This window comes from Castor canadensis, chromosome 13 (genome assembly GCF_047511655.1).
Source record: "Castor canadensis chromosome 13, mCasCan1.hap1v2, whole genome shotgun sequence".
In the NCBI taxonomy this organism is placed as follows: domain Eukaryota; kingdom Metazoa; phylum Chordata; class Mammalia; order Rodentia; family Castoridae; genus Castor; species Castor canadensis.
This window is the reverse complement of record NC_133398.1, coordinates 72,053,565-72,197,743: the sequence shown is the minus strand read 5'-3', so window position 1 is coordinate 72,197,743 and position 144,179 is coordinate 72,053,565. Positions and strand designations below refer to the sequence as shown.

The 144,179-nt window shown below is 38.1% G+C and overlaps 1 protein-coding gene and 1 pseudogene across 3 annotated transcripts; both read right to left on the bottom strand.

The window, feature by feature from the left end:
• Nucleotides 1–28,024: 28,024 nt before the first annotated feature.
• On the bottom strand, nt 28,025–122,734 carry Cfap95 (cilia and flagella associated protein 95). Of its 3 annotated transcripts, XM_020179474.2 has the most exons (6): nt 122,479–122,734; nt 100,702–100,810; nt 80,831–80,949; nt 79,891–79,959; nt 59,679–59,736; nt 28,027–29,622 (listed from the first exon to the last, which is right to left on the bottom strand). In XM_020179474.2, exons 1-6 carry the CDS (start codon nt 122,622–122,624, stop codon nt 29,434–29,436), a joined length of 690 nt encoding a protein of 229 aa, XP_020035063.1. In that variant the 5' UTR covers nt 122,625–122,734; the 3' UTR covers nt 28,027–29,433. The 3 variants fall into 3 exon arrangements, with proteins under 3 accessions (XP_073908114.1, XP_020035063.1, XP_073908113.1); XM_074052013.1 differs by lacking the exon at nt 100,702–100,810 and having other exon boundaries at nt 28,025–29,622; nt 122,479–122,599; XM_074052012.1 differs by lacking the exon at nt 59,679–59,736 and having other exon boundaries at nt 29,461–29,622.
• A 16,352-nt stretch (nt 122,735–139,086) lies between these two features.
• LOC109696412 (protein phosphatase 1 regulatory subunit 14B pseudogene) lies at nt 139,087–143,145 on the bottom strand (annotated as a pseudogene).
• Nucleotides 143,146–144,179: the final 1,034 nt, after the last annotated feature.

The window sequence follows — 144,179 nt, the reverse complement described above, 5'->3', positions numbered from 1 at the left end:
TGTTCCCCCCTAACAGAATATAAGTGCAGGGAAGACATTAAATTTTGTGTTTTGCTCCCAGAGCAGTGCTTGGACTACTGCAAGGAATCAATAAACATTTGCTGAATGAGTGAATCATAGAGCTTACTCTTTAGTGGGAAACAACATAAATTTTTTAAATGAAAATATGTTTAGGAGCACATGCAGTGCACAGCCATAAATTTCCTATGCTTCTTTTCTCTAACAACACAGTAATAACTCTTTGGGGCTTACATGGCCATTATGAGTTTTTTAAAATTTTTTTCATACATGCAGCTAATACAGTTTGATCATTTTTATACCCCACATTGCTCTCTATCTCTCCTCTCCCTCCCAATGGTGCCCTTCCTTTTACAAATAGTCCCCCTTCTACTTTCATCTCTGTCTCTCTTTGTAATTCTAGAGAAAACATAGTATTTGTCTTTTTGAGTCTGGCTTATTTCACTTAACATGATGATCTCCAGTTGCATCTATTTTTCTACAAATGATATAATTTTGTTCTTTATGACTGAGTAAAACTCCACATGTGTATATACCACATGTTCTTTATTCACTCGTCCACTGATGGGCACCTAGGCTGATTCCATAACTTACCTGTTGTGAATTGTGCTGCTATAAACATGGATGTGCAGGTGTCTCTATTATAAGCTGACTTTGATTCCTTTGGATATATACCCAGGACTGGAATACCTGGATCATGTGGAAGTTCTATTTTTAGTTTTTTATACTGGTTTCCATAGTAGCTACACTAACTTACATTTCCAGCAGTGTGTAAGGGTTCCTATCCCCCCACATGTGTTGCTGTTTTCTTGATGATAACCATTCTGACTAGAGTGAGATGGAATTTCAGTGTAGTTTTGATTTGCATTTCCCTTATTGCTAAGAGTATTAAACATTTTTTCATGTATTTATTGACTACTTGTACATGTTTTGAGAATTGCCTGTCCAATTCATTTGCCCATTTATTAATTGCACTATTTGTTCTTTTGTTGCTTACTTTTTTTTTTTTTTGAGATCCATATGTGTTCTGGATACTAATCCTCTGTCAGATGAATAGCTGGGAAAGATATTCACCAAATCTGTAAGCTGTCTCTTCATTCTGGAAATTGTTTCCTTTGCTATGCAAAAGCTTTTTAATTTGATACAATCCCATTTGTCAATTTTTCCTATTATTTGCTGAGCTATTGGAGTCTTATTCAGGAAATTGTGGCCTTTGCCTCTAACTTGAAGTGTTAATCTGTAGGATTTCCTCTATCCTGTAGTAGTTTCTAAGTTCCAGGTCTTACATTAAGGTCTTTGATCCATTTTGAGTTGATTTTGATATATGGTGAGATACAGGAATCTAGCGTCAGTCTTCTGCATATGAATATCCAGTTTTCCCAGCACCATTTGTTAAAGAAGTTGTCTTTTCTCCAATGTAAGTTTTTGGCACTTTTACCAAGAATCACATGGCTGTAGCTATGAGGATTTTGTTTCTCTGTGTCTTTTGTCCTATCCCATTGGGTCTACATGTCCATTTTGGTGCTATTGGTGTGGCGTTTTGTTACAGATACTGTGACACCTCCAGCATTGCTCTTTTTGTTCAGGATTGCTTTGACTTGTCTTTTGTGCTTCCATAAGAGTTTTTGGGTTGTCATTGGAAATTTAATGGGGATGCATTGAATATGTAGATTGCTTTTGGTAATATGGCTATTTTCACAATATTAATTCTGCTGATCCATGAACATGGGTTGTCTTTCTATCTTCTACTGTCTTCTTCATTATCTTTCTTCAGGGACGCAATGAGTTTTAAGCAGGATGTACAAATACTTTGGAACCCTGGAAAGACTGCTTTTAAGTACAAGAATGCGTTACAGCCTCTGTCTTTTGGTAGGATGATATCAGTGAATTTCTTTTATTTCAAAGCATTAGGAGGAAAACATGAAGGCATATTTATCATTTTCAGCATGACTTCAGTGCATCAATAAATGTCATGGGTAACTCAATGATTAGGTATCCTTCTCTCACAGCTACTCAAAATCCCACAGTGGGCAACATTTTCCTAAATCTGATACTACATTATTTTATATATTTTGTTCTTGTATTTCTTGCTCCTCTTTCAGTGACCTTCATTTTAAAAATAGCATTATTGAGGTATAATTCAAATCCCACACAATTCATTCAAATTCCACATGGTTATATGCAACCATCCCATGGTAAATTTTATCACATAAAGAAGCAAACTTACCAGGCACCCATGACTCATAACTGTAATCCTAGTTACTTGGGAACCTGAGATTGGGAGGATCACAGTTGGAGACCAGCCTGGGCAAATTAGTTCTGGAGGCCCAATCTCCGAACTAACCAGTACAAATGTACTGAACATTTGGCTTAAGCAGTAGAGTGCTTACTTTGCCAGCACAAAGCCCTGAGTTCAAACCCCAGTCCCACCAAAAAAAACAAAAGACAACTTATACCCTTTATCACTCTCCTATGTCTTAAACAAATCCACTTTCTATCTCCATAAATCTCCTTACTATGGACTTTCATATAAGTGGAATCATATGATATGTAGTCTTTTATGAGCGGCTTCTTCACTTAGCATATTTTAAAGATTTGTTCAAGTTGTAGCATGTATCAGTACTTCATTTATGGCTGAATATAATCTATTACATGGATATACCACATTTTGTTATCCACTCATCTGTTGGCAGACTATCTGGATTGTTTCCACTATTGGGACTATTATGAATAATACTGAAGACTCATATGTAAATTTTTGTGTTTTCTTTTCTGTTGAGTATATAGGAGTAGAATTGCTGGGACATATGATAACTCTATGTTTAGCAATTTCAGGAGCTTCCAGACAAGCCAGGGAACCTTGTTACATTCCCACTGATAGTGCATGAGGGTTACAATTTCTCCATATCTTCAGCAACACATCATCTACCTTTTTAGTTCCAGCCACCCTAGCCCTCATGAAGTGGTATCTTAATACGGTTTTAATTTGCATTTCCCAACAACTAATGATGTTGAGCAGTTTTTTCATGTGCTTACTGGTTATTTGTATACTTGGGTTAGTCAGCTTTCATTTGCTATAACAAAATACCTGAGAAAATCAACTGAAAAGAGTAAAGATTTATTTTGGCTCATGGTTTCAGCATTTTTTAGTCTATGATCCTTTGGCCCCTTCTCTTTGGGCCTGTGTCAAGGCAACACATCATGTCTGGGAGTGCACACCTTATAGTAGCTGAGAAGCAAGCAGAGGGAGAATAAGGGAATAGGGGAACATAGATCCTTTGAGAATACACTCCCAATGACCTACCTCCTCTAACAAGGCCCCACCTCCTGAAGTTTCCACAACCTTCCAACGCCATCAGGTGGTAACTAAGCCTTTAGCATATCGCCTTTGGGGGACATTTTAGATCTAAACTGTATCTTTCTTGGAGAAATGTCTGTTCAAATATTTGCCCATTTTCTAATTGGGTTATTTGACTTTTATTAAGTCGTAAGGGTTCTTTATACATTCTACACACAAGTCACTTACCAGATACATGATTTGCAAATATTTTATCCTAATCTGTGAATTACATTTCACTTTTCTGATGATGTCTTGTCATGCCTGCAGTTTTTAATTTTGATGGTCTAATTTATCTATTTTTTTATTCTGTTTGTTGTAGTTTAGATATCATATATAACAATGCTTTGTCAAGTTCAAGGTATAAGGATTTACCTCTTTGTTTTCTTATAAAAGTTCAATAGTTTTAGGTCATATATCTACATCTTTGACCCATTTTAAGCTGTTTTTTCATAGAGGTAAGGACACAATTTTATTATTATTTTTTGTTTGTGGTTGGTTATCCAGTTGGGTACCAATACCATTTGTTGAGTGAACCATTCTTTCCCCGTTACATGGTTGTAGCACACTTGTCATAAATCAGTTGGCCATAGATGTCAGCATTATATTCTTCACTTTTAATTCTATTCCACTGTACCATATGTTTATTGTGACTGCAGTACTACCCCGTTCACTACCATTTTGATGTTAAGAAGTATGGGTCCTCCTACTTTCTTCCTTTTTTTTTTTCAGGATTTCTTGCGCTATTTTTGGTCCCTTGTGATTCCATATAAATTCTAGTATCAGCTTGTCAATTTCTACAAAGAAATCTGCCAGGATTCTGATAGTAACTATGTTGAATCTGTAGATAAGTTTGGTCATATTGCCAGGCTAACAATATGAATTCTGCTGTATGATCATGGGATAGCTTTCCATGCATTCAGATTTTAACTTCTTTCACCTGTATCTTGTAGTTTTCATGGTATAAATTCTGTGATCACTTTGTTAATTTTGTTTCTAAATATATTATTCTTCATACTACTGTGAATGAAATTTTCTTAATTTCATGTTTAGATTGTTCATTGCATCTATAGAAAAACACAATTGCTTAGTATCCTGAAAATTCACTGAATTCTTTTTATTAGTTCTAATATCTTTTAGTGGATTCTTTAAAAGATGTATGACAGTTTTACTTCTTCCTTTCCAATTTGAATGGGACTTCTTTCTTTTTCATGCCTATTTCCCTAGCTACAACCTTCAGTACAATGTTGAATAGAAGTGGTGAAGGTGGACATTCTTGTTCCACACCTGATCTTGAGGAGAAAGTACTCACCTTTCACCAGTTAGTATAATGGTGGCTATGAGGGTTTTTTTTTTTTCATGCCCTTTATCAAGTTGAGGAAATTCCTTTCTATTCCTCATTTATGTGTTTCTGCCTCATTGAGGGGAAGGAGCGAGTGGTCTTAGTTCAGATACAATAGATTCACATTTCTTACCAAATATTCTAGATGTTCCTGAAAAGGTGTTTCTTCATTTGCTGTTTGTCCTTAGGACCATTTCCAGAGGCTTAAAGTTTGCTTATTTATTTTTAATGAATTTAAGTAGTTTCCCTGTGGAACAGGTCAGCAGAGCTTCTCACGCTGTTGCAGAAAGTCCAACAATGCTTCATTTTAACAGGTGTATTCATTACTAGCTTACAGCAGACCAGCTGCAGTGTATATGTCATTCACTCATCAGTGCTAAATGGGGTCACAGCAGCAGTGGCATGGTGTAAGATCTCCAGTTGGTAGTGACAATGTGACTCTCTGCTCTGGAGAGATCACAGACACTAAGAAGAAACAGCACAGCAAAGGTTTGGGTTTATCAGTAATTGGGCAGATACTATACAGCACCACAAATGATTAAACTTCTGGGACTCAACCTGTAGTATGGACTTTGAAGAAGCTGCAAACCAATTAGTCTTTTTATCTTTCAGAAGCAGCCTGGAAAATGGATTTTAATTCAAGCTCAGCTTGATTTCTGGGCCAGGTAGAATAAGAGACATGGGTGATATAAAATGGGAAACCATTGATTAAGTCTCATCTGAGCTTTAAAAGCTAAGTGCTTGGAAAAGCTCTACTTAAAATGCAATAATCACATTTACATCTACCTTGATGAAAATGAGGCGCTGCTGAACTCAGAATGATGCTTGGCTCTGGAAGGTATTTCATATTATTTAGTCTTCGGAGAGGCACTGAGTAGACGGAGCATCTGCTGTTACAAGGTGAATACTAAGAACACAGAATCCTTTTGCTGCAATTGCAACTTCCTTTGATGCTAAAATTTAATCGCCAATGAGTTTAAAAAGGAAAAGCCTGTGATTTCTACAGATGTTTTAGGAAGAAGAGATGCAGTGTGCTCAAATAGATCGTCTTTGACTTTTGACACTAGAGTTTTTACTCCACTCTCAATGGACTTAAAATCATTTCCACAATACTTTTATATCGCCTAAGCTGAAGATTTGGAAAGAGCAGTGGATTGACATTTAGTTCATTAGGTTAGATCTAAGATTTCTCACCCTGGGCAAGATTTCTCGCCCCCACAATCCCATGGTTGCTAAAGAGACTCACTCTCCCCAGAGAGTAACTCCCCCTCCATCTCTGGCAGAACAAGCATGCAATGGTATTTCCCTAGGTGGCTCTCATTTTGCAAATCATCTTTTGGATCCTTCCTTAGAATTCATAAATACTGTGTTCATCTTCCTTGCACATAAAATCAAGTAATAATGTTCACAAACACACATACATGCTTACCCTGTACCGGGATCTGTTCTAATGGCTTCATGGATGTTCATTCATTAATCATCACAACAACCTCATGAGGAATGTGAGGCACAAATTGATTAAGTAACTATCCAGGTGACATTGTGGGCAAATGGTGGAACTGGAGCTTGAGGCTCTGTCAATTACTACAACGTAGGACCTCTACATCCATATGAATAGAAACTTCATTTTGCTTCTTGGGGGCAGCAAAATAAGAGAGCAGTAGAGTGCACCAAACAACAAAGTAAGAATGGCTTCAGGACTCCATCTCTGTTTGCTTACTAGTTAACTCTGGATGAGGACCTATATATACATACAAGTGTGTAAGAATTGTGTTACTACCATGAGCAAATAAAGGCCATACACTGATTACAAAAGACTTGTATAGACTTAGCATTGTGAGGCCTACTTAAGGCTGAGACAGACCAATAAATAGCACTAGACACTCACACGTGTTTTCCAGGGAGCAAATGAATTTATGGAGATTCCGACATTTCTATCCAAAAGCAACTTCTAGAGCATTCACCAGGACAATCCAAAGTCATTTTAAACATTAACAACAAAAATTTGAACTTCCACCCTGACATACATATGACTCCACCATCTACATTCAAAGTCATCAACATCCAGCTCTGGAAAAACAAACTTTAAAGCCAGCTGTATTGGAGCCAGCACCTAATCAAGATTAATTGTCTATGCAAAGAAATTATCAATCATCTGTCAAGAATTAGTACTTATTAATGTGAAAACATCATTTAATTGGCCATTTGGAGTTATAGACCCGGCAGCTGTGTATCCTAAAATCATCATTCATAAAATTTAATTAACAATAAGCTCTTCAAAGAGCAAGATCATATCAAAGACAAATTTGTGTGTGTGTGTGCATGTCTGTCTAACACACAGTAGCCAATCATGATATATCTAATAACTTGAGTGGGTGCTTTAATCACTACATTAGGAGAATGCATCCAACATAATTTGTGATGTTCATGTTGAAGTTCTCAGAGTTGCATGGTTTGGGGAAATCACTTCCTCTCTGCACCTGTACTTTCTCACCAGGAAAATGAAGAGTTGGACTGGAGGATCTCTAGGGGTTCCTTCTACTTCTGAAAGCCTAAATTCAGACCAGCAGCCCATGTCCCAATCAATGAGAGGAATACTGAATGTCAAGGTTATATTCTCGTTTACCTTTGGGACTGAAATAAATATTAGTTTTGTTTGAAGTAGAAGGTGATGAGTAGAAGGTGGCTGGTTTACAATCTTACAACTGTAAGATTTACTTTCTCCATCATTACATACCACAAGTTGGTCAATGAAGCACTATCTATACGTGAGTGAAAAATGAAAATTCTGAGGGCTGAGTGCATGGCTTAAGTGGCAAAGCACTTGCCTAGCATGTGCAAGCCCCTGGGTTCAATCCTCAGCCAAAATTAAATAAAAAATAAGTAGAAAAACCTTGAACCATGAACCCCTATCTTGTCTATGTTCTTTGGACTCCATTTAAGAGGGAGGAAAAATATCATATTCTCCAGTAGAGGGAGCCAGATTTAAACATTAACTCTACTTAGAGTTAAAAATAGTCCAGTGTAATGTTCACCAGATCTAGAAAGAGAAAATATATATTTTTGATACTGATCATCATTTGGGGTCTTACACAATAAGCAGAAAGTGTTCCAGAGACAAGGTCTAAATCCCCAAAAGTTCAAGGTTTTCCCAGTAATAAATAATTGTGGTTTTTTTCTTTAAAAAAAAAAACCTATATTAATTTCACCAGAAGTGGTAGGAGTTTTACAGACAAATTTGTATTTTGTCTATGGATATCTGAGTTCAAATGCAAATATAAAATACATGTCTATGAAGGTGAAGGAGTAGTGGCTTTATTTGTAAATAGGGTTGTAGATTTAATTAGTTAAGTCACACTCAAGTAGTGCGAACCCCTAACCCAGCATCACTAGTGTCCTTATCAAAAGGGGGAACATGAACACTGGAAGACATGTACACTGGAAGATGAAGGCAGAGCTCAGGGTGAGGCCAGAAAATGACTAGAATCTAGGACAGAGAGAGGTCCAGAGCACAGACCAGACTTCCTCACAGCCCTCAAAGGGAACCAAACCTGTGGCCACCTTGATCTCAGACTCCCAGCTTCCAGAGCTCTGAGATAACAAAGTTCTGCTGTTTAAGCTTCTTAGTTTGTAGCTTTGTGTTACAGCAGCCTTAGCAAACTAATACAGGGAGTTATTTCATTGCCTTGTGGTGTTTAAAATAAAAGTTTTTTTTAAAAAAACTTCATCTTCAGTTTCTTTTCATTTTAATTTTTTAAAACAAAATGTAATCTTTTAATATTCCAAAGAAATGTGAATGTATTGTAAAAGTTAGAAAATACAGGTAAACAAATATAAGAAAATAAAAATATCATCTTCCCACAAATCAGAACTTACCTCATTTTAAGGGCTTATTGCATATCTTTTCAGATCTTTTATTAGACATTTATAATCATAGGTGAAATCTTTTTTACCAAAATCACAATATATTATAGATATCCTGCTTTATTTGCAAAATGATCTATTTCTTTCCACATCAATTAAATTTTACTTTCTCCTACACAGTTCATAGTCTAATACCTCCAATTGTCACAAATTGCTCTTAAAATTGTTTGGTCCAAACAGTAACACAATCCAGGCTCTCTCTTCTAATCAATTAGAACTGCCTCCTTTGTTCTTTCAAATCTTGTTAAATAAACTGAGCCAACTGTTCCACAGAATGTCTGTCTTCTATGTTTATTTAGTTATTTCCATGTGGTGTCATTTCATTTGCTTTTATTTCCTTTGTATTTCCTATAAACTGAAGGACAGAACCAACAGTTTAATATATTCAAGTTAAACATTTAGCTAGACTAGATCTTAGGTGATATTACATATTTCCTATCAAACATTTCTAAATATAGTCTGATGAAATCCTCAAAATAGAATGTTGTTGACTAAAATAAAATACGGACATTTATCTATAATAGAAATTCTCCTTCTCTAAAGCAGGAAATAGTAAAAGGTATTTTCTGAATATGGTCATATTCCAGACAATAGACCCTTCCTGAATGAACCTATTAATTTGCTACCCATGAGGAAAGCTATGAGACATGCACTCCTACACACAAATCAAAGTCATTTACTCAAGCTTTCTAAAATTTTCAAAAGCTTTCCTTGACATTATCCACTTCATAACTATTCATCCAGTTCATTCATTCATTCATTCATTCATCCGTCAAATATTAAGGACCTACCACATGTTATATAACATCCAACTCATTGAGAATACAGAGCGAAATATTCCTGCCCTAATGGAACTTATATTCTGTTTATAACTCAGAACTGGCCCAGCCTAAAAATCTTATATTCTGGTAACATACCTTTACCACAAGCTCACACCATTCCCATTTTCTCATTCCCTCACCACTCTGACTCTCAGAAGTCTTCTAAGGACCTCCAGTCTCCAGTTGACCATAATTTCCTTCTTAAGAAATTGCACTCACAGTTGACAAAATACTTGAGCAACTCTCTAATAACTCCAGTTCTTTAGCCCTTTTGTTTACCATCTGTGATGGTGCCATCTATGATGGTCTTCTCACTATACCTACTCCTCGTAAGTAAGTTCAGACCTCTCTTAGTTCTAATTGCCAACTGTGCATCTATCACAGAAAACACCCATAACTCCAGATCATTCTCCTGGGTCCCATTCCCATTGTACTGAGCTACCTGGTAGCTGGCCCCACCTGGATGTCCCAACATGTTCAACATATCCACAAGAACTCGTCTTCCTCCACATCCCCATGTTTTCCTCAGTATTCTCTGTCGTCATTAACAATGCCATTGATGTCATTGTGGATTCCTATCTGGTCTCCTTCCAATATAATTAACCACTAAGATCTGTCTGCTACTGTCTCTCTCTTGAATACTTATGGTAGTTTTTTCACAGTCTTTCTTCTTCCAGCCATGTTCCAAGCATTCCTCCCCATTGCCTTTAAGTTACCTTCCTACTTGCACTTCTTGCCATGTTACTCAACAGCTTAAATCTCATCATCTCCTGAATCATCTTCTCTTCTGCATGACACACATGGCCTTCCTTACTCTATTGCCACAGTATCTGCCACATTCTGCTGTCTTCCCAAACTACAGAAACTGTTCAAAATTCATCATGCCCCTGTGACTTTTCTCTAGCCATTACTTCTATCTGGAATTACCTCCTTGTCCCATGTACCCACACCCAATTCCTTCTACCAAATGTGTGAACGGCATGTGTCAACTTCTTTATACATCAACTCATGTGTCCCTCCTTATTGAGAAATCTTTGATTTTCCCCTAGAGACCACAGAAATCCCCGGAATCCCACTGCATTTGTACACATTACATAATAGCAATTACCCTAATATTTTACAGTTGTCCGTTTATGAGAGTGTTCCACACAATCTATGTTTCAGAGAGAAACTGATCCTTTCCCAGTACAGCCCTCCATGTTTAATAAATACTTGCGGAATGAGTGAATAGATGGATAACATACATTTCTAGCAACATAGCACTACAAGCTCCTCAATTGTGAAAAGTGTTTGCTGTTCAGAAAGCATTTGTAGTCTCTACTTAAATTGCAAAAGCACATTGGCAAACCTCTCCAGTTCAATTTTTTCTTTAATAAGCTTTTTTATTGAAGTGTAATATAATATAAAATAATAAACATACAAAAAAAGTGAGAAAAAAAATCTCAAGCTTACAGCCCAAAGAACTTTCCCAAAATGAGCTTTAGTGTGGTAACTGCCTCCCCAACCAAGAAGAGAGCTTGAAGCTCCCTAAAAAAGCTTTTGTGCCTCTCTTCCAGTCACACCTCCCAAAGACAGCCACTATTCAACCTCCAACATTCTTGGGTAGTTTTGCTTTAATTATGTAATGTGAACTTGTTTTTTTGGTGGTACTGGAGTTTGAACTCAGGGCCTTTGCTTGCCACTTGACCCATACCCCATTCCTTTTTGCTTTAGTTATTTTTTAGATAGGACTGGCATCAGACCATAATCCTCCTATCTCTGCCTCCCATAGCTGGGATTATAGACACGAGCCACTACATCCATCCTAAATTTTTAATAAATGAAATTACACAGTAATTTGTGCATCTGTGGAGCCCAATTTTCTCTTTACTATTTTTTCTACCAGATTTTTTTTGGAACTACTAATTTTGATAATTTCATGTAGAGTATTTCCAACATTTACAAAATAAGGCATTGCACCCAATGCCTCTCATTAGCTCACAGAAGAAAAATAAGTGCTATGTCACAAGGCTTGTCTATTCTCTCCTATTTAGGTATTTACTCAATCATTTATTTATATCACAGTGGACTCCATGATATTTATTTTCTACTTTGGGTTAAAAGCCAATACTAATTTATTTTGTTGCTTCAAGTATGTTCCAGCCTGGAGCTGTTTCAGTGAACTCTTGTGAGACTTTGCCATCATCTCTCTCTCATGCTGTGTGCATGTGTGTGCGTGTGTGTGTGTGCATGTGTGTGCGTGTGTGTACTCTATGGAATGGCAGGGGCTCATCTTATGTATTCCCTGACACACCTTAGAATAAACATGTCTGCAAGTTGCTGTTGTACCACAAACATTTTTTAAGACAGTTATTGATGTAGGATCTGATCCAGTAATCTCTGGAAATTTTGGTCAGAAGACACCCAGATTCTTGTATCCCATGTGGAAAGAATCCAGGCAGAACATGTAGGTGTAGTAAGGGAGACAATGAAGTTTATTATAGGTAAAGTTGCAGCATGGTTCCTGCCAGGTGGGGTGGAAGAAGGGGGGCACAGAGAGGAGAGCAAGAGCAATAGGGCTCTTTTAAGTCGCAGTGGGTGGTTCCTGTGGGTGGGACTAGGGTGATTGACAGATTGACTTACTATGCATGCACTGAACCTAGCTTTTAGGTATTTTAATTAAATGCATGGGGTGTGATCAAAATTCATATTTTAAGCAAGGGATTTGCGACTGAAAAGAGCTCTGCCACTAGGAAAGGTCACATGGTGCCTGAGTCCCAATAACTTTTACCCTATTCAGCCTCCCTCAGTGTCATTTCAAGCTGAGCAGCTAAAGTACATTTTCTACTGTTCGGTTCTAAAAGCCTAGAATAATGTAAAACTTGTTCCATGATTTATAACCTCTCCACCCTTTTCATTAGCAGCATTTGAAGGAGTACTCGCAAACACTCCTCCCCTGCTCCAGGACTTTCAACTGAAGTAAGCCCAAGTTCAGAGAAAGCCAAGATTCTTCAGCAGGCCATCTGCTTGACAATCTCTTGAGATCATTTTCTCTGCCTGATTTCTCTGAAGTGAGAGGTATTACATTTCACGTCATCTGCTTTAGTTAATTGTTCCACTCTGCCTTTCAACTACCCATTTCCTTCCGGTTTTTTTTTTTTCCTTTCATAGCCACTATCTTGCTCTTCAGTGAAAACCAGAAATGCCAACTGCTTCTATTTTTTCTATTTTGCTGCTTTATAAAAGAGCTTTTGCACACTCCATTGGACTCTAAACTACTTATGAAAAAGAAACATCTGAAAAGAAACACTCTTTATGATTTCCCTATGTTCTTTTCTTTAGCTGGCTCAAACAGAAAAAATGTTTTCCAATTTCTATATTTGCTTGAGGTTTTTTTAGAAATATTTCTTTGAATGATGTACTTCGACTTTTGAAAAGGACTTTTTAAAGGCATGTGCAATTTGTTTTTAAGGAGGTGACTAGCAGCTTTTCCTTGATAATTCTTGGGTTTCAGAAAAACAGCTCAGCCACCTCTTTAATCACCAGTATCTTTCAAGTATCTTGAAAGTATCACTGAATTAAATCTAGTGAGAGTTTATATAAATTTTCAATTAAAGTATGAATCAAATGTGTCTAAAGAACACAGTATTGGCAAATGCTCTTACTGTAATTCATTCTTATTTCTCCCAATTTCCAATTACTTGCTTGAATTTCTCCTCTCTGAAATCTTCCCAAATTTGTTACAGGTTATCACTTTTGAATTGTTTTTCTTCTGCATGGTGACTCTACCCATTTGTACAGAGTTAAGTTTAGTTAAATGCAAATTTTTCTGTTATTTCAGAAGTTAGGTTAGGACTCTCCCACAGAATCTTACATTCTAATAAAGGGACACTTATTAGGTACCTATATGAATTTGACCCATTAAATGTTAAGATAAAAAGACTTATTAAATCTTTAGACTAATAGAATAAAATAATTATAATGTATAAATACTCAGTTGTGCCTACATTAAAATGATTTTTGATACCAAAATCCTAAGTTCTACTGGCATTTAGTGAAAACTTTCAAGTGAAATGTGACACAGTAGCTTGAGAATTTAAAAAAGAGTGAGTTAGCCTTTATTCTGTGCTTAGAAAGATAAGGGGAAAGTATAGAATATGAATGTGCCAATCACCATAACATTTAAGATAAATGTATTATCATGAAGTTGTCTGAATCTATCTAAATCTGTGGTTGTTAGGATATTTTTTCTTAGTAATAGAACTGGGATTTTGAAAAATCTGCCTTATATTTAAATGGCATTTACTAGGCACTTGATAAATCTTTTAATTTTGTCCAGCACTGTTATTGAGAAATTGCTTAGGTCAATGTTTCCCCTACTGTTTTCCATGAAGTATCAATACCCTGACATATGTTAATAGGTATTCCTGGTAAAAATGATCCTGGGATGAAATAAACCTGGGAAATGCTGGATTAAGTAGGGTTTAACAGCCTTGTTCTTCAGAATTTCTCAGTCTTTAAAATTTCAATGTGCATTGACTGTAATGCTCCAAGATAAGAATTCACCAAAGGCATTTGGCCACAGAACACTTTTCTTTCAGAAACATCCATTAACACTCCAAAACCAAATTTTGGAAAGTTCTAGATTAATGTGTACAGCAAGGGAGAATGACATTTTAAATGCTAGGTAGATGGATAGTGTTATCAGAAATAGGAAATAGAAGAGATTAATTTTGGATAGATGATTACTTCATTTTTGAACATAGGGTTTCTATTCCTGCTTGGTAGAGATGAGCAGTCTCTGTGAGACTCCAGTTCAGGAAAAAAGGTCAAGGCTACAGTTATTATTATTGATTGCAAGACCTCTGCCACGCAGTCCCATCACTCAGATCCATTGCAATCATTTACAAGAAGGGGTATGGTAGCCTTTTATTAATATTAGTTAAAATGCCAAGTCTGAAAAAGATTTATGTTTTTAAAGAAAATAAAGGGTGTTACTGTACTTTTGGCAATGGTACGAAGAAGAAAATTTCTCAACGACTGGTAAGTGAATGGATAGTAAGTCCATTGAGGGTAGAAGCTGGGTGTCTAGGTCCTCAAATAAATAATAGAAAGTTTCCTTGCATGAGACAGGATAAAGGATGTGAGTTCACTCTTAAAATGGAAAAGGGGAGAGAGCTGAGTTCAAGCGCCAGGGTTTGGGAGGGTGGAAGGACACAATAGAAAGGGGAGGAGGGAGAGAAGAGCCAGCAGGATATTTAAGGAGGGATTTTAAATAAATCGTCATGGGTTATATAACTCAGCTTCATGCCCCAGAACCTAATTGTTAAAAATTATACTCAATGTGGTTTGATACTTTAGAGAAACTAATGTGTTGTTTGGCGGAGAAACAGGCAAAGCCAATATCTAGGTGATCCCTATCGTGGACTTTGCCAGCTATCTATCCAATATGTTTGCTCCTTGCTTCCTTCCCAACTTCTTCCGCAATGTCATCCCTGCTTGTCCTCAGGTAACCACCCAACCATATCCAGAGGAAGCCGATCCTATCTACAGCTCAGGAAGGAGACTAGTTTGTAAGCCAGCCATGGCGTACTCCTTGCCTGGATGCGGGAGGACGCTGACGCTGGCCAGTGAGAAAGCATGGAGAGGATTTCTGGGAAAGTTTTCCAGACCCTGAGAAACTAATTGAAGAAGAAATAACAATTACACTTTTTTCCTCTGGACATTTTCAAACCTGGAGATGAGGCCTGGAACAGCTTCAATTGTCATACAGCCAACCTGAGGACAGAGGCACGAGAACTCCAGAGTTTGGACATAGTACAGCAGGGACCTGCTCTACCCTTGGACTCCTTGTCAATATGAGCTACAGATGTGCTTGTTGCTTAAGCTGGTTTAGGTCGTTTTTGGCAGGAACAAGTACATGAGGTAGTCATACTTAGAGTGATATTACTCTTATTGCCTGTGCTCAAAAGGTTTTCATAGGTGGGGAGAAAACAATGGAGTTAAGGCCAGACCAGCCTGGGTAATTTATAATTTTCAGTCAATTTATGTCACACATTTGTGTGTGCATATGTGTGTGTGTGAGAGAGAGAGAGAGAGAGAATGAGAGAGAGAGAGATTAAATAACTGCTTGTGTGAGGCTGGCAAGTCTAAAATCAACAGAGTGGGCTAGAAGACTGGAAATCCACAAGAGCCAATGTTCAGTTCAAATCTGAAGACTTGAAGAGGCTTGAAGAGGCAGAATTCCCTCTTGCTTGGGGGAGGTCCATCTTTTGTTCTATTCAGGCCTTCACCTGACTGGTTGAGACCCACCCATGTTATGGAGGCAAATCTAGTTTACTCAAAGTCTGTCATTATAAATGTAAATCTCATCCAACATCCCCAGCCCCGAGGAATATCCAAAATAATACTGGACTATCTGGGCACTGTGGCCCAGCCAATTTGACATATAAAACTAGTCATCACAACCATCTTATTTACTAACCAATTTCTTGAGACCCCATCACACTCTGGGACCATCCAAGACATTATCACACATAAGAATATTTTCTCTCATGGGTGTCATGCTAAATAAATGAACAAATCAGAATTCTACATAAAGGCAATAGCTAAAACCAGGACATTGTGTACAAAAAACTGGATAAAGACCAACCTGGGAAATACTTGGATAATTAGAGGTAGGGAAGGCAGAGAATCCAGTGTTGGAGCAGCTAGAGAGGGAATGAAGGCACATCACAGATCATAGAAGGCTAAGCGACATCATGGTCAGTGCTGTGAGAAGTCAAGGGTGTCAATGTCAGAAGATAACTTTGAAACTAGGCCTCTAACTGGTCATCTGTTTCAGGTTGCTGGCAGGGAAGAGCTAGCATACCAATACAAGCTATTTCAGACTTAGTTAATAAAGGAACTACTAAGTGTGGGAAGTGTAAGAAAAAAGTAGGGAGATAACAGTTAACAATTTTATTTTATTTTATTTTATTTACATGCTAATAAAATTTTTATTTTTTATTCGTTTACTCACATGTGCATAAATTGTTTGGGCCATTTTCCCCCTAACTCTCATCCCCTCCCTTCTCCCTTCCACCCCCTTCATTTCCAGGCAGAATCTGTTCTGCCTTTATCTCTAATTTTGTTGAAGAGAAAACATAAGCAATAATAAGAAAAAAAATGGTTTTTGCTAGTTGAGATAAGGATAGCTATACAGAGAGATTCCTAACATTGTTTCCATGTACAAATGTGTTACATCCCAAGTTGATTCATCTCTAACTGACCTTTTCACTAATACCTGATCACCTTCTCATATTGACCTCTGTCATTTTGAGGTTTCTGTATTAGTTCCTCTGCAGTGGGGACATCAAATACTTTCCTGTTTTGGGTTTCTTACCTATCGCCATACCTCCCGTATGTGCTCTCCCCTTATCATGTGACCCAAGTCCAACAGCATTGCTATATTTGCCCTAGACGTAAGTCTGCATATGGGGGAGAACATATGATGTTTATTGTTCTGAGCCTGGCTAAACTCAATCAGAATGATGTTCTTCAGAACCATCCATTTACTTGTTTAATTTATTTTTTTTATTGTTTTATTATTCATATGTGCATACAAGGCTTGGGTAATTTCTCCCCCCTGCCCCCACCCCCTCCCTTACCACCCACTTTGCCCCCTCCCTTTACCCCCAACCCCTCAATACCTGGCAGAAACTATTTTGCCCTTATCTCTAATTTCATTGAAGAGAGAGTATAAGCAATAGGAAGGAACAAGGGGTTTTGCTGGTTGAGATAAGGATAGCTTATACATACAGGGAGTTGACTCACATTAATTTCCTGTGCGTGGGTGTTATCTTCTAGGTTAATTCTTTTTGATCTAACCTTTCCTCTAGTTCCTGGTCCCCTTTTCCTATTGGCCTCAGTTGCTTTTAAGGTATCTGCTTTAGTTTCTCTGCGTTAAGGACAACAAATGCTAGCTAATTTTTTAGGTGTCTTACCTATCCTCACCCCTCCCTTGTGTGCTCTCGCTTTTATCATGTGCTCAAAGTCCAGTCCCCTTGTTGTGTTTGCCCATGATCTAATGTCTGCATATGAGGGAGAACATATGATTTTTGGTCTTTTGGGCCAGGCTAACCTCACTCAGAATGATGTTCTCTAATTCCATCCATTTACCAGTGAATGACAACATTTTGTTCTTCTTCATGGCTGCATAAAATTCCACTGTGTATAGATACCACATTTTCTTAATCCATTCATCGGTGGTGGGGCATCTTGGCTGTTTCCATAACTTGGCTATTGTGAATAGTGCTGCAATAAACATGGGTATGCAGGTGCCTCTGGAGTAACCTGTGTCACAGTCTTTTGGGTACATCCCCAAGAGTGGTATTGCTGGATCAAATGGTAGATCAATGTTTAGCTTTTTAAGTAGCCTCCAAATTTTTTTCCAGAGTGGTTGTACTAGTTTACATTCCCACCAACAGTGTAAGAGGGTTCCCTTTTCCCCGAATCCTCGCCAACACCTGTTGTTGGTGGTATTGCTGATGATAGCTATTCTAACAGGGGTGAGGTAGAATCTTAGTGTGGTTTTAATTTGCATTTCCTATATTGTTAGAGATGGTGACCATTTTTTCATGTGTTTTTTTGGCCATTTGAATTTCTTCTTTTGAGAAAGTTCTGTTCATTTAGTTCACTTGCCCATTTCTTTATTGGTTCATTAGTTTTGGGAGAATTTAGTTTTTTAAGTTCCCTATATATTCTGGTTATCAGTCCTTTGTTTGATATGTAAATGGCAAATATTTTCTCCCACTCTGTGGGTGTTCTCTTCAGTTTAGAGACCATTTCTTTTGATGAACAGAAGCTTTTTAGTTTTATGAGGTCCCATTTATCTATGCTATCTCTTAGTTGCTGTGCTGCTGGGGTTTCATTGAGAAAGTTCTTACCTATACCTACTAACTCCAGAGTATTTCCTACTCTTTCCTGTATCAACTTTAGAGTTTGTGGTCTGATATTAAGATCCTTGATCCATTTTGAGTTAATGCTGGTATAGGGTGATACACATGGATCTAGTTTCAGTTTTTTGCAGACTGCTAACCAGTTTTCCCAGTTTTTGTTGAAGAGACTGCTATTTCTCCATCATATATTTTTAGCCCCTTTGTCAAAGACAAGTTGGTTATAGTTGTGTGGCTTCATAGCTGGGTCCTCTGTTCTGTTCCACTGGTCTTCACGTCTGTTTTTGTGCCAGTACCATGCTGTTTTTATCGTTATTGCTTTGTAATATAGTTTGAAGTCAGGTATCATGATACCTCCAGCATTGTTCTTTTGACTGAGTATTACCTTGGCTATTCGTGGCCTCTTGTGTTTCCATATAAATTTCACAGTAGATTTTTCAATCTCTTTAATGAATGTCATTGGAATTTTGATGGGAATTGCATTAAACATGTAGATTACTTTGGGGAGTATCGACATTTTTACTATGTTGATTCTACCAATCCATGAGCATGGGAGATCTCTCCACTTTCTATAGTCTTCCTCAATCTCTTTCTTCAGAAGTGTATAGTTTTTCTTGTAGAGGTCATTCACATCTTTTGTTAGATTTACACCTAGGTATTTGATTTTTTTTGAGACTATTGTAAATGGAATTGTTTTCATACATTCTTTTTCCGTTTGCTCATTGTTAGTGTATAGAAATGCTAATGATTTTTCTATTTTGATTTTATATCCTGCTACCTTGCTGTAGCTATTGATGATGTCTAGAAGCTTCTGAGTAGTTTTTTGGGTCTTTAAGGTATAGGATCATGTCATCTGCAAATAGGGATATTTTGACAGTTTCTTTACCTATTTGTATTCCTTTTATTCCTTCTTCTTGCCTAATTGCTCTGGCTAGGAATTCCAGTACTATGTTGAATAGGAGTGGAGATAGTGGGCATCCTTGTCTGGTTCCTGATTTTAGAGGGAATGGTTTCAGTTTTTCTCCATTAAGTATAATGCTGGCTGTAGGTTTGTCATATATAACTTTTATAATGTTGAGGTACCTTCCTTCCATTCCTAGTTTTCTTACAGCTTTTATCATGAAATGGTGTTGGATCTTATCAAAGGTTTTTTCTGCATCTATTGAGATGATCAAGTGGTTTTTGTCTTTGCTTCTGTTAATGTGGTTCATTACGTTTATTGATTTTCGTATGTTGAACCACCCCTGCATTCCTAGGATGAAGCCTACTTGGTCATGGTGAATGATCTTTTTGATGTGTTGCTGAATTCGTTTTGCCATTATTTTGTTGAGGATTTTTGCATCAATGTTCATTAAGGAGATTGGCCTATAGTTCTCCTTTTTGGAGATGTCTTTGCCTGGTTTTGGGATAAGTGTAATACTGGCTTCATAAAAGGTGTTTGGCAGTTTTCCTTCCCTTTCTATTTCATGGAACAGTTTAAGGAGGGTTGGTATCAGTTCTTCTTTAAAGGTCTGATAGAATTCAGCAGAGAATCCATCAGGTCCTGGACTTTTCTTTTTGGGGAGACTCTTGATTGCTGCTCAAATTTCATTTTGTGTTACAGATCTATTCGGGTGATTAATTTCCTCTTGGTTTGGTTTTGGATGATCATATGTATTGAGAAACCTGTCCATTTCTTTAAGATTTTCAAATTTATTTGAATATAGGTTCTCCAAGTAATCTCTGATGATTTCCTGGACTTCCATGGTGTTTGTTATCTCCCCTTTTGCATTCCTGATTCTATTCATTTGGATTTTTTCTCTCCTCATTTTAGTCAGGTTTGCCAGGGGTCTATCGATCTTGTTTATTTTTTCAAAGAACAAACTTTTTGTTTCATAAATTCTCTGTATGGTTTTTTTTGGTTTCTATTTTGTTGATTTCAGCTCTTATTTTTATTCTCTCCTTCTATTTGTTTTGGGATTTGCTTGTTCTTGTTTTTCTAGGAGTTTGAGATGTATCATTAGGTCATTGATTTTGGGATCTTTCAGTCTTTTTAATATATGCACTCATGGCTATAAACTTTCCTCTCAGGACTGCCTTTGTTGTGTCCCATAGGTTCCAGTAGGTTGTGTTTTCATTTTCATTGACTTCCAGGAACTTTTTAATTTCCTCTTTTATTTCATCGATGATCCATTCTTCATTAAGTAATGAGTTATTTAATTTCCAGCTGTTTGCATGTCTTTTGTCTTTACTTTTGTTGTTGAGTTCTACTATTACTGCACTGTGATCAGATAGTATGCAGGGTATAACTTCTATTTTCTTATATTTGCTGAGGCTTGCTTTGTGCCCTAGGATATGATCTATTTTGGAGAAGGTTCCATGGGCTGCTGAGAAGAATGTATATTGTGTAGAAGTTGGATGAAATGTTCTGTAGACATCAACTAGGTCCATTTGATATATTGTGTATTTTAGATCTTGGATTTCTTTAATGATTTTTTGTTTGGATGACCTATCTATTGATGATAATGGGGTGTTAAAATCTCCCACAACCACTGTGTTGGCGTTTGTATATGCTTTTAGGTCTTTCAGGGTATGTTTGATGAAATTGGGTGCATTGACATTGGGTGCATACAGGTTGATGATTATTATTTCCTTTAGTATGTCTTCTTTTAAATTATTCTTTTGGGCTTCATTGGGTTTTTTGGCATAGTTTATCTTCATTTTGTTGGAGTCTGGATCTGAGTATCTGTTTTCTTCATTCCCCTCTGCTTCCTGTACTAATTTTTTGCTATGGGAAAACTGGTTTCCTTTTTTTTTCTTTCTTTCTGTCATTGTCCTTTGTGTTGTTACTGTCCCTGTACTGTGTGCAATTAAGTATTTTCTAGCTTGTAATAATAACAATGGTAATATTTAGAATGGAAGGGTGAGAGGAGATGGAAAGCAAGAAGTTAAAGAAAAGGGAAGAACAAATAAACAGACAAGTAGGAAAAAACAAAACGAGGAATCAAACAAAAAAGTTTCAAAGGTATAAACAGGGAGTGTTGGTGTACTAATCGACAGTAAGGTGAACAGGCATTAGAGAGACAGAGAGAGGATTGAAAATAAAAAATAAAAAAAAAAGATAAGAATAAAAATAAAAAATAAGTAAATGAAAGAAATATATATATATAATAAAATAAAATAAATGAAAAATAGAAAATAAATTTAAAAAAACCCTCCAAGTTCAAATGCAATGAAGTTTCAGTCTTAATAATTTTGGTGTCTGTCTCAGTCTCCAATCCTGGAGATGGTGCCTCAGATGTTGTTCTGTAGTTGTCTCATCAAAGGGGACACATAAAATAGAACAAAACTTCACAAAAAAAAAAAAAAAACCCACAAAGTGTCCCAAGTTCAAATGCAATACAGTTTCAGTAAGTTTTTCAGCATGCAGGTGTAGTTCGGTTGTTTTCTCATCAAAGGTAGGGAGAGAGAGAAAAAAAAAAGAGTCTGGAGACAGTTCTGAGAATGGTATCTGCAGCTGTGACTTGCCTGCCCGCTGCTGTCAGCCTGCTGTTGCTGGAGGCGTTATTTATGCAGATCTCAGGGGTGAGCTTAGCACTCACCTGGCCCTGCAGTCTTTGTTAACTCAGAGTTCCACTGTGCATGAGACTCTGCTACAAGCTTTCCCCTTTCCAAGCACACTGGGGGAGGTGACACTGCACCCGCTTTCTCAGGCCTGCATGTTTGTTTACAGCTCATGTGGGAAGTGGTTCTTCCCCCCTTCTCCTGTGGAGTTTTCCTCCCTCCACCACTCTCACAAGCTTTCCCGCTCCTGGTTGCTGGGCGCACGCCCCAGCTCCCGCCAGAGCCTCTTCAGCCCGGCCCAGCTTGTTTATTTACAGTTCCAGGAAGGATTCCCTTCCCCCAATCTTTGGTGCTCAGTGCATCCCACCCTCTTTCCCACGTGTCTTTATTGTTCTTATTGCTTATTACTCAGTCTTTCTGCTGCTCTGGCCCAGGGTTGTCTGTGGGAGTACCATGGTACCACTAAGCTCACCTTGTTTGCATCTTCCCAAGCCACCTGGGCACGGGCAACTGTGGCCCAGGGGCCCTCCTGGTTTCTCCATTTAATGTGAAGTGGAGATGTTCTGTGCTAGCTGGAAGTATGGAGGGGCCAAAGTTTTGCCTCTTCTCGGTGGCTTTGCCTGCAAGGTGTGTCTCCAGCGTCTCTCCAAGATTTCACTATAGGAGGCTCGCTTTCTGCTTCCTCCCTGTAGCTGCCATCTTGGAATCTCCAACAATTTTAAAGTTATAATTAAGAAGGAAACCAAGTTGTTGATGTTAGAGAAGTATTTATCTCCCCTGTTCAGAAGATACTTGGGGAAGGGAAGGTTCCCAGAACCCAGAAAGAAAGGGGACTGAGGGATAGGTTTTGGGGCCTTCTGTCAAGGGATGCAACCAGCCTTGTCTACCCAGCCAGGAGAGAAGAGGACAGGGAAATACTGGGCTCTCACTCTCCTCCTTATATCACTATTGGTGCTCTCACCATCCAAAGGGAAGCCAGAGTAAGATTGCTAGACAAAATACAAGACACCCAGTTAAATTCGGACTTCAAATAAGTATTCGTATATTATATATGGCATGGGACATTCCTGTACTGAAAAAATATCTGTTTTTCTGAAATTCAAATTTAACTAGGTATCCCTTATTTTTATTTGCTAAATCTTGGAGCTCTAAGCCAGAGGGCAAAGGAGGCTACTGAGCCACCTGTAATGTGCTACCTGTAAGAGTCTAGAAAGACCACTCAAGAGCATGTTTGGGACAGCTAGAGTTCTTTTCCTCTTGGTTTTTTATAGAAAAAAAAATCATATCAACTCAACTCTGAGAATTCTAGAGGGTAAATTTTCTATACCCCAAACCATAGAATGCCTGCCTTCTTTGCAACAAAGTCACCATTTGGTCAACGCTATGGTTTGAATGTCTGCTCAATTATCATTACAACAATATAAAGACAGTAATTCTTTAAGAGAATTACTGTCATCAAGAGAGTGGTCTTTCCTCATGAATGGATTAATGCCATTGTCACAGGAGTGGGGTAGTTACCACAATGGGTTCCTGATAAAAATGGGGAAACCAGTGGGAAGGAGGGGGGCAGAGGAGGTTATGGGGCTATATATATTTAAGGGTTATATATATAATGTATCAAAGTACATTAGATATATATGTGTATGAAAATAGCATAATGAAACTCACTAAAACTGTTAAAAGGGGAGGGAGGAGGAGGAAGAAAGGTAGCTAAGAAAGAGTAATGGGGTGAATTTGGTCAAAGTGCATATATGCATGTGGAAATATCACAATGAAGCCCCTTTGTACAATGATTGTATGCTTAAAAAAACAGTTTTAAAAAGAAAAGAGGGTATGCCATCTCTCTCCCGCTCCCTTTCTCTCTCTCTTTTTCTCACGTGTGCTCACTTGCCCTCCTGCTATATCATGATGCAGCATAGAAACCATCACCATCTGATGGCATATTGCTTCTGTGCTTCCCAGCCTCCAGAACTGCAGGTCAAATAAACTTCTATAGTTTATAAATTGCCCAAACTTTGGTATTCTGCTATAGCAACAGGACATGGAGTGAGACTGTTAACTTCTACACTATTTTTTTTCTTTTTTGCTGGGGGGTGGGGAAGGGGACAGTACTGGAGTTTGAACTCAGGACCTTATACTGGAACCACACCCACAGCCCTAACATTTACATATTCTAAGATCTATATAATGTTATTATCAATTCAGCTGTCATAAAAATATGAACTTAAACATTATAGTTTTGCCTGGAAGATGGGAATTGGTAACTACCAATAATTTTTTCTTTTAATTGCAGCTCTAAGGAGTGCCTATTTCTGTTAATTCTTGGTTATCTGTGGTGCTGTAAATAGGAAAATAATGGAAATAAGTCCATAGATTTGCATGTCATTCAAGTCTAATTTGGATTATTTCTGTTTTTGTTTTCTTTTTTTTGGCTTCTTTTACTTCATTGATTTAGCTGCTATTCATGCATAGGTTGTAACAGGAAAGTGCTTATAATAATAGTGTAAAGAATTTGAGTTGAAGACTACCCACAAATGATGAAATTCTGTCCCTTATTCATAATTATTTCTTAAACTCATAAAACTAATAAAAGACATCATGAGTGCAGATAAAATGAGACATCACCTGTAACCTTCAGAGAACTCATAAAACAATTTCATTCCCTAAAATGAGATTTCAGTGAAGCAGGCTTGAGAAAAACTCAACAATGCAAGTAACACCATTTTAAATACCCAAACATATAATTCATTATTTTACTTTAAGGAAGATTTCAGTTAGATTGATGGTTGCTCTAGCAAACTCAGGCTTGCTATGTAGGATGTAAAATTTTCTTAGGCTAATTTTTTCCAAGTCCTCCCTTTTTGTTGGGAGGAGTTTTGCAGGCAGGAGGGTCGTTGACGCCCTTGGTAACCAAGACAAATATGCTAATTATCTGAATATTTTTAATGGAGACCATTCTGATCATATGGACTGCATTTTTATTAATTACCCAAGCATTCACATCACACCAGCATATGATTATGACAGACATCTTTCACTCATCGCTTCAGCCCAAAAACTCTATGTGTGCTACCAATGATTAGAGCAAGACCAGTGGGCCTGAATTATGTTACCAATTTAAGAAAATGGGGAAGGTCTGTCTCTATTCTCTGATTGAAAAATTATGTAATTTCTGTACAAAGAGTGAGCTCTCATAAGAAATTGTGCAACAGTACTAGGGTAAACTGAAAAGATGGATGCAAATTGTTCCTTCTTCTACTCACACTCTTTGTAGTGCCTGCTTTTACTGACTCAGGATGCCCCAGGACTTGCTCTGGCCAGGCTTTCATAAACATAGTCCTTATGCCTCAAGGCTTCTCCACCCACTGCTCTTGGGAGCCCACCACTATGAATAAGTGCTGCATATATATACTACATATATCCAGGGCATTCCTGATATCACAGTTGACTTTGAGACAGCTGCCAGCCAACCCAACTATCCCAGACTAGAAAATCCACCCAGCAGGCCTCCAGAACAAGAAATGCTGTGTGCTGGAGTTTCTTTTGTTTTTGTTGTTGTTTCGGTTGACTTGAAGTCAGGGCCTCTTTCTTTCCAGGCAGGTACTCTACCACTTGAGCACTTTTGCTTTAGTAATTTTTCATATATGGTCATGCACTTACATATTTTGGTAGACATCTTTACAGAATTCTGTAACATATACACATGAACTAGTCAGGAGGCAGTGTGGTCCCTTCCTAAAGAGGACATTCTCCAATGACCAGTTCTAAGTTCCAGTATTTCTTATTAGAAATGGTGTTTGATTTTGGTGAGATCAACCATGAAAGTAATTATCTAAAGAAATCCATATCAATATGAAATATTTTTACCTAAAAGATATAAGTTTCACTAAAAATAAAACTACACATGATCCAGCAATACCACTTCTAGGCATCTATCCGAAGGAATGTAAGTCAGGATACAATAAAGACACTTGCACACCGATGTTTACTGCAGCATTATTTACAATGGCTAAGCTATGGTAGCAGCCCAGATGCCCCACTACTGATGAATGGATTAACAAATGTGGTATTTACATACAGTGGAATTTTACTCAGCCATAAGAAGAAATGAAATTTTGTCATTCACAGGTAAATGGGTGGAACTGGAGAACATCATCTTAAGTGAAGTTAGCCAGGTTCAGAAAGATAGCATCTTTTCTTTCTTATATGGATAAATCTATATATAAGCATTATCTTATATACATATAAATATATACAGAACATGTTTCCAAAAGTGGGACTGTTAGAGGAGACTAAGGGAGGAGGAAAAGAAGATTAAGATGATAGTGAATAATAATGAAATACACCACACATGTGTAGAGGAACAAGACAATGAAGCACACAGAAAACTGTTGAATAATATAGGGTAGGGGAAAGGGTACTAGCAGTAGAGAGAGTTAGACTGATTTAAACACAAAATAACTACAGGTAAAATATCATGGCAAAATCCCCACTGAACACTGAACAGACACTTAAACAATGGACAGGAATGTAAAAGAGGTCATGGTAAAAGGAGGGCCCTAGTGGGAGGAGGAGGGCAAATGAAGAGGGTAAAGGAGGGTGAATATGATAGATGTACTTTCTACCTGTGTATAAATATGGAACACTGAAGCCTGTCAAAGTCACTTTAAGAAGGTGAGTGGGGCAAGAGGGAGATTGAGGGAATGAAGCAAACCTGGGTATAATATATGTATGCATGGAAATGCCATAATGAAATCTCCTGTATAACTGTAACTGTTATATACTAAGAAAAATGTATAAAAATAATAATAAGTGATTTTATGAAAAAAGATCTAGGTTTCAGAGAAACATTTACAGTTCATTAGGTCCTGACATTCACTCATTCACTCACTGAATGCAATTGAATACTGAGCCAGGGGAAAGCCCTGCTGCAATCTTCATTTCAAAGCATAATTTCCCTGACTAGTTTAAATACAGTCTCTCTTATTTCATTATCTGCTAGTCCACAGCAAAACTGATTTCTAAGTAGGTCCCTCAGAGCAGATCTAGATCATTGCATAGAATTTCTGCCCAAGTAAGTGAATTTTATTTTCTAGGTACCAGCAGAGTTCACAGGTAATGATGTGGCCATTAAAACATTTTGCTCACAGGAAGGAATTGTCAAATGATGAATAACTGGACATTCATACATGCATATTTCAAACAGCTGCTCACACCAGATATGTTAATGAATGTTAGGAATGACTAAAGTTGAATTTCTAGTCTGTGGAACAAAAAGTAACTCTAGGGAGGTAACCACTAGACTAGCCACTATATAAAGAATTAATACCACATAAACAGGGCTGGGGGCATGGCTCAGGTGGTAGTATGCCTGCCTAATAAGTGTGAAGTCCTGAGGTCAAACCCCAGTTCCACCAAAAAATACTACATAAACGACATACTTTTATGTCTGTGTAATATATATGCATATATAGCATACATATACATATTTGTATATTACACAGACACATACTTTAAAACAGCAAGAATTAATAGCAAAATTCTGCTGGTGAACACTTATCTGGCATATCACATTTTCTTTCTTAATGATCATATTTTCTTTATTAACCACCAATACCCTCCCCATAAAGCTTATATTTCTTCTCATATTTTGTTAACCAATGGCTGACAGTGCTCAATTAGAATTTATCATGAAATGCTATTTCATGAGTTTATTTTTGAAGAAAAATCATGATAGTAAATGAAGCCTAGGTTGGCCAAATAAATAATCTCATGCTCAGAAGATATAGAAGTTCAAATGTACCTCAAAATCAACCAGAATCTGCTATTTATAAAACTCTCTGCACTACTACTATGAATTAGATCACGTCCTCCCCAAATTCATATCTGGAGCCCTAGCCCTCAGAGTGACTGTCTGGAGATAGGCTCTTTAAGGTAATTAAGGTTAAGTGAGGTCATGACGGTGGGACCTAACCTAATGAAACTGCGGCCTCCTAAAATGAAGAAGAGAAGCCAAGTGTGGTGGGAGGCTGAAGCAGGAGAATTGTGAGTTCAAAGTCAGCCTGACTACACAGTGAAACCCTTCCTCAAGAAATAAAGAGAAGATAAAAAGATCTCTCCCACCCCACCCCTCTCCCATAAATGCCGCCACCATGATGTGGTCACAGAGTCTCCCCCAACTGCCCCCTCCACAGTGGCCATCTTTGCCATGATGTGGGGATTACAGACACATGATCTGCATATCTTGCTATCCCCAGGGGATAATTGTAATTAACTCGTGTCTAAAAGATCTGAGAGTACTTTAAATTGATATCGTTTTTACATGTGTTGCTTTTCACATATTAGTCTGCCAAAGATTGGGCAAAACAGTGAAACACCAGGAAGAGAGCCCTTGCCAGCATCCAAATCCTTAGATATTTCAGCCTCCCAAACTGGGAAAACATAAATTTCTGTTGTTGAGTCACTCTGTCTATGGCATTTTATTATGGAAGACCCAGCTAAATAATACAGCAATTTACCCAAACCTCCCTGTTTGCTCATCTGAATTACAGGAAGGTGAGTTGAAATAATTGCTAAGAAGTCTTCCAAATCTAACTCAGACCTCTAAGATTTCAGTAAAAGGTTATACTAAAAGATTTTATCTGGAATAAGAAAAACTCACACTGAATAAAAACAGTGCAAGTAGCTACCAGAGATAAATCAAAGGCTAAAGATACCACCCCCCCACACACACACAACACACACACAAATATTCAACATTATTATGGGGACAGTGTTGCACAAACTTTGGTTCTTTGAGTTATATGTTAAATCTGAGTATCACCTACATTTTTTTTCACTTAAAACATGTTTATAAAGTGGAGAGTAGGACAGTGGTCATAAGACTAGGAGGGGAAAAGGGACAGACAAGCTGGATAGCAATACTGAAACACAGTTACAAAGGAGAAATAAGTTCTAGTGTTCTACAGTACTTGGTAGCATGACTATACTTACAATGATTTATTATATATTTCAAAACATCTGGAAGAGAGAATTTTGAATGTTTCAATGCAAAGAAATGATACATCCTTGAAGTGGTGGAACTGCTAACTACCTACTTTGGTCATTATACATTGTATACTTGTATCAAAACATCATGTTATACAACATAAATATGCACAATAATGTGCTGGTTAATTTTTAATGGAAAAAATTGCCTTTAAATATAATTTAAACTGGCTAATTTTTTAAAAAATCAGCTACAGGCTAAGAAACCAGAATCTTGACTGGACTGATTTTATCCATTTTTTTCCTAACTATAAAAGAAATGTATATTGTAAAGTAAAATAGAATTATGCTGGCATACCCTCAATGGCATATTAAACTTTGGAAAGTACTTTTGTGGTAGCTTACAAAAATAAGAATATAAATACTGGCCTACCACATAAGATGCTGTGTTTAAAGGACCTCCTTTCATTGCATTTATTAAGAGAGGAAATCATCAGCAGTTACATCCATCATTCTTTCATTGACCAGAGACTCTGATCCCATACATTATTGTAAAAAGGGAACAATGGGACTACCAGCCAATGAGAAGACTTTTTGTTTTGCGTCTGAATTAGCATAAACCCCACTCTCATCATGCCAAGTGTTGATGCCATATCTCTTGGAGCCATCCAGATCGGTGAACTGAGAACGGCATTTTCTGTGGACTATGGAGTAATCATCTTGACAGGGATAACCCTATAGGGAGAAAAAAAGAGAAATAATACTGAATGACAAAATCCATACAAAGTACTGCTCTCCACTAGTTGATCTTAACGTATCATTCTTATGATTAAAGGTAAATTTTCAGCTACTGATAATTTGACTTCTCAACAAATGTCTCAATGAGAAAAAGATAGCTATTGTATTTATAAGTATTTCAAATCCTGAAAGAAGAATCTAGCTCATGGTTGTTTTATTTATAAAACTAAATAGCTAAATTATTATAAATGTAAGTTTTTTTTTCTAATCCTTAGGTACACAGCATAGAAAGTAATTTAAATGTTATATGATCATAAGAAACAGAATTTAACTACCAGTCAACACCCTTTTGTTGCTGTTGCTAATATATTATAATCATTACAAACAACAATATTTTGGCTTACATCTATAATAATTCCTATCAAGTCATACTTCCCACAACAATGGTAAATGCCAAGTTCTAAGATTCATTCCTATGAGAAATTCACCACAAAATAACCCATTATAGTTTAAAATGTTTATTCTTAGGTCACTTCATAAAAGCTTCATTGTAACAAAGTAAAACATTTTCACTGGCCATTTCCCAAAGGAAATATTGATTCTTTCAGATTACACTAGGGGTGATGGTAGATATGGAACATAAAACCTATGAACTGATTATCTAATTCCTTCTTTAAATTGTTTCTAATTTTAAAGCACTAGGACAATATTGAAATGAAATCACCAGAGCTATAAAACAATGAATGGACACCAAAGTAGCTCTAATCTCAGACTGGTTTTGTTGAAAATAATTGAATTTTTTAACCATATGTTTAACCATAATAGTGTCCATTTATCTCCTGAGTGCCCATTATGGGTACAGTACTTCAATGTTTATATCTTTTAGTTCATAATTGGACTCTGAGGTACAAATTATCACTACCACTTTACACATAAGAAAAGAAAATTTAGGGGGTGGGGGCGGGGGGAGAAATGAACCAAGCCTTGTATACACATATGAATAATAAAAGAAAAATGAAAAAAAAAAAAAAAAGAAAAGAAAATTTGCCTAAAATCTCAGCAGGAGAGAATTTAAAGAAAGCTAATGAAAAGGTACTACAAAGTAGGTTTGTGTCATTATTCCTCCATAAACTTTCAAGAATTAAGAAATGAAAAGAAGTATAAACTATGAAATCATAAACTTACATAATATCCATGACATTATTCTATATAGTTTGGACTTTTTCTTTTGTCATTGGGGGGTTTGTTTTGGGTCTTTTTGTTGGTTGGTTGGTTGGTTGGTTGAATTGATAGTTTGGATGGATGGTTGGTTGATTGGATGGTCAGTCCATTAAAGTCAGGTACTTTAAATGACATTTGAACATCATTGGCCCAAACTGTGCCCTCAGAGGGAGGCAAGTTTTTCTCATTTCCATCTTTACTGCAGTCCAACTACAGACTATTTCAAAAACAAGGTCATTATGTTCCTTTAGCATCTCATAGATAGAAGGGAGGGTAATTTATGAGGTAAATGAAAAGTCAAAATGTTACATCTTAGGAAAATGGTTCTGGCCACATAACTATTAAAGACTACAAATAGAAAGGAGTGGATTTTAGAAATGTCAGAAGAACTGGCTCTCAATAACTCACTTGTCATCAATTGATGGATGGATAAACAAGTGTGGTTTATAAAGTGAAGTATTATTTGGCACCAAGAGAAATAAAATATTGATAGATGCTACAACATGGATGAACCTTGGAAACATTTTTCTAAGTGAAAGAGCTAAATCAAAGCACCACATATTATATGAGCCCATATAAGAAATGTCCAGAGCAGGCAAGTCCACAGAGACAGAAAAGTAGATGAGTAGTTGCCAGGGAGGTGGGAGGATGAGGAAGATTGGGGAGAGACTGTTAATGGTATGACAAAAATATTTGAAAATTGATTGTGGTGATGATTTACAGCCCTATGATATATTAAAACAGTAAATTGTACACTTAAAAAGGGTGAATTTTATGGCATGTGGAATTTTATGGTGCAAATAATCTCAATAAAGTTGTTATTTAAAAAAACAAAAAGAATGAAAGCATTGAAGGGAGCAATTCTTCAGTTAGGAAAACTAGTTAAGAGTCTGTTGCATGTTAACAACCATTAAACTAAGTGCCTCTCATCAGTGATATATCATCAGTAAAGCAGTTCTAAAAACAAAATAAACAAAAAAGCCAATGGGTAACATTTGCCAGTTTCAGTTGATATAAACACTCCTGCTACTGCTGACTTCATGTCACCACAGTGAAATCATTGACCAATGACTTACAAAGCCAGGAGTTTAATCAGATCACTCAAACTGTTAAGAAAGAGCTAGCTCCAGGTCACCCTGAGTCCAATTCTCTCATTTCCCAAGGAGCAGTTGCCATAGAGTGACCCTAGTCCCAAGGATAGGGGAAGAATCTAATTTGTCTAAGCAAATCAGTGTATTTTCACCCCATTGTCAAAAACAGTGAGGGGCTCAGTATTTGGCATGATGGTTTACTCTGTCAAACAGATTAAAGCCCAGGATTTTCATTCAATAGTTTGGGTAAAAGAAGCTCCCTTTCCACTACTGGACAAAAATATAGCATCTAGCCCAGACTGCTGTTGGCAACCCTCCTACAACTTGTCTAGCATGAAACGAACACGTAAAATGAAGACTTGAGAGTCAATAAGGAACATGATGCATTGTTATATTGATGGTTTCCTGAAGGCTGACATTTTTTTTTTAAAGTGTAAGCCAACCAATTGCTTTTATTGCTAAATTCAGTTTGAGCTGGGCTTTGTGCATCTTACTAAAAGTATTCTAACATACACCTGAATAGCATGCAATACTGGAATAGTGAGGCACTTAGAGTCAGAGCAAGGAAATGAGTCAAAACCAAGGGAGCAGAGTATGTCTTAAAAAGTCAGAGTGCAGGCAAACAGAAAACTTGTGATGTACCAGGACTCAGAAGGATACAATATGGAACAGACAAACAAGTTAGGTATTTAAAAATTAGCATAAATTACTAGCAATCTGGAGGATACAGTTTATCATTAGAAAGCACATCAAGTATGCTTTTCAAAGTTTGATACAAAAGCCTGAAATGGAATTTTAAAAAAAAGGAAGTACCCAAGAACACCCTTAAAGGACCTTAACAATGACTTCAGCTCGGATGATGAGAGTCCTGGATAAGCAAGAAATTTGGAGTACCACTCAAAGCAATATAGGAGGACAGTAATTTAAAATTATTAATGCATTTCCCCTTCAGTATATGTAACCATTTATTTGCCTAAGAAGAGATTAAAATTTGTTTCAGAAAAATGCCAGCCAAGAGCAAAGTAATGTCAGCTTCCAATTCGCAAAATAGGGGGTTTTTTTCAGCAGGATAATAGCCTCATAATCCAACACACAGAATTGAGGACTTCAGAATATCAACGATCAAATGCCAGATCATGGAGTGCTCCAAATGTGTAGAGAAAATAGCTTTTAGTCTGAAGGTTTAGAAAAGAGTTGGGGACAGAAGGAAGATGGGGAAGACTCTGGGGAATCAAAGGAAGGGAAAACTAAGGGAAGGGGAAAGCACGACAGTAGAAAGAGCCAACCTATTTCCCACTTTTCCTGTCCCTTGCATTAGTCTGGCAGAGTCCCTTTGTTTTGGCAGAGACGAATGCATCAGTAAATGAGAATAATAGCAAAAAGACACAGGGGGTCTTCTGGCCCCAATCCAGTGGAGAACCCTTGAAGCAGACTGCCTTTCATTTGTCTAGAGTGGTCAGACAGAAGTAGCCTCCAAGATTCATCTATCCTGAGCTGCTTATCTGTGGCATAAACACAATCCAGCAGTAGCTGCAAGTCTTCAGAAAGGGGGTATTAATAGGGACTGCAGAGCTGATCATTGGAGCCAGGGCTGACTGGAGTCACAGATGGCTTCTGTGGGGTCTATAGTATCAATGGGAAGGGGAAAGAAGATCAATTACTCCAGCAAGGAAAAGAGCACCAGATAGACCAGGGCATCACACCAGAGACTGGAACAGGCAGAGACCTATATGTAAACCCCACTCTTACTCCCCAGCATCAGGATGCTGAGTCATATTCCTCTCACCATAAGCTAGACCCCTCTTAGGGAGAGCAGCCATTACTATTGCTGCCTAACAAGTCTCCCACAGATAGTAGTATACAACAGTAGCCATTTTATTATGCCTCCAGATTCTTTGGATGGGACATGCCAAGACAGCATCTCTCTACTCCATAATATCTAGGGTCTCAATTGGGACAACTTGAAAATTAGGGGTGACTTGAGGGCTAGGGTCCGGAAACCTTATTCCAACTGGTAGTGGAGGTTGGCTGTTTGCTGGGATCTCAGCTGGGCTATTGGCTACAAAGGCCCTCTCCGTGTGCTTGCTTAGGCTTTGTAACAACATGGTAACTAAATTCTGACAATGAGCATGCCACAAAATAAACCAAGGAGGAAGGAGTGTGGCTTTTTATGACCTCGCTTCAAAAGTCCCATAGCGTCACTGTCACCATAGACACAGTTCAGCCAGAATCTAGGACAGGTAGGATAAACTCTGCTTCTCAGTGAAAGAGTATCAAAATCACATTCTAAGAGCAATGGTATGGACAGGAACACAATTTTTTATATTTATTTTTGAAAAGCAATTTTTTCTCTTTTTTTCAGGGAGAAGAGTAGGATGTTTCAAGGTCCCCAAGACCATTTCTAAGACTGACAATTTTCTAGAAGAACTCACAGTTGTATACTCATGGATCTGATTTATTACAGCAAAAGGATACAAAGCAAAATCAGCAAAGAGAAAAGGTGAATGAGCTAAAGTCTAGAGGAAAGCAGATGCAAACCTCCAAAAGTACTCTCCCAATGGAGTCAGTGAGTTGTGACACACTCCCTACCAGGGAAGCTCATTAGGACTCTGTGCCCAGGGCTTTTATTGTAGATTGGTCACATATACATCCTTCACCTGGTATGTACCAAAATTTCAGACTCCCAAAAGGAAAACAGATACTTGACATAAACTATATTGCTTGCACAAGCAATTCAGGCACAGTGAGCTGTTCTAATTAGGGAAGTGTTATTCTGAAAGCCAACTTTCTAGATGCCAGCCAATGGCCAACCCTGCAATCAGGCTTTTTAAAGGATAGTAGTCTCAGCTCTGCTCTGTTAGCTCTTTATTGCACACAGGAGCTGGTAGACTGTCTTTAAGAAAGTGATAGATTAAACACTTCCTATAGGAACTATTTAAATTATGAGATCTAATCAGGCTTTCACTGGATAGAAGAGCTAGTGTTTTCTCACTGGTGGTGGGCTTGGGAGGAAGGCCAGTTATCAGTTAGCTCCACTTTCTCTGTACCCTCGAGTTCCAGATAGTTGTTCCATGTTTAGCATATAACAACTATATTGTATGTTTAACATACAACCCTAATATATTTGGGTTCAAGATTTCTTTTTTTCTTTTTTTGCAGTACTGGGATTTAAATTCAGGGCCTCGTACTTGCTAGGCAGGAGGTCCACCACTTGAGCCACTCCACCAGCCCTTGATATTTCTTTAGCAGGAACAGAGAAGCGTTCAGAAACTATTTATAGAAGCAGGTCTGAATTCCCATACATTGGCTGGACCGCTATTTGGTGCCACTCAGATTCTGGTTTCTAACTAAGTTTACTTAAGGTAGGACAAGTATTTTCAAGATTTTTTTGAACCTTTCCAGTAGGTAAGGGTAACTGGAAGAATTAGTGATATGCAATGCATTGGCATTAGTGCACAAAAGGATTATGCAGAATCAGAGTGGAAAAGACATTTCACAGGAAGAATTTTATGTAGCTTGCTGGGGGTGAAGAACAAACATGATTCATAGCTTCAAATCTGGATGACTGGGAGACTTTTAGCACCACTAAAAGAAAAAGAAATGGAGATGGGAGAGAACTTCTTTTTGGGGGGAACGGTGAGTCACATTTTGGACATTTTTTAACTTGAAATGCATCAGTATGAATTGTTTATTTGAAAGGTGGTGCTATGGGACAGATGGCCTGGAGAGAAGTCAGTGCCCTATGCACAGCAGTGATCATTGGCAAGGAAAAAATAGCTATAAAGAATATCATTGGGTCCATGGATGGTATTCACATATGGACTGTGGATTATGTAATTGTACTCTATCAGTTTTCCAAAGGTTGAAAAGTGCAGTATAGCTATGTGTGCTTGCTATTCAGAAACTCACATTGATACATGTTTTTCTCCTCTTTTCAGGGAGAAGAGTAGGATTTATCAGGGTCCCCAAGACTACCCAAGTGGGTCCACCACTGAGGGGCATGGTTCTCCTACCCACTCTCTCATAGGGCAAACAACTAGTGACTCTGACAAAGATTATTGTGCAATTCTTAAGAGTTTCTTATAAGACTGAAGTTACATGACAATAAGAAGTTGCACCCCTGGAATGGTGGGTTCAGAGCCATAGGGGTGGATGAACTCTCTGAGATTTGCAAAATGGGAAGAACAGTGTTCTTTCACCCAAATGTTGGGGACATTCATGATTGGGTCCATAAAAAAGCCATGAAGAACAGAGAAGGGGAGGTCAGGAGAGAATGCTGCAAAGTCTCAGGTCCTAGAGGGCCAGGGAGGTTGAAGAATGCAGTGGGGCCAATAATGCTAACTTCCAAAGAAGTGTGACAGAGAGCAAGACCTGACAAAACACAACAGTGTAAATCAATCTCTAGTCACATTGGTGTATGCTGTTTCAGAAAAGGGCTGAGGAAATTCAATAAAACATGCTGGGGAAAGGTGGAAAAGAAAGAAAAGCTGAGGGCAAAAGAGGCCATGTGGAAATAGGAATCACTGACGTTGCAGCAAGAGAATCATTCAGGGGAAAGCACCTTAAGAAAATGGTTTACAAGGCTTTCTTCTTCCTTTCCTTCTCTTTTACCCTCTTCTTCTTTTTCTTTAATAGATCACAGTAAAGGAGGCTAGGATTTTATAGCAAGGTCCTCTTTGTGAGTAGGTTTTCTAGTCAACCTTCTCTCATCATGAAGGACAAATAGGACATTGGTGTTATCACTTACATTAGTAAAATAGATCAAAGTATCTCTAAGTGAACAGCTCTTAGATGCTTCCCCACCCTCCCTACTGCCTCTTGGTCATGACACTCTAATGCTAAGCACCATTTTCCCCTCCACATTTTTTTCAGAACAAAATGCTACTTATGCTTCTTAGCCAACTGTTTACCCAATCCTCACCCAAATTTTCTCAATGTTCTAGTAGGCTGTTACTTGGTTATACTTATTCCTACTGGACTTCACCATATTTCAGTAGTACCTTTCTATTTTTGATAGTTTTATTTTTCAAGGTCATTTTCAGCTTTAGACCTGCCTTCTGGGACATCAGTAACTGTGCCTAATTTAGTAAAATAAGATAATTTAAAAGCATAGCTTCAATCCCTCTATCCAGTTCATCCATAAAAATGCATAATGGGTTATATTTCCTGGCCAACTCAGTCACTATGAACTAACTTTGTGTCTACCTTTAAAGATAGCCATTAGCCACCTGGCATTAGTACAGCAAAGACCATCCTTCCCTATCATCTATAAGAATGCTCATTTGGGGTAATCCATTTATGCTTAAAAGGAATTTGAAGTAGCTAACTTATTTGTGTGAATGTCACATTGGATGAAATGAAATTAGACGTAAAAGTAGATTGCAGTGATATTTTCTTTCATTATTTTCAGTATACATCATGTATAAAGACTTTACTACTTATATGCATTTGGCTGAAGACCTTTCTTCTAACAACCTTTCTTCCAGTTGTCTTCTAAGCACACATACAGCATGGGAAGAAAAGAACAATTCCACTAGAGCAGAATCTACTTTGTCTATCCTGGGTGCCACTCGGCAACAGATCTCACTTATTTCCTTCACTTAAACTTCAGGTCACTTTAATGACTACTGGGTATTTTTTCTCATGATGATTACATTACAAACATAAGATTAATTTGCAGGTGTAACAATATTAAATATGTAACTACTGGTATACATTTTTGTTATATATTTAAGAAATATTTACTACCCATTTTTATTTAATAAAATGTTATGAAGGAAAAAAGCACTTATAGTACACATTTTATACATTTTATCCAACTGTAGGAAAACAGTCTTGGAAAGTATAAAGAAGTTTAGGCTGTGGATATAAGCATGAGAGCCTATATGGCTAATGAATTCTGGTCAATATTAATAAGGTTTTATTACAAAGAAAAATATGGAGATCTGTGTGAATAGACACTTCACAAAATAAGCTGACTTTTAAAAATTTACTATCACACAAATCTTAGTTATGGCCAGCAGCAAAAAAAAAGTACACTATTTTAGCTACTGACACTTTTTTCTTTCTAACATAAATTTTGATTAGTCTTATCATTTCACTAGTATAAAACAAATATTTTTCTTATTCTTTAGTCTATATTATGTGAGGACACTTACCTCTGTCACTGAATTATAATGTCATGGTATAATGAGATACATGTAATTTTGAGGTCCAAGGTGCTCAAATTTTAAAAATGTTTTTTCTCTTTACAAAAGTCAAATATGCTTACTATAGAAATTAAACACAATCAAAAAGAAGAAAATAAAATCCTTTGTAATCCTAAATTCTCTGAAGCAGAACTGATCTTTACAACCAAATCCAGAAACAAAAGGTAGATTGTGGTTGCTTACTTTAAGGCAACCAGGTAAGGCAATGATAAAGTTTCAAGAGAAAAAACTGAAAGGACATGGCACTAAAAATTACTTGAGAATCCAAGTTTCCTGCAAAGTGAGACCACAGTTTCTCTATGGCTGGTGATTCGCCAAATGAACAGGGAGTTAAAATATTTATTTCCTAATTTTCAAGTAAGCTTGAATTAAATGCCAAAAAGGTTACTTGGTCACAAAATAAATAACTTTTTCATGGGACAACATCAATGGAATAGAGTCAAATCAAATAGAATTTTAGGGTGAGGGAGCTTGTGAGAATCAATCTGTTTATATCAGTTGGGGAACTCCAGAGAAACAGAACCAAGGAGAAAGAGACAGACAAACAGAGAGAGATAGAAAAAGTGAGAGAGTGACAGAGAGAGAAAAAGAGACAGAGACAGAGAGAGACAGAGTCAGAGAGACAGGCAAAGGGGCATTAAAGAACCAGCCCATGTGTTACATAAATCCCCTGGGCAGGTTGGCAGGCTAGAAATAGGCAGCATTTCTATGCTATACTTTTGAGGCAGAATTCTTTTTTGTTCTGGAAACCTGGTTTTTGCTCTTACAGCTGTCAACTGATTAGATGAGGCCTACCCACATTATGAAGGATAATCTCCTTTACCTAAAATCAACTGATTATAAGTATTAGTAACATTTGCAAGACACTTTTTTCTTCTCTTTTTCATTACTGTATTTTAATTGCACGAAGGAGTTTCATTGTGATACTTCTTCTTTTTTCTTTTTTTTTTTTTTTGGTGGGACTAGGGTCTGAATTTAGGGCTTCATGTTTTCAAAACAAGTGCTCTACCTCTTGAGCCACACCTCCAGTCCATTTTGCTCTGGTTATTTTTTTAGAAACAGGGACTAATGAATTATTTGCCCGGCCTATCCTCAAAGCACAATCCTTCCAATCTCAGCTTCCCAAGTAGCTAGGATTACAGGTGCAAGTCACCAGCACACAGTTCGTTGTGATATTCCGTACATGCATATGATGTATTTTGATCAAATTCATCCCCTCTTTACACTTTCTTATTCCCTCTCTCCCCTTTCCTGAGCAATTTATAACAGGCTTCATTGCTCTATTCTCATTCATGCATATGAATATTTTAATCATATTCACCCTCTTTTACCCTCCCATCTCCCATTGGTTTCTACTCCCAACCCATGTCATTCTTGCTTTGACACTCATACTATTCTTTTTCTTTAATGTCTAGATTCCACATAAGAGGGAGAACATGTGATTTGTCTTTCTCAGTCTGGCTTATTTCACTTAACAAGATTTCCAGTTCCATCCATTTTCCTGCAAACATAATTTCATTCTTCTTAATGGGTGAATTATATTCCATTGTGTACATATATCACATTTTCTGTACTCATTCATCAGCTGAAGGACACCTAGGATAATTCCATAGTGAATAGTGCTGCTATAAACGTGGGTGTGCAGATTTACATTCCTTCAGATGTACGCCCAAGAGTGGTAAATCAGGATCATATGAGAGTTCTATTTTCTATTTCTTAAGGAATCTCCATACTGACTTCCATAGAGGCTGCACAAATTTACATTCCCACCAACAAAGTATAAGTTTCCTGTATCTCTGCATCCTTACCAACATTTGCTGTTGTTTGTTTTCATGATGATTGCCATTCTGCCTGGGGTGGAATGCAATCTCAGTATCATTTTGATTTGCATCTCCTTTACGGCTGAGGATGTTGACATTTCTCCAGGTATTTATTAGCCATTTGTACTTCTTTTGAGGACTGTCTGGTTCAATTCATTTGTCCATTTATTTATTGGATTGTTTGTTCTTTTGCTATTTAATTTTTACAGCTATTTATATATTTTGGATATTAACCCTTTATCCAATGAATAGCTAGCAAACATTTTCTCCCATTCTGTGGGCTGCCTCTTGATTCTGAAAATTGTTTCCTTTGTAGTGCAGAAATTTTATAATTTTATGCAGTCTCATTTGTTAATTCTGCAATTTACTTTCATTATAACATCTAGACTAGTATTTGTATAAACTGTACATCATAGCCAAACCAGATTGACATAAAATTAACCATCATACAGAATAACCAACTAAACTTCAAGTGAGGAAACCAAGGCCTACAAAGGTTGAGACTATAATTGAGTCATTTTGTACAGAGTGGCTCAAAGCATGGCAGCTGGAGTCAGATGGTTCACCTTGAACAGTTATCTGCTGTATTGTTACTAATATTTAACCTCTCTTAGACACAGGTTCCTCAATATATAACTATAATTGGGATGGTTAGGGCTGTTTCCAGTAGCACTGTTATGGATTACAAAATACTAGATACAGTCACATGACCCCTTCCTTTTTCTCTAATTCATTCCCCTGCCACCACCTTATTTGCATATTCTAAAATGCTCACTTATTTCATTTCAATGCATAGAAAGATAAATAAGCACATTAAGAAAATGGAAATCATTCCTTTATTAGCAGATATGAGTCAGTATACTAACAAGAAAAAATAGTACATATATTTAGATGTGGTACAAATAAAAGTAGCACTGAAAGAAAATTAATAAAGACATATTATGAAGCCTAGAATATTAACTAGTAAAATTTCACTCTTTTTTTCTTCCTTTGGCAGTACTGGGGTTTGAATTCAGGGACTCACACTTGCTAAGCAGGTGTTCTACCATTTAAGCCACACACTGCTAGCCCTTTTTTGTTTTAGTTATTTTTTGGATAGGGTCTTACTTCCCTTATACACTATGCTTCTGGCATAACAGTACCAAAACTACCACTTCCAGTTTGTTACTAAGTTTTCTCCTGGCTGCCTCTAAGTACAATGCTCCCAATCTCTGCATCCCAAATAAACAGGACTACAGACATGGGCCACTGTGCCTGGCCCCAAATTTCACTCTTAATTTCCAGATAAAAGTTTGTCAAAACCACTTTTATTTCAGACTCCAAAGCTTAGATATTGCTATTCCATACAGTCAGATTTACATTGCATAATTTCTCATGCTATTATTTTTTAAATAACTCAAAAAAAGGAAAATAAAAGGACTACTATATTACAAATGTCTATACTGAAATGATAACAGGGACACAACACAGAATGGAGCAAAGATATAATTCAAGGGTCTTAAAGAGAACTAATTCATCATTACAAGACTAATTTAGTTCAGAAAAGTGATGTTTTCTATAGAAGCCCTCCTGTTCCAGGTCACTTCTGTCCTAGCCCTCTTTGTATTTCAGCAAGTCATTCTTTCTTTTGTATTCTTTTCAAGGCCCCTGGTAAGCATTCTTTTTTAGGAATCAGAAAACTATAGACAATTCCAGGTTTTGCAGAGTTCCCTTGTCATGAATGAGGCAAATTTAAAAATAAAGGGCTCCTAGGGGTATTGCCTCAATATAACATCTTTCTCCAGCCAAGAAGCCTTGTGGTCTGAGTGACACTCAAAGTATTTACCAGCCAATCTGATTGAGCAAGTCCTAGAGATCCCTGGTCAGCCAGGTACTGACCTGGCTTCTAGGAGGCCCAGGCTAGCCAATGTAGACATCAGACACAAGCACAGTGTCTAGAGCCCACACTGTGAAAATGCTTCAATTTCTTTTAAAAATCAGAATTTAAAAATGTCTATAATTATGTGAATGTATTTAATTCCACTGAATTACACACTAAAAAAAGTTAAAAAGGTAAATTTTGTTAATGTAATTTTGCCACAATAAAAAATGCATATTTTTTTAAAAAATAACAAAAACAAACTATATCAAGTAATAGAAACTCGTAATTAAGCTAAAAAATGATGCTGGTTATATAATATCCATAAACATCTCAGAGCCAGAACCAATGGTAGAATGACCTAAAATTCTCTGAAGAAGTTGCATTTACACTGGAGATCCTGCAGACTACTAGACCATGGTTATAGAGAGGTGGAATGTTATAGATCAAAACATGAAATTATATTGGTCTATCTTCATCCATAGTCATTGACTTTCAACCTTTGTATCTGACCTAAAATTCTCATGACTATTAGGTAAACCTCTTGGGATGTATTGCTAGACTTAGCAGACTTCTAGCCTCCACCAACCATAAAACAAAGAAGGCTATAGCATCTGAAACCTAGAGAAGAGATTTCCTTGCTCTGTTGTAGCCAATGTGTTTGGTTAATGCATTAACTTATGACCTTTTGTTTTATGACTATAAAAATTCACATAAATTCTTCTACAGTGAAGCACATTATTCGGGGTAACATGAATCCATGTTTCCAGGGCCATGGTCACTCTTGGTTGGATCAGAATAAACTATGTCTGATTTCCTCTGATTATATTTGTCTTTGTAACAAGATCTGTGTTTTGCATCAGTAGCAGCTATAAGATAGAAACTTTTGCTTAAAATAGAATACAAAAATCCAAAAACACTTCCCAGAAAACAAAAGTGACTACTGTGTTCTTTAGTTTTAAGTAATAACCCCCATTTACATATATTGGTAATAATTTTGGCAGGGTTAACAATAATGGGGTTGCATTATTTGGCCATAAAATACAACAACACAGACAAATGAGCAAGGATCAAAACAGTATAAAAAAGAAAAAAGAAGAGTTTTGTGTACAAAATTCAAATGAAAAATACAGCTTTAAAAATTTATTTCTTTAATAATCTTTAAATTTCTTCCATTGTTTCAAAGATGGTAGATTAGAAAGTTTGCTCCAAATGACTTCATGAATGAGTAACAAAGGAAACACTGTATTACAAAGACAGAAAGAGAAGAAGAGCATTGAGAATTACAAAAGAGGTGATGGGACAGCTGAAAAACTTAGCAAAACAGAAAGGTGAGACAGAGAAACACAGTCTGCAGATCCAACTCTGGCTTCCCACCCTTGACTGGCATTACCCCACATATACCAACAACCTACACACAAGGAACTACAAGAAACTCCAACTAGTTTTCTCTCTGAGTGGAGGTGGAAGCAAGGGGACATGCCCAGGGTTAGGCCCTGAGCATATGGGTGAATGATTAGCTTCTGACCTGTAGCTCCAGCTGAGAGGTAAGAAGCTGCACATCAATCCCTCCCCTACCAAGTCCTGCCTGAACATTGAGCCTACTTCAGTTGAAAGAATACAGATTGTGGAGAGTGGAGTATGAGAAGCCTATGAGAACTTGACATAAGCACAATTATGTCAAATAATCTGCAGGCTGAGTTGGCACAGCCCCAGCTGCAGAAGGGAGTGAGCACAGCTATACCCAATAATCTGCAGGCTGAGTTGGCACAGCCCCAGCCACAGAAGGGGGTGAGGGCAAGATGCAGCTCAGTTGTTTTTCCTAAGATGTTTATGTTCAGAAAGAAGCAATCACAGGTTCCTCCTGTTCCCAATAATTACAATGTCACACCCCCTGAGAACTGTTGCTCCCCTTCCTTCCTTATTTGCCACTGTATATAATAAACTTGCTGGAGGTAGACAAGACTGTTGTGTGTCTCCATCTGAGTGCCCAGCCCACCTAACCCCAGCTTTCTGCATGTTTGTCTTCCGTCTTTTGTCTTTTCTTAATCTTTCATTACTCCCAGTTAGGTTCATAGGACAACCTTGTGCAGATCACAAGACAGATGATTAAAACCTCAAATGATTTGGTTTTAGATGCACAAATTACAATGCAGAAACATAATAAATATGACAAAATAAGGCAACATGACTCCTCCAAGAATCAACAATTCCACAATAATAGACTCTAATGATAATAAAGTGGATGAAATTCCAAAGAATTCAAAACATTAATTATGAGAAAAATCAATGAAATTAAAAAGGACACAAACACCTGAATGAATTTAAGGAGACTACAAATAAAAAATGAATGAAAAAAGGAAGACAATATAGGAATTCAATATAAGTATAGAAGTCTGGGGAAGAAATCAAATTTAAATTAGAGAAGTGAAAAGTTCAACAAGTCAAATAGAAAAAAAACACAGTTGAAAGTCACATCAATAGACTGGATCAAGTTGAAGAAAGAATATCAGGGCTTGATGACAAGGTAGATGAATTAGAATATCAGTCAAAAATGAAGGAAACAATATAGGAAAGTATAAACAGAACAATTTAAAAGCTGTGGGACACCAATAAAATACCATACCTCTGAATCATGGGCATGGCAAAAGATGAGGTACAAGCCAAAGGCATGGAAAATATATTCAATAAAATAATAGCAGAAAATTTCCCAAATCTTGGAAAAGAGATAGTCATACAGGTACAGGAGGTTTTAGAACACCAAACAGACAAGACCAGAAAGAACTTTCTGCATCATATTATGGTGAAGATGCTGAGTTCTGTTTCTTTTTTGTAGAACAAAGAAAGACTACTGAAAGCTTCAAGACAGAAGTACCAAGTCACATATAAAGGCAAACCCATAGTAACAGCAGATTTCTCAACAGAAACTAGAAGCAAGGAGAATGTGGAATGATGCATTTAAATCCCTGAAACAAAATAACTTCTGACCTAGATTACTTCTAAATAATAGCAAAGGATAGCACAGCTATCCTTCTAAGTGAGGGAGAAATAAAAAATTTCCATGATAAATAAAAACTAAAAGAATTCACAACCTCCTAAGCCAGCACTGTAAAAGATACTTAAGGGAATCCTACAGACAGAAAGGAAGATAAACAAACACAACCATGAGACTATATGGAAGAATAAATCTCACTAGATGAGTAGATAAGCATATGAACATTAGGTAAGACTCAAACATTACAAAAACAACAAAATGACAGGAATTAGTATTTACCTCTCAATAATAACTCTTAATGTTAATGGTTTTAATTATCTAATTGAAAGACATAGACTATACTAAAAAAAAAAAAAAACACCTGTTGCATACAAGAACTGTATCATACTGGCAAAGATAAACACAGGATTAAAGTGAAAGGATGAAAAAAGATATTCCAAGCAAATGAACCCAAGCATGCAGGAGTGGCTTACAAAGCAGACTTAAAACCAAAATTGGTCAGAAGAGACAGAGATCACTTCATATTGTTAAAGGGAACAATCCATGAAGAAGTTATAACAATTGTAAACATACATGAACTGAACATCAGTATACCTACTTTCATTAAAATAAACACTATTGGACATAAAAGTACAGATTAGTCTCCAACATAACATAGTGTCTGAAGTCAATACTCCAATCTCTAAACAACAACAACAAAATCAACAAAGAAACTTCATAATTAAACAATTGTATAGATCAAATGTTCTTAACAGACATCTATAGAATATCCTACACAACAGCTTCAGATACACATTCTTTCTCAGCAACTCATGGAACTTTCTCCAAAACCATTACATCCCAGGAGACATCATGATCAAAATGATGTTCAGCATACATAAATCAAAAATGTAATGTACATGTAAACAAAAGCAAGGACAAAGATCGCATGATCATCTCAATAGAATACAGAAAAAGGCTTTGACAAAATCCAACATTCCTTCACAATAAAGACATGAAGACACTGAGAATAGAAAGTTTATGATACCTCAACACAATAAAGCCTGTATGTGACAGAACTATAACTTATAAGCAGAAATGAGACAAGAGTATCCACTATCACCACTCTTATTTAAAATAGTGGATACTTAGCCAGAGAGATAAGGCAAAAGAAAGAAATAAAAGGTATATAAATAGGAAAGGAGGATGTTGAATTATCCTTATTTGCAGATGATAGGATTCTATACTTAAAAGACTATAAAGATTCCACTAGAAGGCTCTTAGATCTGATAAATACTTTCAGCTAAACAGTAGTACATAAAATAAACATACAAAAAACAGTGGCTTCCAGCTGATGGAGTGGCCCAAGTGGTATAGCACCTGAGGCCCTGAGTTCAAACCCCTACCCCCCCCACACACACATGTGCACACACACACACACACATATACACACAAAAAGTAGCTTTTCTATATAACCATGAACTCACTAAAAGAGAAGTCAGGAAAGCAAACCCTTTTGCAATAGGATCAAAAATTTAATGAAACACATAGATATAAATTTAACCAAATATATTAAAGCCCTCTACAATGGAAAATATAAAGCACTAAGGAAAGAAATTATAGAAGATACTAGAAGACGGAAAGACCTCCATGTTCATGGATTGGCAGGATTAATAGCATGAAAATAACCATATTAATAAAAGCAATCTACAAATTCAAAGCAATCCCTATCAAAATTTCAATGTCATTTTTCAAAGAAATAGAAAAAATAATCCTAAAATTCTTATGAAAACACAAAAGACCTCAAAATAGTCAAAGCAATCCTGAGCTAAAAGAGTAATGCTGCAGATATTACAATACTTGATAACAGATTATACTACAGAGGCATAGTAACAAACACAGCATGGCACTAGCATTAAAAACAGGCACATAGACCAAAGAAATAGAAGACCCAGAAATAAACCCTCACAGCTACTGTCATCTGATTCTTGACAAAGGTGCCAAAAACATACATAGGAAAAAAAGGCAGCCTCTTTAACAGGTGGTGCTAGTGAAACTGGATATCCAAATGTAGAAGAGTAAAACTAGATCCCTGTCTCTCACTCTGTACAAAAAAATCAACACAAATTGGATCAAAGACACTAAGGTAAGACCTAAACTTTGAAACTACTAAAGGAAACCACTTTAGGATACAGGCACAAGCAAGGGCTTTGTGAATAGAACGTCAATAACTCAGGAAATAAAAGCAAGAATTGACAAATGGTATTGTATGGAATTTAAAAAGCTTCTGCATGGTAAAAGAAAGAACATAATGGAGGAAAATCTTACCCAGTTATTTATTCAACAGAGGGTTAATATGTAGAAAATACAAAGAACTCAAAAAAACACCCAAAACTAAATAATCCAATCAACAAATGGGCAAATGAACTGAACGGTTTTCAAATGAAGAAAATCAATGTTAAGCATCCTTAGCCATCAGGGAAATGTAAATCAAAACTACACTGAGAAAAAAAAAAAAACCTACACTGAGGTTCCATCTCATCCCAGTCAGGAAAGTTAACAAGAAAACAAGTAGCAACAAATGCTTGTGAGGACTGGGGGAAAGGACCCTTATTGACTGCTAGTAGGAATGGTAAATCAGTCCAACCACTTTGAAAATCAGTATGGAACTTCCTCAAAGAATTAAAAATAATATTGAGTGAAATGAGCCCAGCTTAGAAAGCCTGCCTAGCAAGCATGAAGCCCTGAGTTTACACCCCAGTATATACCCTCCCTAAAGGGGGGGGGTGCGGAAGGAGTGGGTCAATTAGTAGAGCACCTGTCTAGCATGCCAACTTTAAAACATGATTCTCTATTAAAAACATCCTCAGCTTCAACCTCTGAATGAATTAGGTGATGTAACAATGTTCTAGTTTAAAAACACTCATATGCCTGGAAAGACAATTTAAAAGGCAACTCTATTTAGGATAATAAAATGGTAGCTGTGTGACTAAGAAGACCCATTTAACCTCCAGGTGCTCCTGAAGTTCACTGATGGTTTGGTCATCTTACCCATGGTCTTTGGCTTTACTTTTCAGTTAAGCCCTTGGTTTTTGCTTGTTTGTTTTCTTTTCCTTTCTTTTTGAAACAAGATCGTTACATAGCCCAGGCTGGTCTCAAAACTCATAATCCTCCTGCCTCAATATTTCAAGTGTTGCCATTCCCTCTTGTAGGTTAATTTCCAACATTCATACTTTGGATGCAGCCAGCATTCTGATTTACCATTCCTTCTCAAGGCAGTGGGTTTGATCCACACTAGAAACATGCTTCTATGGCCATATCTGCCTTCTGTCATTCTCCAGAATTGTCCTACCTCTAAAACAATCAATTCTAATACACCGCCTTTGATCATGACCTCCTGTTCTAGTTCCCTCACTCTTCCATGACAGTCATATTTGTTCTTTTTTTTAAGCAAAATTTTCATTCCCTTGACCTTCAACTTCCTGAGTTTGCTAGTCCCTAACTGAACTAATTCTTTTCCTTACATATGCCAAGTCTGTTCTGTCAACTCTCCCATTATTCTCACATCACTTGTTCCTTGCCTCAAAGGCTCAGCTAGCCGTGGACCAGTCCTCTAATATGTCTTCTTTGGCACTTTTTCTCATTCTGGTTTTTTGGGGAATGGAGAAACTTTTAAGACATCTTTAATCAAAATTGAGATTAGCTGTTTTAATAAGCACCCAGTTTAAGAAGTGGAGGTCAGAAGAAGAGCTTGCAATTTTCTCCCTAAGAATCAACTTCATAGCTCCCCAATCCTCTGGTTTTCTGGGTCTGCATTTTGAGCTACTGTGTATAACCTATGTTCCCTTTACTTCCTGCCCCACTTTACGTAAGTATGAATTAAGCAAATGTAAGAGATCACAATATAATTGTAAAGTCCCAATTCATGCACATTTGAAGTAATAGGAACCCAAATGCACTCCAAGTCCTTCAAGAATTGCATAATGGCAATGAGAGTAGGCTGAAGGAATGGTGAAACTAACTTATGCTAAAGCCACCTGCTGAAGTTTCCAGCAAGTAAACAAATACTCTGCCAGTATTTTATGAATCATGCATTTGTTTATGCGCATGGTAGTTCCACTGTGAGAGTTCAATCACTACTCTATCGGGTTTTAACCATCCACTGTTACTATAATTTAAAATATTTTTTGTATCCTGTAACAATGTAATGCAAGCATGCATTAAACATGGGTATTTGAAGCAGTGCTAAAAAAAAAAAATGCCTCCCAACCAATTACTTTGCATTGAAGTTAGAAGTGAATGAACAAAACTCTGTAATAAATCCAAACAACTGCCATGGCATGCTGTGCTGTTGACATGGAAACAGGAAATGTGAAGGGTATTAGAAACAACAGTATTAAAACAAGAGTATGTAACACAGTGGCTACAGATTTATGTGCTCTAAGTAAATATCTCCTAATCTTTACACTTAATATTTAGTCCTTTGAATTTTGTGAGTTCTTAATTAGATATCTTATAATTTCCTTTCATTTAAATATATGGCCAAATCCGATGTAAAAAAGGATTGAAGTCCATCTTTTTATTTAAAAAGCTGACTTTTCTGACAGAAAAGCCCTTGCTAGAGTCATTTTCCAAGGGTTTGATTTTAAATGTTCCAGAAGGATCAAAACTGTAATGACAAAAGACTTAGAATAACCATGGTCTGAAATGCATTTTAAAATAATGTATTTGTTTCCTTGTGAGTTTTTGGATTATAAAATGATAATGCTCACTGTATTGGAAAATTCTAAAAAATCTAAAGATAAAGTCACCTAGTATCTCAATACTTAAATGGCAAGCATTTTGAGAGTTTCTCCAGGTCTTTAATTTTCTCTGTATTTTCACATGATTTAGATAAAATCTATGCATAATTTAGTATTTTAGTGTCTTTTAACCTTGAATGAAGACTTATTAAGACACTAAGAATTATCTATAAGCATTATAAAGACTGCACCGGATCTCATCATATAATATATTTAATTAACACACTCTTAATTCTACATATTAAGTACTTGCCAAGTTTTTTTTTTTCTAGTTTTCTTTTTGTTGTTGCTGTTGTTTGGGGGTGGGGGGGTGGCAGTAATGGGGTTTGAACTCAGGTCCTCACACTTGGTAGGCACTTGACCGAGCCACCAATCCTTTTTGCCTTAGACTGTTTTTCAGAAAGCACCTTGCACTTTTGCTGGAGCTGTTCTCAGACTGCAATCCTTCCTCCACCTCCTGAGCAGCAGGGATTATAAAGAAGAGCTGCCACATTTGGCTCTCCAAGTTTGCCATTATAAGTAATTCAGTGATTAGTATATATGAATATATATTTTATTCCTACTTTGAGTTGTCTTTCTTGAATTTCACTGAAGGATAATTATTAAATAATATCCTAATACATATTGCCAAATTCCCTTCCAGGAAGATCAAAGCAATTTACAATCTTCCCAACATGGATGAAAGCATCCATCTCACCCAATCTTCACCCCACTGAGTATTATTATTTTTAAAAGTATTGCCAATTTGCAGGGCTAGTACTGAGGTTTGAACTCAAGGCCTCATGCTTATTAGACAGGCGCTCTACCATTTGAACCATGCTTCCAGTCCATTGTCAATTTTATTAGCAAAAAAGCTTACTGTTTTAATTCACATTTCTTGTTATTTTTAAATTGGGTCTATCACCTAGATTGATTTAGTGAATTATATTTCCTACTTAGTAAACTCCCTATATATGTTCTTTGCTCATTTATCCTCCAGATAAGCATGAGTTGTATATGTATTATTAGTCCATCAAGCTGTAAACACCATTTTCTGTTTTTATGCCTAGGTGTTATTTTTAATAAGAATAACATCTTATAAAGGTGGTGTCATAAATCCTTCACTTCCCTAAATTAGTTTTGGCACCTCAAAATTTTTATTGTCATCTATTTGTTCTTTCGAATAATTCTTTGAATCTTAAATTCTGACAGAAAACAAAATCCCTTGGGGTTTTAGTTGTACTTATATTATTTGCAATTAGTTTGCCAGTCTCCTGCAATGATAGCTATTCCCTTTTATTTGAGATATCTGTATCCATTTATTTTTGGTGCTCTTTTTAAACAAACAAACAACAAACTTAATCACTCCAACGTCTTCTTGTGTTCTCTCACGGGTCGCAGTCAAAAGGCAGCTGGAGTTAGAACCTAGGCTCAACCAAGCTGAACGTCCAAGATGGCTTCCTTACTCAGCAGCCAAGCTCCGTAGTGTCCCTCCCCATGGCCTGTCTCTTTAACATGTATCCTGAATGTCTTATAATGTGGCTCAGGGCTTTGAAGAGTGGACACAGTCTTCTTAAGGTGAGGCTTACAGCTGACACAGAGTTACTTCTGCCATACTCTGCTGGTCAAATCAATTACCCAACAGCCCAGATTCAAGAGAGGAAGCAATACTCACCCCTTGATGGGGAAGTAGCCTGCAAATAGGAAGGTCCTCCATCCCTGGGGATAAAAATAAACTTCCACATCTTCTTTCATTGATGTTGGTAAATTTTTTCCTCATGTAAGTATTTTAAGTTTATGTTGCTATGATAATTTGTGTGCTTCTCTCTTTTATGATTTATTAATGTGTTAGTGCTGGTATGAAGGAAAGCTATTACCTTATTCCTTCTAATAACCTCTCAGTTTAATGTCTCGGTCCTACTAAGTAGATAATCACACTAGCTAAAGCTAATGACAACCTTTTTTTTCTTGGCAGTACTTAGGTTTGAACTCAGGGCCTCATGTTTGCTACACAGGTACTCTACCACTTAAGCCAAGCCTCCAGGCCTTTTCGCTTTAGTTATTTTTTCAAATAAAGTCTTGTGCTTTTTTAATTCTTTTGCCTGGGCTGTCCTGGACCATGTTCCTCCTATTTATGCCTCCCACATAGCAAGGATGACAGACATCCTCTACCATGTCCAGCTTTTCCCTTGAGATGGTATCTCACTAACTTTTTTTCTGGACTGGTCCTGAATTGCAGTTCTTCCAATCTCCGCCTCCCAAGTAGCTGAGATTACAGACAGGAGCTATTATACTTGGCCTCTGACTTCTTTATTAATAGTTAAATATCCTTTATTTCTACCTCATGTCTCTTGCACTGATTAAGACTTCGAAGGCAAAGCTTTGCTTTGTTTTTGTTGCATAATTCTCTCTCTCTTTTTCTCTCTCTTCTCTTCTCTTTCTCTTTCTCTATATGGTGGATGCACAGGGCCTTATGCATGCTAGCCAGGCTCCTTGCCACTAAGCTACATCTTTAGCCCTGTTACCTAATTCATTTTTTTAGTGTTTATTCATTTATTCATGTGTGTATACATTGTTTGGGCCATCTCCACTCCCCCCGCCTCCCATCCTTCTCCCCCTCCCCTCTACCTAATTCTTAAAGTATAAAATATATTCAAGGGAGAATTCCAAGATGGCAGCTAGAGGTAGGAAGCAGAAAGCGACCCTCCTATAGTGAAATCTTGGAGAGACGCTGGAGACACACTTTGCAGGCATAATCACCGGGAAAAGGCATAACTTTGACCCCTCCACATCTCCAGCCAGTGCAGAGAATCTCCACTTCACGTTAAACGGAGAACCGAGGAGGGCCCCTGGGGCTGCCAGTGGCCGGCGCCCATACGGCTTGGGAAGATGCAGACCAGGTGAGCTTTGCGGTACCGTGGTTCTCCCACAGACAAGCCTGGGCCAGAGCAGCATAGCCCCCTGGACAGACTGACCTCCACCCCGGAAAAAAAGAGAAACTGAGTACTAAGCAATAAGAACAGTTAAGACACGCTGCAAAGAGGGTGGGGCGCCCTGAGCACTGAAGATTGGGGGAAGGGAATCCTTCCCGGGACTGTAAATAAACAAGCCGGGCGGGCCGGAGAGGCTCTGGCGGGAGCGGGGCGCGCACCCAGCAACCAGGAGCCGGTAAGCTTATGAGAGGAGGGAAGACCCACTTCCCACGTGAACTGTAAATAAACACGCAGGCCTGACAACGCGGGGCTGTGTCACCTTTCCCAGTGCTTGGAAAGGGGAAAGCCTGTAGCAGAGGCCCCCGCACAGGAGAACTCTGAGCAAACAAAGCCTGTGGGACCAGGTGAGTGCTAAGCTCACCCCAGAGATCTGCATAAATAACGCCGCCAGCTACAGGCTGAGAGTAGCAGGCAGGCAAGCCACAGTTGCAGATACCATTCTCAGAACTGCCTCCAGACGCTTTTTTTTCTTTTTCTCCCTACCTTTGATGAGAGAACAACCGAATTACACCTGCAAGCCGAAAAACTTATTGAAACTGTATTGCATTTGAACTGGGGACACTTGGTGGGGCTTTTTTTTTTTTTTTCTGTGTGTGTGTGAGTGTAGTTTTGTTCTACTTTATGCATCCCCTTTGATGAGACAACTACAGAACAACATCTGAGGCACCAACTCCAGGACTGGAGATTGAGACGGACATCCAAATTATTAAGACTGAAACTGCATTGCATATAAACTTGGAAGTTTTTTGGTTATTTTTTTTTAATTTTCTATTTTCCATTTTATTTTAATTCATTTTTATATATAGATATTACTTTCATATACTTATTTTTTATTTTTTTTATCTTTGATTTTCAATCCTCTCTCTGTCTCTCTATTGTCTGTTCAGCTTACTGTCGATTAGTACACTAACACTCCCTGTTTATACCTTTGAAACTCTCTTGTCTGATACCTTGTTCTGCTTTCTCCCTCTTGTCTGTATATTTGTTTTCCTCTTTTCTTTAACTTCTTGCTTTCCATCTCAGCTCACTCTTCCATTCTCAATATTACCATTGTTATTATTACAAGCTAGAAAATACTTAATTACACACAGTACAGGGACAGTAACAACACCAAGGACAATGACAGGAAGACAGAAAAAACAAGGAAACCAGTTTCCCCACAGCAAAAAATTAGTACAGGAACCAGAGGGGAATGAAGAGAACAGAAACTCAGATCCAGACTCCAACAAAATGAAGATAAACTATGCCAAAGGACCCAATGAAGCCCACAAGAATAATTTAAAAGAAGACATACTACAAGTACTCAATGAGAATTTTGTAGAGATGATACTGGATAGGGTCAACCAAAATGTACAGGAGACACTCAAGAAATTCCAAGACAATAAAAATAGAGAATTTGAAAAAGCAAAAGAAGAAATAAAGGAAACCATAGAAGCACTGTATAAACACCAAAGTGAAAGAGAGAACACAATGAATAAATGGATAAATGAACTCAGGACAAAAATAGACAACAATAAAGAAGAAAACAGCCAGGAAATGGAAAACCTCAGAAAAAAGAACGAAACAGAACTGCAAAACAAAACGGAAGGCCAATCCAGCAGAATAGAACAAACAGAAGACAGAATCCCAGAACTTGAAGATGAAATGGTAATTAAAGGAAAAACTGAAGAACTATTAATTAAACAACTCAAGACCTGTGAAAAGAAAATGCAAGAACTCACTGACTCCATCAAAAGAACAAACTTGAGAATCATGGGCATCGAAGAAGGAGAAGAGGTGCAAGCCAAGGGAATGCGTAATATATTCAACAAAATAATAACGGAAAATTTCCCAAATCTAGAGAAAGATATTCCCATACAGATGCAAGAGGCCTCCAGGACACCAAACAGACCAGATCAAAATAGAACTACTCCACGACATATCATCATTAAAACAACAAGTTCAGAAACTAAGGAAAGAATATTGAAGGCTGTAAGAGAGAAAAAACAAGTAACATACAAAGGTAAACCCATCAAAATAACAGCAGAATTCTCAACAGAAACATTAAAAGCAAGAAGAGCGTGGGGTGAGATCTTCCGGGCACTGAATGAAAATAACTTCAACCCCAGGATATTCTACCCAGCAAAGCTATCATTCAAAATAGATGGAGCAATAAAAGTCTTCCATGATAAGCAGAAACTAAAACAATATGTGACCACAAAGCCACCATTACAAAAGATTCTGCAAGGGATCCTGCACACAGAAAGTGACACCCAACTTAACCATGAAAAGGCAGGCAGCACCAAACCACAGGATAAGAAAAAGCAAGAAAGTAGAGAGTAACATCAAGTTAGGTACACACAATCAAACCTTCAAACAACTAAGATAACTAAATGGCAGGAATCACCACATACCTATCAGTACTAACACTTAATGTTAATGGACTTAATTCACCCATCAAAAGACACCGTTTGACAAAATGGATTAAAAAAGAAGATCCAACAATTTGTTGCTTACAGGAGACTCATCTCACCGACAGAAATAAGCATATGCTTAGGATGAAAGGCTGGAAGAAGATTTACCAAGCCAATGGCCCACGAAAACAAGAAGGAGTAGCAATACTTATCTCTGACAAAGTAGACTTCAAACCTACATTGATCAAACGAGATAAAGAAGGACATTCCATACTAATAAAAGGGGAAATAGACCAAAAGGAAATAATAATCATCAATCTGTACGCACCCAATGTCAATGCACCCAATTTCATCAAACATACCCTGAAAGACCTAAAAGCATATATAAACGCCAACACAGTGGTTGTGGGAGACTTTAACACTCCATTATCATCAATAGATAGGTCATCCAAACAAAAACTCAATAAAGAAATCCAAGATCTAAAATACACAGTACATCAAGTGGACCTAGTAGATGTCTACAGAACATTTCATCCAACCTCTACACAATATACATTCTTCTCAGCAGCCCATGGAACCTTCTCCAAAATAGATCATATCCTAGGGCACAAAGCAAGCCTCAGCAAATATAAGAAAATAGAAATAATACCGTGCATACTATCTGACCACAATGCAGTAAAAGTAGAACTCAACAACAAAAGTAAAGACAAAAAACATGCAAACAGCTGGAAACTAAATAACTCATTACTTAATGAAGAATGGATCATCGATGCAATAAAAGAGGAAATTAAAAAGTTCCTAGAAGTCAATGAAAATGAAAACACAACCTACCGGAACCTATGGGACACAGCTAAGGCAGTCTTGAGAGGAAAGTTTATAGCCATGAGTGCATATATTAAAAAGATTGAACGATCCCAAATCAATGACCTAATGATACATCTCAAACTCCTAGAAAAACAAGAACAAGCAAATCCCAAAACAAATAGAAGGAGAGAAATAATAAAAATAAGAGCTGAAATCAACGAAATAGAAACCAAAAAAAACCATACAAAGAATTTATGAAACAAAAAGTTGGTTCTTTGAAAAAATAAACAAGATCGATAGACCCCTGGCAAACCTGACTAAAATGAGGAGAGAAAAAACCCAAATTAGTAGAATTAGGAATGCAAAAGGGGAGATAACAACAAACACCATGGAAGTCCAGGAAATCATCAGAGACTACTTTGAGAACCTATATTCAAATAAATTTGAAAATCTTAAAGAAATGGACAGATTTCTAGATACATATGATCATCCAAAACTGAACCAAGAGGAAATTAATTACCTGAATAGACCTATAACACAAAATGAAATTGAAGCAGCAATCAAGATTCTCCCCAAAAAGAAAAGTCCAGGACCTGATGGATTCTCTGCTCAATTCTATCAGACCTTTAAAGAACTGATACCAACCCTCCTTAAACTGTTCCATGAAATAGAAAGGGAAGGAAAACTGCCAAACACATTTTATGAAGCCAGTATTACACTTATCCCAAAACCAGGCAAAGACACCTCCAAAAAGGAAAACTATAGGCCAATCTCCTTAATGAACATTGATGCAAAAATCCTCAACAAAATAATGGCAAAACGAATTCAGCAACACATCAAAAAGATTATTCACCACGAACAGGTAGGCTTCATCCCAGGGATGCAGGGGTGGTTCAACATACGAAAATCAATAAACGTAATAAACCACATTAACAGAAGCAAAGACAAAAACCACTTGATCATCTCAATAGATGCAGAAAAAGCCTTTGATAAGATCCAACATCATTTCATGATAAAAGCTCTAAGAAAACTAGGAATAGAAGGAAAGTATCTCAACATTATAAAAGCTATATATGACAAACCTACAGCCAGCATTATACTTAATGGAGAAAAACTGAAACCATTCCCTCTAAAATCAGGAACCAGACAAGGATGCCCACTATCTCCACTCCTATTCAACATAGTACTGGAATTCCTAGCCAGAGCAATTAGGCAAGAAGAAGGAATAAAAGGAATACAAATAGGTAAAGAAACTGTCAAAATATCTCTATTTGCAGACGACATGATCCTATACCTTAAAGACCCAAAAAACTCTACTCAGAAGCTTCTAGACATCATCAATAGCTACAGCAAGGTAGCAGGATATAAAATCAACATAGAAAAATCATTAGCATTTCTATACACTAACAATGAGCAAACGGAAAAAGAATGTATGAAAACAATTCCATTTACAATAGCCTCAAAAAAAATCAAATACCTAGGTGTAAACCTAACAAAAGATGTGAAAGACCTCTACAAGGAAAACTATACACTTCTGAAGAAAGAGATTGAGGAAGACTATAGAAAGTGGAGAGATCTCCCATGCTCATGGATTGGTAGAATCAACATAGCAAAAATGTCGATACTCCCCAAAGTAATCTACATGTTTAATGCAATTCCCATCAAAATTCCAATGACATTCATTAAAGAGATTGAAAAATCTACTGTTAAATTTATATGGAAACACAAGAAGCCACGAATAGCCAAGGCAATACTCAGTCAAAAGAACAATGCAGGAGGTATCACAATACCTGACTTCAAACTATATTACAAAGCAATAACAATAAAAACAGCATGGTACTGGCACAAAACCAGACATGAAGACCAGTGGAACAGAATAGAGGATCCAGATATGAAGCCACACAACTATGAGCAACTTATCTTTGACAAAGGAGCTAAAAATATACGATGGAGAAATAGCAGCCTCTTCAACAAAAACTGCTGGGAAAACTGGTTAGCAGTCTGCAAAAAACTGAAACTAGATCCATGTATATCACCCTATACCAAGATTAACTCAAAATGGATCAAGGATCTTAATATCAGACCCCAAACTCTTAAGTTGATACAAGAAAGAGTAGGAAATACTCTGGAGTTAGTAGGTATAGGTAAGAACTTTCTCAATGAAACCCCAGCAGCACAGCAACTAAGAGATAGCATAGATAAATGGGACCTCATAAAACTAAAAAGCTTCTGTTCATCAAAAGAAATGGTCTCTAAACTGAAGAGAACACCCACAGAGTGGGAGAAAATATTTGCCAATTATACATCAGACAAAGGACTGATAACCAGAATATACAGGGAACTTAAAAAACTAAATTCTCCCAAAACTAATGAACCAATAAAGAAATGGGCATGTGAACTAAACAGAACTTTCTCAAAAGAAGAAATTCAAATGGCCAGAAAACACATGAAAAAATGCTCACCATCTCTAGCAATAAAGGAAATGCAAATTAAAACCACACTAAGATTCCACCTCACCCCTGTTAGAATAGCCATCATCAGCAACACCACCAACAACAGGTGTTGGCGAGGATGCGGGGAAAAAGGAACCCTCTTACACTGTTGGTGGGAATGTAGACTAGTACAACCACTCTGGAAAAAAATTTGGACGCTACTTAAAAAGCTGGACATCGATCTACCATTTGATCCAGCAATACCACTCTTGGGGATATACCCAAAAGACTGTTACTCCAGAGGCACCTGCACATCCATGTTTATTGTGGCACTATTCACAATAGCCAAGTTATGGAAACAGCCAAGATGCCCCAGCACTGACGAATGGATTAAGAAAATGTGGTATCTATACACAATGGAATTTTATGCAGCCATGAAGAAGAACGAAATGTTATCATTCGCTGGTAAATGGATGGAATTGGAGAACATCATTCTGAGTGAGGTTAGCCTGGCCCAAAAGACCAAAAATCGTATGCTCTCCCTCATATGAGGACATTAGATCAAGGGCAAACACAACAAGGGGATTGGACTATGAGCACATGATAAAAGCGAGAGCACACAAGGGAGGGGTGAGGATAGGTAAGACACCTAAAAAACTAGCTAGCATTTGCTGCCCTTAATGCAGAGAAACTAAAGCAGATACCTTAAAGCAACTGAGGCCAATAGGAAAAGGGGACCAGGAACTAGAGATAAGGTTAGATCAAAAAGAATTAACCTAGAAGGTAACACCCACGCACAGGAAATCAATGTGAGTCAATGCCCTGTATAGCTATCCTTATCTCAACCAGCAAAACCCCTTGTTCCTTCCTATTATTGCTTATACTCTCTCTACAACAAAATTAGAGATAAGGGCAAAATAGTTTCTGCTGGGTATTGAGGTGGGGGGAGCGGGAGGGGGTGGAGTGGGTGGTAAGGGAGGGGGTGGGGGCAGGGGGGAGAAATGAACCAAGCCTTGTATGCACATATGAATAATAAAAGAAAAAAAAATTTTTTTACAAACTTTTGAACAACTATTTGAAATAAAATTTTAAATACAACCAAAAAAAAAAATAAAATATATTCAAATTATACAATGGACTTTAAAAAATAAACATAGACATTTCTCAGAGCTAAATTAGGCCATACAAACTAATAGAAATGTAGATTCTTATTTCAGATAAATTAAGGGTGGAGGCAATAAACGAGATGAGGAAGGTGACATGTTTTAGACTCTGTGCTATTTTCTCCCTAAAATACATAAACTTCTGAGAAGAAATCCAGTCCATAGCTATTAACTCCCACAAGCAGCTAATACCTCTAAGCATAAAAGTCATAAATCTCAGCAATTTCTCCTTTCTTCCCAAGATGAACTGTTTACACTACATGTAGTGAGTCATTTCCAGCGCGCAGGTATTAGAACATGGTCCTCATACTCACACGTGGCAGATACTTATATGGTGGAGCATAATCTTCACGGTACGTTGTCAATGTCCACCTAAAAGGGAAAAGTCAATATTGACTTGGAAAAGAAAGACATTTAAAACTTTCAGTGGTATGTACTTTAATGTAAAAACATTTCAGGAAGAACTGGCCCTAATAAAATGTTTAAGCCTCACAAATGTCCTGTGCCATTTGTAATGTCACTCACTATCAACAGGGACCCCTCCTTTAGTTATTTCCAATTCCCCACAACCTACTGTTCTCCGGTACTAATGACATTTGTGGTTACCAAGTCCTATGTCCCTGAGCTCCTGTGTTCTGCATTCCAAGAATTCTCTTTATCACCCTTTTTCTGCCTCTGAAAACTTTTTGACCCTAAATGTCCCACGTTGTCTGCTAGATGATAGCTGAGGAGACAGACAGTAGAAGACAACTAGATAGGCTGAGATCATAGTCCCCAGACCCCACCTCATTAAACCCATAGAAATGCTGATTGAAGCATACATGCCCTACCCAAGTGTACAAGCTTAGCCAAGCTCAAAAGGCAAACCCTTGGGTGTTGGGAATGAAAAGAACACTCACTGTAACAGGAAATCATAAAAGTTGATGCCTAAGCCTAGAGTATAGAGTTTTAATTATATCTCAAGTACCAGAGAAATGGCCTTAGGTTCAGTGGACTTCCACTTAAAAGAGACCAGTGAAAACCCAAACTACCAGCCCAGAGAAATTTGAAGAAGTTTGTCTCTATTTACAGCTTAGGGCAAAAGAAAAGTTATTTTCCTATGAGAAATTAAACCTTGCTTCTATTCCTGGCAATATTAGAGGAGTAGATGATCAAAGAAATCATCTAGTTTCTTTGGAAAGAGAATTCAACAACAATCCCAAAATAATAACAAAGTCCAACTCAGGCAGGCTATTGGGTACAGGTGCTAGTATTTAGCCTGATTGGTAGCCACCAATTCCTGACAGCTCTCAAGGTGTGGTTTCCAGAGAAGCAGCAGCAGTACCTGGGAACTTGATAGAAATGCAAGTTCAGCCATCCCTGAGTTTTAGAGGGAGACTGGTTCCAGAAATCAAGAAGATTCCAAACTCTATGGCTGATCAAGTCCCATATGTAAAATATTGAGCTATCTGCCTACATTCTATGCACATCCTCCACTATACTGCAAGTCATCTCCAGATACCTGTAATGCCCAATATAATACTTCCAATACCTAATATGCAAGTGGCATATAAATAGTTCTTACACATATTGTTTAGTGAATAATGACAAGGAAAAAAAAAGATTGCAAATGTTTAGCACACTTTTATTTTGAAGTATTTTCAATCTGTGGTTGGTTGAATCCACAAATGTGAAATCATGGATATGAGGGGCTGAATGAATTTGAATCCTACCCCAAACCTACTGAATTAGGTGGGGCTCAGCATGCTTTTGTTTAATGATCCCTCCAGGTGATTCTGATGCACACTACAGTTTGAATAATGATGATCAAAAGAACAAAAATCAAGTGTAAATTCTAAACCAGTAAATTGGATTTGAAAGAGAGAGAGGTGAGACCAATCTTATAGAAAGGAGAATAAAAGGAATAGGAAAAAAATGATTTCTGCTTTTAAGTAAGACAAACTAAAAATTGTAACATTAAATATCTTAGCCATCACAAGAACAGTAAAGGGGTTAAACTCTGAAAATATTTTCTTAGACTTACACTGAACACCAAACTGCATTTCTAAAATGTCCATCTTAAAATTATTTTCTAATACTCTAATACTCTGAAAATAAATGTATATATTCAACAAATATTAATCAAGAAAATTTTTTCTTATATTAATAGCATATATAAAAAACTGAGCCAAAATTACCAGTTATAGAGATGATTAAGTACTGGCTAAAGGAAAAAAGTCACCAGAAAGATATATAACAATCCCAAATTGATAAACTTCACAATATATAGAATACAGCTGGGTACTGGTAGCTCACACCTGTAATCCTAGCTACTTAGGAGGCAGAGATCTGGAGGATCACCGTTCAAAGCTGCCTGAGGCAAATAGTTCCCAAGAATCTATCTCAAAAAACCCATCACAAAAAAAGGGCTTGCAGAGTAACTCAAGTGGTCAGAGTACCTGCCTAGCAAGCATGTGGCCCTGAGTTCAAACCCTAGTGCCACCAAATATATATATATATATATATATATATATATATATATATATAAAAAACAGAATCACAAAGATAAAATGACAAATCTATAGCCATAGAGGAAGATTGTAAAATATTCTGCTATCCTTTGTTTCCTTAAATCCAAATCACTAATATATCCTCCAAAACCGTACAGATCAACAACAAAGCAAGTTAGCTCACACACTTGCCCATAAGGTGAGCATGATGGAAGACAGAAAGATAGAAAATACCATTGTTAAATAAAGTTTATAGGAGGTGATTGGTTTGGACTGAGTTCTCACACTAAGCCCAAAAAAAACAAACCAAAATGGAGGTACATACTCCCAATGAATTCCATGCCACCAAGCCAAAAGTAAGTTGTTGAAATGACCTTTCAAGAAATCAGGAAAGAGACATAGTAGCCAAATCCCTAAACAAGCCAGTTTTAGTCAGCATGATAAGGAAGTCCTCTCTGCTTTAACCTTTACAAGGAAAATAAATAAAACAACCAATGCTCTTTTTGTTCTCCATTTCTTTTTGTTGTTGTTATTAAGTATAAATTTATTCTAACCTTTTGAGGTTTTCTTTGTTTTTTTGTTTATTCATATGTGTATACAATGTTTGGGTCATTTCTCCCCCCTCCCCTCCATCTCCACCCACCTCCTCGCTTCCAGGCAGAAACTGTTCTGCCCTTATCTCTAATTTTGTTGAAGCGAGTATAAACAATAATAAGAAGGACAAAGCATTTTTGCTAGTTGAGGTAAGGATAGCTCTACAGGGAGATTCCTAACATTGCTTCCATATACAAATGTGTTACATTCTAAGTTTATTCTTCTTGAACTGATCTTTTCTCAAGTTCCTGATCCCCTTCTCCTATTGGCCTCTGTCGCTTTAAAGTTTCTGCATTAGTTCCTTTGCATTGAGGACATCAAATGCTATCTTGTTTTTTGGGTTTCTTGCCTATCCTCATACCTCCCTTGTGTGCTTTCACCTTATCATGTGACCAAAGTCCAATCACATTGCTGTATTTGCCCTTGATCTAAAGTCTGCATATGAGGGAGAACATACGATTGTTGGCCTTCTGAGCCTGGCTAACTTCGCTCGGATTGTTCTCCATTTCTGCTAGCTTCAGCTTTCTCTGTCTATAAAACCACACTTCTCTGTGTAGCTCATTGGGACACTCATTGCATTTTGTAGGATATAGTGTTGCCTGGTTCTATAATTGCAAATAAATGCCAACTAGGATCTTTAAACTAAATTTGTTAAAATTTTTTCTTTTGACACTTCAATTTACACGTAAGTAGGCAGAACAATCCAAGTCAGTAGAGCCAGATCAAAGCCCATAGTAAAACAGAACCAGGCAGGGATTACATGGAACATGGCAGAGGGTAGCAGGTGCTTAGGGGATGGGCAGGATACAAAGGATATCATCTCCAGAAAAAGAATCCTTTGCAAACAGGTCTGAGATTAGAAAATATGAGCCATGGTTTTCCAAGTGTGAAAGACCAGAATGGCAGTTTGGGAAGACTTTGCTTCTGGGAAAGAGGGTGGGGCAAAAAGGAAGGTAAAGTAAAATAAGAGATCAAATACCAGAAACTAAGGATCTTAGAGCAACAAGACAGTATCACAATGTTAGTAGACTGGCCTCCCTCCCACTTCTCACCCTACCTGTGTCATTAATTAAACTTGACATCAGTGTTTTAACAGAAGAGGGCACTCTTGAACTAGGATATTGAAAAAAATTCCCAGCTGTCTCATTTCCCTAGGTAGAATTATCCATGATTGCTGCTAGTCCAGGAAAATCTAACATACTTAAACAGAAATAGGTATATTATTATGAGAAGAACAATGAATGAGAATCAAAATTCATGAAAATTTTTCCCAAAAATATTCCCAACCAGTGACAGAAGCCCTCTACAGTCTTTCTATTTAATGATGAACCACAGAGTCTATAAATGCAATTTAAAAATAAGCATAATAATTAGAATGGGGGAAACAAAAATTTCCATCTTCTGCAGATGAAAAGATTGTCTAAATTTTTAAAAACCCAAGACAAGCTACAAAGCTTAACAAGCAAGTAAGTTTCAACAAGATTGTTGGATACAAGATGATTATATAAAACAGTATGCCCATACACCAATGCCAGAAACTAGAAAATAAGATTAAAGTGGAAAAATCATCACAATTGTAACAAAATCTCTAAGTTTCATATAAGAATCCACTCAACAGAAGATACACAGGGCATTTACAAAAAGTTATAAAATTTGTTGAAGGACATAAAATAATTCTGTTATTTGTGGGTGAGATGGCCCAATATCATGATAGAAATTATTCTAGCTAACAAATTTAATGCACTGCCAATCCCAATACAAACAAGGTGTTTCACAGAACGTGAAAAACAGCCCTAACAGTCATAGAACTCCATAAAATGTCAAGGAGAGTTGACTTTCAAAACAAAGAATACAGTGGTTACACTTACTCTAAAATATGTCAAGCATTAACATAAAGTTTAAGTAATTAAGACAATGTTGATTGGTGCAGGAATATGCAAATACAGCAAAAGAATAGAATATAGAGCTCAGAAATAAACCTGCTCATGAGAAATTGGTGTATAATGAAAATGGCTTTATAAATTAGTGAGAAAAGAGTAAACCAAATGGTGTTGGAATAACTAGCTAGCCTTATTTAAATATTTACATATATATATATATTTTGTCACTTGAAAGGTGGAGTTCGGGAGGATCATACATAGTTCAAGGCTAGCCTGAACTTGGATGGAGTTGGTAAGACTCCATCTTAATCAATAAGCCGGGCGTGGTGGCCAGCCTTTATCATCCAAGCTAAATGGGAGGTCACAGGCAAGAGCATGTGGTCTAAGACAAGCCCCAGGCAAAAAACCGCACACCCTATCTGAAAAATAACTAAAAAGCAATAAAGGGCTGGGGAGTGGCTCAAGTGGTGGAGAGCCTACCTAAGAAGCACAAGAGTCTGAATTCAAGCCCAAAGACTGCCAACTAAAAAAAGGAAAGGAAGAAATTCTAAAAGTTTCAGGGCTTGGCATTTCACATATAGGTCTTGGCAAAATTATAATTTAAAACTTCTATTGATCAAAAGATACCATATCAGTGGGAGAGGGAAGGGAAAAAGGAAAAGATACTGAGGGGTGAAGAGGATGAAGACAGCATAATGAAATCCACCCAACGCTATTTGAAAAAGGGGGGAGGCAGGAAGGCGAGAATGGAAATATAATGGAGGGATTGAGTTTGTTCAAGGTACACTGTACACTTGTATGAAATTGTCACAATAAAATCCCCTCATATTATTAATGTATGATGATTTGAAAGTTAAATTGAAAAATTTAAAAAACAAATTGATAAACATCATAAGTATATCATATTTGGTTTATACTGAGTTTCTAAGCAGTTTCTAAGAAACTTAGTATAAACCAATTACTTTATTTTTTTCCTTTTTCATGTAAAACCAGAGAAAACAGCTGACCAAGTCTTCAGTTGCTTTGGATGATCTACTTTAAAAAAAAAAAAAAAGGTTTCTAAGAAAAAAGAAGATACCATAAATGAAGTTATAAGAAAAGTCAAAGACTGGAAGAATATTTTTATTAGAAATGTAACCAAAATAGAATTAGTATGCAGAATAAACTTTTAAAACTATTATAAATCAATGAGACAAAAATCCCAACTGGAAAATGGACAAAAGTTATAAACAGTCAATTCACAGAAGACACCAGAATGTCTGATGAATATTTGAAAATAAATTCAGTCATTAATCCAGTAATTAGTGAAATGCAAAGTAAAATAACAATGAAATACTATTTCCCATGCATTAGATTGGTAATTTAAAATCCTCATAATGTTTATGAAGATATTAATTAGAGAATGAGTACATTCATACTCTATCGGTAGCAATGCCTTGTGGAACTGAAGGTGCAGACCACATATCTACTTAGCCAGCAGTACTATCTACCTAAGGAAGAGGTACCCTGGATCTGGCACCAGTCAGACTAATTGGCAGCCAACAATGACATTAAGTCATTATCTGGAACTACCAGGAGCAAACCTATGCCACGCTACTCCCATCCCTATCCAGTGCCACATGGCACAGGTTCACAAATGGTCAGGGATCTCCGTTGGAATTTCCCCTTCTTAATAGAATGTAAGGGGAAAGGATCAGTTACTCTTTCTGTGACAGGAATCCTAGGAATGTAATTACCCCACCATATGGAAGAAGTTGATTCTCACAGCCTGCAATTGGAGTCAAAAGGAAGAGAATCCTGGAGATTTTTCAGCTGTGATTGCATTCAACCCTAAAGCAGACTGGGCCATAGACTTTTCCATAATTCCGTAAGGTACTCTAGTACTCTTAATAAATTCCCTTTTTGCACAAGATGATTTTAATTGTGCTTCTGCCACCCGCAACTGAAAAAGTTCCCTTACAATGAGACAATCAGAGAGTAAGGCCATTAATCATTATAATCATGTATGCAATTCCTCTCGCCCTAACTCCAAACACTGCACAACACCCTGATTATAGTCTGGCTTCCCATATGTTTCTTTGCAGAGAGAGAATGCTTTTATTAGGCTGATATGGCTGTTGAGTGTGCTGGAAAATTTTATTTCTCATTATAAATTAACGAATTAGAATTCTGGCTTTTTTTGTGAGTTTAATGAGCATAAGTCAATCTCCATGAGTCAGATAAATTCTGAAGCACAGATAAAATGGTCTTTCTGGAAATGTAAAACTGAAGAGCAGATGCTGGTAAATTCACCAGGAGGCTTGGAAGTCAGACAGCTGGCTTTCACTCAGCCCCACCCACGATTTGCCACAAGTGCCCTCTTCAATCCTTAACAGAGACAGTTATGAGACAGTTTTCAGGGAGAGAACAACTAGAGGTGTTTTGTAAGATGGACGTGTGATATTGAAGTTATTGTTAGAGCTGTGGTATTAGTTAAATATCTACACCTGCACTAACACCAGTGGGAGCATGTGAATTGGTGACAAGATGTTGTACCCAAACCCGCAGAGTTACAGATTACTAGGCTTGGGAGAACCTTAAAGGTCAACTGCTTCCCTTCTGTTTTTGTCTAGGGTGGGAGAGGTGGGCAGAAAATTTCTTATCCAGCTTCCTAGCAGCCAGAACAAGGGTCTGTTACATATACTCACCAAGTCACATGGTCCCAACACAGTCTCTGAAGCTGAGTGACTCAGAGAAGCAGGGAATTTATCCCATCACTGGCAGCAGAAGAGCATCGATTATTAAGATGAGTCTAGCCACGGGGGGGTTAGAAAGTTTATGACCACTCTGGGAAATTCTGTCTATTCTTAACAGCAACTGTCATTTTTTTTAAAAAGTCTTATATTAAATGGATAGGGATGTGCCCATCATTTCCTCCTACGGAATGAAGTCACACAGATGGACTCTAATAGCTCTTCCACAACCACCTAATGCCAGGCCTGTTTTTTTAGAAATCACCTTCTAAGAAGCTAGTGGGGAAAAGATGGAGGGGAAAGATGAATTAGAGGACAATTTGAGTCTGCTGTTAGCACCTCCCATCAAGACCAGAGAGCTATGACCCAAAAATTCTAGCTCCCACTTTGTCCCTAAGCAGCCATGAAGCCTTGAGAAAGTCACACTTTTCCCATTTGTATCTGTCCCATACATATTTATAGAATAGATGAACGGATTAATTAACTAATGAGGAATCAGATTCCTTGATTACTTCTGTGCTTTGATTTCCTCCTCTATACAATTATGAACAGCCCCACCCAAATGACCTTGTAAGATTGCTAGGAAGAATGGCACAGAGGGTAATGCATGTGAAAGTACTTTGGAGGATTTTGGAGCAGCATGTACATTCAAGCAGGAAACACGGTCTGCCATCTAATGGACCGGGCAAGTTAAAAACCCAGCTCTGGTGCTTCCTAGGTAAGGAAGTTTTGAAAGTTACTTTGCCTTTATGTCCCCCTTTTTTAATGAGGATAGCTGTGGTATCTGTCTTAAACAATGAGAACTAAATGAAATAGGGCCATAGCTCAGGATCAGATACATGTAAGTGCTCATGAACCAGAGAACAGAAAACAATACTAAAATGGTGTTAACTAAACAGTGGAAGGTCATAGTTCTCTTTGCTTTTAAAAGAAATTATGCAAACTGTCAGTGGAGAATGGATTAAAAGGGTCAATAGTAGAGGCAGAGGAACCACTTCTGATACTTTATGTCAGCAGCTGGGACTGAATCAGTGATCTTACACTCCAGTCTCTAATATTCACTTCCCCTCTGACACTTTCTCTTCCTCCCGATCATTGGCTCTACCTCATTAAATCATCCTCTTCCAGTTGCCTAATTCAGAAGTCTAGGAACTAACCTGAAGTCTTTTTTGCCCATACAACTAATCATTCAGCAAGGAAATGCCAATTCTTAATGCATCTAAATCTGTACTCTTCTCTCCCTCCACAATGTCAGGCCCTCATGTCATGTCTTGCTTTGAGAAGTTCGAGTCTCCTGACTGCAGTCTCGTTCACCTGTCAACTTCTTCTGTGCTTTCTTAACACAAATCTCACTTCCATCCCATGCCTAAAAACCTTTCATGTCACCTGCATGATCAAATCCAAAATCCTTTAACATAATATGGCTTTTAAGCCCTGCTTGCTTGGATCTAACATCTCTCTCCAACTTTCGCTGTGATCACTACAGACTTATCCCCTGTTAGAAATAAAGTCAGTGGTGATCCATTCTCAAGGCAAGGCATTTAACCCTAGCTGCTTGCATGCATATCAGTTTGTGGATGTTGGGGGAGGGACAACTGAGAAGGGAACTTAAATTGGGAGGGCTAAATCACTATGAAATGAGAAAATAGGTAAAAACTGTACACATGCCAGAAGGCACACATCACAGGAAGACCTTCCCACCACAAAGGGAGGCAGATACCACTTCAAGCTCACTTCTAGAATCTGACCAATCCCAAGAGAGGCATATTTTAAACAATCCAATAGGAAACCTAGACAACTGGGAAAAGAACGCACACCTCATAGTACTCAAGCAATGAGCAACGGATGGTGTGTATTTATTATTTCCCTGTCTCACATACTAGATAAATGTGCTAGTCTCTTTAACTTTTCATAGGACATAGTAGGCACTCATTAAATGTCTCTGTTCAAAGAATTGATTCATTTATGTGGGAAAAATATAATTTCTTCAAGCCTAATAATTTTTAGAAACCATTGGAAAGAACAATGTGAGGCTTGTGTGTTAAACTATGTAAACACCAAGATATAGAATAGGATTAAATATGTACATCAGCAAAGATTTCTGTAATTCTGGAAAGTTCTCTGTAGCTCAAAGATGCATGGTGTAGTACTACCCACTGGGACCAACTGAAGAGTTTATGTAGTCATAAATAATGCAATCAATTTTTATGACGACTACACAAACTTTCAGTATTATAAAGAGTAACACTAGTAAGACTATCTCATTATTAATGTACATGAGATGAAAGAAAATGTAGGGCTTAAATATACATTCCATAATCATGACATTTTCAAAAACTTTACCTCTTACTCTGGCTTTTTGTTATTGCTGATCATTTTTGTTTTGTTTTTTTGTTTTTGTTTTTGGGAAGTACTGGGGTTTGAACTCCAGAGCCTTGTACTTGCTAAGCAAGTGCTCTACCACTTGAGTTATTCCACCAACCCCTTTTTTAAAGTCATAATTTTAAAAGATTTATCAATAAAAGAGAGAAAAAATATTTAAATAGCAGCAGCCAGGAGTAGATCTGACCTCCTGGGGCAGGGGAGGGAGGGGAAAGTTGGTGGCAAGTCAGTTCCACTAGCCTCAGACCACAGTCCTCCTATACCTCCCACTTAGCTGGGATTAGGCAAGTGCCATCATGCTTGGCTTGTTCATTAGATAAGGCCTCACTAACTTTTTGCCTGGGCTGGCCCCTAACTGTAATCCTCTTGATTAGCTAAGATTATAGGTGTGCACCATGTCTGGCTGTTGTTGCTGTTTCAAATAAAAATTGCACATATTTATGGGATAGGATGTGATGTTTGATACACATAGATATAGTGAACTGACCACTACAGACAAGCTCATTAAAATACTGATCTCTCCACAGTTACCTTTTATTTTTTGTGGTAAGAATACTTAAGATCTACTCTCTTAGTAAATTTCAAGTATACAACAGGGTATTGTTAACTATAGTCTCTAACTGTACATTAGATTTCTAGAGCTAATTCATTCTCTGTGGCTGAAAAATTTTGTACTTTGGTCCATATTGCCCCGTTCTCTATTCTCCAGACCCTAGCAACCACCATTCCACTGTCTGCTTCTGTGAATTTGACTTTTTAGATTCTACATATAAATGAGATCCTGCAGTATTTTTCTTTCTGTTTCTACATTTCACTTAGTATGATGTTCTCCAGCTTGATCCATGCTGTCGCAATTAGTAAGATTTCCTCCTCTAAGGCTGAATAATATTCTACTGTGTATGTCTACCACAATTTCTTTATCCCTTCACCCATTGATGGATACCTTGGTTATTGTGAATAACGGTGCAATAAAGATGGGTGTACACATATCTCTACAAGTCACTGATTTCACTTCCTTTGACTATACCCAGAAATAGGACTACTGGATCATATGACAGTTGCATTTGTAGGTTTTTGAGGAACTTCCATACTGTTCATCATAACAGTTTCACCATTTTACATTCCTACCAAGTGTACAAGTTCCCATTTCTCCACATGATCACCAACACTTGTTATCTTGCTATCCTAACAGGTAAGCAGTGATATCTCATTATGCTTTTGATTCTTATTTCCCTGCTAATTAATGCTGCTAACCACCTTTTCAGAATATCTATTGGCCATTTGTGTATCTTCTTTAGAAAAATGTCCATTTAAATTCTTTGCCCATTTTAAACCAGGTATAAGCTATATGGGTTCATTACATATTTTGGATATTAATCCCTTTGTAGATATATGGTTTGAAAATATTTTCTCACAACCCATGGGTTGTCTTTTCATTTTGTAGATTTTTTTCTTCACTGTACAGAAGCTTTTTTGTTTGATATTAAACCACTTGCTTATTTTTGCTTTTGTTGCTTACATTTTTGTTTCCTGTCCAAAAAGTTATTGTCAAGACCAAAGTCAAGGAGCTTTGTCCCTGTTTTTCCTAGGAGTTTTATAGTTTCAGGACTTACTTTTAAGTGTTTAATCCATCTTGAGTTGATTATTGTATCACATTGTTTTATTGGATCACAAGTCCCAAACATTTGTACTGTTTGCATCTCTGATAGATTAGCAATAATGAAAACTATACCTATAAGTCAAATATTGGAAGAAGTAGCCATATAAACATGTATTCAGATATATGAGGGTTGTTTCAATTGCATATTGCTGTTTCTTAAAAGGTAGTAGCTTAAAATAACTATTTTATCATCTCTGATTATTGTGTGGATGACTGGGCTCAGCTGGATGGTTTTTCTGTTCTATGTGATGTTGTACAGTGCTATTATTGAGGGACTGAATGAGCCATAATATCCAAGACAGCTCACTCGCATGGTTGCAGCCCTTTTGTCTGCTGTGTGAGAGCTCAGCTGTAACTGCCAAATACAGGTCCTTTTTCCTTCTCCATGTCACCTCTCCGTGTGTCTTGGGATTTTCACAGCCTATCGGCTGGAGTCCAAGAATCAGAAACTAGATACCACCAATTTTCTTAAGGTCTATACTTAAAAGTCCCAGAGCCTCCCTTCTGCCACATCCCATCACAACCAGTCACAAGGTCAGTCCTGGTGCAGAGGTCAAATAACTTCTGCCTTTTGATGGGAACAGCAGCATGCAGGTGCACAGATGAAGGGAAGTTGGGCCACCTGTAGAGACTTACAACCATAACAGGTAAATTAGATATGCCTAGCTTCATAATTCTTGAGGGCCTCATTGAGCACTTCTGAAACCCCAAAGAAACATGACTTGGTAGGTATAACTTAAATAGCTATAATAATAAAATGAAAGCTAATAAAGACTATTGGAGGAATGGCTCAAGTGATAGAGCACCTGCCTAGCAAGTACCCAAGCACGAAGCCTAGAGTTCAAACCCCAATACCACCAAAAAAAAAATCTAATAAAAACTGATAAAGAACAAATGATGGTGTGAGTCAGCCATCAGTCCATTGTCATGCCAAAACTTTAGATCTAATGGGCACTACGTCATGTGCTTTGACAGGAATTTTCTTACCAAATTAACTGAATTACAGGCAATGATAGAAATAGATATGGTTACCAGCCATTAAAACAATTCTGTACTAAGGCTAAAACCAAACGATCAGGACCTGAGTTATAACGTTACCCATATAATAACGTATGGAAAATTACTCCTCCTTCCCAGCCATTTGGCTTCCACATATATCAGTTAAGGATGGAGTCCCCATATGCAGGAGTAATGCAAGGAGAAATAATGTGTAGGATGACTCTGAGATCATTTCAGCAAATTTACCAGCTAGAAAACCAATATCACTCAGCTCCAGCCTAGCCACCCCTTTCAGGGAGCCCAGGTTGGTGATAGGACCCCTGCCTTACAGGAGAAAAGTGAAAAGCCAGGATCTGGGCACATCTGAGTGACCAGTAGCCCAGGTTATTTAAAAGATGGGAAACTTGATTCCAGAAATTTCAAAAAGGTTAAAGAACTTTTTTTTTAACTATATTTTCCTTATGAGCTGGAAGCTAGAGATTGTTGATTTTATGTGTTAACTGGATACTCAGACGGCTAGCAAAACATTTCTGGATATGTCTTCAAGGTGTCTCTAAGAGATTAGCTTTGATTCAGTAGACTGACCACTGAGGATTCCCCTTTCCCCTACCAATGTGAGCATCCAATCCACTGAGGGCCCAAACAGAACAAAAATGAAGAGGAAGGACATGTTTTCATTCTCTTCTTGAGCTGGAACATCCATTTCCTCCTGCTCTAGTTCTCAGGCCTTTGAATTCTAAGGCTTAAACCAGTAGCATCCCCTGAAGTTTTCATGCCTACACACCTGGACTAAGAGTCCCACTGTCAGCCTCTACCTGAATTACACCAGTGGCTTTACTAATTTTATAGCTTTTAGACAGTAGGTGGGGGCATTTCTCAGTCTCCATAATCATATGAACTGATTTCCATAATAAAATCTCCTCCTATGTACTCAATGCTACAGTGCTTGGGGTCTGCCTGACTAGCTGCAGCAGTTACTACCTCCATATCTGCAAAAGAAAATGATAGCAGTGAATCATGTCAGAATTATCCTAGTTGGCCTATCGTTCAGAAAGAAAGCACAGAAGAGTGTGTAGGGTCAAGAGCTTTGGTGTCACGGTGTCTATTCAATCTTGCTGCAGAGTGTGAACTGGTCACTTGACTTCTGTGTGCATCTGTTTTACTCCCTGTGGGATGCAGAAGAAGAACAAACTTAGTTCTTGTAGGGAATAATGAGTTAGCGTAAGTGAAACACACACCAAGCTCCATATGTAAGTCTTTGCTTTTATTACCATTACTCTTACAGTTATAAGTTATAGACACTCAGCTCAAACTTGAATAAGAAAAGAAAAGCCAGATCACATAAACAGAATGTCTCTTTCTATATCTCTGTTTAACTCAGTTGACAGATACTTTCCATGAACTAGACGTACTCTGAGCCTGCAACTGGGAGCAGGAAGGGCTTTGTCTCCAAAACTCCAATTACTATCCTGGCATGGGGTTGATGGGCCCAACACCTGGGCTTGTGGGGAGGTGGGAATGGGGAACAGAATCATCCCCTGCATCATATGGCCTGGCTGAATTACACTGGGTGAAGATGGTGATTTGCCCCACAAAATCAATGCTGGCAGAAAAAAAGCAATAGGTCTTAGATAAATGGGACCTCATAAAGCTAAAAAGCTTCTGTTCATCAAAAGAAATGGTCTCTAAACTGAAGAGAACACCCACAGAGTGGGAGAAAATATTTGCCAACTATACATCAGACAAAGGACTGATAACCAGAATATATAGGGAACTTAAAAAACTAAATTCTCCCAAAACTAATGAACCAATAAAGAAATGGGCAAGTGAACTAAACAGAACTTTCTCAAAAGAAGAAATTCAAATGGCCAAAAAACACAAAAAAATGCTCACCATCTCTAGCAATAAAGGAAATGCAAATTAAAACCACACTAAGATTCCACCTCACCCCTGTTAGAATAGCCAACATCAGCAACACCACCAACAACAGGTGTTGGCGAGGATGCGGGGAAAAAGGAACCCTCTTACACTGTTGGTGGGAATGTAGACTAGTACAACCACTCTGGAAAAAAATTTGGAGGCTACTTAAAAAGCTGGACATCGATCTGCCATTTGATCCAGCAATACCACTCTTGGGGATATACCCTAAAGACTGTGACACAGGTTACTCCAGAGGCACCTGCACACCCATGTTTATTGCGGCACTATTCACAATAGCCAAGTTATGGAAACAGCCAAGATGCCCCACCACTGACGAATGGATTAAGAAAATGTGGTATCTATACACAATGGAATTTTATGCAGCCATGAAGAAGAACAAAATGTTATCATTCACTGATAAATGGATGGAATTGGAGAACATCATTCTGAGTGAGGTTAGCTTGGCCCAAAAGACCAAAAATTGTATGTTCTCCCTCATATGTGGACATTAGATCAAGGGCAAACACAACAAGGGGATTGGACTTTGAGCACATGATAAAAGTGAGAGCACACAAGGAAGGGGTGAGGATAGGTAAGACACCTAAAAAACTAGCTAGCATTTGTTGCCCTTAACGCAGAGAAACTAAAGCAGATACCTTAAAGCAACTGAGGCCAATAGGAAAAGGGGAACAAGAACTAGAGAAAAGGTTAGATCAAAAAGAATTAACCTAGAAGGTAACACCCACGCACAGGAAATCAATGTGAGTCAATGCCCTGTATAGCTATCCTTATCTCTCAACCAGCAAAAACCCTTGTCCCTTCCTGTTATTGCTTATACTCTCTCTACAACAAAATTAGAAATAAGGGCAAAATAGTTTCTGCTGGGTATTGAGGGGGGGAGAGGGAGGGGGTGGAGTGGGTGGTAAGGGAGGGGGTGGGGGCAGGGGGGAGAAATGACCCAAGCCTTGTATGCACATATGAATAATAAAAGTTTTTTAAAAAAAATAAAGGAATAAGATGCAGACTCAAGAATGGTATTCAGGTTTGTTTCACTCCGTTCCACAGCCTTTCCAACACACCATACTCTTCAAATTTTCTTTGTTGTTATCCCCCTCCTGATCATCCTCATAGGACAATTTTTGAAATTTTATTTTTCCTTCTGGAAATATGTTCAACAACTGAGTAGTATTTTACCAAGAGGCAGGTCGCCACACAAATGCCTAAGTAGAAAAGAGAACAATTGCTGTGTACTATACTTTGAGAAAGAAAAGAAAAAATGAAAACAAAAACCCTCATACAATTCATATGCTGTCTCTTTCCTCTGACGTGTGTGAAAGACTTTATAGATGCTAAATGTCCCAGTGAGAGGAATAAATTGAAAGGATTTAAACTCTAGCCTGAGCTCAAACAGTTACTGTGAAGTGACCACTCCACACACATGGAGAAGTGGTTCCTGCCAACAATGAACACTTAACTGCCTGAACTACTTTTTGGCCTCATTTAACTTGCCCATTTATGTGACCATAGATGACTTTCTCCTTAGAGCCATAAAATTTTAACACAGGGAAGGACTTTACAGATCATTTGGTTCAATCCCCTCATTTTCCAGTTGGAAACAACTAGGGCCCAGAGAGGGTTATTAACCAGCACAAGGTCACCTGGTAGGTTTAGTGCAGGCTCAGAAGTAGATCCCTTCCTATTTTCCCATCCTGTGTTCTTTCTGGAAAACCTCATGATGTACAAAAGCTACCAGAGATCCAATACACTATGAATTTCTTTCTTCTCATACCATGAGGATCATGTACGTGTTTGAATGAATTCTGGAAGCAAGACACATATGTGGTAGAATTTTAACAAATATATATTACCACCAGGAAGCAATGAAATCTGGTAAAAATGACAAAATGCAGTAGTTAGGGCTCACCTTGTGTGAAGTCTACCTTGTGTTCTTTTCTATGTTCCAATGGATGCTCAGTACTCTTGGACTCCCCTCACACTTATTCTAGCTCCTGTGGACTTGCTTCTCACACAAAAAATACTCTGGCAGAGTATTTGCAATTATTTTCCTATGAAGAAAAACTGACTTCTCCTGTGGACCCTTATCTGAGGATGATACAAGGTTACAGGTTTGTATTTAAATGAAGTCTTCTGGGAAATAAGACCTTCACATAAAACTGTATTTGTTACTACATCTCCCTTTCAATATGGGATATACTTGGCATAGTTTTTATTTTGTTTGTTCTATTGTTTTAATTTTAAGCAGTTTGTTGAAGGGTCACAGTCACGATCCAGATATTTTTACATAGAAAACCTTACTTCTCAAAACCCTTAATTCTCAAAACCCTTACTTCTCAAAGCTCTTACTTCTCAAAACCCTTACTTCTCAAAATGACTTAGCTATCTAGGTTTATGGACAAATCATGAAATGATTTTGTATTAGATGAAATGATTTTATATTCAGGAAGCTCCTGAAAATTAATGAGTTAGTTCCTCATGCCTTATAAAAAGTATTTTCAAATTTAAATTAAATTTATTTGAGGTGCTTAAAAATCAGATAGGAGGGCAAAAAGAAATGTAAATTATCATACTCCCTCTGCTGGTATTCTCATCATCCTTTCTTATGTGCCTTAAAGGAAATGTGCCTCCCATTACTTTTTTATAACTTTGCTGTCACTACCCATGGAATAAAAGTAATGTATGCTCCAGACTCCCTACACACACACACACCTGTGTCAATTAGACATTTTAAAAAATGTACTTTCAGCCTCCTTAACTCTCAGCAGTCCCATCACTGGCCAATGTTAACTCCTTGGAAACTCATTGTCGGGAATGTGACCAATTCTCAGGGGAAACAATAGCTAAAGTTCTAGATGAGCTCAATCCATCCTCAAAGTCTATAAATGTCATGTTTAAAGTTTAAGTCTTTGAAATCACTTTTCGTCTCTACTTAACTGTTCCCTATGTCATAATTTTTCCCCATTTATTTTAGTCTGTGGCATATGAGGAAGAAGTTATTCACAGAGCCCTTTTCTCTAGTTAAAGTAGGAGTGGCAAGTCTATCAGTATTAAATATTGTAGTTGTTTTGATTTTTGATGAGTTTCACTGAGATGTTTGCTACCAATCACAGAGGAAAAGTATGGTGTCTTCATACTGGTGCAAAGTGAAGCAAAAGTCACAGTTAGGAGCAAAAGAAACAGAAAGTCACATGCCATTACAACATAATGGATATCATCTAAAAATTAAGATGAGTGCATTGGACTAATGCCTCCTTAATAACAAAGCTATACATTTATATTCTGGTTTTTTTCTGTAAGAGGTAACCTGAAGTTCAAATTTACATTATGATTATAGCCTTTCTCTTACAAGTCAAAGCACATATTTTGGTCCATTGAGCAAACTCATTCTTATTCATTGCCTTCTAAGGTTGACATTTAACTTCCACAGCTGTACATTGGGAAGAAGCTAAAGAATATTTAATATTCAAGAGAGCAGTTTCTAAGACACCACAGCATTCATATGAAACGCCCTATAATTAGTGTATATTAACTGAAAGAAAAAAATCACAGATAGAGGACAGTTGAAGGTGCTCATAGATTTATTTCCTTGCTAATACTCATGAATCAAATAATACAAATAGGAATTCTAGCATCCCATACCATTAGAGGTTTATTTTTCTAAAAGATAATATCTTCTAATGCATTTACCAAAATAGAATTGAGACAATGTTTGGATCTACAGACCTTGAATTCCTAAATCAAATAGGATAGGAATCAGACATACCCTCTTCCATTGTGATTTGGTGTTCAACATCAGAAACAATCTATTCATTGAAGGTATAACTCTGGTGCACCTGCAGTAGTTCAGGCTCTCTACATCAGGAGTAGAGCTGTGACACTCTTGCCCTTTAGAGCATTGATTTAATGAGAAAGAGAATAAGTACACACAAAAAAATAAATAGTGTTGGGACACCTACAAAGAGGGACCTAACCAAGTCATGTGAGTGAGTGTGACAGTAGATATGGTAAAGTCCTCTGGAGGAGTGGCCTATTAAAAATGAGACTGGATGACTTCAGAGTCAACATGCCTATCAAAACATGCTTCCCCAAAAGCTCCACTAAAACCATATTAAGGAGTCTTTTTAAAAATTAAAAACCTACAAGAAAAGGAGAACAGAAGAAGGAACAAGAAGAACAAACTGGAAGCTGAAGAAAAGATGAGACATAGTCTCTGAGTTAACAGAAGACCAAATTCTGAGTCAGCAAACAATTGTGGGAGAGCTGTTCAGTAAGCCATAAGAGCTCCAGAGATCCCTTCCCCACCACTGCCCACTGCAGAGCAACTGCCTCTTCCCACCTCCAGCAAGAGGCTAGAATGCTGGGAAGGATAAAGGAAAAGAAAGTCCTTGTTCAACAATACAGTGCAGTGTGACTCAACACAATGAAGAGTTTATACTAATACCCCAAGACAATCTCCCTTCACTCCAAGGACACAGGAACCAGGTTTTTGCCATTCAGATAGGAGACTGGAAAGCCTCCTCTGGGATTCTGACCAGCCCAAGAGGAAAAAGTGAAATTCTGACACTAGAACTGCTTTGAAAACAATGAGCAAGATAGAGTTCTCTAGCCATGCACCAAGTCAACAAACTCACTCACAAGTTCCCAGCATCAGCTCCGATCAGGAACGGAAAACCAAGGATTGATTACCAGACCCTGGAGGAAATACCTCTACCATGGAAGACAGATGCCACACAAATGAAAAACATACAGAAAGAAAAAGGCATTTTGAAGAACACAGAGACTAAGTATAAGGAAAAAAATTAACTATCATTATCATCCCCACATGTATAAAAAAAAGATACTGTGGTCATGACAACCAAAAAGGATCCCTTAAAGACAAAAAATTCAGAAAACAAAAAGAGAATTCACAGTAGGAAAAGACAAGAAAGTAGATATTAAAGATAAAAAAAAAAGAGAGAAAAGACAAGATAATTAGAGAATCATGGCTCAACATCTAAATAAAGATTTTTCAAAATAGAACAGAGAAAACAAAATAAAGAAGTAAATGAAGTAAATCAAGAAGATGCTTCTGAACTTAGTCTTATTATAGACTGAAAGTATAAAGCAGAGCACTTATTGAATAATTTTTGGTTACATCCTAATTGCTGTACACATATCAACTTGTAATCTTTGTGACAATCTTATAATGCACAATCCAATGGTTAGAATTTTGTTATATTTCCACATGAAAATATACAGCTTGTCTCCTTTAGAAAGATGAGTGCATAAGAGTTCATGCTGTCCCCCAAAGAAATTTATTTCTTCTATCAGTTAATGTATTAGGGTCTCAACACCATTCTTTTTTGTGTGTGTTGTTGTTCACAGTATGCTTTAGAAAGTTGTTCCAAACACTGAATTAGCAAACATTGAACCATTGCTCTTAGAGAAAATGCAGGATTAGGTTCCTACAAGACTCTGGGATTTTGTTGTTCATTTGTTTTTGAAAAAGAGTCTCACTATGTAGCCCAGGCTGATCTTGAACTCATGATCTGTCCCCCAAATGCTGGGATTACAGACATGTGCCATCATGCCTTGCTACAAGTATTTATCTGGAGGTTACCAAAAATATATAGAGGGTAGGAGAATTCACAAATACAAAGTACATAAATATAAGGATTAACTGTTTTAGTATTACTGTTAATATTATTTTATTTTGCCTCTTGATGGACAAAAATCTTTTGTTAAAGTCTAAGATGTCATGTAAAGGGCATTTTGTTGACCTTGGCATACCCCTCATATCTTCTTCCCTGCAAACAAACCTCTTAAATCAATAAACGTTTTGTACAAACTGCAGCAGTTTAAGAACAACTTACATTTTTCCCCAATCTGGTGGATGTCTTGTAAAGATAGCCCCAAAGCCTGTAGCAGGTGATCCAGTGTCCCTGTAAACAAGATAGCAACATTCAGAAAACATGTCTGACTGTCATATGTAAGCTTTCAAACTGTACAACACTCATTGGTGGCTGAAGTTTTATGACTATTTTAAAAAGGTTTTTATGTTTGAAATGTTTCTATACTTTGTGTAATAAAATGTACCAACAAGTAAGAAGAAATTTTAGCATTTATCATTACCTTGACTGCATTTTGCAATAATTACACTATATGACAAAGTCCATGACATGCATTTCCATGAGAGGTACTGTGGTAGGTTGCAAAACAAATATGGTGACAAAGAAACAGCTCCCACCCTCAAAGGAATAATCTCTCTCTCTCTCTCTCTCTCTCTCTCTCAATGCATATACAGGAACTAGAATGCAAGTCCAACCATTACATAGGGCATAAAATGCTCAGATGTCAAGGATACCAGAGGAATTACTTCTGATTAATGTCAGCTTACCTAATTCTTACTAAAATATTTTAGGCACAGTACGTACTTTATTTCATTTAAACTCAGGATGATCCTATGAGGTGAACACTTTAATAATTCCCATTTTATAGGTGTGCAAACAAGATTGCAGACACCAAACACTAGTAAATTGTGGAAGTGCTGTTCAAACCTAAATAGTCAGAACCTGTATCAGAAAAATGTATAAAGAGGAAATGAGATCTTAGCTGGACTCAGAATAAGTAGAATTTTGATTGGTGAATGATTGAAGGAAAAGGAAATCCTGTCAGAGAGAACAGGGTGAACAGAGAGCATGGATACATGAGATGAAAGTGCTGGATGTGTGGCTGAGGCCACTGTATTTCCTGCTAATGCAATCCTTTCCTACATGTGTGTGCTCTGTAGACAAAAGGAGGCACTAAGGATACCTTTTAAAAATTCCAGAGCACATTGTTTCCTCATTCAATAAGGCCTTGCTCTTTTTTTCAGCCATTTCTCTTTTTAAAAAATATTGTGACAGCTGCTCGTGTGTTTCTGATATCCAAACCTGGAAAAATAGAAGCCACATACAAGAAAAATAAGTTAATCATCACCATGGTCAGTTTATAAAATATATTCCTATTTAAATATGTTCTGATCTTAATTGTTGACTCTAGTTGATGTGGAAAAAAATGTGTTATCTTATAGCCTTCAACTGTTTGATCACAAATATCCAAAAATAGCAGTTTCTTACTGTGTGTTGTTGGAAAATAAAAATCAAATTAGTTGTTTCTATAACATGGAAAGTGCTTCATTCAACTACTTAATTTACCTATTTTCTACTTCCTTCTTTACCCTTTCCAAGGTTGGTATTGTTTTAAATTTTCTAAGTAAGAAAATGTTTTTAGCAATGGCTCTGTAACTCAAACGGGACTTCAAATTTCATTGTCGTCATTGTCATCATCGTGATCTACTCTGAATTGTGAAGGATAATTTGGTGAATTACCAAGCAATCATTACTATAAGGGATATTGTGAAATTATAAGATGCATTCATTTCAACAGCAGAAGCACCGTGGATAGCATCTAGGGAGTCATGGGAAAAAAAGTTCTTGGGAACAAAAAGTTCTAAGTACTAGAAAGCTGTGGGTGACAAGCTTGTTAGAAATAAAGTCAATATTGGTCCATTTTCAAGGCACTTAACCCTAGCAGCTTACTTATGTATCAGTTTATAGATGTTGGGGGAGGGACAACGGATACAGAACTTAAACTGGGTAGCGTAAATCACCTTAGGGTAAGGGGATGGGTTACATGCCAGAAAGCACACATCACATGGAGATCTTCCCACCACAAAGGCAGAAGCTGCCTCTAAAATTTGACCAATCCCAAGAGGCATATTTTAAATAACCCAATAGGAATTAGGCAAGGCCCCTGAAAAAAAAATGTACATCCCATAGTACTCAGGGACAATGGGGGAGGGACTTGCACACTAGGCAATATAATGCTTATTGTAACAGCTTCTGGTGTCTCTGCTCTTCAGGCACCCATCCTTATGGAGAATGCCATTAAAGTCTCACTTCCACGTGTCTGCACTCCATGTGTCTCTGAGTCCATTCTTTGAGTTTGGACAGGTGAGCGTATTTCTCACAGGCTAAGATTAAATATTTGCACCATAAAGAACAAAATTCGAGAAAATCATGAGTTTGAAGGTTCAGAGCAAAGGACCAGAACTCACCACCAGGAAAAACCATTATTTTCCTGAACTTGAAGACTGGGTTTCCCAAGATAGCTAATAAAACCCCAGAACACATTGTTCCAATAGATTTTTTTGTTTTGTTTTTATTTTTGTTTTTCTTTTTTGTTTTGTGTTACTGGAGTTTGAACTCAGGACCTACACCTTGGGCCACTCCACCAGCCTGCTTTTTCTGATGGGTTTTTTTCAAGATAGGGTCTTGTGAACTATTTGCCTGGGCTGGCTTCGAACTGCAATCCTCCTGATCTCTGCCTCCTAAGTAGCTAGGATTACAGGCGTGAGCCACCAGCCCCTTTGTTTCAAAATGATTGAAACCACTCTTTGGAAACATGGAGTGTTCAACTGCAAGAGTATCATAGGTATAGTTAAAGAGCTTTGATCCACATTGGGTCAACAATGAGGCTCTTCTATAACTACTAGTCATGGTTCCCTGGTCTATACCACATCTCTCTAGGTTCTTGGGCTTATGTGACCACTGATATCTAAGACCTCCACCTCCTGAGTTATCCCCAGCTTCCCAGACCAATTTCTTAGTTCTGACCCATTAGCTTAACTACTCTTCTCCTTAGATATCCTGACTCACAAGCCAATGATAAGGGGACGCTGCATTGGGCCTTACATATTTTAACAAAAAAGAAAATTCTTTTTGGGAAAAAATAAGTATCTGTCATTTTGTTTGAAGGTATAATTCTAAAAAATTAACCTTAAGCAAGCTCTTATCATTTTCACCAGTAAAATACTGCAACACATTTACTAACTCTTTGAAAATTACATGAAGCAAAGAAGTATGAAATATATGAGTAAAAAGAAACAGGTACAGCAGCATTAGTGGATCTTAAGTTTATTGAGAACTTATTCTGTGTTGGACACTGTATTAAGTACTTTGCATGCATTATTTCATTAAATACTCAAAGGGGCTCTGTTGTGTATCAATTTTGGTCTCAGAGGCAAAAGAAAATGAAATGAGGAACTGAGGAGAATGTAATGAAGTATCTATTTATAAAAGTATGGCAAGCATTTAAAAAAATCAACAAATGTTTGAGGATAATAATAGTGTAGCCATAGGGTAGACCAGTTACTGAAACCCAGAAGCACCTACAGCTATAAAGATAAAGCCACTTGATAGCTGTGGCTTTTAGAACATACACACAATTATCACCAAACCATGACCCTATAGGGAAGAAACCACAGGAATAAATGTCCAGCTCATACCCTTCCCACATCTGATCACTTCCCATGGACCAATCCCAGTAGGAAACCACAGGGCAAAGGAACTCATGAGTGTAATCCATAAAGGTCAGCCTTCTTGGCATTTGGTTGAGAAGGGCAGAAAATAGATTTGGAGAGGTGAAAGATGAGCCCTTAAGTACTCCATTAAGTGTTCCATTTCAGGGACGGGAAAACTAAGACCAAAAGGGTTTAAGAAATAGCAAGGTAAACCAGCTAAAAAGTAGAATTTCTATGATTCAAAACTCATCCAGACTTACTCACTCACTCATTCATCCATCCATCCATATCTGTCAAGTTCCAAACATCATACTAGGTTCTAAGGTGCTGCAGTTTGAATATAGCTTAATTGCATCTCCCAAAAGTTCATATGATTGAAGGACTTGTTCCCATGGTAGTGGCACTAAGAAGTGTTGTGGAACCCTAAAGGGTGGGGCTTAGTGGAAGGTTTTCAGGCCATTAGGGGTATATGAGGTAGTTCTCTGGGACCCTTTGATAATTCTCAAGAGACGTTATTATAAAAGGAGCACCTGGTCTCACCCAGCTCTCTCTGCTTCCTACCTCACCATGTAATCCTCCCCAACATGCACTGGCACCATCCACCATGAAGTCTGCCAGACCCTGCACTATGCTATTTGGAGTTTCAACATTCAAAACCGTGAACTAAATAAACTTTTTTTTTAATTTATAAATTTGGGTGCCTTGGGTATTTTGTTGTTATGTCAAAAAGCTGACTAATACATAGGGCTAGAGTAGTAAACAAACCCCGGAAGCTACAGAGACAACAGCTTAGTGAATCATAATAAATTGTGGTAATAACAGTGGCACATGTCCAGTCACCATTCTAAATGACTTCACATTAAGTGCTCAAGACACTACTATTCTCGCTTAACAGGAGGAAGTAAAGATAGGGAAAGTTTAAAGATTCTCAAAGTTACAATGATGAAGTGATGGAGCCAAGAATCAAAGCAAATGGTCTGACTCCAGAGCCTACTCATAACCTCTGTGCTCCCTTATATCAAACAGAGGCAAACGTTATCTCACAATATTAGGCCTTCTTTCTGCATCAGTAATAAAGTTTCCACATTTTAGCTAGACATACAAGGTTGCAGGCTACATTTTCCAGCCTCCTTTATACTTAGACACAACTGGTGACATGGGAAAGTAATTTATACAACTTCCAGGAAAATCTTTCTTTTCTTTTCCCTTCCTTCCCTTCCTTCCTTCCTTCCTTCTTTCCTTTCTCTCTCTCCTCCTCTCTCTCTCTCTCTCTCTCTCTCTCTCTCTCTCTCTCTCTCTTTCTCTCTTTCTCTCTCTCTCTCTTTTTCTTTTTGTAGTAGTAGGGTTTGAACTCAGGCACATACTCTACTACTAGAGTCATGCTCCTAGCTCATTTTTTTGCTTTATTTATTTTTCATATAGTATGTAACATTTTTGCCTGCAGATGGCCTCAGATCACAATCCTCCTATTTCCACCTCCCACATAGCTGTGACCACAGATACACACCACCATGCTTGGCTTGTTGGTTGAGGTGGGTTCTCAATAACTTTTTGCCTGGACTGGCCTTGAACCATGATCCTCACAATCTTTGCCTCCCTAATAGCTGGGATTACAGATGTGCACCACCATTGCTGGCCAAAGTCTCTCTTTGCTTTGCTTCTTCTTGATGTATAGAATATGAGCATAATGACAGGTTTCTAGCAGTCATTTTGGGTCCCATCCAAAGGACAGCAGAGCAGAATGTTGGAAGTTGTTGGTCTCTTGTGACAATCTGTGGAACTTTCAGTACTAGTCCTGACCTGTTATACCCCCACTTTTATATGAGAAAATAAAACCTTATGTGAACAGCCGCTAATGATTTCTGGTTTCTGGTGCATGTAGGCAAACTTAATCCTACACCATTGTAATCTAAAAAATCACTTTGGTGTAGAAATGTTCATAACCTGACATAAGCATGGGTAATTCGTAAAAGTACTTCCATATATTTCAAAGTCTTTTGGGATGTATACATATCACAATCTGGAGACTGGCAACTTGGGATGTGAGATACTTAAATTAACACAGCACAAACTCACAGGATAATCACTAAAACAATTCTATTTAATTTGCATAATAAAATTTAACTTGAGTCAAATGGTAATATGAAAGATACCGAATGTGCACAGAAAGCTCATTTCATAATAGCATTCTTATTCCCTGTTTCCTTGAGTATCAATTTTTAAGTCTCAATTTTGAAACTTCCAGAACGAACTCCCCCATGTTTTGCATTTAAGAAAACCAATAGACATATGGGGAGGTTACTTATGACTTCCCCTCATATTAGAACTTTGAGTGTAGCCAGTCACTTTCTGATGAGTATGACTTAACCCTGGCAGAATTGTGACAAGGTTCATTTTGAACCTAGGGCCCCTGTAGAGCTTCTGGAAAGGGCACTCTGACCGGTATTAAAGGAAGGACAGATATTTCACAAGTCAAGCCCCAGGCTGCTTCTTTTGTCAAACCCATGTGAGACCCTCAGTCCGTCAAGTTCTCCAGCCTCCAAGGAGCACTTCAAGTCACTGGGTAGGATCCTTCATATCCTTGAGACCCTAACTCTTTTTTTCTTGTTTTCTGAGAACTGGGGTTTGAACTCAAGACCTCCCACTTGTTAGCTAGGTGCTCTTACTGCTTGATCCACTCCACCAGCCCTTTTTGGTGATGGGTTTTTTTGAGATAGTGTTTCCAGAACTATTTGCCTGGGGCTGGCCTCAAACCAGATCCTCCTGATCTTTGCCTCCCAAGTAGCTAGGATGACAGATGTGAGCCACCAGTGCCCAGCTGGAGGCCCTAACTCTTTAGCTTTGTAGCTAAGGGAATGCACTTCTCACTCCTACCCTTTCAGAGAAAGCACATTCTGCCTTCTGTCTTCAGATGATTCCTCTACAGTCTAAATACTTTGACCAGGTCTTTTCGATTTCAACATTTGTTTATTCGCTGGCTTGTTTGTTTTAGATTTTCAAAGTGAATAAGAGGCCAAGAAGTACAAAGCTAGTTACTATCCAAGTGTTTTCCATGTTCTACATGATTGGTTTGGTACCTTACTTTGGAATAAAGTTGAAGACATTAGTTAAACCTTACATCTTCAGTCAGAGACACGGAAGAATATTATTTTACCCTGTCAAATAGAATTTCTTCTATCAAAGATAGCATTTTTGCATGATTGCCCCCCAAAAAAACAGCCACCACCACCATCATCATCATCAAACAGGTAATAACCAAGACTTCATTAAAAGTCTTTATCTTTAAAAATCATCAAAAAAAATCGTTCTCATTTCTCAGCATAGTGATGCTTTTAGAAAGCTTGGCTCTGTATTCACATGTAGGTTAACTCAGTAGTAAGATATATATATTGTAAAGGACCTCAGAGAGGTTCCCCAAGATATAACCATCATTATTTTGAATAAATGGGACTCATAGGATGTAATCAGAAAAGTAATTTAATTTTTCCCCACTACCTGTTTGAGAAAGCTTTTATCAGATGGTTATTTTCCTGTCCCTAAAAGAAATAAATCTTTGACAATTTTCCTATGTTTTTCTGATCACTCACGGACTAAAAAAAAAAATCTTGCTACAGTGTTGGTTAAATAATTAACAGTAGTCAAACAGTCATAAAAGGACCTTCTTAGTTGTCAACTTGTCTTAGGGAAAATCAGCCAGTTTCATGCCATCCCTTACCTCCACTTCCCTTTGCAGACTTCCCTGCCTCGAGTAAAGCTTTAGCCTTAAATGAAATTCATCATTTTGAGGAGATATTTTAATTATTGAAATGTGACCAATAGACTATTTATTATCCTAGAGTGACCATAAAAATTATGGTACCTACCCAAGATTTTATGCAAGCATAAAGAAATAGCTAATTCCACAAAGCAATATAAATAAGCAGTGAGGGCAAAGAATATGATATGTGTGTGTGCAAGCACTCCACCGGCCCATGATTATACCATTAAGTTCCATTTATTCACTATAACTGTTATACCTGCTTGAATAAACTAATCTACATGAAAAAGTTAAATCTAGTTTCTGCATGATTATTGATATAGAAATGGAGCAGCATGTATCCTGCTTTCATTCCTGTCCCAAATCCCTGGAAATGCAGAGAAGATATTTGCTAGAATAAATAAATCCATAGATACAGCAAAAAAACAAGAAAAGTACACTTGAATGTACACAGAATTCCTAAAACAGGAAAGGCAGATGCAATTTGTGCTGATACTGAAAAAGACGATCCACAGTAGCAAGAGAGGATGCTCAAACAAGTGGTATCAACTCCAAATTCAGAGACTATGGTGACCACTCTCTCAAATGTCCTTTTACAATGACATTTAAAATTATTACATCTGTAAAAATTTGGTCCACATGCTCCTTTCAGGTACATAGACATGAATGCCATACACATCTGTAAAATTATGCTGGTCAAATTACTATTCTACTATGTCAAAGAAAAATGGGTTGAGCCAATTAAGTAAATTATAATCTAATTTCTCAGATCTGGCATAATTAGAGCCTTTTACATCTCATTGTGCGTCATTAATTTTGGAATGTTATTTTTTACTTACTAAAACAGCTCATAGGTAGGCCTTTTGAACTGTGCTTTTTAAATTTTTATTTTATTTTAATTGACTAATATTACTTGTTTATATTTATGGGATATAATGTGATGTTTCAGTGCATGTACACATTGTGCAATAATCAAATCAGGATAATTAACATATCCATCACCTCAAATGTTTATCATTTCTTTGTAGTAAGGTCAATTAAAATCTTTTAGCTGTTTTGAAACAGACATTATTACTACAAACTAGATCCATGGTGCTGTGCAATAGAACATTCCTCCTATCTAACTGACTATCTGTTCCTTGACCAAATTCTCTCATATCCTTGTCTACTCCTTGCCCCCTCAATCCCTATAACCACATCCTGCTCTCTTCTTCAAAGAGTTCAACTTTTTTAGATTCCACATATAAGTAAATTCTAAAGAAGGGGTAGACCACTTCTTTAGAGGTGGTCTTTCTTTAGACTCTCAGTGGCTCCCCCTTCAATATCAGCCTCACATACTAGGAGGGTTACATGAGTGTGAGGTCCTAATATACAAGGGCAGTTTTTGAATTCTGTTTCTTACCTGAACATAATGCCTACCAATATAATAGGTATTCATGCCCCAGAACTTTTTATGATTCTGTCTTGAGAATCTTAGTGAAGTAAGTAAAATACCCAGTTCCACATAAGAGTCAAAGCTTTAAACTTTAAAGTTGAAGAATCTTATTCCTCCACCTTGGGTTTGCTTTGGCCTTGCTTACTATAACGGACAGAGTGCTCAGCTGGATTCTTCTCAATCGTCCCTTTTGAAATTCTTCACTACTTTATTTTTCTTTGTCTCCTTAGAGGCTGATGCCAAGGGTGTGAGGCTATGAAGAAGGAGAGAGAGGTAAAGGCAAGAAAGACAACACAATCTTGTTCTGGCTTGCCGTAGGCATATCTGTGTTTGGCCCTTTCTGACATTGATGGATATTTGAAGCTGACCTCTTGGGATGTGCTGGTATACTTCGGAATCCTCTTTGGGAAGATCAATGGCTGATCTTATGATATAAGATACCTCTGGCTAGATATAAATGCTTTGCTTCAAACCATGGATATCCAAATGGTCTTCCTCCCATCCTACATGACAGCAGGCTCTGAAATAGTCCATGTCTTTCTCTTCCTCATGGCTCACACCTGATCCACAGGAGCCACATGTGAGCCTAAGTACATCCATCCTTGCTCTACCTATGGCAGACATGTACCTCTCGCTCCCTCTTTCAGTTATGCTTGTTCAGTGAGATCACCAGGGCCTTATATCTGTACCATCACCAAACAAACAAGGACCTTTGCAGATGAGACATAGAGCACAACCTTTCCAAAACTCTCTTTAGCTTCTTGCATTTCAATCCTCTATATAATGTATGTGAGAGGGGCATGTATTTGAGGTTCTTGCACAAGAAACCTAATGCTTCACTTTGGCTTGTGCAACCACTTTTGTGTTCTTGGCCTTTTGGAACCTTTGCCAAAATGTGGATAAAGAAAATCTCATTTTAAATACTCTTACAAATAAATGACAGTCATGTTAGCCCCTGCTGCAGAATTTTAAGTATGAGACCTTCAATCATCTAAACAGAAATGCTAGTGGACATAAGAAGCTGCCACTCAGCAATGGTCTTGCAAAAATCTAGAAATGCTAAGGCAGCATTCAGGAGAGGAAACAGATGGGAAAGAGCTAGCCAGCACACATGTGGACATAACTCGTAACCAGGACAAAAGTTGTAGCTAACATGCAAGAGCCCGAAGTCCCAACATAGTAAGACATATACTATACCCAAACTAGACCAAAAGACAATCAGCATGAAGTGTTGAAGGGGTAAAAGCCACTGGACTAGTTGTGAGCAGTGTTGCTCTTCCAGAGGCAGTTTGGACAAGTATTTAAGATCTTAGATTTTAGTTCCAGAATTTAATACACATCCTAGCTGTTTCACCTTGAGCAAGATTGGTCTCACTTTCTTCATGTACACAATGAAGAGTTGTCCAGAGGATGAAATGAGGAGATTTTAATGTAACTGTCTTATGAAATGGTTCCTGCTGTGTTAACAGGATGCAATCATGAAACTTGATTTTAACCAAGCTTCCCTTTCCGTTCCTTTTGTTCCACGAGTGCTGTTGGTTCTCTCCTTTTGCTTGTTGGAAATAGAGGCCAATCTCACAGCTTTTCTGGGCCCACAAATTTCTAGGAGGATCTCATTCTACTTACAAAAGTTCCTAGTCCAGTGATATGATCAGAAATTCTAACTCTATTACATGTATCTTTCCCCTTTTCCCACTCAGTCCTGTGCTGCTGTGGGTCTGGGAGCCTCCAGTACTGAGGTGCTGCTGTTGCTTCATTGCTGCTTCCCTCTGCTGCCTCTCTTCTACCAATGGATGCCTTCCACATCTGGCTGATGGGGAGAGATCAGGTGAAAGGGTACAGTGCTAAGTAATCCTTAATTTCTTGGCCTGCTACCCCTGGGCTGGGAGGACATTCAAAATTGAATCCTTCTCTGTTAGGCACTTTTGTGATTATTTTCAGGGACTATCATACTGAGGATCCCCAACTGCAGCTTGCTGGCTAAAAAGAATGTAACAGGAGCTCCTTTGAAATTGCCTTTGTTTCCCTGGGAGGAGAACCCAGTCTTTGTCCTGATGGACTCCATTTTGCTTCTCTGGCCTGTTCTCTCTTCCAGTCCTTCTGGCTTATCTCAAATTCCAGGAACAGAGGGAGATCCAAGATGGCCACAGAGACACAGCCGCAGACCTCCTGAGCTGACCCAGAGATCCTGCGGAGAAGCTGGAGACACACCTGACTGAGGTAAAGCTCCAGGGACAGCCAAAACCATGGCACTCTAAAGACTTAGATCATGGAAGGCTTCACCACACCACAATCTAATAAAAGAACAGCCACCTGTCAAATCCCCGTCCTGTAGGTCTGCAGAGCTACTGCTCCTTTCTGCCAGGCTCTCCACCCCTCAGGCTGCGCCAGGCCACAGCTCTATTCTAGACCCACACATGGCTGGATACCTGTCCTCAGCTATGCCAGCCTCCAACCCCAGATCCACACTATGCTGAAATATCTGCCCCTTGACTGTGCCACTGGACCCACGACCAGCAGGATCCCTGCCACCAGTCTGCGCCAGACCCCAGCCTGGAGCTGATCCCACAGCTTGCCAGGATACCCGTCCCTCCCCCCAGCCCACTGCCCTTCAGGCCTTGCTGAGCCACCTGTGGGATGACCAGAACTCACCCCTCCCACCAGGTCCTGCCTGGCTCCAGCTCCATGTGGAACAACTGGAGCCCTGCCTTTCTGGGACAGGCACCATCCTGGTGCAAGACAGCCACACCCACCAGCCTGCTAGGAACCCTGCTCCCTGTGCAGAGTTGGCTCCAGTTCTACAGGCTTCCCAGATAACCGCTCCACCAGGCTCCCGCTCAGCCACCACTAGAGGGTTCCAAGCATGCCTAAGAGACACTCATAGACTGGACTGGACACTAAAGAACTAAAAACAACTAAGCCTGCAATCCTGCTGTTCCAGAACTGGTGATTTTTTTTTTTTCTCCCTTCTTTAAGGGCTTGCCAGCCTGGTTTGCTGTTTGATCACCCACTCTCTGCCACTTCTTTTTCCTTTATTTCTTTCCTTTTTTTCTCCCTTCTCTCTTCCTTTTCTCTTCCCTTCTCTTTCTTTTTTAACCTTCCCTAACAATTTTGTTATTATTAATATTGTAACCCAGCTAATACCAAATTACACATAGTCCAGGGACAGAAACAGTACCTAGTGGAAATATGGGAAGAAGAAAAATGGATGGAAACCGTTCTTCTGCCAAAAATAAAGTGGTTCAGGATTTAGAGCAAAATGAAGAAAATGGATATCCAGACCCAGACTCCAACAAAACAAAGATAAACTATACCAAGGAACCCAACGAAGAACACAAGATCACCCTGAAAGAAAAAATTCTACAAGTAATTAATGAGAATTTCATAGAGATGCTACTAGACATGGTCAACCAAAACATACAGGAGGCACTCAAGAAATTCCAGGATGACAAAACTCAAGAATATCAGAAAACACAGAAACAAATAAATGAAATTGTAGAAGCCCTAAACAAACACCAAACTGAAACAAAGATCACAATAAGCAGAGAGATAAATGAATTAAGGGCAAAAATTGACAATATTAAAGAAGAAGTAACCCATGATATGGAAAACCTCAAAAAAAAGAATGAAACAGAAATACAAAACAAAATGGAAGGCCATTCCAGCAGAATAGAACAGCAGATAGAATCTCAGAACTTGAAGATGAAATGGCAATTAAAGGAAAAACTGCAGAACTATTAAACAACTCAAGACCTGTGAAAAGAAAATGCAGGAACTCACTGACTCCTTCAAAAGACCAAACCTGAGAATCATGGGCATTGAAGAAGGACAATAGATGCAAGCAAAAGGAATGCGTAATATATTCAACAAAATAATAACAGAAAATTTCCCAACTCTAGAGAAAACTATGCCCATTCAGGTACAAGAAGCCTCCAGAACACCGAACAGACCTGACCAAAATAGAACTACCCCATGACATATTATCATTAAAACAACAAGTATAGAGACTAGAGAAAGAATATTGAAGGTACAATACAAAGTTTATATACAAAGGTAAATCCATCAAAATCACAGCAGACTTCTCAACAGAAACATTAAAAGCAAGAAGAGCATGGGGTGAGATCTTCCAAGCACTGAATGAAAATAGCTTCAATCCTAGGATACTTTACCCAGCAAAACTATCATTCAAAATAGATGGAACAATAAAAGTCTTCCATGATAAGTAGAAATTAAAACAATATATGACCACCAAGCCACCACTACAAAAGATTCTCCAAGGAATTCTGCACACAGATAATGAAAGCAAACAAAACCATGAAAGGGCAAGCAATAACAAACCACAGGAGAAGAAAAGGCAAGAAAGTAAAGCATAACATTGTTTCAGCTACACATAATCAAACTCTTAATCAACAAAGACAACTACATGACAGGGATCACCACATACTTATCAAAAATAACACTGAATGTTAATGGACTAAATTCCCCATTAAAAGACACTGACTGGATTAAAAAGGAAGATCCAACAATCTGCTGCCTACAGGAGACCCACCTCATCGACAGAAATAAGCACTGGCTGAAAGTGAAAGGCTGGAAGAAGATTTACCAAGCCAATGGTGTCTGAAAACAGGCAGAAGTAGCCATACTTATCTCAGACAAAGTAGACTTCAAACCTACATTGATCAAACGAGATAAAGGAGGACATTCCATACTAATAAAAGGGGAAATAGACCAAAAAGAAATAACAATTATCAACCTATATGCACCCAACATCAATGCACCCAATTTCATCAAACATACTCTGAAGGACCTAAAAACATTTATAAACTCCAACACAGTGGTAGTGGGAGAACTTAATGCTCCCCTATTGCCAATCAATGAAGAAATTCTAGAACTAAAGCACACCATGTATCAAATGGACCTAGGTGATGTCTACAGAATATTTCATCCAACTTCTGCACAATACACAGTCTTCTCAGCAGCCCATGGAACCTTCTCAAAAATTAATCATATCTTAGGGCACAAAGCAAGCCTTAACAAATATAAGAAAACAGAAATAATCCCATGCATTCTATCTGAGCACAACGCATTAAAACTAGAAATCAACAACAAAAACAGCAGTAAAAAACATGTAAACAATTAGAAGCTGAACAACACATTGCTCAATGACGAATGGGTCATCAATGAAATAAAAGAGGAAATTAAAAGGTACCTGGAAGTTAATGAAAATGAAAACACAACCTACCAGAACCTATGGGACAAAGCAAAGGCAATCCTAAGAGGAAAGTTTATAGCCATGAGTACATATATTAAAAGGACAGAAAGATCTCAAATCAATGACCTAATACTACAGCTCAAACTCCTAGACAAACAAGAACAAGCAAATCCCAAAACAAGCAGAAGGAAAGAAAAAATTAAAATGAGGGCTGAAATCAGTGAAATAGAAACCAAAAAAACCATACAAAGAATTAATGAAACAAAAAGCTGGTTCTTTGAAAAAATAAGATTGATAGACCCCTGGCAACCCTGACTAAAATGAGGAGAGAAAAAAACCAAATCAGTAAAATCAGAAATGCAAAAGGGGAGGAAACAACAAACTCTTCGGAAATCCAGGAAATCATCAGAGACTACTTTGGGAACCTATACTCTAATAAATTTGAAAATCTTGAAGAAATGGACAGATTCCTAGAAACTTACAACCACCCAAAACTGAACCAAGAAGATATTAACCACCTGAATAGATCTATAACACAAAAAGAAATTGAAGCAGCAATCAAGACTCTCCCAAAAAAGAAAAGTTCAGGACCCAATGGATTCACTGCTGAATCCTATCAACCTTTAAAGTACAACTAATACCAACTCTCCTTAAACTGTTCCATGAAATAGAAAGGGAAGGAACACTGCCTAACTCATTCTATGAAGCCAATATTACTCTCATCCCAAAACCAGACAAAAAAACACCTTCAAAAAGGAGAATTATAGGCCAATTTCCTTAATGAATATAGATGCAAAAATCCTTAATAAAATAATGGCAAACCAAATCCAACAACACATCAGAAAGATCATACACCATGATCATGTTGTCTTCATCCCAGGGATGCAGGTGTGGCTCAACATATGCAAATCTATAAATGTAATACAGCACATTAATAGCAGCAAAGACAAAAACCACTTGATCATCTTAGTAGAAGCAGAAAAAGCCTTCAACAAGATCCAACACCACTTCATGACAAAAGCTCTAAGAAAACTTGGAATAGAAGGAATGCACCTCAACATTGTAAAGGCTATATATGACAAACCTACAGCCAACATCATACTGAATGGTGAAAAACTGAAACCATTTACCCTAAAATCAGGAATGAGACAAGGGTGCCCACTATCCCCACTCCTATTCAACATAGTACTGGAATTCCTAGCCAGAGCAATTAGGCAAGTAGAGAAAATAAAAGGAATAGAAATAGGTAAAGAAACTGTCAAAATATGCTTATTTGCAGATGATATGATCCTATACCTTAAAGACCCAAAAAACTCTACTCAAAAGCTCCTAGACACCATAAACAGCTATAGCAAGGTGGCTACAAAATCAGCTTACAAAAATCATTAGCTTTTCTATACACCAACAATGAACAAACTGAGAAGGAATATATGGAAACAATTCCATTCACAATAGCCCCCCAAAAAATCAAATACCTAGGAGTAAATTTAATAAAAGATGTGAATGAACTCTACAAGGAAAATTACAAACTCCTGAAGAGAGAGATCGAGGAAGATTACAGAAGATGAAAAGATCTCCCAAGCTCATGGATAGGTAGAATCAACATAGTAAAAATGGCTATACTACCGAAAGCAATCTACATGTTTAATGCAATTCCCATCAAAATCCCAATGACTTTCACCAAAGAGATAGAAAAATCTACCTTAAAGGTCATTTGGAAACATAAGAGACCACGAATAGCCAAGGCAATTCTCAGCAAAAAAAGCAATGCTGGAGGTATCACAATACCTGATTTCAAACTATATTACAAAGCAAAAGCAATAAAAACTGCATGGTACTGGCATAAAAACAGACATGAAGAACAGTGGAACAGAATAGAAGATCCAGCTATGAATCCACACAACTATACCCACCTCATTTTTGACAAAGGTGCCAAAAATATACGATGGAGAAAAGACAGCCTCTTCAACAAATGTTGCTGGGAAAAGTGGTTATCCACCTGCAAGAAACAAACTAGATCCATGTCTCTCACCCTGTACTAGTATCAACTCAAAATGGATCAAGGACCTAAATATCAGACCTGAAACTCTGAAGTTACTAAAGAAAGGAGCAGGAAACACTCTGGAACTAATAGGTATAGGCAAGGACTTCCTCAATAGAACCCCAGAAGCCCAGAAACTAAGAGAAAGGATGGACAAATAGGACTTCATAAAACTAAAAAGCTTCTGCACAGCAAAAGAAATGGTCTCTAAACTGAAGAGAACACTCACAGAGTGGGAGAAAATATTTGCCAGCTATACATCAGACAAAGGATTGATAACCAGAATATATAGGGAACTTAAGAAGCTAGACTCTCCTAAAATCAATGAACCAATTAAAAAATGGGCAACTGAACTTAATAGAACTTTCTCAAAAGAAGAAATTCAAATGGCCAAAAAACACATGAAAAAATGCTCACCATCTCTAGCCAAAAAGGAAATGCAAATCAAAACCACACTAAGATTCCACTTCATCCCCATTAGAATAGCCATCATCAAAAACACCACCAACAACATGTGTTGGCGAGGATGTGGAAAAAAGGAACCCTAATCCACTGCTGGTGGGAATGCAAGCTTGAACAACCACTCTGGAAAAAAATTTGGAGACTTCTTAAAAATCTAAACATAGACCTGCCATATGACCCAGCAATCCCACTCCTGGGGACATACCCAAAGAAATGCAACACAGGTTACTCCAGAGGCACCTGGACACCCTTGTTTATTGCGGCACTGTTCACAATAGCTAAGTTATGGAAACAGCCAAGATGCCCCACTATTGATGAATGGATCAAGAAAATGTGGTACTTGTACACAATGGAATTTTACTCAGTCATGAAGAAGAATGAAATCTTATCATTTGCAGGTAAGTGGATGGAACTGGAGAACATCATTCTGAGCGATGTCAGCCAAACTCAGAAGACCAAAAATCATATGTTCTCCCTCAGATGCAGACTTTAGATCTAGGGCAAATGCAGTAATGTGGTTGGACTTAGACCACAAGATAAGGGGAGAGCACATTTGGGTGATATAGATATAGGCAGAAAACCCAAAACATGAAAGCATTTGACGTCCCCAGTCGAGAGGAGCTAATACAGAAACCTTAAAGCAACTGAGGTTATCATGAGGAGGGGATCAGAAACCAGGGTAAAGATCAGTTAGAGATGAATCAACATGGGTCATAACACGTGTACACGAAAGCAATGCTAGGAATACTTCTGTATAGCTATCCTCAACTCAACTAGCAAAAACGCTTTGTCTTCCTTATTAGGCTTGTCTCTTTTCTTCAACAAAACTAGTGATAAAGGCAGAACAGGACCTGCCTGGAACTGAGGAGGGAAGGGGGAAGAGTGTGGAAGAGGGGGTAGGGGGGAGAAATGACCCAAACAGTGTATGCACATGTGAATAGAAGAGTAAAAAAAAATTTCCAGGAACAGGAAGTTCTGCAAACCTATGGCCTACACTCTGTGACTAACCCAGGCTGAGCCTCCCACCCCAGGCAGGAGAAATCGTCTCATGACTCAGAAGCAATTGCCTACCTCAAGCAATAATGATTTTCCCAGTACCAGCAGGACTCCAAAACCATCCTAAGATATTGATCAGCCAGACCACAGTTTGCCCAAGACTGCTTAAGTATGCATACTTCACCCCATGCTTTTGTCCTTCCCCTATATAATCCTAAAGCTTCTGTCAGGACCCTGAAGCAGAGCTTAGATGCTGGTCCCCGTTCCTTCACAAGACTTATATACTGAATAACTCCTTTCTTGCTTCAGTACCACTCATCTACTCAAGTTGGACCCTAAGATGTTTAAGATGTTTAGTGGCTGAATCTGGCCTGCTGGGGCCCCCAGAGTCAGGCCTCTGGTCTAGGATTCCAGTAACAATTACTACCTCTTCCTGAACTTTGAGTATTTGGTAGGTCTCTTGTGCTCAGTCTCTGACTCCACCACACTTCTGGATTCCTTTTCAAAGGGCTCTAGAAGATTGTATCTAGTGGCGCCCATAGGTAAACTCCCTCTCAAAAATCCTTGAAATTCCTGCTCCTAGGGACGGTCCCTCTGTCCTCTGCCACACCAGGCACATGGCTTCTCACATTTAGGCCTTGACCCCCAACTTCTATATTCCAGGACACACATATCAATTCTCAGAGTGGTTCCCTTAAAATTCTTCCCAAATAGTAAAGAAGGGGCAGGCATCCCACAGCCAAATTAATCCTCTTTTCATCTCTTCAGGCCGGAGTTTTCAAGAACATAACTACTAATACTGGTTGAAACAAGTTTAGAGTCACTCAGAAGGTTCTACCTAGGTAGTTTAGCATCTTGCTTTAGGATGTGTGGTTTCTGGCAACTATTGAGTATTCTATCTTTATGGCTCTGGCAGAATGCTGGGACAAGCTGGACATGGTGGCTCAAGCCTATAATATCCCTGCTACTGAGGAGGCAGAGACCAAGATGATCACAGTTCAAGGTCAGCCAGGGTAAACAGTTAGTAAGACCCCATCTCAACAAATAAGCTAGGTGTGGAACTATTTATCTGTAATCCCAGCTACTGGGACGGCCATAGGTAGGAGGAGCTTGGTATAAAGATGGCCCTGGGGAAAAATGGGAGATTCTGTCTGGAAAAATAACTAAAGCAGAAAAGAGATAAGGGTGTGGCCTAAGTGGTAGAGTGCTTGCCCCAGTAAGCACAGACCTCAGTACCATCAAAAAAATCTAGAACTGGAAAAGGGACTCATCCATCCATCACACAAAGGCCTGGAGGCTCTGTATCTGCATCCACCTCTCTCTGTACACTTGGGACCTTGGATGTACAAGTCTAGGTTTAGAATCAGAATAATAATGTCTTGCTTGCCAACTGTGTAGCCTTACTGCAAAGAACAAAAATCAAGATAGATGGACCAGTACTTAGTACTCAAAAAATCTATTCAAGAAAAATGTGACTTTCTATGAAGGTATAAGAATTTCAATTTAATCAGAAATTTCCTTTGTATCTATTACATGCTCTAAACCTGGTAGAAGAAGGACAAGACTTCCATGGTCATCAACAAAAAGACACAGAAAAGGTAAACTTTGCTCTAGTTTGTGTCTTTTATTAAGTCTAGCACTAGACCACTGTAATACAGAGAAACTAGGGTCAGAAATGTTTGTGACGCTACAACTTTCTCCCACAACCTCTATGCCTTTTGGAAATCAAAAACAAGTAATTTTTAAAGGCCAAAGATCTTAAGTACAAGCCAGATGACGCTTGCCTTGCCCAACTTTCTTTTGTTCTGATCATGGCCCATGCTCCAGACAGCATGGGTGTTTGGGAAGTGGGGAGGATGGCTATGACTGGGCAGGGCATCAGGCTTGAACTCCACCTGTATGCTGACTAATGACCAAGGTAGCTTGTACAGAGGGCAAGAGAGTCTGGAGGAAACAGGAAGCTCACATTGCCCCTGAAGTTTGGGCTACAGGGCAAGAGAAAAAGCTGAGCACAGAGAAACCAGAAACCATGTGTGCTCACACGTGTGAGAGACAGTAGGGTCCTGTAAGTTTCCTCATTCTACATCCAGCAGCTGGAGCTTCAGAATAAATCTTTTTTTTCAGACTATTCTTATTCTCTGTCTCTTGCAACTGTAAGAGAAAAGGATGGAATGACTCTGCCATGCTGATAATTCATTCCCAACACCCTGGAGAGCAGAGAATCTTCTAGACCAACTTCTGATGTAGAATTATGAATTTTAGGCTATTCTTATTTCAAAAACTAGTCTGAAAATAGTCCAACCTTTAGGGGCAGAATATGATACAAACACAGTCTTCTCACACTCACATCCATCCTTGTCAAATAACCAGCTCCTCAGGTCCAGAGACCATCTGCTAAGGCTGGGCTGAGTTTTCACCTAGCTCCAAAGCTTCTAGCACTGTAGAACACAATCTGGAGATCTTTCAGAAGTTGAGTTCCTGCCTCATATTGGTGGGACAGACACTCAAGTAAGCCAAGTAGCAACCCACTTGGGGAAATTCTTACACCATGAACATTCTTTTTGTAACTGGGTCATACAAATATTGTCAGACTATTAATAGCATTAATATTTTTGCAGCTCCACTAAGACAGGTACAAAAGACTTGAAATTTAGGACCTGGGTTCAAACTTTTGCTTTCCTACTTCCTGGTTGTGAGACTGAGTACGTTGTTTAACTTCTAGGAGTTTCTTTCCCCTCCCCTGTAATTCAGAGGGGATATAACACCTACCTCACAGGGCTGTTGAGGAGGATAAAGCCGCAGGATGCCACTGTGACAAAAGCAACCAATTCTGAGCACTTGCCATACACCAGTGCTAGAGTTTGGATGTTGAATTCTCCACCTCAAAGGTTTGGTTCCCAGTATGGTGAAATTGGGAAGTATCAGGGATCTTTTAAGAGGTGGGGCGCAATGGCAGTCATTGAGTCATTTGGAATGTGCCCTCAAAAGGGATTGGGGGAACCCAGTCTCCCGTCTTTCTCTGCCTCTTGGCTTAAAATGTGACTGCTCACCCTAACATGTACGCTCGCTGTAGTGTGCTGCCCTCACCAGAGACCCAAACAAGAAGAACCAGCTGAATTTGGACTTGAACCTCCAGAATCATGAGCCAAAATAAGTCTGTCTTTACCTCAACATAGCCTGGGTCAGGTATTTTATTATAGTGTCAGAAAAGCTGGCAAATACAGTCAGGCACTCTGTTAAGCACATCACTTGCTTTGAAGGAGGTACATTTTCCAGATAAGTTTGCTATGGACACAGAGGCTAAGTCCCCTGCCTAAATGAATAAGCTAGCTAATGAGGGCCGGTTCTGAAAAATGCCATCCCCTACCCCAATTGTTCATGTTTCCTTATAACAAGAATTCCAGACATAAATCAAAGGGATTAACAGCAGCTACTCACTGGAGGCTCGTCAATTCCAAGTCGCCGATATGTTGAGTTACACAGGTTTTTCACCTCCTCAGGACCCTCTAGATCATAATCTTTGGGAAAAGCTTCTCTTTCATAGTGCCTTAAAAAAATTAAAATTCTATTAAGGAGTAAATCTTATTTATCAAGCATTGCATTCCTGCCGGGGAGGGGGCATTGGTACCAGTGGGACGAGGGAGGTGATTCATGTAAGTAAATGGAAAAATGAGACCCATCTCATTTCATTTCAATTCCAGGAATGGGGGGTGGGATAAAGGAGAGTGATGGAGGGGGTGAATTCAAGTATGATATATTTGATCTATTGTGAGAACTTTTGTAAATGACACAATGTACCCCCACCCACCACAACAATAAGGGGAAAAAAGGAAGTTTACTATCTTTGTGCTATTAACTGAATTAAAAATTTACTGAATTTGACATATAAAGTATTTTCCATCTCTTTTCAAGTAGCCGAGGCTACCTCCTAAAAACCACTGAGAAAATTTGATAAATCCAATCATATTGGAAAAGCACTACTTCTCCAGCACAGTAATTATTCAGCAACTCCAATGAACTGAATCTTATTTAATAATGTAGATTAGTTACTGACAGCAAATTCTAAAATAAGACATGGTACTATCTTAGAAAGGCAACTTGCTACTTTAGAAACTCTTTCAACCAAGAATTTTAATTACAACTTTTTTCCCAAAATGAGACAGCAAAGTATTTGTTCATACTGATTGACAGAGTGTGTTCCCTGTTTCTAAAAAAGTGTTTCAAGGAGTCTGACAATTAACCATAAGCTAAAAACAAAAACACCAGTTCTTAACAAATGTATAAGGAAGAGAACAAGAAAAGTCACAAGAATCTTTACAAAAAGGGTGGCTGGGCATTATGTTTCAAAAGGAGGGATTTGGGGAAAAGGAATGAAAAGGAAGTGTTGTGGTAAGTGGCTGTTTTCCCAGAGCTTTCTTCTTAGGTGACATTAAGGAAGATGAGACAGAGCATTCTTCAAATGGGCCTCCATTGAGGGATACAAGACTTAGGTTGTGTGAGAGACACTCGAGTACCCAAGAACTCATTCATCCATCCTGTTGTTCATCAGCAAATATTTTTAAGGACCAACTTGGTATGAATTAAATACTGTTCGTTCCCTCCGAAACTTAGGTTGAAATTTGATTGTTATGTGGCAGTGTTGGAAGGTGATTAATGCCTTTCTCTCTGGACAGGGTCAATTCTCACAGTAGTAAGCTCTCACTCAAAGGACTGGATTAGTAACCTAGAGAGTAGTTTGTTACACAGTGACACCATCTCTTGTGTGTGATCTCTTCTGGGCTTGCCTACTGTTCTTCCACATCTAAACAATGCTATGCAGCACAGGGTCCTTGCCAGTTGTGATCTACTGATCTTGGACGTCCAGCCTGCAGACCATGAGCTAAATGAACTTCTTTCCTTTATAAATTACCCAGACTCAGGTATTCTCCTACAGAAATAGAAAATGGACGGGGACACTATCACACATCAGGCATTTTGCTAGGTGCAGGAGATGCAATGGGAATGAGTCCAGTGGAGTCCTTTTGTTCAGTTATTTCCAGTCTGGCCAGACAGAGACAATTAAATAAGAAAAATCTAGAACTTCTTGGTAATCTACTAGCATTTTATGAGAGTCTAGCAGAAAGCTCTCACTTACATCCTTAGGGAGGATTCGAGCATCTTAAGAACCACAAGTGGTAGCATGAACAGGGCCACAAGTTTGAGTCCTTGTTCAGCCAGGTTCTAGCTGTGTGGCCTTGGGTAAGTCACTTTACCTTTCTGTGCTTTCATCTTCAGATGTGTAAAATCATTAGAGAAATAATACTTTTTAAAGATTTTTACAGGAATGAAAACAAAAAGCAAAGGAGAAAGGGCCTTCACATACTGCAAATCATCACAGATATCTCTGCAAAGTGAACACTATCAGCCTTCAAAATCTGGAGCATGACAATTGCAGCTTCATTTTCCATGAATGGATTTAATTTTTCTTCCAAGCTCTCATTTGGCCAGGTGGAAGAAAGCTTTAATATTGGTCAAGTCAAGTTTCCTTCCAGTTGTGAGAGGGTTTGTGTGGTACCAAGACACCAAGACTCCATCTGTATGCCATGGTTTCTCCTTGCCTGCATCTGCAGAAACATCCCCTCTCTGTGGTCCTCCAGCATCCTTCAGCATTCACAATGCCAAACGTTTTGTCATGTATCTGCAGAACACTAGTGTGTCTGCTTTTGAGAAATGTTTTCTAGGTTATTGACCATGTTTTAATTGGGTTAGTTTTTGCTGTAATTTTTTAGATCTTTATATATTCTGAATATTAACCCTCTTGTCAGATGGATAGATAATGGATACCAAATATTTTCTCCCGTTCTGTAAGGCTGTCTCTTCACTCTATTGTCTCCATTGTTGTTCAGAAATTTTCAGTTTAATATAATCCATTTGTTTGTTTGTACTTTTGTTTTCTGTGCTTTCAGAATCTTGCTCAAAAAAATACTTGCCCATCAAAGTTTCCTGAACCATTTCCCGTTTCATTCTAGTACTTTCATTTCATGTTACATTTAAATCTTTAATCCATTTAAGATGATTATGGTAATTGGAGATAGGGATCTAGTTTCATTCTTCTCCACATGGACATCCAATTCTCCCAGCACCATTTATTGAAAAGACAATCCTTTCTCAAGTATTTTTTTAAATGCTGCTATTAATTCCCTAAATCAAATTCACAGTACATTAATGGGTTGAGACCAGCAGTTCTCAGTGGAGTCTGGAGACTCTCAATTTCTGCTCTCTATTCCTACAGACAATGCAGACATTTTCTTGCAGCATCTGAGGCTGGCATGGTGACACATGTCTATAATCGCAGCTACTCAGGAGGCTGACGCAAAAGGATCACCAGTTCAAGGCCAGCCTGAGCTACATAGTGAGGTTCCTTCTCAAACAACAACAACAAAAAAACTCCCCAGACCTTTAGTTGTGGCATCTAGAAAGTAGCTGTCAGGGATACTTTAAACCACCTGAGAATGCCCAGGCAGCCATCCACAGCAAGGACATACCTGGTCCCAAATCCCATTAGCACTGAGGTTGAGAAAGCTGTGGGTAATAGCTGCATCATACTCCGCAATCAATGGTTCCCAAAACAGCGCTTCATGCAACAGCCAAACTTCCCACAGTGCAGGTGGGACCAATATAAAGCTGACAGCTGTTTATTTTGACAAGAACATTTAAAATAAAAGAATCATCTATCACCTTTAATAATAAGATCTTGAACACAAAACAATCCCACAGTCCCTTTAAACTGGATAAATTTAGCAGTGTGAAAATGTGCTATATTGTCATTACAGTTTATATGTCACTGTGGATTAGGACAAAAATATCATCCTTGACCAACCCTGGTCAGGTCTGTAGTCATTTTCAGATATTAATCCATCCAGGCATGAATTTGACAGCAGTTGGTTCAAGGCCAAAGATCCTGAATATATGTAGGCCATGCTATTGACTAATGGAAGAGCTGTGTCTTCAAGGACAGGTGGTAGGAACAGACTGACATTCCTGCTGGGAGGAGGGTTCACTGGACCTCTTGTCAATAGTGCCAGAATTTTCCTTAAGAAAAATCTTGCTTCTGCTAAAGACCTTGTCTACTAAGAGCCCGGAGCTGAATGCTATGGCTGCTTCCTTAAATGAAGCATCCTTACAGAAGGCCATTGTTTTGGACTTTTTCTGCACTAGGTCCCAGCAGTCCAGACTAAATTAGAATGGAATCACTGTACTAAATGCTACATAATCCATAAGGATGTTCCCTCTGTCTTAACCCTATAAAGAAAATAACTGAAATGATCAATCCACTTCTTACTCTGTTTCTTCTTTCTTCAATCTTTTTCTGCATAGAAAGTCAATTTCTTCTGCCGTACTCAATGGAGCACTTACCTTATTTCCTAGAAAGAGATATTGCCCGATTCTAGAGTTTCAAGTAAAAGTCAATTCAATCTTTGCACTAAATTTGTTGTAATTCTGGATTTTAACACCATGAATAGAATTAGGAATGGGGAGGGGGCTAATAGGACAGAATCCAAGCTGTAAAGTATAAGCTTGAAATTCTGACCCCATAGTCAAAAATTTGTAAGAATTTAAAGTGGATTTAGGTCAATAGACTTCAGCAGGGCAAAGACCACAAGAAGCAGGTCCCAGCCTGGACCAATACCCAGCATACCCAGTTGTATACAGCTTCCAGCCACCAGCCCTACAGTCACCCAAGCTCTCCAGATCACAATCTTCCTGTCTCCACCTGGGGCCTGGCACAGTGTCATGACTTGACAAGGGGATCTGTTAGGTCAGTTTCTGGGACCCTTTGGGAGCTTGGATATTCTTCCCGCTAAAGAGTAGCATTATTCCACATTGAATCATATCTATAAGCCCCCTCTTAAGTAAGCATAATATGATTCCCCAAGTGAGTTTCAGACCTGAACAAACTTGAATACAGATCTGCAGGCCAGGCCAGAGGGACCCAGCTCCCTGTCTATGGAGGACAGGGTGGAGTTAGGACACAAGATTCTCCTCACAAGAAAGGTGACAAGCTGCACTTTGGGGTATCCATGGTCCCATGTCCATGCAAGGGAAACAAAATGGGGTTTGCAGAGAAAACACGGCACCATTTCACCTTGTCTTAAAATCATCCATGAAAGTATGTGCCTTCTCTTTAGACTAGGAACTTCTCAGACGCAGGGATTATTTTTTATTCATCTATGTGATCTCAGTGATGAGCATAGCCTGACACACTGTAAATGCTCATTAAATCTTTCTTGATTGATTGATCAACTAAATATTCCTACATTTTCTTACTGTCACTGTAAATGCTGAAAGCAAAAGCATTCAAATGTGTCCATGAAGATAAAGAGTATCGTGGCTCAGCCTGCAAAAGCACAGACAGAGAAGGAGTGGTCACGCATATAGACAAGCTAGTTCTTTGCAACACTACCTTGTCTCCAGAGGAATTATAAATATATTTGCTGGATGGGAGGATTCTCATATATACATATGCATCACACTGATTACAGTGGGGTTTGGATCTGAGCAATATCTGACATAAGAACAATAAAAGTCAGAGCAAAATTTTAGCTTCCAGTTACTTGACAAGAGACACATTTTCTTTGCAAGTTTCAAAGACATTAAAAATGTTTAGTTAAGACTCCAGATGGCAGAATATATTAACTTTAAATTTTAGAATTATTAATGTAGTTCACAGCTATGCTGTCAGCTTTTGTATTTTCTGATGTAAATGTAGCACAAATGAAAAGAGAAAGATACCTTTCTTATTAGGTTTTATAATCATCTGCTATCTAAGACTTTAAAATGAAAATTACCCTGAAAGTCAGCTATATTCCCTGACACATTAGAAGTGTAAAACCAACAGAAGCAAAGACTGCAAAGAAATGTTTGACAATCTTCTTTAAATATTTCCTGGGCAAAAGATTTATACACCAAGGTAGTGTTATTTGGCAGCCTATTCATCCAACTGACAAATGAAGACTTTAGATGCGTTTGCAGTATCATAAAGAAAATCTTATGTTCTTTGAAGAAAAAGTGACATTTCAGACTTTGAAGGGGGACTTTGTTTTTCAATCTGTCTCATGCTATATGTAATTTGTGCATCTATGCCCTGAGTCCACAGTATTTGAAGCCTAAACTGCAGTCAAAAGAAAATCTTTTGATAAAGATGGATAAATCGTTTTCTTGACTCACCATATATTTAGTGGCATGTAAATAAGGCCTACACCATTATTAATTTTCCTCAGCATATTGGGAGGAAACAAGAGGAGTAGACAGTAGGAGGCACTGTCTACTTAACAGTTGAATAAATGTCAGTATCCTTAATGGCCAAACACATGACTTTGAGAACAGGAGGAGTCTGAATGAAGCAGGATGACAATATAATTGATTTTCCACCTGGGACACTTTTACAGGGAAATAAGATACTAATCCACCATGATTAGTGATAACTGTCCTGATCAAACCAGACTAAGGCCATCTGTCCCCCTATGTTTATACAACTGGGCCTCAGCTCTCTTCAAATCCTCAGGCACCTCTTAGGGTTTCTTTGATGTCCCTCCCAAAATAGCTTATCTTAGCTGGCAAAGGACACTCTGAGCTGGGCATGATGGTATACACCTGTAATCCCAGCACTCAGGAGGCTGAGGCAGGAGAACTGTGAGTTTCAGGCCAGCCTGGGCTATACAGCAAGACACTGTCTCATTAAATAAATAAATAAGACACTCTGGGTGGTGGAAGAGTAAAACAAAAGAGAGACTTTTAAAGTGTGTTATACACTAGTAATCACTAAAGTTCAAAGAAGATTTTTGACAGTATATTTGTCATTGAGAAGCATAGAAATCAGATGTCTCTCCTTTCCACAAACGAGAAGTAAACAAACAACAGCTTACCTGTGTAAGCTCCTGTCCCTATAGTCTCACCATTATACTAGAACAACATCAAAAGATTGTATTATGTGAGCTTAATGCCCACCTTAATGCTCATTTCTCTGGTTCCATGAGCTATTCCCCTTGAATGGATAATACAGCGTTACTTGGTTTCAGAGAAATTCATTCCACTTACATTGGAAACAACTAAACTTTTCTTCAGAGATAGAATTTAGACTTAAACACACTTTCATTATTGTTACAAGAGTTTTGGACTCCGGACCCAAACTCATGGGTTTCACAGTCGAGTCTAGCCACTTGCCCAATATGCCAAAGATAGAGACAAATATGGTGGAGGTCAGAGAAAGGAGATTTAATTGGGGGAAGAGGCATGACAGCATGTCAACCATCTTCCCCATGCAGACATTTGCTTTAGGTTTAAACAGAAGAGGAAGAATTGGGGGTTGGAGAGAGGGATGCATAAATATTAAGCAGTCTCAGTCATAGATGTGCTTCTAGGCAGGCATAGGTGGCAGCCACAGGTGGTTTGATGGCTCATTTTCTCCAGTATGGTCAGGTGGTGCCTTGTTATAATAAGAGTCATTGCTGCCTGGCAGGGGCTAGCCTGGTCTCCTGTCACAAGATATTAATCATTTGTCCTATCCTTCCTGGACTCTAAGATGGCTGCAAAGTGATTACAGGAGAGAACGGCTCAGAGTGCAGGACACAAATACAAAGTGGAGGTGGGGATACCTAGCTTTTATCTGCTTTCAGTAATTTGTGGCCTCAAGTGAGGACTCAGCGCTTTTCAACAAAAGTAGGTTTAAGTACATTACATTACGTACATAGCTACAAGAATGCACATTTCCGCCTATTCTTCTGTGAAATCATTCAAAAGCAGCCAAAGAAATTGGAAAAATGAAAGCAAACCAAGTTTTTTGGTCAAACAGGAGGTTTTTTTTGTTTGTTTGTTTTTGTTTTTTCTTTTATTAGTCATAAGTGCATACAATGCTTGGGTCATTTCTCCCCACTGCCCCCACCCCCTCCCTTACCACCCACTCCGCTCCCTCCCTCTCCCCCCCACCCCCTCAATACCCAGCAGAAACTATTTTACCCTGATCTCTAATTTTGTTGTAGAGAGAGTATAAGCCATAATAGGAAGGAACAAGGGTTTTTGCTGGTTGAGATAAGGATAGCTATATAGGGCATTGACTCACATTTCCTGTGCATGTGTGTTACCTTCTAGGTTAATTCTTTTTGATCTCACCTTTTCTCTAGTTCCTGGACCCCTTTTCCTATTGGCCTCAGTTGCTTTTAAGGTATCTGCTTTAGTTTCTCTGCGTTAAGGGCAACAAATGCTAACTAATTTTTTTAGGTGTCTTACCTATCCTCACCCCTCCCTTGTGTGCTCTCGCTTTTATCATGTGCTCAAAGTCCAATCCCATTGTTGTGTTTGCCCTTGATCTAATGTCCACATATGAGAGAGAACATACGATTTTTGGTCTTTTGGGCCAGGCTAACCTCACTCAGAATGATGTTCTCCAGTTCTATCCATTTACCTGCGAATGATAAGATTTCATTCTTCTTCATGGCTGCATAAAAGTCCATTGTGTATAGATACCACATTTTCTTAATCCATTCGTCAGTGGTGGGGCATCTTGGCTGTTTCCATAACTTGGCTATTGTGAATAGTGCCGCAATAAACGTGGGTGTGCAGGTGCCTCTGGAGTCACCTGTGTCACAGTCTTTTGGGTATATCCCCAAGAGTGGTATTGCTGGATCAAATGGTAGATCAATGTTTAGCTTTTTGAGTAGCCTCCAAATTTTTTTCCAGAGTGGTTGTACTAGTTTACATTCCCACCAACAGTGTAAGAGGGTTCCTTTTTCCTCGCATCCTCACCAACACCAAACAGGAGGTTTTAATCCCAAGATTATATCATGTGCAAGGGACACCAAAAACTGCCAAGATCCAGTCAAGGCCAAGCGGAAGATGTACAGGCAAGAGTCTGTGTAGGGAAGTCTCAGCCGTGAGGCTGCCCAGAAGCAGGAACTCACAGAGTGCCAACCAAATCACCTTTCCTGGAATTGTGCAGACAAACTATTTCACCAAAAATAATGAACTGCCTGGAACTGAGGGGGGAAGGGGAGGGAGTGGGGAGAAATGATCCAAATAATGTATGCACATGTGAATAAAAAAATAATAAAAATATACACTAAAAAAATAATAAAATAATGAAAAATGCTGGATAATATATGTATACACTTTTAATTCCAACACTCTAAAAGCCTTTAATTGCTAAAAATACACTGAGGGAATTTCCAGGCCAAGTTTTGAATGAAAGCCTGTAACCAGAGCTTCAGAGCACCACCCTGCTCCTGCCTCAGGGTGTTTGCCGACACAGGGTGGAAAGTTCAAGGATGTCAGAGTTAGAGGGTAAAACTCCAGCCCAGAGCCTACCAGAAGGGGACTCTAACAATGACAGCTACAGTCTTCCATTTATGTAAGACAGTGCACTCACAATACAATTTGCTCTTTTTTCCTGGGAATACAAGACATTAAGTCCTTGTACTTAGTAGGACCATATGAACAGTTCTGGCTAATGAAAAAAAATATGAGCAAGAATTATACACATCGTTTCTGAATTAAGAGCATGAAAGCTCTGGTGTAAGTTTTAACTCTTCTGTCAGAAGAGCCTCTCTAGATGACTATCTTCACTTGTTTCCTGTTGCTGTAACAGAATTCCACAGACTGGGTAAGTTGTGAAGAAAAGAAATTTATTTCTCACAGTAAAGAAAGAAAGAGGGCTATAGGGCTGTGAAGTACAATATTAAGGTACTGGTCTGGTGAAGGCTTTCAAAAGATAGGGAGAGAGAAAGGCGGGGAGTTTACTTTATGACAGAACCAGTCCCAAGATAACTAACCCATTACCAAGATAATAACAATTACCTAATCAACTTTTCAAGGTCCCACCCCCTCATTACCATACAGTAGCAATTAAATTGCAGCATGAGTTTTGGAGGGGACATTCGAACCTTAGCAATGACAGGACCTCAGTCAGCCTGAGTATCAGAGGATCTATGTGGAAGCATGCTCACCCCTACCAAAAATCTACAGTGGACATTGTGTGAACAGGAAATAAACCTTTATGTGATAATCCATGGAGATCCTGGGGCTGTTTAAGATTAAGCCTAGCATAGGCTAATAAAGAAATTTGCTGCAGAAGTAGAGTGAGTGTTGCTGCAATAAAAATCTAAAATGTAAGGCGAAAAGTCAAACAAAAGAAAACAAGAAACTAGAAAGGTCAGACATTTGATAGTCACAGTAAGAGAGACATCTAACTATGTTCCTAGTGAGACTGGAAAAGAGATTACAGAACTGTCAGTTCTGTGTGTGAACTGCTATTGGCTGTTTTGGCAAGGTATTTAAAACAGAAGGAGATGGATTCAGAAAGTAATTGGCTGGTTTGCACAAATGAAGTAAAGGAAATGAGAGAGTACATAAATTGCTCTCTAGGTTTTTGTACTAAGAAAAGCCATAGCTAGACTTGGTAGGGAAACTATTGGTAACTATTTCATGTGTTACTAGATGAAATTTGGGTCATTTTCCTTGGGTAAATGGGTGAGCTCAGATGGCACGTGAGAAGAGTGAGAAGAGAAATTGTACTCATTAGGTAAATCATTCATTTACCTAACGAATTCAACTCCAAGCATGCACAGAACCTTTATAAAAATCAAGAAAATATATTTTAATGTATTAACTGGAACTTAACATTTTGAAATTCTTTCTTCAATCTGGAATTATTTAGACACTTTATCAAGCAAGTGGAGTCAAAGATCAACGGAAACTGAAATTGCTGAAATCTTGAAAATATAGACGAGCGCTCTTACAAGAATCCATAATAGGTAGCCAACAAAGTACCTGTAGAAAAATTCAGAGCCTTAAGTACTTTGATCATTAAGACTGAACAAAGAAAAAATTTTAAATGAAGCATTGAATTGAAAAACATAGAAAAATAATAAGCAAACCAAAACAAATCAGGATGGTAGAATAATTCAAAATAAAGGCAGAATTCAGTGCACAATAAACAGAAAAAGAGTAGAATTAAAAAGCAAACAAAAGTGCATAACAAATTAGACAAAATACTATCTAATAAATCAAGAAAAATAGTAAGGAGATACAAAATAGAAGTATATAACATCCATTGCTTGAATATTATCAAGCAATACAAATAAATGAAATAGTGATAAATGCTACAATATGGAAGAAATTTGAAAATATTATGTGAAGTCACGAAGGACTATATTCTGTATTATTCTATTTATATGAGATACCCATAGGAAAATCTATAGGGATAGAAAACAGATTACTGATGGCTGGGGCTCAAGGGACAGAGGTTGTAAGAAGTTTGGAGAGAAAGGCTAAGGGGACCAGAATTTACACATGAGTAATGAAATGTTCTCAGATTGCTTGTGGTAATTGATTTGCAACTTTGTGAATATACTAAAGCCCAATGAATTTTATACTTTAAAAGGGTGATTCGTATGGGGTGTGAATTATATCTTTAAAAAGTTGTTTTCAAAATAAAAGGATAGAATCATTAAAGAAGAAGAAAAAAATTTAAAGACTCAGACTCCTTCCCATAACTCCATGAAAATATGTCTGGAAAGTTAGATGACACACAGAACTAAGAAAAAAAGAAATATCAAAATTTCCCCCAGTAGAGACAAAAAGTCCAAACAGATGATTTTTAAGGAAGAGCGATGTCAAATGGCATTAGATCCAGATGATTTTACAGTGGAAGAACATTTCTAATGTGTGCCTGAATGCCTGGCAGGACATTTGACAGGGCTTCACCAGCTTACTTGTCAGAGCTGAAGGGGCAGGTGCTGGAGCAGTGAGGAAGACCTAGCACCTCACATTCACCACTATGACTTCGACAGAAGTCAAGCAGAGGTGGTCTTTCCAAACTATTTATATTTGTTATAGAATTGTTTAACACAGAAAGAAAAATTCCAACTTAAAAAACAAAAAAGCGATCTTTGCAGACTAAAGTTTTCTAATTCCACAACATGCATTTTTTTGAGGCTGGGGTGGAAGGCCACAACAGACCCATCTCTAGGAGACTGCCTGTGGCGGCTCGTCGGTTGCTTTCCCGGCATGCATCCCCACAAGAAGAACAGGTGGCACTGACCTCTGAAAGCTCAGGATTCTTGGAGCATAGTGAGGGGGCAGTCCTCTGTCATGACTGAGTTACTGGGTGTACTAGGGGTGGTTCTGTTCTTACCCTTATGGTGAAAAGCCACTTGAAAACTGGCTAAGGTGCTGGCTGTAGATGTACCCTTGCTGTTTCCACCATCTGACTGTGGGCTTCTGGATATGTAAATTACACACTGGATGGATGGATAAGTGCTACTAAGATGCTATCGCCGCCCCCAGACTGAGTCACAATTCGTACAGTCACATGCTCTATATCGCGAGATATCAGTCAATGAAACAAAGAATATTGCCCACATGTGTTTCCAAAGACTCTTGGGGGAGGGATGGTACTGCTCTCAGTTGAAAACGAACATACTAGGCTTTAGTTCCCCTGCAGACCCTAGGGGCTAGGTGAACCCCCTCCCACGATGAACCACTTTATCTGGTCCAACAGGCCTAAGTGAAATGCCTCTTCTGGATGCTGCCGGAATACCCTGCTCACCTCTGATCATAAAATGTATCACAGCGCACTATAATTGGTCAGTTAACCCTCCCCACCCCTGACTCACAATCATTTCTGGAGTCCTAAAGACATAGAGAACAATCAGTATCACCCAGCAGAGTGCCTTTGGCATACATAACAACAGCTCAATAAATATATTTTTAACTCTTTTTTTGTGGGGGGTGCTGGGGATCCAGCATAGGTCCTACATATGTGAGCAAGTACTCTACACCGAGCTATACCCCTAGACCTCAATAAATATATTTTTAATGAATGCCATTCACAGAAGAGCTCTTCATCTACAAAGGAAATGATAGAAGGGGGAAAAAACTTAGTAACTTTTTAAAGCTCATTTAACGTTTCTGGCTTCTGACTGAGAAGGTCATAGTTTCAAGTGTTTAAAAAACTGTGACAAGTTGATTAACTTTTTTGTTGTTGTTGTTGGCAGAATTGGATTTTGAATGCAAAGCTTCATGCTTGTAAAGCAGATGATTTATCACTTGAGCCACACCTCTAATCCACTTTGCTCTGGCCTCAGGAACTATTTGCCCAGGCTGGCCTCCAACCATGATCCTCCTGACCTCAGCCTCTCAAGTAGCTAGTGTTGTGGCAATATTGTCAGAGGAGAAACCAAGCAACACTCGGAGGAGTGGAGAACTCAGATTTTAATTTTTATGCTAGCGGGCCCAGATGTGTACCAGTGTCTGAGCCCCAAACAAAGGATTCACGGGATATTTAAAAGGCAGTGCAGGGTATCAGGTTACAAGGAATGTGCTCTCCCATAAAGTAGGGCTAGTAGTGGGTTAGAGACCTAAGGTTTAGATAAGAGCAGCGGGGGAGGCCTGCTTTGGAAAGTTTATTTACAAGTGGAGACAAAGGAAGGCAGGAATGGGTGCTTATCTCTGCATGGTGCCTTTCATCTTGGTCCCAAACTTTTGCATGGCTCTAATGGGCAATTCCTCACAGCTCTGTCCAAGGTTACAGCTTTTAATTGACACTTTACCATGTTTTACAACCCTGTTTCAAGGCTATCTTCCTCTTCACTAGGATTACAGACATGAGCCACTGGTGCTGGCTATTACATTTTAATTTCAAAATACTCTTCCTATCAGTCTCTACAAAGGGAAGCGAAATTATTTTCATGAAAATTTATTTAGCAATAAATAAATTACATTCTATTCTTCCATTTAATTGAACCTGAGCAATCTGATTAGGAATCTAATATCTTACCAAAGAAACATATTTCTTCCAATTAATTACCTTTGTTAGTACATCAAAATTTATTTAAATCAAAATAAAGAAAATACACAGTGTGAATAATAATAATTAAAATTTAATTGTATTCCAAAATGAAATAAAGGAAACAGAGCAATTAAAGTTTAGTGTCTATCAAAAATAACACAATATTCAGATTTATTCATAGCTAACTTTTTCAAAACACCACAAAATATGGTAACTTAATCTGTGCACAAGATTTCTTTTTTCAGCTCACTACATCTAAGATAAATCTTTTTAACCTGCACTGAGGAGGTTCAGGTTGGCAGGGGAGGGGGAAGATTAAAGTTAAAGCAGCATCAAATATAGCAAGTTTCCCATATATTAATGGGTTATGTTCTAAACTTTTGCTATAAAACTGGGTGTTTGGAATTTGGAGTTCCTTTTCCAGTGTACTGTTATCTCTAGATTACCAGACCAGCACTTTTTCTTTCTCCTGGCTATGTCCACCATGCTCCACGGCTTTTAGAGAGGTACCATGTTTCCATTTGATTTTGCTCAGCCAGATGATCCCAGATACTTGGCTTGGGCATAGACACCTAACCTAGAATTTTTTAATTTGGAACTGAAAATATTATAAAAGCCAAACTTTTTCAGAGGGATAAAGGGGTATTTCGACTGCAGCAGCTGTTTCCCATAGTATTCCTTAAGATGAAGAGAAGTAAAGTGAGACCTGGTCGCATCCCTTGTTCCAGCTGTTCCCAGGTCCAGCTGTAGCTCTACCTTTCTCCTTGTCTGGTAGCCAACCATACATGAATATTTGAGTTAATTCATTCTAGCCTAGTACAAACTGAGTACCTGTCACTTGCCACCAAAAGACTTCTGGCTAGTACATACAGAAAATGGTACCAGTGAGGGTGGGCTCCCAAAGAAACTCAGAAACATTTATTTAACAATTGTTCTAGTGCTGTTAAAAAAAAAAATCCTGAGTCCTGAGCAACCTGGGTGTCCACAGCATGACCTTCTATCAAAATGACACTAAGCCCCACATTCCTCTCACCTCCTGCCTTAACCCCAGCACCCTTACCTACAAAGAGATCATCTGCGAAGTTAAAAAAAGGAAAGCTTCATGAAAAAGTAATTGACACTAAGAGGAAAGGCTACAGCAGCATTATGACAGGAGGCGGCTCTGGTAGATCCTACAGTTCAGCTAGGAGACGGTCTTAAGAATAGGGATACACCAAAGACCTTTCAAATCCAAGTGTGCCCACATGGGGGAAATGACTGTTCTGTGTTCTCTGCTTTCCACAGGGCTTCAACTTGCACCCCAATTGTTTTATTTTCATAAACGTCAGTTGAGTAAATCTTCACCCAAAATTCATAGAATCACAGTTCTATTAACCATTGGTTTTCTTTTTTTCTTTTTAAGTATTCGATTAGAATTTCCTAAAAGAGAATAGCACTGAATGAAAAATGTAGTCAGGGCCAAAAGAGACAGTCCCCTGAATTTTATCTCACAAACTAGAAAATAAAGTGATCCCCCCTCAAAAACTTACTTCATTCACAACCATTTGTCAGTAACATGCATACATTGAGGAATAAAAACGTAGAACTAGATTAAAAATAACTATGGCGTGGGAGCTACCATTAGAGAACACAGACAAGAATGAAAGGGTAGTTAAACCACACGAAATGTGTGTAGCATCATCCTTTTTCACCCAGCATAAACTAGCAATTAAAACGATATTTTAAAAGACTCATAAGTTATTCTGAGTGAGTCAGACTCTGAAAGAGGTGAATTACTGTGTCTACATTCTGATCCTTTAGAGAATGTTTGCTTCAGGGAGAAAGCTGTAGAAAATGATGCTAATTTTTAAAAGTAATTTTGCTTTATTCTTACTATGAAAATAATGCATGCTGTTTGTGGAAAATGTAGAAACGGCAACAAGAAGAAAAGAAAAAGCACAAACAGTCCAATGATCCATCACCCAGTAATTAATGTTTTGTGTTATTGGTGAATATTATTTCAATGTAGACAGACACATTCTGTAACCAAAGAAAGGCTCTAATGCATGCTCTTTTTAAAGCATACTAATAAAGAGGTTGTACTCCCAATATTAATCTTCATACTTTGCTGAACTACCTTCAAAATAAACTTTGCTCTAATAAATCAGAGGCATCCATGTTTGCCTTAGGAAGAATGAAGATTATTTCAACAGAAATATGAAGAAAAATAAAGCATTGTTGAGTAACTTCTGACTGAAAATATTACATTTTTGAATCCTGAAGATTTTTCCTTGAAAGTCAGGTGATATTGGGAAATATAAATTCTAAATTCTTAAGCTTCTTTTAACAAAAACCCGAAGAAGTTTCCAAGTATGCCACAAATAGGGGAACCTTATAATTTACCTTCTGAAGATGGTCACTGAAGAAAGAAAAAGAGGGGCTTTTGAAATGTCTCAGATAAAGAGGAGGAAACTGTCCTAGGCAAGCCAGAGGATATACTCACCCTCTCTACAGGGCACTTAGATGGAAGCTCAGTTGAGTATCCATGTGCCAGCTGCAGTCCACCATGATTAGGGATGAGATGCCCCACCACAGTGGCTGTGGGGTGAGTAGTCCCTGTCAGGAGCTGAGGAAGGGTGAGCCTAACCAAAAATCTACAGTACCAGCAAGAGCAAAGGTGGGACTGAGTCTGTAAGCATACACACCATCTGAATTAGCGAGAAGTCCACGAGCAGCAGACACAGCAGTAGGACCAAGGATGAGTAAGAGCAAGAACCCACACATAGATCTGGAGGTCTCATCCCCACCACACACCACCAAATATCATATAACTTCAGTCTGTCACACACACAAACACACACACAGACATTTGGGTAAGGAGAATGTGTCAGAGGAAGGCCTCAGCAAGAGTGGACACTGTTCTGACAGGGATTATTTTAACCTAAAACATGCTGCTTAAACTCAAAGAGGTAGAGATGGACTTTAATTGGCATGTTTGAGTTTTTCTCTAGAAACCAACGGTTGAAAAGTTATGAGGATCAGTTTTAGAAAAGAAATTTTATATATGCAACTAAGTTGTATGCAAATTTTGAATTCTGCTACCCACTAGGTAGTGAATATATTTCCATGTCCTTAGTTTACTATTACATATTTAAATACCCACATGAAACTATAATTTGCAACTTCTGTAAGGAAATAAAAATACCTCTTTTTAAAGTATAAATATCACTTGTCCTTACATTAACTCCATCCTTGCAACTACAAACAACACAAGTTTAAGCCCTGGTTTTTAACTTTCCTCCATTCTAAATGGAAGTCCAATGTACGGCACCCTTCCAAAGTCACTTATACAGAGGTGACCAACAAGCTGTTGCCTTGTGATCATGGCTATGAAAATCAACTGGTTTTCGCTTGAATTTGTTCTATTCTACAGTCTGTTATTTCAGGACCTTATTAAATATATATATAATATGGGGCTCTAACATGTAGGGCCTTGTGGGTTTTTTCTCTATTCTTTCTATCTGCTCATTTGTTCATGTATTTGATGAGCACTCATTGAGCATTCACTGTGTTTTTATCCCTTGTCCCAAGATTTGCTCCTCACTTTCCACTATGACCAAAAAGCCCCTCTTAAAGCCTCTTCTCTCCAGTTCAAATTACGTGCTGTGCTTGGAAACCACATAAGCAAACCTACTTCAAATGTGCACAAAAATAGTCTTTCTCTTCAGGGCATGAGTCTAGGTTAAAGGTTGGAGACTTGATAGGAAGGAAAGCCTTTAGGAATTTCCTCAGACAACAGGCTGCAGCACATGGCTAATAAGAGCTTTATTTTTTTCTTTGCTTTTTTACCCCAGCTCTTGAGTGTGCGCTGGAGATTGTAGGGAGATAGGAATGCTGGCTGATGAAGTTCTATGTATCTCTGGCTTGGTCCTTTGTGATGTGAAGGCCTCTAACTTCCAGGTTAGTGCCTAAGAATATCACTGACTAAGCACAGGAAGAATGATACAGCAAATTAGAAAAGTCAGACACTGCGTTTTGTATTTAAGTATGCTGATGATATACTGGGGCCTTGGAATAGGGCTCTTCACAGAATGTAGGGTACCTTAAATACAAATGGATCCCCTATTCAAATAGCATGGTTCAAATAAAAGTCTGAAAGATTTCACAGAAGTACAGGTTTTCCCCTTTATCTCTGATTTATTTTCCTGGCCCAAATGATTTTTTGTAAAAATCTTTAAAACAATGAGGTTTCCTAGCCCACAACTATTACCACATTTGATTCTTCTCCTCTTTTCTTTTCTTTCTTTCTTTGTTTTCTTCCTATTAGGGGGTAGGGAAGTGGGGTGGAGGGAGTAAAACACCCAGGGTCTTTAATTTGAAGCTTAGGCAAGAAAGGAAATTAATTGAAATTACAAATACATAAAATTAATCTGAGTCCTTAAAACTAAGTGTCACCATGGAGACCAGAGTAGGAACTGTCTCCATGGAGATCTGAGTGATTTTTTTTTTTTTTTGCTTTAAATTATTATCACTTGTTACCAGATGCCAATTTGGCCAAGAAAAAGATGGAATTAATTAATTAATTAATATTATAACTAGCCTCACATGAGAAAATTTTTTAAGGGAAAGTCTAAATTTTTCTGGTTCCTATTTTTCCATTATTATAGTGGGTGGGAAAATATCCCAGGAGATAATTTTACCTCAAATCAGAATTTCTAATGAAAACATCAATGACATGATTCCTCAAATGCTACAGGAAGTAGGGAAAGATAATTTTTAGAAAAGATGTTTTCTAACTCAGAAGCATCAAGGTGTGATGAGTGCAATATGGTTCATCTAGTTACCACTCTAGTTGCAAGGAAGAGGTGGCCATTTGGCAATGTCTTACCCTGGTAAGGGATCAGAGATGTCCCTTAACAACCATCCTGTTTATTTCACTTTATTGTGCCTGTCATACATAATTGTTTTTAATGGGTGTAGTGAAGTCAACCAGCCTTTTATTGCACACCAGTTGAAGATAAACTGGACAAATACAAATATCTAAGCTGTAAAATCAGAAATAAATCAGTATTCTCCTAATTACAGATTGTATTTGTACCTATGGGTACAGTCACTTAACTGATCAAATACCCAAATGCTCTAGTATACTATTAGGGGTTCATCAATTAAATTAAAAAATCACTGATAAAAGTGATTGAAATTTAATAAAAATATTAATAGATCATAGAATAAGTCAACAGAATGCTAATAATTATGACCAAAATGCATTATTCATTAGAAGTTGATACACACTGAATTTATGTGGCTGTTTTAGTACAGATATTGGTAACTGGCTGAATTTGGAAGGACTTCAACTGTACAACCAGCTGCAGAAAATGCTAGCATTGCTCAATTCTACAGTCGATTCTCATTATTTGCATGATCTATAGAGTTGCCAGAAACACTCATTTAGTGAATACTGTAGCATTTTTCCTAGAGGAAACAGGGTAGGTTCCTATGAGCCTCTGGTCATAATATTTTCATGAACTAATCAATACATAATCTTGTTTCATGTGCATTTCTGTTTAAATACATCTTATTTAATATATATTGTCAACTCATTAGCATTGAACTTACTGCCAACAGCACTCTACCTCATGCCTAAACAAAACTTATCTAACAGGTTTTCTCCCTCAGGTACATCACAGCTCTCCTGTGCTTGGGAACACTACAAAGTACTTCAGCACCATGCTTGGGGGACATTTTAACACCAACAAAAAACCCACACAAAAATTTAACACTGAGTAGATAGTGAAAAGGACACTTGTGTACATGTGAAGGCCGAAACAAGAAGGGAGAGTGTTGCTGTGTTTGACCTCAGTTGAGAGCATGTATGTGGGAACATTTTTTGCCCTTTTATTGCCTTTCTGCACATCTCTATAAATGACTACAAAAGTATCTCAAGTATTGATTTTGAGTTAAAAGTAAATTTTAACCAGTTTGTAAGTTATGAATAAATTTGAGCCAGTATACAGAATCTTCAAATAATGAGGACCAACTAGAGAATTTTCCAACTAAAGAGAATTGTTTCTATTGCCTGTGATCTTACTATTCTATTGCCTTTGGCTGCTCTCTTTTGTCTACTTATGGGATCCTATTCATCCTTCAAAGCTCTGCCTAGAAACACACACACACACACATCATCATCATCATCATCATCCCTTTCCTGTTATCCTTTGCTTCATATACTCAACTCTACTATGCATAAATCAGATTCTACTGGATTTATTGACACTATTCTCCTGTACCGACCAATGAAATCCCTTGAGGCCAATGACCATGTTTTTGTACATGTCAATAATCTTTACTGTGCATCATGTGCACGGGTCCTTCATTGAATCATGCAGTAATCCTATCATCACCATTTTACAATGGCTGAAACAGAGACCTAAAGCAGTCAGGTCACTTGCCACATCACCTAGCACCAGAGTTGTTACTCAAACCAAAGTTATTCAAAAGTCTAAGCTTTTGACCATTATGTTATACTACGTAGTGTCAGTTATCATATACTTAGATATGTTCAAGGCATATGATAAATGCTTTACACAAACAATCCCTTTGATAATTTCTGTGTTTCTATCTCTGTGTTCCCAACCATGGCACACACATGTTCATTGGGTTGAATTTAAGTCTTCTTGCTCCCAAATCTTCCCTCTAGTACCAACAGCAGAGAACCTGCTATGTTTTCATCAGTGGCTGGAATGATTTACAGGACTTTCTCCCCTCACCGGGCTCCTCACCTCTTTCACATTTATGTTCTGTGGATTTTCCTATTGATGTATGTGATCTTCATAAGGCAACTTTTTCAAGCAATGGTAGAGCAGAAGAAAGCAGAAACTTTTGTCCCTTTGCAAAAGTTCCTTCTCTTTAATAATATCTTCCAGTGGTGATTTATAACATGAACTAAATCATTATGGAGTAAGTAAGAGAACTATAGAAGAGCTAAGTGTTTTGCTCTAGGGCCATGAGGTAAGCCCTATATGAGGCTAGAAGAGGCTGCTTCCCAGAGTAGCTTTGGATTCCAAATCTATGTAACCTCTCCCATTGAATTCAAAGTAGGCAGAGGGTCAGTGTTAGGGATGAGAAATAAAGGTAGGGGAGTAAGCCTGTGGGAAAATGGGGAGTAGGCAGGCTTTAGGAAGTTTGCAAGAGAGAAACCACAGGTGTCACATACATTACACAAGTGAATGGAAACAAGCAGGGTTAAAATCAAAAAACCATTCATCTCCTTTCAAAGCCAAAAGCATAGAGTAGACAAAATTCGTGACTATTTTTGTTTTTCTCTTTCTGTCTACTTCCCTTAAATATTCCAAATAGTCCAAAAGTCATTATTGTCAACAGTATAGTCAGGAATGTTGACCCAAAAAGAAAGTCTCCAGTTTTATTCCAGTTATACAACTTAGTGATATCAGTCTCTGTAATATTTAATAAGAGAATCTCTAAGTGAATTCTAAGCACAATTCCTAAGCATGGGAAGTAAATCAAATCCTTCCTAAGGTCAGGCCAGATTTACAAGACTGAAGTTCATAGAGAAGAACAATTCCCATCTTCAGAAAAGGCTGTAGTCAGCCTCTTGTGCAGTCACCGTTCCCAGGGGAAGAAAATCCTCCTCATCAGAACTTTCAGCCATCAAGACAACACAAATTTGGATTTTTATGTGAATCTCCTACTTTTAAATGTGGCTATCTAATTAACAAGAAGATATGTAAGCAGACTACATACTAAACAGTGTCTGTTGATCTTACCAACTATGGGAGACTCCAGTTTGCTAGCTCTGGCCACAGCAGTCTTTGTAAATAGTCATGGTGATATTTAGGAACCTCTTTCAAACCACTCTGTGTGTCTGTTCTCCCATCACCACCCCCCACCACACACAAACCACCCATCTAAGAAACCGCAGCTCTGGAGGCTTGTTCTCTGAACAGACAATGCCCTCCTGCAGATGGCACTGGCCTTCCAGCAAAACCTGCCTTGTATGAATAAACACTAGTCTCAGAAAGATGATTTCCAGACTCTTGGGTGAATGATCTAAGGCCGCAGGTGGCCAGGTCACTGGCAGGGGCAAGTTTGGGCCCACGCCCAAACTTTCCTAGCTCTTCCTGTTTGTCCAGATCTCACTCTCTGCCTGTCTCTTGCTCTGTTGTTTCCCTTTCTTTTCTTTCTCTCTCCCCTATTCTACTTCTCTTCCTCACCTCTTTATTATTATTTTTTCTTTCTCACTTCTTTATTCTCTTTTTCCTTCTTTCTTTTCCCACCCTCTTTTCTCATTTTCTCTTCTATTCACTCTTCTCTCCACGACTGTTCCCTCTCCGGTACTTTCCTATCCCATCCCTTCTCCATTCCTCCCTCCCCCCAGTACCCAGGAACTGGCTCACCAGGAGTACACCAACACGGGCCTCGAGTATTTCTTGTGATGGGAGCGGAGGGTCAGGGAGCCCTTGCGCTCGAGCAAGTCGGTGGGTCCGATCTCATAGCAGTATTGATTACTGTCGCACAATGGGGAGCTATCGAGGCTCCCCATGGCCGTGCTGGAGGTGAGAACAGACCTCAAAGGATTTCCCTCTGCACCTGTCTTGCCCTGAGCAACAAGGCCAAGATTCTGCGTCTCTCATCTCCTAAGCAACCTGGGGCGGGGTCAATGGAGGGGGCGGAGACAATGGAGGGGGCGGAGACAATGGAGGGGCGGATCCCTCCGCCCTGACCGCCCTGGTCTCCAGAACCTTGTATTGACTGATAGGAAACTGCATTTCCCGGAATGCAGTGCGGGTAGCCGCACAGATGTTGGGAGGGAGACTGGGTGCTGGGATATGTAGTTTCGCCCACCCTCCCGCTGAATCCTGGGAGTGGCTGAGCGGAGTTAAGGCGGAGAACAAGGGGTCAATTCAGGGTAAGGAGACCTGTTAAAGTCCCTGAGCCACAAGCGGTTCTCATGCGGCTTTCCCTGTGGGAGTTCTTTTTACCGTTCATCATCTGTTTCAATTACATCTCTGCTTCCAAAGTTATTTAAGTTTGATCAAGAGAGAGCAAGACAACCCCCTCAAATCCTAAATTTTATGTATTTTCTATATAGCTTTCCTACCTGCAAAAGAGCAGAATCATTCAGCAAATCGGCAAAAAAGTCTGAAGATCAAAAAGTCTGGCTCCAATTTCAGCTTCTTTCTCAACTTTTTTGACACTAGTTTTTAACTCTGGAAGCAGAGGAGGGGGTGGAACTGGGGAAGGGGGAGGATGCACATAGAATCTCAGGTCACTTAAGGCTTGGAAGACAAAATATTATCTCTAGGCACAATTTAGGGCCCCCGAATTCAGCTCCCTGTGTTATCATTGTAACTTTTGTGATAACACAAATTCATCACTTTTTGTGTTATGTGTTATATGTGAGAAGATTCAAAAAAAAATTATGGCAGTGCGTTAAAGATGTCATTAGATAGCTATGTAATAGAAGGAAAGGTACTTATTTCACTTTTTTTATTTTCCAAAAGAAGAAAATTTAATGCGTCAAAGTTCTTTTCCCCAACCTTATCTGAGCACTTTGAGGACATTACTGGACTTATGCACAGACTCATTCTTACCTAGTACAGTGCTTAGTACATGGCATCTTTCCAGAGTGTTGAGTGAATGTTGTTTGACTACCTTAGGTATACCTAGGCTTCCATAAGTTCCAGAAGTGTCTTACTTTAAGAAGATCCCATGTACCCAAAAATCCAGTCTTAAGTACAAACTGAGATAATTCACTTTACAAATCAAAGTCTCTCATTTACAAATAATTTATTACAGTACTTATATAAATACTGAGGTGCACTCCTCTATCAGATTTCACAAACTTGATTAAACACAACCACTAAGTGCTTTTCTGTGGCCTGTGGTGCAAAGTGTGGGCGCCTGTGGTACACTAAGATCTGTTTTATTGACAGTCACAGTTAAATCATAGTATTTAAAACTAAATAAATAGTCCTCTACTGCTGGCTAAGTGCTCACAGAGTGCTGACTGCTATTTTAGCCCCTTTCTTCTTGAGGCACAAACAGAAAAATACGGGACAATTTAAAAAGGGTTAATAAAATCCACGTGACATTCAGTTGTGTTCAAAGCAGAGCATATTGCTGCTGCATCCAATGTATTTCCCTCATTTCTATCATCTTTTTGTGCATTTATTTCACTTATGCTTAAAATGGTGGTAACATAACTGATAACTGATGTGACAGGACTCTGCAGATGATTTGACTCAAAGACAAAAATTGCCCAGAGCCAAGCTCCTTCTGCAGTGCATTGGGGCTGCAGAGACCTGAAGGCTTTCAGCACAGAAAACAAGCAAAACAAGCATAGCTTTTATTTTAGAGTTCCTTAAGCCAAACTGACTGCCTACTTGAGACTGTGCATATGCTTATTAGCATAGTCTCTCCTTTCTTTATCAACTTTATATGCTTTTGTGTTCTCTAGGTCTGCTAAATACTTGTCAGCATCCTTGTGCTGGAATGTAGGAGATTAAACCTGAGAGCCTCAAGTGCAGATGCATTCCACTTTCTTTGTGTACACCAATACGTTCTTTGGAATTTTTGGTTTCCTGATTTCCTTATAAATATAATAGGAAAAACAGCAGTGATCACAGAGGGTCTTTGTGAGAATAACATAATAAATACTCCAAAAGCAGTGGAACACTGCCTAATAGATGCTCATCCCTCAATTAAATTTCAATGACTACTAGTGTTGTTATTATATCCTTTATCATTTGGAAAGCTACCCTGAAATACAGTTGTCATTTGGGTGTAGTTCCCTAAATACATTCACTGAGTTTTAAGCTATATCTCTTGGGTTTATTTTTTTAAATGAGTATCTTTTTAATCAAATTTTTCTTTCTTTTCCTTTTTCCCCAGAATGTCTCATAAAAGAGTCGAATATACCACCGTGTAAAATCAGAAAGTAAAATAATGCTAGTTCCATGAATTGTCTCTTTTCCTCATGTGAATCCATAAAAATACCAGGATTGACAGGAAAGAGCCCAATGAGAAGATTTTTTTATCATATTTTAATAAGAAATGTAGTAGTCTGAATAAGAAAATATTGGCAAGATATTTGGATGTGTTATCAGTGAAAACAAGTTGATTGTGTATTCATATAGAATCTTTTGAAGACTAAATAAGCTTTATGCTTCATGAATGTGAAATCACTGATCCTCAGCACATTCAAGTTGTTCCTGTTTTCTTCAAACTTCATCAAACCAGTGAGGCATGGGGCTGAAAGCCTTGTATTTACATTAGTCCTTTTCTCTGTAATATTTGTGGGGTGACAAAATTATAACTCAAGAAAATGAAACAAGACTTTTCTGTTGGATAAATGCAGGCAGGCCAACCTGGGAAATGGAAAAACGTCATCTGGACAAATTCCATTATTATCTTTATTTTATTTTATTTTACTTATTTTGTGATGCTGGTGATTAAACCCAGGGCTTCACACATATTAGGCAAATAGTCTACCACTGAGCTATACCACCTGCCCTAGTTTTCTTTATTATCTTTGTCAGGTCCCTGAAAAGTCTGCCAAGAACTTTGAGCAGGACAGCAAACTAAAAAAAAAAATTTTTAAAACAGCTAGATGTAAGTGGCCATGGCCACAGGTACAAACCTCCTCTCCATTTCCTTGCCCTTCCTATCTTAAGTACCATCTGCCCAGTTCCCAGGAAAGGCTCTGCTCAGCACCTTCTATAAGGCACCAGCAGAATGCCCTCCCCATTATTAAAATTTCTTGTCTCTAACAAATGTCTTTCAACTAAGCTAAGACACATTGATTCAAAACTAATTTGTATTATGTGCATGTCAATCTAATTGAGATATATTAAAAACTGCTTGTACAGTACTCAGAAGTTAGGAACCAAGCATTTGTGTCCTAATCAAGAATTGCACAGCAATTTTTTTAGTCCCCAGAGATAGGGAGCTCCTGTCACCAACCATACATTCATGTATGGGTGCTCTATTGAATAGTAAATATAAGAAGAGTTGGATACTACCTGTTATGTCCAAATGATAAGAGATCCTACTCATTCTGATTCTTCCCATCCTCTGACCCATGTCTTCTTTCCCCTCTCCCTCACCCATTTTCTTTTCCATTTCCTTACTTTTCCTCCTCCTATCGCTTCCCCTTCCATGCCCTCCTCTTTTTCTTCATCCCTCCTTTTATTTCTCCCTCTCCTCCTTCTGTCTCTCATTCTGTTTTCTTCCCTTCTTTCTCCTTTTAGAGTCGGCATAGATTTGGGAGTCAGAGTCTTTTTCTGGGCCCTCAGAGTCTTTTGCTGTTACAGTTCAAAGTTATATGAAACATATAACAGAAAAAGAACTCAGACCTAGAAACCAAGGCCAGAATTTATACAAATAAGCTCATGCTTAACAACCCAGGAACTCTCAAAAAGGAGTCAACACCAGCAAAAGCTTTCATCTTCTTATTTTCCCTTTAACTATTTATAACTACCAACTACCAATCTTTTTCAGAAGGATTTTAACCTAGAATGTTAGTCCTCTGTGCTTTTAATTTGGATTAGAAGGCATCTAATTTGGATTAGAAGGCATCCCCTCAAGCCCTCATCATTAACTAGTATTGATTAAGCATCAACATGCAGCAGACATTCTTTCTGGAACTTCCACTATCAGCATGGGGGGATTAATTTATTAAATTTTCAACATATAGTATTCTATAATTCAACATTTCCCTTATTTTAATATCTAGCTTTGCCAATAAGTGAAATTTTTTGGCAGAATTGTCCGTAACTATTATGATAAAATTTTAATGCCCTGCATTAGTAATGACAGGCACTAACATAAATGTAGATTAAGGATTTCTTTAAGATCCTACAAATAGGATATTCTTAATTATTCAAAGACTAAATATTCACTTTCACAAATGATCTAAGCCCTTGATTTCTTCCTTTTCTTCCCAATACTGCTTTGCTTCTTGTCACCTTCCCTGTTTATTAGCAGCAAGAATGAGAGATTCAGCCACTAGTTAACCATTATTATAAAGAATGATCAAAAGAGTGGAGCTTGAAATTAAGGTTGATATTGTTGATTTCTTCGTTCCTCATGGCCTTTAATCTGGATAAAGAGGCTCATATCTCAAGACAGAAGCTCAGAGGAAGTGGGGAAGGGTTGGGCGCCTTTCTGCACCTGTTGGAGGTGGACATTTTTCCCTGTCCTAACAAGCCCTGCCCCAGATGTCCAGTGAGGTTGTTGAGAAATGCCCTGTTAGGGTCAGGTGTGTACAGGTAGTTTCTGATGTTGAATAAGACAAACACATGCCTGTGGTTGCCTAGTTACTGCTCTCTGGGGAGGGAGGCTTAGGGAAGAATCTGGAAAACTTCCTGACCCTGTCAGGAGGAAAAAAAAAAAAAACACAGTGACAGTTTTTCTGTTTTTTTAAAGGTTGAGTTTGAAGTGGTCACTTAATTGCTTTGATATAAATCAAGTCTAGGAATTTCCCAAGTAAAACAAATGATTTCTAGTTAAAGTTTCTCTAATAGTAGTGACTCAACAAGTCCAAAAGCTGAATCAACCCCATTAGGACAAACAAAAGAATTCTTGGACTTATGCAATGGGAATTTCAGAGCTACATCTGGTTTAAACACATCTGAATCCTAAGCTTGATGATGTCTTCAGTTTGATGTTTCTCTATTTCTTGGTTCTTTCCTTTTTGGATTAGCTTATCCTCCCATATCTGATGACCACTGAGCTACATTATTCCTTACTCCCCCACAACAAAATGTGTCACCCTTTCCTCAAGCTGCATGATGACTGGATTCATTTGACTCACACGATCTCTTTGACTAAGGATAACTTAGTTCTTTCTCTGTGAGGTCTTTGTCATGGGTCCCCCCCCACCCCCAGGGATGATTTCCACTCCTTCTGAACAATCTAGATTGAAAATACAGGATTGAACTAAAGGAAAAAAAAATAGGTTGCTATTTCCAGAATTAGGGGAAAGCATGCCTGTTAGGCAAAAAGTAGTAGATACGCATTGTAAATATTAACAATAAGACATCACTTTCATACATCACTGCATAGAGTACTTTTACTTTTACTTGGCCATAACAAAATTTCTGTGTGTATCATATGTGTCGGGATTCTCCAGAACTAATAAGAGATAGATAGATAGATAGATAGATAATAGGAAATTTATTGTAGGAATTGGCTTATGCAGTTATGGAAGTTGAGAAGTCTTACCATGTGCCACCAGAAACTGGAGAACCAAAGAAGCCAACCATGTAACTCAGCTTGAGTTGAAAGGCCTGAGAACCAGGAGTTCTGATGACTGAGGATAGGAGAAGATGGTTGTCCAGGTCAAAGACAGAGGGAATTTGTCCTTCTTCACCTTTTTGTTCTGCCTGGACCCTCAACAGATTGGATGATGCTAGCCTACATTGGTGAGGGTGGTTCTTTACCAGGCCTGACTCAAATCCTAATCTCTTCTAGAAACACCCTCACAGAAACACTCAGAAAAAAGATTTTACTGGCTATGTGGGTATCCCTTAGCCCAGACCAGTTGACACCTAAAATTAACCTTTCAGGGGTATATTTTGTCATTTCAATTTCTAAGATGAATCACATCTAGTTAAGAGGCAAAGCTAGGATTAACATTCTTACCTTCAGACTACAGGAATGTTCTCATTTTACTACAGATACCCATACATAAATATGTGTGTATGAATATATACATGCATAGGTGTGTATTGCGTATGTAAGATCTTCTGTTTGAGGAATCTGGCCTCTAGGACAATAGGACTATCTCCTCATCTTATTCATTACCTCCTATAACTTTGTCTCCTCTGAAGATGTTGAGTTTTCCCCATAATGTAGCTGGTCAATAAGTAATATATTTCCAAAGTTTCTCCCTAATTAATTTGTTCTGAAATTATACAGTTAAGTTCTTTAAGGCTTGCCTAAAAATTGATCAATGTGGATCTATTGTTCCTTTGTGTTGGCACTTGGTATAACACGTCCTTGTCCTGAATATCTGGCCTACAATGTGCCTTTTTTTCCCTCTCATCCTCTCTGTGTCTACATTGATTTTCCTCCTCTGAGTAACCCAGTTCCTATGGCATCTGTTGTCACTGATAGGATTAGGGAACTCTAGTCTTTCTTCCTCAGAGCTCTGTTGTCATTCTAGAATTCAGAGGTGGAAACTGGATTTTCTGAAAACATTCCAACAGAAACTTTTATTCCACAGTGGAAGATCAAATGCTTTGTTTCCCCCAAAGCTATGATTTTAGAACAAGTATAATTTTATTTTCATATAAAATTTTAAGGAAAAAAAATCACCAAGACCTCAATGTCCTCTACAAAAATATTCAAAAGCCTATATCCAGTTATACCACGAATTAGTTTTAACACTTAAAAACTGCCCTGAACTATATTTTAAATTTCATTATATAATTCATGCTGTGTCAGAGCCTCTCATTTATCAGTGTCTGTTCTATTTAGTTTAAGATGAACTAAATTCCTATTTCTGACTGAACATTATCATTATTGAAAAATGGATCATAGTTTCTCCCAGTGTAGATATGCATGAATAGAATATTTTGCATAAAATTAATTGCCTTTTGCTTAGCATATTACCAAGAGGGCTATTTTAAAAGTAAAAATATATTAATGATTATTTTTATTCATGAGTTTGAAAGGTTTCTTCAACAATGTAACACAAAATTTCCTTCCATTATAGTCAGAATGTGGGATAGATAGTTTTTCTAGGAGCCTACAATTACTTATTTTATATCAACAGAGAGAGAGATACAGAGACAGAGACAGAGACAAGGAGAGAGAGTCACAGAACAAACTAGCCTTGAATCTGGGTACTGGTATAGCATCTTAGCCAAAGTAGAAAAGACAAAGGTATTTATTCTGCATTGCATGAGCACAGAGAGGGAGCTCACACTTCCATCTTCTGTTGAGCTAAAATGAACCTTCTTGAAAGATTCACCTGTAGGAAGTCAAAGAATAAGTGTTATTTCTCTGCCCCCCAACCCCGTCTCTCCTTCCAAATGGAGAATTCGCATGCCTCCCCTTTTTTTAGATAACTAAAGTAAACAAACCTACCTGTTTTCTTCTTTATTGTGGCTGGACCCTCAGGCTGTGAGGCATCACTTTAGCTATGACTCTTAAAAAGTACTTCTCAGAAAGGGCATGCTATTTTACTCTGACAGTCCAGAACACAGTGGGACTACTGTCTCGCATACATTTGATTATGTATTTTTGTTAGCATGGCCTATGCAGGATGGAAGGAAGTAAGAAAGCATGGGAGAAAGGAAGAAAGAGAAGATAGATAGATAGACAGACAGACAGAACTGAAGCCAGGCCACAAAGAACTAAAGAAATTCAAAATGTACATATACTTAGAACAATCACTGGAGACTAAGCTATGGGCCTCTGGCAAGGTGGAAGAGTTTATACCATTCAGCCATGGATCTTTGAGGGACCTTTGAAAATATAAATCCTCTCTAGTGCAGAATATCCCCAGTTTAGGCTCTGAGAATTCCCCCAGATTAAGTGCAACAAATATGAGCTCACAAGATAATATTGCTGAATGTAGAAGGAAACAAGCTAGAATGAACAAAACAATGGTAATAGATTTTGATCCTCTTCCCTCGACTCAGAAGTGTGAATCATTAGACAGAATACGAGTTTTCTCAAAATGGAAATTCTAAAAAAAAAGCAAATCTTGGAATAATAAAACAATTGGATGAACAACGGGACACTCTCAAACACGTCACAGACTTCTACTGGGAACATAGTGCATCAATCAGCAGCTGCTTCCTTTCATTATGGAAATTCTCTGACAGTCTCAAAACGTAGAAAACAAAATTCAAATTTCATAAAATCAAGGGAAAGTCTCCAAAATGTTTGTAAAGGCTGCTGAGTAATTGTGCTCCTTCATGAATCATGTGTCTCAGAGTGATGTATTAAGAATGATCCTAAAATCCACAGCGCCCCTTCCCCTAAGATTTCCTGCTCTAATCAGAGAGAGTGGATTATGATGTGTGCCCTATTGCCACTGTCACATTGCATGACAGAGATTTTTCAGATGTAATTTAGAGTACTAAATAGTTGACTTTGAGTGAATCAAAAGAGAGATCCTAGTGATCCTGATCTAATCATATGTGCTTTTTGAGAACAACCGGTTTTCTCTGCCTGGTGGTTGAAGGAAAAGTTAGAGATTTAAAGCAGGATTCAAAGTTGCTAGTTTGGATGAAACAGTCATTCGAAGACTGGAAGGGCGGCCTCGGGGGTGGGGGGGCGGTGGAGTGGACTGCAGCTCACTGCCAACAGGACAGTGGGGACATCAGTCCTACAACTGTAAGGACCAACAACTGGAATGAGCCTGGAAGTAGCTCCCGCAAGAAACCAGATAAGAGCCCAGGCCTTATCTGAACCCTTATTAGGGTTTTCTTATTAGAAAACCCTAATCACAGACTTCTGTCCTATAGAACAATAAGCCAATAAATAGGTGTTGTTTTAAACAATTACATCTGTGGTGATTTGTTATGCAGCAATAGAAAACTGAAATAAGTGGTATTTCAGAAGGTACTATTTTTTAAAAATATGATGAGTGATATCTTGAGGTGTAGAAACTATGTTTGATGAGCAGAAGATGAATTGGGACAAGCATGAAGTGGATGCTATCAGATGAGCCCTGGGACTAATATACAAGGATGCACACTCCAACAGCATGACTGAGTACAGTTCTTAACATCTTTGCTAAAACATGATATTTTGATTATTTCCATCAACATAAAATTACAGCCTTTGCCCCATTTTAATTCTTTCAACCCTGACTTATACTTATTTGATATTAATATTATGACAGCTACTCTTTGGTTATTGGTGCATCTTAGCTTATGCTTTTATACTTAGCCTTCAGAGTTATGTAGGATGGGGTTCATTTATAGATGAATATAGTTCTTTTCTTTTAAAATAGGAAGCTAACTCATTTCCTTTGATTGTTATAATTCACATTTTTGTCTACTGACATAATCTTTTTCCTTTTTTTACAATGTTTTCTTACTTACCTTTTATTTCTAGCTAGTCTCTGGGCTATACATATTTTCTATTTTACTTTCATTAATTTAAAAATATATTATTATTTTTCTTAGTGCTTATGAAGCTTTTTCCAACATTTTCTTTAACCTACACTTTTTTGTCAAGATCAGGAACTTTGACATTATGCAAGATGACAGTATTGAGAACAAGACATAACATCAACAAATGCTTATCCGATTAGATGGATTTGAAATTAGACTGTTCTTCAATCTCACTTAAAATTATTTGAGACATGGGATTCATACCTCATCTCAGCTCAGAGAGAAAAAAATTAAATACAAGTAGAAATATTTCTAAATGAATAAAAGCACTGCCAAAGTTCTGTTATTGTTACTTGATACTCAAGAGAGAGAGTTGTTGAGAGACATCAAAGTGCTACATTTTTAAATGTAGTAATTCAGTAGTTGACAATCAATCTCTCTTCCTGTTTAAACAAAACCCAGGGGGAAATGATTGGGTCATTTATCCTTAAGTGTGTTTTTGCTTCCTTCTGATCTAAACTCCCACACCTGAAATGTGGCAGTACCTCCACAATTCCTGGAAAGAATCTGAGCCTTGCATGTGACATCCTGTCCAAGGGCAATTTGCCTGTCAGGATAGATCATCATCAAGTCCTTCAGCAAGTTGCCCAACTTGTCACAAAGTGCTTTATTTGGATGTCACAGTCCTAAACTGCTAAATCTGAGAGAAGTGAAAAGCAGTTCAAACACTTGCACAGTGGTTTCATTAAGGTTTATGGATAAATTATGATGGCCACAAAGGTGGTTTGGGAGAAAAAACAGTGGTCACTTCTGTTTGCCATCATCTGCTGCCTATATTGCTGGTCCAATTATAGGATGTGCTTTATAGTAGATCTAAAGTTTTGTTAGCATAACTCTCAGAGGCTTCTGGGAAACACCTGTTCTGGTTCTGCAGCACCAGATTTCAAAGTATACTTGGACCAGGATGCAGAAGTCCAGAGAAATTAGGGTGATAAGTGGGGACAATGCATGCCTGGGCTTACTGTACTGTATTTATCACCTCCTGTTGTATTCAGAGATTGTTATACTGGGAGACTGAATATGAAAGTGAACAATGGCCAGACTACAAATAAAAATAGACATCTGACCCACAACCTATAACAAATCACAAAAAGCTAGTCTATAATAAGTCAGACTTAAAGAAGTCAGATTGCTACCTTTAGTGCCAGTGCAAGAAGCCAGTATTGACTCTTATAATAATTAACTTTACATGGCCAGGACCTGACACTAAGGAAGTGGTCAGTTTGTCAGGTCTTAGTTTTTATCCTGGCCTGCCTCAGCTTTCCCATGTCAACATTTTCCAATCAGGGCATATTTTAGCCCTTCTCGTTTTCCATTCCTTTGAATCTCTGCCAAATTGTAAGTGATGGTGGCTAACACTCGTTACAGCAAGCTCTGAATAAATAGCTCAAGCTTGTTCTTGTTCAGTTGATTTTCATTTATTTCCACAGTAGAGAGCTGAGTTTAATGAGGTGCTCCTGGCTCCAATGAGGCAGTCCCCAGCACAAATTAAGGTTAGTGGACTTAAGAGAATTGACTCAGTTGTGTGTCTATAAGTGTAGGTGTAAAGCCTCCAGGACTGGTTATGATTTCACTTAGATGTTATGAAGTGCTACTATGAACACTCTACTGAGGATTTCAGAAGACTGAACAACCGTCTGTCCTGAATCCACTGCTGATCTCTCTGAGATTATCATAACTGTGCTGATTTCCTCTTAGACCCTTTAGGGAATTAAACTGTAGTCGATCTACCTAAGGCACACATGTGTCAGGTCTTTCTATCAGACTAAGCTTACAAATGACACTGGTCATTATGATGATTAAGCCCTTCACACTTCTCAGATTGTGTTTCATATTTAGAGGATGAAGCTAGAGATTTTTGTCTTCTGTCCATGACTAGAATTTATAAATAGGTAAATGCTTATGATAGTTTTTCTTACCTTAGGGCCAGGTACCATTTAGGGGAAAAAGGGCATTCCTGGCAGAGAAAGCAGCTTAAGAAGGGTGAGGAAACAGGAAGGTATAGGGCACTTGTGCATCTCACAGTCCCCTCTGTGCATGCATAAGTGCCAGAATCATATTGCATTCCAGTGGGACCTCCATGCAGCCCTGATCTCTACTTTCAATCATCTGACACCTAAATATATTAAAAAATATTTTAGGGTAAACATTACAAAACAAGTATTTGCTAAATATGAATGCCTACTCTCTCTGCTTTGCCAATTGCCTATTTGCAAATTTTCTGCAAATTTGCCTACAGTTGCAAATTTTCATGTCATCTATAATAAAAGTTTCAATTCTGTTGATTTGGAATACATCATTCAATAGTAATTTTCTTGTTATTTTTTATCTTACAGATGTGTGTTGTGGAAGGAAGGAATAATTTCCATATAAAATATAAATTATATTGCATATAAATTATATGCAATAATTTCCATAAAAAATGTAGGGATTGAATTTATAGATGAAAAGCTGGGCACACCATTGATGAGTTTGATCTCTCTAATAAATAGCCCTCTAGAAAGCTTGTAAGAATTTATATTCCCTTCAGTATGCTAATTTCCCACAGTCTATTATGAGTATTATATTTAAGAAGTTCTTTCTCTACCCGCTTCTTGGGCCCTTCTCTCTATTCTACCTTTTGCCAACTATTGACACAATACACGAGAGTTTTGGTAAGAGAATGATTTGTCTGTTGTATAAATGTGTCACCAAGAAGTATCCTAAGGACCAGTGACACACATTAACCTGTAGGATATAATCAGTCTCTCCAGAACACACCAGAGAGGCCTTGGGGAAAAGCCTAATAGGAAAAATCTGGGGAGGGGCATTTAGGAAAATAAAATGGTCCTTAAAGTTCATTTGAGAAAGATTCAACATATTGACAGATAAGTCATGGGAGAAGTAAGCCAAGGTTTTGTACTAAGAAAGAGCCTGTTTGACACCCCATCTCTACTTGTCCCCATCCACCAACTCATTTACTCCCCATCACACAACCCTACTTTTTCTATCCTACCTTTTATTATTTGCCTACTTTGGTATTGTCTTCCACTCTAGAATGTAACCATTTGAGTCCAATGACTTACTTTTCATTGAGCCATTGTATCTCCAGCTCTAAGTAGAATGCCTGGCACAAAACATGGTTGATAAATGGAAGGTATATTAGTGATGACTTAACCCATGTTTTCTTTCTGATAATGTACTTACAGTCATTATAGGCAGAACAAAGGAGTCACTTGATTTTTAAATTGTTCTTAATTTGATTGGGGAAAAAGCGTGTGGCATTGTTTGAATATTCCAAAGTGATTTAATTACCATTGTCCCTGATTATTGAAAATTTAGCTGTTACCTTTTTGTATGATTATAAGTAATATTTCCATATATAAACTTGAAGCTAATATATAATTATTATAACTACTGAAGTCGCTTTGCTAGATTAAAGTTTTGTTACATTTCATCAAATTTTTCTCCCAAAATGTGAGAACAATTGAGTCTCTATAAGTACTGAGCTAAAGCTGTTATCTATCTATGGTATTTCAGATTGCATTTAGATTGCATTTTCCAATGGAGATTGATTATTAAGGGGAAGCATTTCATTTCACAAAGAGCCAAGGGTAGAGCAGTTTTTAGAACTGTTTGTTTTGATGGTTCAATGCCATTTTTTCTTCTCTCTACTAGCTGATAGGAAGCTGACTCCTTTCAGGTTTACAAGACAGCTAAGCAGTTGGGTTGTACACCCCAATAAGAATACACTATAACTGGAGGTAAAAATGCATCATCTCTTCTGCTGTTTCCTTCCTAGGATAAGAGTTCTTTCCCAGAAACCCAGGTTTCATTGGCTGAAATGGGTAATGTGCCCTCCCCTAAACCAATCACTGAAAGGGCAGTTGGTTTTACCAGGAATTGTTTATGCCTAAACATTAAACTGGATTTTGCCCTAGAGCTGTGTCACAGTAAGGAAGAAGTCAGAGTAAGACAGATGTTAGAAGACAATCAATACTGTCTGGGCCAGTTCTAGTGGTATGTCTGCTATCACAGCATTAAGAGGAAGTGGTAGAATGATCTTGAGTTCAAGACCAACATGGACTACATAGCAAGTTCAAGGTCAGTCTGAGCTACATAGTGAGATCTTTTTTGAAAAACCAATGACTGGAAATGTATCTCAGTGGTTGCATGCTTACCTAGCATGCACAAGATCCTGAGTTTGATCCTTAGCACTGGAAAAAAAAAAAAACCTGACAATACAGAGCCTTATTTAAAAAAAAAAATCTTTGAAGATTTGTTTGTTGAAGAACTATTACTTAAGATGGTTTAATTTTTTGTTCAGGTGCAGTGGCTTACATCTGTAACTAGTACTACTTAGGGGATGGAGATTGGAAGGATCACTGTTTAACACCAGCCCAGGCAAAAGTTAGGGAGACCAAGACCCCATCTCATGGTAGGACACATCTGTGATCTCAGCTTATGGGAGGTCACCATAATCAGGAGGATCACAGTCTGAGGCTGACCCTAGGCAAAAATGTGAGACCCTATCTGAAAAATAACAAAAGCATAAAAGGGCTGATGGAGTGGCTCAAGTAGTAGAGCACCTGCCTAAGAACTAGGCCCTGAGTTCAAACCTCAGTGCTGCCACTAAAAATAAATGTATGTTTTGACTACTAGTTTACATTAACATTTTCTCATACATTCTACAAACTTTTTTGTTTTTCTTTTGGCAGAGCTGGGGTTTGGACTCAGGGCCTTACACTTGCTAGGCAGGCACTCCAGCACTTGAGCCACACCTTCAGCACTCTTTTCCTCTGAGTTATTTTCTAATAGTATCTTGCATTTTTGCCTGGGCTGGCCTGGGACCATGATTCTCCTACCTATGTCTCCTGCATAGCTGGGATTATAGATACATGCCATCACATCTGGCTTGTTTGTTAAGATGGGGGGTCATGCTAATTTTTTGTCCTGGCTGGCCTCCCACCATGATCTTCCCAAATACCTGGGATTATAGGCATGAGCCACCACACCTGATCTATAAAATGTCTATTTTATCTAAAACTCCTTTGGGAGGAGCTTAAGCCTTCTTGCTGGCAGCAAAAATAATAATAATAATAATAATAATAATCCAAGCAACAGGCTGACATCATTACCAAAAACTCAAGCTAGTTTAAAAGAGTCACCATTTTGAGAGAATTCTCTATGGTTGCTGAGTTCCTGAGTTTCATCCACGCACACTGACCACCCAGAACAGGTGAGATAATTAAATGCATAAATCATTCATTATTGTAATAACTGAATCTTCATTAGCAGAAGAATCAAGAAGTCTCACCAGGAAATTTCTTTAGTATCATGCATCAAAAACATTCTCTGATGACTTCATATTTTAATTTTTGTTCCCGATCTCTTATCAAATCACCCCTGCATCTTCCTTGAAGGGAGCACATTGCTCCCACTCCAGTTACTCTTTCCCTCGTTTGCTTATGGGGTTTCTATTATAATATCGTTAACTTGAGGAATAATTGATACCAAGGAGAATGGATGCCAATGGTTCTCCTAATTGGATCACTGGATCCATTAATTTGAAATCTAATAAGTATTATGCAATCTCTCCTTTATCTGCTTTTCTCTGATATTTTCCTTAAAGTTACAAATCGAACATATTTTAATGGTAATATCTAACAGTACATTTCCTTCTTTAAACCAATCTCCCTTTTGAGTAATAATTGTTTTAAGACAATCTTTTGGCCATTTATTGGATTCTTTCCATTTGCTTATTGATATATGGACTATTCCTCTATTAAGAATATTGATTATATGTCAGATGGATTAGCAAGTCTTTTTCTTTTTTATTTTTGTCTTTGAAACTTGATTAACATGAGAGAGAGAGACAGATAAATAGATAGATAGATAGATAAAGATCATCTATCAATCTTTTTTTGTTTTCATCTATGGGTGACATGTTTAAAAAGACTCCCCACCCTGGTTCATTCTTCTCAAGAATCTTAAGTCTTCTAATTTTACAGTAAATATCAGTTTTCTTCATGTGAATATTTATATATTTAGCTAACAGAAGCTTTTCAATTATCAACAAGAAAACTGTGTGGAGCCATATATTAAAAGCAATGTGAGAAATGTCACCTTTCATGCAGGACTCATGGCATCTTCTCTTTCACACTAACTCACTCTTCCTGGATGACACCATTGTCATTCAAAGCTACTACAGTCACAGCAATAACCACCAAATCCATATTCCTGTCCCAACATAGAAAGGAATTATCCCAGCCCATGAAAAGTAGAAGAGGGTCAGGGCAAAGGAACTCAGGGGAAGGTGAATGCCCTGCAGGTTGTGTCATTTAGCTCTATTAGCCCAGGTCAAAGTGACTCCAGCTTTAGCTGCTGCTGTAGGAAACACAGACACTATTTAGAAACAGAAAATAAAGAACTGTGGGAAGACTGAGAAAAGAAAATGTTTTTCATGGTTCTTTCTTAAAATATGCAGTGGTGGGCAAATCAGCTCCTAGCGCTCTCATAATGACTAAAGAACATACACCTGGCTAACTGTCATAATTACAGGTCATGAACCACAAGGAAGGGAAAGGGTGTTCAAAACTCACCTCTGAGTTAGTCTTAAATGCCCACTTTTTACACAGACATAGGTACACTCACTGCTATTTAAAGAAAAAGTATTCAAAGCCTGTAAATCAATGAGAGATCAACTGAGCTCAATTTTCCAGAGATAGAGCAATGAAAATGTTTAAATATTCTTATATGACACTCTGAATGATTCTTAGATGTTGATTAAAAGTGAGAGAGTTCAGGATGCAGGTGGTTTTTTTTGCTCCAAAGGCATAGCCTAGCTTTATTAAAGGGCCTGTGCTGCAGAGTCAATATAAAAACACAAAAAGTCCCATCAGTTTAATAACAATAAAAAACCCCCAAAATGGAAAACTGAGGGGGCAAGGGAAGAGGCCCCTAGGCCAGGGGCACAGGGAGCCCTGCTCATGGCACCAGGCCTGGCTGCAGGGTCCCTGGTATTGCTGTTGCTACGAGGTCGGGGGCCAGCGATTGTCCTGTGGGAGCCACCATTCTCATGGGTCAGGGACCCTTACTTCTTCTGGGGTGTGCTCAGCTTCTGCATGCCCCGGATCTTGTCCAGCAGGCCACAGATAAAGGCCTCAGTGGGTTTGTAACAGTCAACCAGCAGCTCCTTGACCCTGGCAGCCCGGGTATCATCACTCTCCATGTCCAGGAGCTCATCCACGTCAATCTCCAACTCTGGGATCTCCTCTTCCTGGCAGTCGAAGAGGCGCGTGAGCTGTTCCAAGACCCACTCCTCCAGGTTGAGGCGCTGCCCTAGCTCCTTGCGGTCGTACCTGACGGTGACCTTCCCTCGGTGTCTCACTGGGCCCTCATCGTCCGCGCCGCCCGGGCCCTCGCCTGCGGCCCCAAGGGGGCTCTGAAAGTAGACGCGGGGCCCTGGGCCACTACTGCCTGGCCCTGGGGCTGGGGCCGCTGTCCACCATGGCGGCCGCCGGGGCCATGTGCGCGCGTTGGGCCCCTCCCTGCGCCGCCGCCTCCCGGACGCCCGCCGGCTGGCTCCCGGCCACTGGGCTCGGGTTAGCTCACCGGCTCGGCTCTCAGGATGCAGGTGTTTTGGGTTGTTTTGTTGTTTTGAATGCATAGCTCACTAAAAATACCTGGTTTAGAATCTTCCAAGTGTTCTGTGAGAGAAAGCAATTTAAAGTTAAAAAAGTAGAGACTTCAGAAAAGTTAAAATAGCATGACCAAGTACTCACAGCTAGGAAAGGGCAAGATTAGAAATGGAAATCAGGCTTTCAGATTATAATTTTGTTGTTCCTTTTGCTTTTACTCTAAAATTCTCATTTTCTAGGATTTTATACTGAAGCTGAATAATAAACTGACTACCACTGATTGCACTGGCTTGTTTACATGAGAGCACAAAGTGTCAGGTCGAGGAGATGAGAAACATCACAGAAGGAGCAAGTTGTCATCATGTCCTTGCATTTAATCAGGATGGCTTTTAGGCAAACAGGGAAGAGCAACACTGCTAAAGAAAACTAATGTGTGACACCCCAAACCCTAGAAACAGCTATCCTAGATTAAAAAAAAAAATTCTTATAGGAAGGCACTGCTGGTTGTGGAGTCCTCCATCACAGGTTCAAGTCCCATCCCTGCCACTTACTCAAAGTGTGATTTTGTGCTAAGCCACTTACCTAGGCCTTGCTTTCCTCCTCTAGAAAATGGAGAAAATAAAGCAACTGCCTCATAGTGTTGTAAGGATTAAATTCAACAATATTTGTAAAACATTCGGCACCGTGCTGGGCACATGCTGAAGAGAATAATGAGCTCTTGCTGTGGTGTTTCTCACAATAAGGAACAAGATAGTTCCAAGAAACTTCATGGTGGCCTCCAGTTCCAGAAACCAGAACCTACTGTATTATTCTTCCTTGTTCTTGGATCAGAATAAACCCTGATGTTTTTCTGTGATGATCATAGAATTTAAAGACAAAGGGAGTCTGACTTAATTTGCTGTGTAATTTTGAGTCAGTAATTTATTCTCTTGAGTCTCCTTCTTTATCTCTGAATTGAGGATTATCAGTAAGATTTCACATAGTTGTTTTGAGCGTTATATAAAATGGATGGGTTAGAAGTGGTATTTTTACATAAATGTCTGTCAACTCTAGAACTCCACACAATATGGGATATAACCATTCATCATTCCGCCTGCAGGCGAAGGGGTGGCATTACTGTTAGCAGAGCCGCCTCCTCCTCCTGTTTATTCAAGCCTCGTTTTCCAGATACCCATCTCCCCGTTCCAGGGCAATTATACACATCCTTATTTTGACTGAAACAGGGAAAAGATGATAAACCTTTATTTGTTCATTGGATGTAATTACCCAGGATACTGAAATACCATGGTGATTCTTGCTCTGTTCACTCACCAGACCATTTCAGCTACTGAGCAACAGCACAAGCTCACAATCTGTGAAGTCCCCAAGGTTATAAAATCTATTTCTCACTTTTCTTTGCAATCCTAGCACAGGGTCTGACGTTAAGAAGTAACTCTAAAATGGAATTTGGGTTGAGCTAAGAAAGCCTTCTGTGTCATGAGCAGGAATCCAGATATTTCTTTATGAGTGATAAAGAGCAACTGAAAGCTTTAAAACAAGATTGACACAAAAATCACTGTGGAAGTTGTATAGAGGTTAGGAGGAGGTCTAGCCTGGAAAGACGACCTATATAGTCAACATTCTCAAGAAAAGAGGAAATAGGTTAAGATTTCTGCCTAATGAGGAAGGCAAGTATTTAAAACAATCCTTTAAACATATTCACTAATATCCTTAATATTTATGTTCAATTATATAATTAACATGTAATAATTATTGAAAAATTAGAAAATACAGAGAAACAAAAGGAAAATGCTAAATATCTTCGTCCTACCTCTAGGGATAAATGCTGTTTATGTTTTGGAGCACACGTCAGACTTTTTCTTTTATGCATGTTGTATGTAAATATAGAGAGAGAGGGTGGGACAGGGAGAAAAGGAAACTAAAATATGAAAATAAATAAGTAAAATACTTTTTGAAAATCAGGAAAAGGAGGGGCCAAGGATGGAAGTGGTTATAGAAGGAAGAAAGCCTATATGGGGACCTAAAGTTACAGTTCAATGTTGGTAAGACAAGAACCCCAGAAGATCTAAAAGTGGATGCTATTGTGGGGGTTGGGGTGGGGAGATGGGTGTAGAGTATGGTATATGAAGTACTTTTATATTTGAAAAAATAGGCTGGAGGTATAGCTCAAATGTTAGAGCACCTGCCTAGCAATCATGAAGTCCTGAATTCAAACTCCTTAACAACAACAACAGCAAAGTAGCTGGAGATATATAATAGTTGTGTATTCATCACCACAATCAACTTTGGAACATTTTCATCACCACAAAATGAACACGCCCCCCCACCACCCCTTAACCACTTCCCTTCAACTGCCCTCATCTCCCTCCCAATCCTCAGCCACCTTTTATCAACTTTTTGTCTAAATAGATATATGTATCCTGGGTATTTCATGTAAGAGGAATCACACAAAATGTGGTTCTTTGTAACTGGCCTTTTTTACATAGCAAACCATTGTCAAGGCTCATCCTTGTTGTAGCAGGACATTTCACTTTTGACTGAAACCTTTCTGTATTAGTTTACTCGATTTTATATATGCCCTTGATATTTATTGCTTTTGTAATTTAAAAACTTAAAAGAGTAGAAAAAATGATTCATATTATTAAATACCTAAGAGAGAATGCTTTTTTATAATCTGTATGGTTCAACTTATGTGACAAAGGAAAGTAATCAACATATATTAACCCAGGTATTGTGCTAAACACTTCTGTGTATTGTCTTAATTAACATGCACAGTCTATCTTTGAAATATTACACTCATTTTATAGAAGAGGAAACTGAGGCATTTTTAGATGAGGTCGCAGAGTTGGTAAATTGTAGATCCTGGATTTTGAAACCAAAGAGTCTGCCTCCAGAGCGTGCTTCTTCAGAAGGTAAGTATGGACGTCTTAATACTGGTTAAACGTATGAGATCTTAGATTTGCAAAACTTGATCATATATCATATAAAACAACTCTAGTGATATGGAGCACCTCATCTTTGAATAGAACATGACATTTTGCAGAGTGTTGATCATTTTATAAACCAAAGCCTGTGAGAAAGAGAAATTATAGGCAATTCCAAAGACTACAAAAGTTGTTTTAGCTTTCCCATGATATATTTAAGACATACTTCAATACAACCGCTGAGGTATATGCCACCTGGCTTTTCAAAGATAGGCTATCACCTAAGGCAAGATACCCCTAAGCTTGTACAGCTGTTCTTTTGCAAAATCCAACACAAGAAAATTAACCTACCTTTTCCAGGCTGCAAAGTCATCCTTAGGCATACTATCTAACCCCTTAGAATGGAGGGATATTTGTAAATATGAAAAACTACCCCAATGCAGTAATTTGGAGCCAAGAATTCAAGGCAAAATATTTAGCAATTCTGTGTTTATATTTGTTATTAATACATGTTGTTCCTCCTAAAACTTCCCATTTGGTAGGACTAATACAGACTGAGGAATGAGCCACTGTTCATGCCTGACTCCATATGGCAAAAAGAACCATGTTCAGGGGGTAAAATTAAGCCATCTGTGTTGATTTTATTTTCTTCTTTTAAACTGGTCCTTTTAATGGTAACTACAATACATGCACATATTTTCTCTTCATGTCATGTTTTCATCATGAAAAGTCCACATATAACTTACAAAGTTTACATACTCATTTATATTTTTTTACCTGTTGATGGATTTTTATGACCACACAGCTGCTGCTTCTTCATAAGCAAAATGTAGGAATGGTAAATAATAGTAGCATTTCTTTTATATAATAAAATAATATTTCTTTCCATGGAAAAATTGAAAATGGCATCATAGTCTTCTACCTGGTTCTTCTTACAATTGGTTCCTTTAAATCCTGGAAATGAACAATAAAGACTGAATTATTAATTCCTGGTTCCCTACCAAAGTGATGAAGTTGTCACTGCTGAGACATGCTCCAGGGACATAATGCATTCAAGGCCATCCTGACACGTACAGGCACTTAGAGAACTGACACCAAGTAAGTATTTGATAAAAGTACATGTTGAGTGGATGAATAAACAGGTGAACAAATGAAGTAAAACCAAGGTTCCTCATTCCAACCTTGGTTTTCCATTACTCTTGAGAAAAATGTATTTCTTGGGCAGTTCAAAATGCAAAAATATTATGTTGATCTGTGGGACTTTTATAAAAAGATATAGCATATGCATACTGAAAGTACCAGGAAGAGAAAAGGGTTGACACAAGAATGATTGAGAATTTTTCCAAAATTAATGACAGACATAAACATCATAGATCTTAGAAGCTCAGAGTACACCAAGCAAAATAATTATCAAAAA

Coding starts and splice junctions, on each gene's coding strand:
- Cfap95 (XM_020179474.2), bottom strand. CDS start 122,624: ATGGGGAGCCTCGATAGCTCCCCATTGTGCGACAGTAATCAATACTGC. Junction 79,960..80,830: donor TGCTCTGGAATTTTTAAAAG/GTATCCTTAGTG, acceptor TCTTGTTTACAG/GGACACTGGATCACCTGCTA. Junction 29,623..59,678: donor CATATAAGTATCTGCCACGT/GTGAGTATGAGG, acceptor TTCTCCCTATAG/GGTTATCCCTGTCAAGATGA.